The 130583-nt window shown below is 42.2% G+C and overlaps 1 protein-coding gene across 6 annotated transcripts; it reads right to left on the reverse strand.

Annotated features, from left to right (window-relative positions):
- Positions 1-2783: 2783 nt before the first annotated feature.
- Positions 2784-112529, reverse strand: IKZF2 (IKAROS family zinc finger 2). Of its 6 annotated transcripts, none has more exons than XM_075710234.1 (7): positions 112496-112529; positions 111657-111758; positions 52192-52458; positions 41618-41785; positions 17518-17655; positions 9870-10013; positions 2784-3508 (listed from the first exon to the last, which is right to left on the reverse strand). In XM_075710234.1, the coding sequence occupies exons 1-7, from the start codon at positions 112527-112529 to the stop codon at positions 2784-2786; spliced, it is 1578 nt and encodes a 525-aa protein (XP_075566349.1). The 6 variants fall into 6 exon arrangements, with proteins under 6 accessions (XP_075566349.1, XP_075566350.1, XP_075566348.1 ...); XM_075710235.1 differs by having other exon boundaries at positions 52270-52458; positions 111654-111758; XM_075710233.1 differs by having other exon boundaries at positions 111654-111758.
- Positions 112530-130583: the final 18054 nt, after the last annotated feature.

Genomic DNA, 130583 nt, shown 5'->3' on the forward strand with positions numbered 1-130583 from the left:
AGACTGGAGTGTTGTCCCCCAGAGACTGAAAGGGATTGCCAGCACCCCTTTTCTCTGGCTCAGGCACGTGTCTTCTGGAGGCCCATGCAAGCCTAGTGACCTTCAGGCCCAGGACCTTTCCCTTTGCACATTGTTCTTAAAAGACCTTTGCTGCCTCTGCAGAAATCACAACCACTTTTTTTGGGTGGTGTCATGCTGTAAAAGTAACCCCCTTTTTCTGAATTTCCAAGCACATCCTGCTGCAGAACATGGCTGGCCACCTCCTAGGTCAACCTTCGTAGCTGCAGAGAATCAGCCATATGGAACAGAAGTGTTGCCCTCCAGCATGCCCTTGTTTTGTTCCTGCACAAACTCCTTTGATTACACCAACCACAAGAAAATGAGAATGGTCTGGAGGACAGCAGAGGTTCATTTCCCTGAGTTCCCTCTACATTAGGATGAAGAAAGAAGGAGGGGGAGGAACCCAACGACATTAAGAACAATGTTGGGAATAGGTCTTTAAATCTGTCTCTCTGAAGCCCATATATTCCCAGCCTTGATAGCTCTCACATTACACAAGATGACATTTCTCTCCATATTGTATTATAATTAATAGGCTACTGCAAGACTTTACCAGCTCCTACTTAATAGCATTTCAGTGCTGGGAAGCAGTCATCAGGTAATCTGGCCATGATCTACTGTATCCTTTCTAAACACAGGTTCTAGCTGCCAAGAATGTCACCATAAAAAGATTTCAATCAATACCACTCAGCTCCTACTTTCAAATGCTCCAGGTCTAGGAAGAGGAGAAAAAAACCCCAGTACCATCAAAACGAACAGCAAACTGGCATATGCACTGAGTACGCAGATTGAAGTGCGCAGATGGGAATTCATTATGGCCTGATCTTGCTCTCTCTTTTATACTTTAGTAACTTTATACTTTGGAAAAGGTCTCACCAAGCGCATGAAGACCGCGTGCATGGAGGGGGTTAAACTCATGCAGATCTTCCCATTCTCAAGCTGTGCTCCTGTTGCCAAACAACAACATTTCAATTGTGATTGGTACAAACAGTTGGGATTCAATGGCAATCTGTCATGTAGGTTTAAGCCCAGTTTTTACTGATGCAACCTGCAACTTGCTGGGTGGTTGCTGGCTTTGGTATTTATTGGGAGAGAAAGAAAGGAAACAAAACAGATTGGTGGGTTTTTTTTTTTCTCTTGTCCAGTCTGTAGTTCAAGGACGTGCTCTAGAGTTTGTTTCTCCATTTGTATTCCCTAGAGTGAAATTAATAAATTAGGAATAAAGGTGAAATCTGCAAATACAAATCAAAGCACAGCACCTGCATCTCCATGTATCACTTTCTGAAGAAGTAGGGAAGGTCATACGTGATCTGTTTGTTTGTGATCTGATCATTCTGTGCTCTCCAAGAGCAAAGGCTATCCAGCAAAATCTGCAAACACTTCCACCCCTAAATTAAAGCAGAATTGATGACTTAAAACCAAAAGAAGTCACTGGTTCAGCAAATTAGCAAATAAGATGTCAACAAGAGAAAAAATGGTCAAGGCTCGGATCCTGATGTAGCTGAAGTAGTTGGAGTAGTTCCATTAAATTCAATGGAGCTAAGAGGATTAATGCTGGCTGAGGACCTGGCTCCTAGCGTTTTCCCAGCTGCAAGTCTTAGTTTAGGCTGTTGCCAAGAGGTTAACACTGTGATAACAGAATGAGAAAGTATTTATATAGGTATATATAGATATATAATTATATTTAAAGAACACTTTGCTACTAGTACTTTTGTCATTTTAAAATCCGTAATTTTAAAACAAAATTATTTCAGAAGAGCAGCAGAACCTCTTGAGTAAACTACAGACTCTCTCACCCACTCCTAGGCCACTTGCTGTCCTAGAAGCAAGTTTAAATGTTATTTCTAAATGCTATTTCTTAAAACATAGGGTGCAACTAAATAAGTAAGGCTCCCAAGGGTCTCTAAGAAGCCAGTGAGTCAACACATAGGCATGGAGTAACAGCAAATCAACAATTCTAAAAAAGGTGCTTCATAAGTTAAGGAAAATAAAAATACAAAGCCTCAGACTTACCACAGAAGGCCCTCAGACTTATGAAACTAAACTGCTGTAATGTGGTACAGTGTTAAGACATACTTTTTTCTTTTTTACATTCTAGAGGGGCAATACACACTGAACCCAGAAAAACAGCTCACCCTAGAAAGTAATTTTGAAAGGAATATCGACTTTGATTCGTGCTCCTAAAACCCTAACAGTTCTGCTTTAAAAATAATTGTTCATTCTGCAGAATAAAGTTCCCCCCTTCTCCTCCAGCCACCAAAACCCCACACCATATCTACACATTTGAAAAACGCTCTCCTCCGAAATGTTTCTACCTATTTGTCTGAAACTGTAAATGAGTGGCATCTTGCCGGGACTTCAAAGCACCTACCAGGGTTGAGCAATATCCCAAAACAGAACACGATGTACAGCTGATTGAGACAGAAACGGACTGCCTTTCAATTCCCACAGAAAGCGAGGAGGGTCACTCACCAAAAAGTGACGGCAACAACAAACCCCTCTTTTATCCCTTCCCTCTTTCCATTCTTAAGCTGGGCAGAGCAAATGAGGTTGGGTCCACAAAAAATAAGGTTAATAATAATAATTAAACAACAGCAACAACAACAACAGCAACAACAACAAAATAGGCGTCTCAATGTCTGAGGAAAAGTGGGATTGTAAGTGCAGTATTTCTTCATGTGCAGTTCTTCTACTTCATATGAGTCCCCTTTGGATGAGAAGGCCTAGTGGAATGTGTGCTCCCCTCGGACTATGTGCGACGAGAACTCATAGCGGTCCTGGCTTCGGTAGCCACAGATGTTGCACTCTAGCGGGTCCCGGTAGCCGTGGCAGCCCATGTGGATGGTGTACATGACATGGTCCAGGAAAAGGATGCGACAGTGCTCACACTTGAAAGCCCTGATCTGCTCCCCTTCTCCGTTGATGACCTTGTAGATATCCTTTAAAGAGCCCTTAGAAGCTTTTGTGGCATCCAAAGCCTTGGCGTCCTCCTTCATATAAGCTGGGCTTGGCTTTCTCTTGGGATTTAAGGCAGAGTTTCCTTGGTAGGACTGGCGGTCTTCGTGGCTGCTGTCTGAGTCAGTAGAATCCAGACAGCTATTGCTGGGGGAGCCCTCTCTATCCTGGGTTCGACTCTTTGGTCTGATGAGGGAGATCGGGCCATCCATGTTGTTCTCATGACTGTCAGCTGTTTCCCTGCTAATGGGCCTTTCTATCCTGTTAGGATGATAGACCTGAGCGTAAGCTGAGCTGATGACCGGGGCCACCTCTGCAATTGTGCTTGGTGTGTGCTGCATCAGGGGGTGAAGTGCCTCAGCTCCAAGGTAGGTGATTGCATTGTTGATGGCTTGGTCCATCATGTGAGACTGCATCAGCTCAGCCTCCTTCTCATAGGTTAGGTTCATATCAAAGGGAATATCTGGATAGCCAAATCTCATGAGCTTTTCACCTAAGGGACAAGAGCAAATGAGTGAGAAAAATCAACATAATTACTCCAAGGGTTTCACCGTAAAAGGGGTGTGGAGGGACAGAAAATCCCTGACTTGGGGTGAAACTCATTCCAGAGTCCAAAGTTAGCCTCCCTCCTTCTACTTGTTTACTGACCTCCTACAATGTTTTTGTCCTGAGATGGGTAAAGCAGCAACCTCACCAACAGCTTTTTTTTTAATTCCAGGTGAAACATGCGGCTGCAGTGACCTTCAGACTGATACCAAACCTTCCACTGGGCCTGACTGTGCCCATGCTTCAAATTAGGAAATACATGTTAACTGGTAGAAAATGGGATTGAACCACCGAGGTCAGTGAAGCTCCACTGGCTTACACCATTAGACATACCCTCCCAAAATTAAGAGGCAGTACCACATGTCCCCCGCACTCTGAGGTGCCTCATACATACCTTACAACAGGGCTGCATAGCGAGAAACCTAAGCAACAGCTACAGAGGGCTGGTATAGTGTTACCTTTAGAGCCACAATATGTAAATCCTTCAACCAGCAGAAAAAATATAAAATAACTGCATGCAGCCACAGAATGGAGCAACTACCAGGAGCACTGGGGGCTGACCTACCATCTTGCATTCAGGCTAGAATATCTTTGCAATTCACCCCCTCAAAAAAAAAAAAAAAAAAAATCCTACCCCAATGTTTGGGACTGAGAAAAAAAGACACCTCCCTCCCCTGCCAGTATCTATTTAGGCAAGAAAAACAAAATAGAGAAACCGCATGTATAGCTTAGTTTCATTTGGTAAAGGCAAAAGCAGCTTTCATTGACACAGGGTAAGTATGTAATGATGATGAAGCTGGCCGATTCATCACTATGTAAATCCAAATTCACATCCTTGTCTACTTTTTAAATCAATGGCATTACAGATATGCGAAACCAGAACCACATGCTGGTATATTATGCTAGTCACAGGGCATATTACGTATCGCAGCTCTCCTTTGAAGTTAACAGATTTACCACTGCTTACAACAGGGCTCAGCTCAGCAGCACTGCTTTCCCAGTGATGGCTTTAGAGTGTCAGTAGAAGGAAATTTCATATAATAACTCTTCTTTTATATAGAAAAGGTTATATGTATAACTATATGTGTAAGATACAAGATATACATACTCATATGTGTTCACACACACAAATATTAGCTACTTGTTGTTTAACCCGATTTTACAAAGTCTGATAAATAATTTTGGTTGGTTTTCATTGCCTTTGTTACTTTTGACTGCCTCGGTACATAAAACCAGAGTTTTCTTCAATAGTATAAGCTAATAAATTCAAGGAGTTACTACATACAACTGGTTTGGCTATCCAAGAATTAAAGAACTCAAGAATCTTCTAATACCTTTTGCCAAAATTGCTTGGAACAAAATGTGTATAAACCACCATAAGAAAGAAACAGAACTGCAATCCCAAATCTCTTCCAAATAGCATTAGTACATTTCAACATAGCTATCACTCAGCATTTTATTTTTGACTATAATAATTCATTCCACTTAGTGCAGCTTATCTTAAAGTGGTGCATAAAGAGAGAAATAATTTTACATTACCCATGGAACAATCAGGTTATCCTTGGAGATGATGCATCACTTTTGGTTGGGAACTTAGCCCTGATTAGCAAGGTAATTAAATGCAAGTCTAAAGTGAAGCATGTGAATATTCGTATTCTCTTCAGCAGTACTGCTCACATGCTTCTGATTAGACACCATGTTCATGTACCTCACTACGTTTCCCTACAGCTGGCTGTGTTACACTTACAGCTTACCAACTCTTCCTTTGTTACACATTAGGCATTTGAGGAAAAAAAGGAAGGAAAAAGCAAATGGTGCTACAACAACGGCCTTTGTAATCTAACATGACCTATGGATGATTCTTGCCATCAAATATTCTCTTTTCAGTGTTTCTGCCGTGGGCTGGTAGTCTTGCTGTCTGTGATGGCTGTCCTGCTGTTGATAGGATGGACAACCCTGTAACAGGAGGTGGCTGCAGCCTCACTTGAAATTGAGCAGCTTCTTCCCAGGTGGGGCCAAAGTGGGACTGGAGGACAGCTCCAGGAGACACATGGTGTCTTTGGCATGTGTCCTGGTTTCGGATGGGATAGAGTTAATTTTCTTCCTAGTAGCAGGCATAGTGCTGTGTTTTGGATTTAGTAGGAGAAGAATGTTGAGAACACACTGATGTTTTAGTTGTTGCTAAGTACTGCTTATGCTAGTCAAGGACTTTTCAGCTTCCCATGCTCTGCCAGGTGCACAAGAAGCTGGGAGGGGGCACAGCCAGAATAGTTGATCCAAACTGCCCAAAGGGCTATTCCATACCATATGACATCATGCTCAGTATAGAAACTGGGGGGGGTTGGCCCGGGAGCAGCGATCGCTGCTTGGGAGCTGTCTGGGTATCGGTCGGCGGGTGGTGAGCAATTGCATTGTGCATCACTTGCTTTGTATATTATTATTACTATTATTATTATAATGTTATTATTATCATTACTATTTTACTTCAATTATTAAACTGTTCTTATCTCAACCCAGGAGTGTTTCTCACTCTTACTCCTCCGATTCTCTCCCCCATCCCATCAGGGTAGGGGGAATGAGCGAGCAGCTCTGTGGTGCTTAGTTTCTGGCTGGGGCTAAACCATGACAGCATGGTGGGATGAAAGAAATGAAAATGGAAAAGTCCATCGGTCCCTGTCACCTGTGCTGGCCATTTGTATTGTTCCTGTGTTTGAATAAAGAACTGGATCTGGTGAGAGACTGATCCAGCCTCCAAACACACTGTCAGTCCTTTGTAGGCTATACAGATCAAGAAATAATACCTATCCTTTATGGACTACTTGGGTGAATGACGCAAACATCATTTTGATTCCTTTTATCTTCCATATTTAGTTACTCCACCACAGACAGCAGAGTAGAGAAAACTGTAAATTGCCAGTGACCTGAATTATTCATTCCTTTAATTATGAACTGGTTCCAAAGATGTCAGAGACTTAGAAATGGAACATGACATAAAAAAAGTAAAATAAATTATAACATGGGGAGGAGAGGGTGTAAAACACAGAGCTCGGACGAAACATTAACAAACCAGTCCAACATGGGTTTCACTTTTAATTCCTCTTTAGCCAAATCTGTACTTGAAACCAACTAATTAGAGTCATCATTTTTATTTTTCATGCAAAATTATGCTCAAATTCTATTTATTCTTGCCCTACATTAGTGAAGTAAAAGACGAAACATTCTCCACCATGGTCATCTAAAGCAATTGCAATGCCGGACACTTGGGAGAAAGCTGCAAGAAATCTTGGAGAAAGCAGTTACAGAATTTACCACTGGGTAAATTTCTCCCTGACCCCCATTAACTAGAACTTGACTCTAATTTTGAAGCCAGTTGATCTTCATCTGTTCCGAGATGCCTGTGTATTTTTAATTCTTACTGTAACAACCGTGGTCTTATCGTAAGCCACATAAATGTCTCCTTTTGTATCCTGCCAGTTCTTAGCCTCAGTGACACCCTGTGAGAATGAGCACCACATTCAAACTGGAAATATGTGAATCTGCTTCATGTGATCAGCTTGAAGATGGTTGCTTTCAATTTCACTAGTGTCTGCTTCTCCCTTCATTGAAGGAGAGGCAAAAAGAGGTACTCAGACTCCTGCGCATCATTATACCTTCTGCCTCCACTAGTTCAACAGGTTTGGTAAGACTAGTACCTCAATAGCAGATATATAATCAAGGCTCTCACTCAGAAATTAACTCTGCTGTATGCTGCTTCCTTTCCTCCTGAAATTTCAGCCAGAGTAGAGACTGTGGTCCATAACCAAGGTCCCCTGGAGATTGCTGATCAGAAAGAGCAGTAAAGCATTGATAGATGTAGCATGCAAAGATTTTAGCTTATGCTTACATGACCTTCTCATAAACACCATTAAGTTGTTTTGGACAGGTGCCACACTTGCAGTATGCACAGGAAAATTTCCTGCAAGCAAGAGAACCACTACAAGTTCTTCCTGATAGAGTTGAACAATATTTCATTGCGGGGGAAAACGGGAAGAAACGTAAGGTCATGGTGAAAAAAAAAACAAACGTAGCAGAGCAGAGACTGCTGTTTTTTCAAGTCAAACACTGTGATGCCATGAAAGATCAGAAAAGGCAGAAAAATAAGACAGAGTAAATATGAAAGAGGACACTTTTTCCCTACATCTGGATCTGGATAAAAAGCTGTATGTCACATGAAACCCTGAATTCCTAGCCCCTGAAAAATGGAATACCAAAATGATCTGTTACACCTATAGAAGAAGCAGGTTTATCTAACAACAACAGGTTGTTCTATACAACAGTAGCATACCCTACTACAGAGAATAATAATCTGCTACAGCGTATCTCAGGCAAGGATTTCCAATCAGTAAATTTGCCTTTGAAGACAATAACAACATATGGTCAATTGCATGTGAGTGGACAAGTAAAATAACCTTCCTGGACTGAAAAAAAGAGACCATCATCTACAGCTTCCAAAAATGGATTCAGTTTATACCATCCAAAAAGTGGATTGCCTCAGTTGTGAGATGTACTTATAGTCAGTAAACTATACTGCTTTGAGAGCAAGCATGGGTACACCACAATTTAAAGGAAGGGAGCAAGGTCTCCAGCCCTCTCAGGTAAAGTCTCTAGCCCTTACAAAGATAACCTCTGAGAGGTATTGCAAACACAATTCTGTTTAAGTCTGTGGACAACCTGGGGGGAAAAAGAGCGAGAGGTGCGAACTGCCCTTCTTCCTTTTGAGACTGTAATGTTTCTGAGGTCTAGACACACCAGTTTAAGTGTCAGCATGGTTAACTTTTTCACTGTCGATCACAACCTGCATGAATATACTTGCTGAGACAACACTAGGGAAACCTGCTATGATGGGCCATGTTTACAATCTCATAAAGCTGTATTTGGCTTGTCAGTAGAGAGTCCTGCTCCCATTTCCACCCTCTTCAATCCCAACTGTTGTCACAGCAGTAAATTCAATCAGAGTATAAATCCTCCAGTTCTTATCATCTATACAGTAATTCATTTCAGACCACTCTTAAAGCCAACAGTCTAAGAATTAAGCTTTTCTCTCAGGACTAATAACAATACAGGAAATACTGATGTCGCACAGTGTTCCTCCTGTGGGTTGGATTGTTCCTGACCTAACCTTGGCTTAGCACTGATCTTAGGGAATGGTCAGATGACAGAGAGCAGCCAGGTCAGTGTGTCAGTGCCCCCCAGGTGAACTGCTGCATGCTGCTAGCCCCCTACTATTCAAAACCATGTGGGTTAGCTTAAAACCACCTTCAGTGGTGATTTAAGAAATCCATCTGAATCTGCATTTAGCTGAGGGGCAATGACTTTTCTAAATGGTTGTGTTAATTGCTTACAGTCCTCTGATCCTCTCTCTGTAAGTGTCCTCAGTGTAGGCAGAATAAGTATATGACACCCTTAAAATCTGTACAACTGTCCTTCCAGGGAGTGAGTGTGGAAAATGCATATTACATGACTTTGGAATTTAGCAGCATACACTTACCCCAAATAATTCTCTGTCCCAGCTCCCCTCCTAAGTTTAGCACTGCCTCAGTAGCAGTAAAAAGAAGCTTTAAGCTACGGCTCAAACCAAGTAAAATTCTGCACACTGTCTCCTGTTACAAGCTGAACAATTTTAAGAAGTCATGAATTCTGGGCCTAGGATTCTAAATTTGGTAAACAAAAGTCATCCAATGCTGCTTTATTTTAATGCATTAACAAGTTTATTGTGTGCAGAACGTTGCACTTCGAGAAGCACTTCTTCCAACAGAAGTGATGTGATTTTACTTCCTCATGCCAGTATTATCAGACCAGTTGTTGCCAACTCTCAAGAATTTAATACAAGTCTTGAGATACTTATTGATTTGTTTTGGGTTTGTTTTTTTTTTTTTAAACACACACATATAGAGACAGATAATTGTATGAGAATCTTGGTTTTTATTTGCTGGGGCAAGGAGAGCGAAGGATGACAAGTCTAAATCTCAAAAGGGCCAGAGAAAAGTTAAAAAAACTAAACCAGCCTGAAGGCACAGTAAAAAGCTCAAGATTTTCTAAGCCATTTTCATGATTGTGGGGACCTCCCTTTTCAATTCTCTGGGTTGGTAAAATTAATTCAGTAATTTTCAGGATTTCTTGCTGTGATTTAACCATCTCCATTGTTGTCCCTCCCCATCACAACCAAGTTCTGAGAGCACTACTTTTCCCCTTGTTCTTTTGGCTATTACAAATAACAAGTAACCTATACCTACACACTAAAAATTATAAAAGGCGTATTTCAAGCTTACCCACAAACTTCTGTGGGGTGGAGCTTTTACGCTTTCCCATGTTGCTTGTCAGCTTCTCTATAACAGCAGGTCTCTCAAAAGGCACCACAGAAATATTGTTGTCCATCACAGGCTCTTGTTCCTTACAATCTTCCATAGGAGGTACTACATAAAACCAAAAAATCGTATCAGACAAGTCTGGTCTACACTTCACAGACAACACAAATCATTTGAGCCCTGCTGATTGTGCAACAAGTGCAACACAAAATAAAGCAAGGTGCAAGAACACACTGGGCATCAAGACAGCATTCACCTTTAAGCAGAGCCACATTTACAAAATGCCTCTGTTGGGGACCATCTAGCAGAAGCCCAACTTTAAGCATTTATTAAAGGACTTGTTTTGTTCTGAATAGCCAAGATCCCCAGTGAGGAGAGGACACTTTTGAAAACTCACTTTGTAGGTGACACTTTCTGTTTTGCTCCCTTCAATATGGTCACCTGTTGCCAACATAACTTTTTAATTATCATTCTTTGTGTATTCCCTTAACTTCATGCTTATCATATGGCATGCTTACCGTTCTTATTTTATTTTAGCATTAATCTCAATGACTAAAAAAACATACAAAGCATTGATGACTTGTGTTTCCTGGGCCTGGCTGTTCATTCCCCATGACAAAAGCTTCCGGAATGAAGGATCTGTTTGTTAAAGTGTGTTTCCTCTTTCTATATACAAGATTGTAAAAATCAGCAAACGCTGTACTGGAATTACAGGAGTAACATTGTATGGAAATTCTCTTCAGAATCAGTCACAGAAACTATCAATTTTTTTATTAATATTTTATCCCTTCAAACACAGACCTAACAACCAGTGAACGCAAGTCTTCTGTGTCTGCCCTCCTGCTTTTGGGGATCGGCAAGGAGCATCCCTGTGCTAACTATGTTAGGGGAATACTCATACACTGTCTTTGAGACAATAACAAGAAATTAATGACGCCTTCTGTCTTTACTCATTTCACACTTTGTTGCTTGTTGGGTTAGAGAATAAGGTGCTAGCGCAAAAGCAGTATAGGAATTGCATGAGCTACCGACCAGGGTAGTGACCGACTTGCACAGGGTTTTATGTCACTTGCTGACATGGCTAATCACTAAATACCTACAGAGTACTCAGTTTTTGTTGAGCATCCTCTTAGAAACACCAGGAAGGGTCAGCGGTACCATGCTGCAGATCAGACTCAGAGAGTCTAAGTCATTTGTAATATATGTCAAAAGTGTGATTCCACATGTAGCTCTTCCCACTGCTCTGCTGCCATGAATTTAACACATGGCCTAATTGTCCCACATTCATCTTCATAAAGTAGCAAGAGAAACCTGAGAAGCATCAGCCACTAGCCCATGCACCAAAGGGATGTTTGAGGTATAAAAAATTATTTAAAGAGAAGAATGGGATGGCAGAGAAACAGAAACTGGGATGATCTTGCAAAGAGTTCCTACAATTTGTAAACTGTGAGCAACCTATTGCATTCTCTGTATTAGATACATCTTCCAGAGAAGTCACGGGTGGTATTGCAGAGCTAGTAGAGAAGGACTGAAACCACGTCTTCTGCTAGTCCTCCTCTGGTCTCTCACTGTAGCAGCCTTTCGTGTCACAGATACCTTCTCCCTGCCATAAATGAACACTACCAGCCTAATTTCCTCCCATGTAACTTTGCTACCTTTAGGATCCTAATATGGAATAATCAATCCCCTGTTCTTAAACACACAGCTGTTTGCTAGCACATAATATATGAAAAATGGGCTGATAAAAGCCTTGTCTTTGCCTTCTTTCTAATACAGAAGAGCAAATACCAGGCAATTACAAAACAGAGTATCTGCTCAGGTGAACTTCACAATTCAGACATTCATAATAAGAAAACATGGCAATTTATTCATTTGATTCCATTTGTGCCTCTGCTGCTATGGAAAGCTGAGTACTTTGAGGCTTAGAATCTACCATATGCTATAAAATGATTTACTCTGCTGCTTTTTTATTTGTACAGGATGCTCCCCCTGAGAAACACAATGGTTTCTCATTTACAAGGCAGTCCTGCTGGCATCAGTGAAAGAGAGGAAGAAAAAGCATAAATATGAAATGAATCTAATGTTGCAACAAAATGGGACGCAGTGTTCGAGTGACCTAATTAATGCCCAGTGCAGACTGGGAGGTCTAGAATACTTTAATAGCTAAGGCTAAATTTTTAAGGTTATTTAAATACTGTGCTTGGTCAGGAGCTATCTGCACTAGTTCTCAGGTATTTACTGAGGAGATTTTGGAAGAAAGGAAAGATTATGTCTGTTGATTTTCACTGGGAACTGGTGTCTGACTGTCCTTCTGGCTTACCAAAAATCAGCATATGCATGCACACGCACACACACTCTGCGTGAAACCCTGCTCAGTGGCAATACCCATCCTCACTGCAATGGGCCAGGTTTGCGTGCAAGTGCCACTTCAGGAATTTCCAGCTGTTGGTGTACAGGACACACGAGGCTGGTGGTGGGGACCTAGGGAGGTGCAGGGGGCTCTGAATCCCTCCTAGGAAGACCTCCTAAAGATATGCTGGCTCTGTAGGACTGTACTTGCCCACAAAAATCAGTTGAAAACCTCCTGATTACTTTCATAGCCATCTGATTAAGCTCCAAATGTAGTGACATTTTTATGTCTTATAACAATTAAGTAATAATTAAATAATTCTACTGTTGGGCATATGTGTGTAAAATTTCCTACACGGAATTTGAAACCTTTCTTCCATGAAAAATGAATAGTGCTAAAAAAGACATCTGCTCTTCTCTAAGTCAGGCAAAAATTCTGCTTGGACTCCTTTTAAAAGTAAAATCATCACCAATAAAAGCATTTTCTTTTCTACCTTCAATGCTGCAAGCTCTTTTTCCCACCTCAGAACTCAACTCTATAATCCAGGGCATGGCTTTTTTGCAACAGAATCACTGAATCACGCCAATATTTGCGTTGCGAAGGGAATAAGTTACCAGAATGTGTTTTGTTATGTAGATTTCCTGGGAGAAGGGAGAGATGGAAATAGCCTAGTTTCTGAAACCATTTAAAAATTGCATGCAAAACCAGACCAAACAGGTGAGATGTCATATTTCAGAAACCCAGAGAGTTAAGCTAAAGATCACATTGTCAGTTCTAGATACATTAATTTTCATTTTAATTTAAAAATACATAAATAAAGGACAAACAGCCCAGCCTGCATCATTTGGTTTTTTTAGGAAAAAAAAAAAAAATAAAAAAGGAGAAAAGCAAACCGATCACACACAACCAACAGTTACCACAAATCAGCTGCTCTTTGGCAGAAACTCATGTGTACACATTTACTCTGCAGTAAATGCAATTTCTTTTTTGTTGTATTTCATTGTACTTCATTACCTTGGTAGTGGGAGCTACCGAAGAACAGCTAACAGATTATAACTAGCTTTGATACAGCAACTCATTTTATGCTGGGAACTTATGGTCTCAGCTCAGGAAGGTTTTTTTAATTCTAAAAATTGAGTGTCTAGTCCATGAAAAGCCCATGCTTGAATATGTTTCTGTTTAGGGATGTTCTTAATCAGCTGTCAGGGTGCGCTCCTGGACTGCCCATGTAAATGTTTACTATCTCTGACACTGTTAATGTTCCCAATTGCAGTTAGTATCAAATGTTGTTTCTAAGCCCAAACTTTGAATACACAAACCTGGATGATCTTCAGAACAAAGTCTTTATTTTCCTGAAGACATTTGTCTTTCAATCATAGCGCTCAAAGTGGCTATCTTCTAGTTTTTAGAATAGAATAGAATAGAATCGTTTAGGTTGGAAAAGACCTTTAAGATCATCCAGTCCAACCATTAACCTACACTACCAAGTCCACACTAAACCAATCAAGGGTAGACTAGACTAAACCATGTCCCATTTGCTTCTTAATTTGTAAGAAACCACACATACTATTAAAAAAGTTTATGCTGTTCCAGTGAGGAAAGAATAGGGGAAAAAAGAAGTAAAAAAATTACCCAGTGCGTGTTTTGCTGATAAATACTTTTGTGTGCAGACAACAGACACTGAGCTAAGTCTCAGCTGGTATACATTAGTATTACTCCATCAGCCTCAATTTCCTTTCCTAAGCTCACAATATTGCCATTTAAAAAAAGTGTGTGTGTGCAGAGAAATGACAGGAAATATTCCCATGGACCCTGGTGTGATGTCTCCTGTGGGACCAGCATTTTAACGATGTTTTAAGCAACTATGTAAGAGGGAAGGACACAAGGCCATTGTGTGTTTTATGTGGAGGTGGCCTTTGAGCCTTGCACAGCCTAGGGCTAGGCTTCTTTCTCCTTCTCCTAAAAAGAGTACCCTTCTCCACTCTAAGAATTTCCCTGGACTTTTTGCTTTGTGAGATGGAGAAGAATATATAACCGGGTGTAAACCATAGCTAGCATTCAGCATTTCTCCCTGTTTGTTCCCGCAAAGGTCATGTTCTTGGCATTCAGAAACTATCACGATTCTCACCCCCAACACACGGCTAGCTAGGAGACCACAGACTAATTTCTACCTCTGGGGCCAGTACTGCTTAGCTGACAATTGCCAACAACGAAGTCATGGGAGCTCTCTTGCAGCAGCTGTCATGCTGAGCAGGGAACAGGACCTAGCCACAAGGAGGGGCAGCTCAGCAAGCAACTGGCACCCTGTGAGAGGATGGAGAGAGACCTGCAGACTTGCAAGTTCCTACCCACACACCGAAACTAGCCCTCCTTCCCCTCCTCTCGCTTCCCCTTGTGGCTTTAGTCAGGTGATCTAGCCATCTGCAAGACAAAGATAATTGAAATTAAAGGCCTCATCAGGCCACAGCAAAAGCACCCAAGTAGATGTCTGTAGCATGCCTATAAACTGATCAACTTGAGCACAATGCTTGAAAAAAATCTAAACTCTCTAGGTGCTGCCTCCAGTTTTCTGGAACAATTAATCTCTGCAGAAATAATTTGGATCAATGTTAAACATTGGGCATCTTGGTTGAGACCCAGCACAGCCACCTGTGTCCTTAAAGCAGGATGCCAGTAGGGATAAGAAAATCCCCACCTCTACCTATTCTGTGCATAAGGGTGAAGTTGTGACCAGGAGTCACACCAAAATGCTTTCAGAGGCTTCAAAACACTCAGCAAGAAGAAAATACTTAGAAAGTATTTGGAAAGAAAGTCAGGAAAACATAACCCCAATGTGATGCAAAATAGACCAATGATCAAAATCTCCAAAGCGTGCACTCACTCATCATCAGGAATACCCTTTCCATGTGTGACATGAGAGAGAAGGAAATTAATGCATTTTTCAGGGTTAGACTAGGACCTAACTTTAAGCTGAGCACTAATTTGTATACTCTTCTCTGGTGCCTTTATAGTCCCAGGAGAAAGGACTTTGGTGCAGACCTCTACAGGTTGGTGCTCATGACCTTCACTCCCATGCTGAGCTTCATGGGTGGGAGTGATGCTGGGATGTGAGGTAAGATTTATTACTGGTCCCAGCTGAATTTGGAGCTCCCTGTCGCTGCCTGTCCTCATTATGCCCTTGCTAAACAGCTTAATGAAGACAGTGGATCAAATATCCCTTAAACATTCACCAGGGGAGATTTAGGCATATTTGGCCAGAGGAGAAAGAGGCACTAGTTGAATTCAAAGTGCTGTTTTAAGCTAATTTTGTTGAGAAAAGTAAAGTGGTTGTGTGAACATTTCTATTTTAAGCCCAAGCAAAGTCAGTCAGGCTGTAAATAAAAGAACTGTCCACATGGGGTTTGTACTGGTTTAACTTCAGTTGGTAGAAAAAAAATCAACACAAGGTCAACCATTCCAGCTTCTTTGGGTAGACAAGGTTAAGGACTTACCCTTCTTGTCACAGCATTAAGCAGCTTAGAAAAAGCTTTAGATTTCCTCAGAAGTACTCTATCAATAAGAGTAAACCCAATTTTAATAAATAACTGAAAAATAAACCCAGAAGTTGAGTGGAGTTTGGGAAGATCCCCCATAATGCGACCTCTGAAACATCCTGGCTGTCATAAATATATCAGCCTACTGTTATTTCCCTAAGGAAAGGCTGACTGAAATCATCACCCAGCTGGTTAATAAGACAGACACACCCTTGTAGAGTGAAGAGCATGTATTTTGTTCGGAATGGAGTTCAGTGGCTAAAATCCTACTATCAACTAAGCGCTCCATCTAACAGACCAAGCACACAGAAGGTACCTGCAAATAGCAAAGCCCTGAAATCAGTCTTTCCACTGACTTTTACAAGCGTAAAGTCAGGCCTAAAGAAAGTAATCACTAACTTCAATGTCTTTAAAGCCATCCATTACATTTCAAATGTTGATTTTAGTCGCCAGGGTGTCTACAGAGATAGTAATTACTTAATAGAGCTGTCTGAGCATTTTGGCAATACGTATTTAGAATGCCTTTATAGGATTAAATTGTTCATGGAAAAGTACTCCTTAAATTTTTTTGGTGGTTTTTTTCCACCAAAAAATAGCCCATATTAGAAATGCTGGGTAGATTTTTATTTCAGCTTGTATTTTTAGGGTTTTAGAAATTACCTTTCAGAACTTCTATGTAATTAATTTCCACATTAAGCCATATGACTCCACTCAACAATGAAACGCAAAATGGAAAAAAAAAAGAGGAAACATTCTTTTGCCTTTTCATTTACCTACAATCTAACTTTTTGGTATTCTTAGGTATATGGTAATTTTTAATCAAAGTGGAAAAAGTATAATTTTTATATTTTCTGATTAGTAAGAAAATTTAAATACTTCAAGTACCAAACTTCTAAAGACAACTTTTAAAAGTTAAAAGATGTTCAGTTTCAGAAAAGTTTCCGAAACGCTAATTTTGAATGAAATTATAACAATTTTTGGACAGCTACTGTTTAGTATTTAGTGCTACAGATAAGCCTACAACCCTACAGTCTGAGATATTATGCTCATTATCTATACTAATAGCTACAGAAATTTTTTAAAACAAATTCAGAGTTTGACATTTCTTGCTTTCAACAATTTTTTTGGCAATCTTCAGTCTTTATGTGTATTAACACATGCAGTGTTAGTTAACATATTAATATTAACACATGTAAATGCATACAAACTTTTTTTGTTGTTGTTATAATTACTTTCATGAACACTGTTGAATTCCATTCTGCTCTGAAGATTTTTATATCTATCCCCTCCACTTGTTTTGGGATATAAGATAATATTACAGGAAGCATAAATAATGGCTTCTGAATACCTCCACCATCCTTATCTCTTATAATTATCAATCGCTAGCAAAAAGAAAGCAGGGGGGATCATACATTTTATACATGGCTTAGTTCATTTTTAGGGTAACTTTGCACAGGTGACTTTGCTTTATTTTCATGTCTGCATATTTATACATACTAAAAAGTGAAACACTAACTTAAAAAAAAAAAAAAAATCAGCAAAACCAGTGCTGTTAAATTGGACAGAGTGAGGATTTTAGCCCATCTTTTCTTCTCCTGCCTATCTGAATATAAGCAATCTATAAGATGGAAGTGATGCAAAGCTGAAAGGAAGGAAGAAAAACAGATGGAAAAAAACCCGGAAGAGATGCTCCAAGTCCAAGAGACCTCAAAAGGCGGTTTCCACCCACCATGGTGACTCATGACCTGCCCGGCAGCCTCCATACTGACATTCTGCAGATAGTTGTGGCAGCGTTCCTTGTGCTCCTCCAGTGAACTGCGCTGCTTGTAGCTCCGGCCGCAGTAGTTGCACTTGTGAGGCTTCCCCACTGTGGAAAGAACAAGAGCATCAGGTCAAATCCCGTGCAACCCACTTTTTGCTATCAAAAATCACACCTTTGCAACAAACAACTCTTGCGATGGAAAGACACCTAAGAAAGGTTACTCAAGTCCCAGACCTTTTTCCCAGCCCCATTTTTCCCACCGCACACACCTCCTCCCACCCGCCGGGTACTTCGCCCCATCAGTTTTTCACACTAACGCGCCGTATCAGCAGAAGGAAAAAGAGGCGGACTTGTTGGTTGCAAAGCAAATAAACAGATGACAAGACGGGAAAACAAACGAAACAGCTGAATCGCACCCCAGCACTGCCTGTGTGTCACCATGTCTTGTGGGAAAGAAACTTCTGAGACATTTTGTCCATGGCACGAACGGTTGCCTTCACAAAAACGAGCTGCCCCAGTGGCCTAATTCTGCTCCCAACTGTGGGGAAACCCATTACGTGGCCCAGAGGAGTTCTTTCATTGAGACAACTTTGTCAAAATTATTATGGGAAGGTTGGAAAAAAAAAGACAACAGAAAGTAACTTCGGTAACAGCACTGTTACATGCCAGAACTGAGTTGCCACCAGTAATTCACAGAGACCGGATAATATTAAAATATATATAATATAAATACATATATATGAAAATATAGAAGGCCATGTACAATGAAAATCAAGCCAGATGAATGTAAGACATAACTCCAATTTTTAATTTTTTTTTTGTTTCACTCAACAGCATTATGAACAAATGGCAAATTCCTCTTAATACATGGAAAACCTGGCACCAGATTCTCATAAAGTATATTCCTTTCATAGCATGTCATTAAGAAACCACAAGAATGGCCTAACCCAAGGCCAGAAAGCTAGCCAGAAGTATATGTTGCCAAGCTGTGCTAATAAAGGTTTTTAATACAATTTAAATTTGTAGAACATGAACATTTATTCTCTAATAACTAAAGAGCTATTAAGCCAGTACTGCAAGTCTAGTAAAACACTATCGGCTGTGATTTTCAGAGCTGGCTGAGGGATGGGGGAGGTCAAACTTATTCCAGACTTTTGAAAATCTTAGGTAAGAATATTAGTTTCCGGCCAAAGAAATTGAGAACATCCTCTGTTGGATAATACACATGTTTCTATTGGGTTTGTCCCAATATTTAAAGCTTTTCACAACCATTTACTTAATGAAATCCAAGCTGTACTAATTGCAGCCAAAATGCACCGTCACCACTGGGATGGGAAAATGCAGGGGAGGCTGCGGGGAGGACACCCATAGCCAACTAAGAAGCCAGACAGAGGGCTCCGTGCGTTGGGGCTGAAGCCCCAAACATTAAAGACCCAGAGTCAGTGAAATTCTCTGGGGCCTCTGCAGGACTAGCACATACCACAGTGTGTGCCCCACATCACCTACATGATGGAAGATGAAAGAGCTTGAGCCTCTTTTTTGGAGGAGCCTCTTTCTTGACCTTGGAGCTGGTCAAAAAGTTTCAAACATTTTTGTCTCGGACAAAAAAAGGGATTTGGAGAAATGAACACACTTGCAGAAAGTTTCTGTTTTTCCTCAAAACGTGTGTTCGTGTGTGCAGTTCAGTGACACAACCAAGTTTTCCACCGGGGGGAAAAAAAGCTGCTTTTAATAAGCGTCCAAACTGCAGATTTATTTCTTTTTATTTAGAGATAAGGCTTATCCTCAGGAAAGTATTATGTCTTCAACCAAACACTTGTTGTGATCTTTATTTTATTTTGCTCACTACCTTACACTGCTGCCATACATGACATTGGTACTGGGAATCTCAGTGGAGACTGAGTGTGAGGCTCATTATCATTCCCAGAGTAATTGCCCTTGACGTGAACCATCTGGATCAAGCCTCAGCTCTTCAACATAAACCAGGCATCTCATTCGGGAAGCACCTTTAGGAAAACATACTGGCAGCTCCCTAGGATGGAAAGACTTTTACCATCACCATTACAATGCTTCATCATGCATCTAGATGGCATCAATGCCCGTCAGTCTGATGCCTTTATTAGCAGCTAACTTGGTGTCTAATCAAAAAATCCAATGCAATTGAAGGGATTAAGTTAACCGAAGCAGGGCTGAATTAGCCCACCTGGTTTGGCTACACCAGGTTATCAAGCAACTTAGATAAACTGTAAGATGCAAGGGAAAGGGACAATTGCTTTCAGTTATTCCAGAGGCAGCTACAATTAATTAAATATATTATCGTTTAGCACAGAGAAGCATATTCCCCTACAAGTTCGCAGTACAAAAAATTGATTCAACTATCGAAAAAAAAGTTGGCATTACAACTCTTCAAATGGTTGCTCCCTGCATTGCAAGAATTTCACAAAGCATTCACACACAACAAGGCTGAGCTTTTCCAGTGATGGTCAGCTATCCAAATTCCATCAAATTTCAAGGTTCATAGAGATGATAAAAGCTAATGATAAAGGCACGATTTCTACACACAATATGGGATTTGAGGAACGTAACTCCCCAAGGAAAGAAATACTCCAGCACACACACTCCTTCCTCTGGGGAGAAGATAAGAGAATAAACAGCATGTGACAAATGTTAGTCATGTTGCCTAATACACAACTGGAAGCTGCTCAGACACAATCACGAAGAACGAAGTTTGTGAGCTCCAGTTGAGTAAAATCGAATGCAACTCCCTTTGGTTCATTTCCAAATTCTGTCCCCCCCTGCTGTACAGATGCAATCACATCATAGCCCCACATGTGTAAAATCTGATTTATACTATAAAATTACACAAAGCGACTGTGACTTGGGTTGCAGCGCAATTGATCAGGTCAGACCACAATGGAATCAGTTCTGATAGCAGCAGTTCGTGTTACCAGCTTACCAGCAATTCTCACAAGCCATTTGGTAAGTGGTGCAGCTAGCTGAGGTAGCAATTATGGTCTGGATTTTAGAAACCTTGTCATTGTGACAAATGTCAAGTCATTGAAATAGCTGCAAATTTCCCCTCATATTCTCACAGTAACTAATGACAAAAAATATTTATGTTTGTGGATGTGAACATTGCCAGTGGGTGTACATTTTTCCATATTTCATATTACCCAATAGAAAGCTGTAAAAGTGTATTAGAGAATTCAATTCCGGTGACCTCCTCAACAGCATACTTTGTTCCACATAACAAACCACCATATGAAACCACATGACTGCCAACAGAGATTTCAGCCTTTGTCAAATACTGTATAGTAGGTAAACGTTAATAGTCAAAATTTGCCCCCAAAACATGTGGCTTGCACTACTGGGCACAAACAGTCTTGGTCTATAGGCCATTGACTGAAAGGCAAAGAGTTCAACAGTGCTAAAGCCTACCAAAACCCTCTCCAAGTCCCCACTAAAGGCAGCTCTTTCCACCATGGAGACATTTCCACTGCGAAGCCACTCCGAGTTTGGCTCAGCTTGCTTGGTATGAAGCTGCCTTCTCCGAGATCCTCAGTAAAGACCATGGTACACGGACACCACATTCAGCATTGTATGTAGCCACCACTGCCAATGGTAGCGGCACCCAAACAAAGTCAGTTTGGAAATCCCTGGTTTGGTGTAATTATTCCTTTATCACCTTTTCAGGGTAAGCAATCAGATAAAAAATTACCATCACTCATTCTCATAGAAATGACACAATACAGTGAATGCAAACAAGCCCAAAATCTTGAGAAATCTTCGATCTGTTGTTGAACTGGGAAAGACCAGGGCACTGGGCAAAACCCAGCGGCCATACCTATGAAACAGCTAACTTGAAGAACATAAAAAAACACTTTATATTTCTTACTGAAATGTCAGAATTTCCATGCATTTAAGCTCAGATTTGTACAGATGACAATGTGGCACAGAAAACCCACAGTGGAGTCTCAGCCTCAAATGGAAAATATTATGACAGTCACAGTGAAAAAGATATTTAAATTTGAAGTACAATTTTTACCATGAAACAGGTAAACCACTCGTCAAAATTCACAGAGAAACGGAGTTTCCTTGCGAAATTAAAACACTCATGTGGACGGAGGAGGGGGAAGAGGAGGAGGACATAAAAGGCAAGGTGTTTCCGAGTTAGGAATACTTTGAGTCCTGTGGGTGAACTTTGATAGCTGCGAAGTCTGCGTGCAGCGACAATGAGATGGTGTAACTCTAAGGTCAATATTCAAGACAGAAAGCAGACTTGGGCCTAGGGAAACTTCTTTAAAGTCATAAAAAAAGGTCAGTGAAAGAGAAAGAGCCTGTAAGGCATTCATGCAGCATTTTGTTCTCAAAAGAGATGGGAGTGCATAGCAGAATATAAAGTAAATCAAAGGGAAATAACAAGGCATCCCAGGTAATACCTTGCCATAAGCATAAAACATGAGAAAGGCTTACAGAACAGGTTAAGAACAACGATACACTTCGCTGAGCTAAAATCCTGTCTCCATTAAGACAATGACAAAACACGCACTGGTTTCAGCAGTCAAGATTAACTACTCCCACACCCCCCTGTTTTGGGTACCACGATCTCCTCTGCAGCAGCACAGAGCAGAACTCCTTCCCATCCACCTGCCCATGTCCCGAGTCCCTGCAACAGCTCCACCACTAACGTGACCAGCTCATGCAGGAAAGCGCATTACTACGGCCGTGTGATGTATGTCAGCCCAATCCCAGGACTAGAGACTTTGCACCGCGCTTGTACCAGACTTTTATTATTTTTGCCTTATTGCCCCATGAGTGCCTTGGAAGGGAAGCCAGCCAAGATTCCTGAACTAAGTGGCCATCTGACATAGCTTCTTTCAGTCTGAGGAAGTCCCTCTGACAGGAGTGCTCCAAGCGTGACTTATTTCTGTAAAATCTGAACTCCCAGATTGGCCCCTAGCACCCCAGAGCTGGAGAAAACCCCAGTACTCTCCAACTGAAGTTTTCTGAAGCAGCATCGAAGAAGTTAAAATGTTCTTTTGGGCTGATACTTACACCTATCAGTGAGGCTGCAGAACTGTCTATCATGATCATAACTAGTATTAACTTATCATTTCTTCTTTCTTCCCTAAAACTGGAAGCTGCCTGGGAGAGGGGAGCTGTTCTGCAGTTACACAGTGCCTACCACAAAGCAGCCCTTTGCCTTGAACGGGACTTATCACAGTACGATCAGTTTTAACACAGAGGTAGGAAATATGATTAAGGCACTGGGTTGGGACTAGGGAGCGTAGGGTTCAACTCTTAGTTACACTACAAATTTTGTGACTGCAGGCAAGTTATTCTGATTTCCTGTGCTTCAATTATTCATACGTATGATTAAGGTAATAATTCCCTTCTTCACAGCATGTAAATGAATTCATGCACTTTGCAAGATGCACAGAGGCTAATTTGGTGAAGCTCACACAAGTAGGTAGACACAGAAAAATACAGCCCGTATCTCTACTGAGAAATTAAGGATTTAATAATACACTGTGATTTTATTAGATATGTGAGTGAACATTAAAGAGCAGGAGGAGATATTTAGGATGGCGCAGAGCAGAGGATCAAGCAGGAATAAGCAAATCAAATCAGAATAAAAAAAACCAGTGGCATATGAGGCAATTTGCAGGCATGGTGTCCTTTCAGGCTGTGAAACGGTCAGCCCAGGGAAATGTAAAATACCCCTGAGCTTGGTGACATTTAACACCACACAGGACCAAAAAAAGAGAGTGTGCTATAGTCACAAAAAGATGGATATAATAGCTGCTGTGGTCCTTCCCACCTCCAGCTTCCCCGAGCCAAGGAAGCAATTGTCAGAGCCAGGGAGGGCCGGGGCAGCACAGGTTTTGGCAGGAGGGCTGAGGCTGCAGAGAGGCGACACACAGTCCCTCTGGTTCGCTACTGTAATTAAACAGCACACTTTGGCTTTTCTAGAGCTGCCTAGCTCAACGGTTCATGCACAAAAATATTTACATGACTAATAGACCCCTGCACGAATTAATCACAAAAAAAATTAAAGTGAGACCCAAGCACATGCTGGCTCTGAGCAGCACGTAGCTTTGCAAAGGAAACTGCCTCCCACTCCGATTCTGTATCTTGCTGCTGTGCTTAATGACTGTAAATGTGTTCATTGAAATTCATGGGGGCTCTTTGATTTGTTGCTTTTTATTTTTTTGGCTGGGAGATTACACACACACAATAATCGGTATATACCAGAGTTCAGAAATAACAGCAAGTCCCACAACTAACCCGAGATTGTCCAAGACAACCTGCATGCAGAAGTCACAACATGTAAACATCTAAAATAAGGCTCCAGGCTACTAGAGCACACAAACACACAGACTTGTGACACGCAGCATCAAGTACTTCTGAGCACGCAACCTGTGACTTCTGAAAGCAGTCTGATTTTCAGAAAGAACCAAATCTGTAATCACATTATGAAGACTTTGCTTTAATCTTTTAATGTTTGCCAGTCCAAGCGGAGGCAGCAATACCTGGGGTATGTTTCATGGGATGCAGATACATTTCTGGACCTCATGGAGTTCTGGTGTCTCCGTTCTAGAAGCACTTTTTATATTATCATATTTTGGGCCAAGTATTAGGGTTTGCGCGGTCAGGTGGTAAGGTAAAGGACAGGTTCACTGGATCATGCAGTAGAGGAGACCATACAGCTAAGCTATGTCCTTAAAAAGGTTTCTGGACACTTAGTACACCTCAAAATGTTCAAAAACCAAAATGCAGCATTACAACAGGAGAAGCCTACATACATGCCATTAGGTAACTAGCACTTTCTTGACTTGGAGCTTGAAATAGAGCACTTGACTCACTTCATGACCTCATGGCCCAATGCCTCTTAGTAAAGATTATTATCAACTGCCTATTGAGAGATATATATATGTGGCTGTTCAACATTTTGTGAGTCTCCCAGCAAATGAAAAATGGCTTGTCCTCACTTTTTGCACAGCGGCAGTCAATAATAAGTTATTTCTGTCAACAACTACCACATACTATTACAGTAGCCCTACGCAGCTAGCAGTGAAACACCACTAGATGCTCGTGGTACATCAGCACGCAGTAAAACAATGGCAAAACATTGCACCTACACACCCTTTGTTTTCTAGACATGCCTGCCTTTCCTATAAATATCTCCAGGGCGCAAACCAGCAGCTTGACACCTGCATCTACCTGCCAGTTGTTTACGGTATTGTAAAATAAGCGGCTAGCAGTGAAATACTGTACTAGCGTTCAGTCCTCCCTTGATCTTCTGCGGCAAGCAGTATTAAACATCAGATTATATATAAACTCCGAAGACTTCATCCATGCTACATTTTGGCTAGAACAGACCGCAGAAACACGTGCACACACATGCGGAAAACAAGTAAATACACTAGTCAGGACAAACTTTCAAGCATCTATACCTTCTCTACATATAAAAACACAGGCCAGAATCTGGTGTAAGTCAGTAAACATTACTGCTCATGTGCTAAAGGGGTTGGGGTCCTTATTTGTACCTTCAAGGCAGTTCTGTCTGCAACCTTTTATTACATTAGTAGCTTATTACGATTTATCTTGCAACTACTGGTGGCTCTGTTATTTAATCTGATTCATCAGATTGTTTTTATTTATTAACTGATCTGCAGGATTTTACAGATAAAACAATGTTCCGATCTGCCACAAGGGTTATAAATAAGTAGGTGGCATTTTTGTGCCAGAAGTTTAACAAACAAACAAACATACTCCTGTTTCATTGGCACAGTCACAGAATTACTGAAATCTCCCTAGCTGTCCAGATACTTGCAGGGCTCTCGCCACAGTCTCACAGCACCCATTAAATAATTAAAAACAGAAAAGCAAAAATTTTACACCCCATTTTCTTCCTTTGCAGCACAGAAGACAAACAGTTTACTTTGTAGGTTTGTATGTTGTGTCTATGTATTTGTGAAAAATGAAGAAAAATGTATGTGTCTATGTGAAACCATGCAAATAAATCATGTAGTAAATCAAGGAAAACACAGACAAGGATGTAACACTGCATTTAGTTCTGAAAAAGATGAAATCCATGGATACTTGCTCCAATTCCGTGTCCCAAGAAACATATATTGAAACAGATAGAAGCTCTCCTCATGTATTTCTCTTGGCTTACCTTACCTTTATTCCTTTCAATATAAGAGCTTCAAAGCCAGCCAATGCCACTTGACACTCATTTTTAGTTTATATTAACGTTCAATGGAGTTCTCAGATCCCCCCATACATATCTGAAAATCTCAAGTGCAAATGTTCTGCACTTGTGCTGTGAGGCCACCGAGCTGGGCACACTGCCCTTGTCCCATACCAACATGTCCCAATCCTCCAGGCACCCCTGGCACTGGTGGGGTTCCCAGGGATTTTACGCCAACTCTGAAATGGTTAAATACTAATAAAAAGGGACTCTGTTTAAATAGCACTCTGGTGGAGAGAGAAACTAACAAAAACCAGGAAGTCCACAAAAATAACAGGGCATTTTATCACCTGGCCAGCTTCAAAATTGCTTAAAGGCAGACAGGTTTATGGCAACTTACTTTTAAAGGGGGAGAGGCCCTGCAACGAATACGAGAGGTGACTTCAGAGAGGAGCCTCCTCCCTGCGATGCCTCTGCACTATCTGGATGTGGGTGGGAACCAGCTTAAGACAGAGGTTAAACCTTAACTGTATGTACTGGCTCTGTACTTTCCACTTCACTTCAGACCTTTAACATTATATTACAGTCAACTTGATAAGTGGAGCGTTAATTGGTTCATACGACAAACATTCCAAAATACAGTCGTCGGCTTCTCTTCATTTTAACCCTGCTCCTGGGACACAGCAAGTAGGAAAAATGAAAACAAGTTTAGGTCTGTCTGTTGTTCTTCTCTGCCCTGTCCCGTCCACTCCCTGTCAGTGCCACAACTCTGCAGGAATTTAAGGAGGTGACTGGAGATCCACACGTCACTGCAAGCTGAGCTCCGCAGTGACTGACTGCAGGCGGAGAGGAACAGCTCACACACGCAGCGCAGGGTGTGGGTACCTCGGTCAGGAATGCTGCTGGACAAACACTCCCTTGAGAAGTGCTTTTGTTTGTTTTGGGTTTATTTTTCCCCCCTTTGGGTAAAACAAGTGTAAATGTTGGGTCAGATTCGTAGGTAGCATCAATGGAAGTAATACCGTGAAGTCAATTTGTACTAGCTGCTTACAGCTTATATTTATTCCAAGTGCTGCCCCTTTGCATATCTTGCAGAAGCCCTTTAGCATTACGAAGCCAACAGAATCTATCAGTTATTTGAAGCAAGCAGTGCCAGACATAGTGTTACCAGTTATTTTATACTATAGAAACAAAGGGAGACAGACAGAATACATGACATTTAACTTTCACTATAGCACTAGATAGTTTTCTTCCGCGTAAAACCACTGAACAAGCCCTTAGCTCTAGCTCGTTTCTTCTCATCCCATAGCAATGAGTTCCACCGTTCCACCTACATGCTCCTCCATGAGAAAAAGCATTTCTTTTAGCACCTGACACCTTTCAATTTTATGTCTCATATTAGGAGATAAGAAGAATGAGCTCCAGTTTCCCTTTACGAAAGTAAGTTTTCTTGTCACTGTCCGAACCAAAGTTTTGGAAACAGACTATTAGCAGCAAGCTGTCATGTAGATAATAGTGGCATGGGCAGAGTAATATTGACAGCTCCTCTTCTTTTCCCAACCACTGAAGTTGGGAGTTTTTACTTATTTTGATCAAGGCCAGCAGTGAAGGGAACCTGGCTTCCAAAACCAGGTCAGGCTGTGAAACTAATGGGCTCCTTTGGGACATGAAAATTTTTATTCATACTTTCCTTACTGCCCAAGAACCAGTGTGTCCCATGCCTTTATGTTACCCTTGTAAAGATCTGCTGTTCAAGCATGTGGTTTTGTCATGTCTTGCACAGATGTCAAATGAGGTCAAATAGAAAAAGAGCGGACTGACTCCTTTTACCTATGCAGTTTTCCTATCCTCTCCTGTTGCTCTCTGCCTGACAACATGTATTTTTACCATCAACGTTACAGAGAAGCTCGAAATAAGGATGGGACTTTCCTCAAGCAGACAGTGCTGAGCCAAGCTGTGCTGCATACTTTAGAAAACCTCATGTGCTAAAGGGTCTTCCAGGATGAGGCTTTTTGGGCCATCTCACTGCTCCCAAATGCTCTTCCCAACACCCAGAGCATTTACTCGAGCTTCATCAAGACAAATTAATCTGCTGCCACTAGGGCTGGACAGATGCCTCCTTTCCCCATCACGTTTATCACCAACACTTGTGGTCTTCACTGCTCCACATTCAAAGTTAGCCACAGTATTTGGCAAGGGAAGTCAGGACCATTTTGTATGAAAACAATTCTTAACACAACAAAAATTAACAGTAAAGAGATCTTTCAAAGGATGATGGGATCCTTTTACTCTCTGAGAGATGAATCTGGGATACTGGACAGTTTTGTGCTGTCATGCAAACCTCTACATCAAGGGTCTATGTCTGCCATTGAAGCTACATTAATTTTCTGGGTAATAAAATTCAGCGATTCCTATTAGCCTCAGTATCTTTCCTAGGTTTTTTTTTTTTTTTTTTTGTAACACAAAAAATAAATAACAACAGTTCCAGTGCACTTCCTAAAACCCAGGATTTTTTAGTTTGCTCAGTGGAGAGAATGAGAAGGGAGGGAGGGAGGGAGGGAGGGAGGGAGGAAAGATTTGGGGTTTCAGGATGTTTCTTTTTTGGTACGATTAGTTTTGCACTACCAGGCCTGGATAGATTCAGAAACTCTTATCATGGCTGAAAGGGAGGCAGACAAAATGAAAGGAAATTAAATATGGGTGTGAAATTAAACCAAAAGGAAAAAAAAAAAGAAAAGAAGGAAAGAAAAAGCAACTGCTTGGGCTGAAAGTAAAGACAGAAAAGCTGTAGAACACAAAACAGAGCTCTCTAAACATCCAGAAGTACTTTAAAAATGTTTCCTGTAAGAACAGGGAATTTAGGAAACTCTGAATGTACTTAACTGCATTCCTTGATGGAAAAAAACCCAAACAAAAATTCATCCTGAAGGTTCCACTATGCTATCAAGAAGAGGTGATTTCTGCGAGAGGTCTGAATCAAGAGTGAGACTGTAAAACTTCTCATTTCTCAATACCTGGGAGAAGAAAAATCTCTTTTTCTCATTTTCTTACATCTATATTTTTTTTCCTTTGTGTGTGGAGAGTCTCGTAACTCAGCAGACAGGGATTTAGGACATCTGGGTTCATTCTTATCTGCAACACTGATGTCCTGAATGCCTTTGACAAGTCCCTTTTTGCCTGTACTCTAGGTTCATCCTCTGCAGAAAGTGGTCGGGCAGTAAACCTTGCTGTATTCTTGTCCTGGGCTTGAACAATCTGAGAAATGACTGTCTCTCACTATGAGTTAAGTATTACCTGACACAAAATTTCCTTTACCTTCTCTTCACCAATGGTGCGATCCTATGCAAGGGACTGTACACCAGTCAGGTCAAACTTGTCCTGTACTTCATGCTGATCAAGGCAGGAATCTCATGCATCTCAACCAAAAGTGTACTTGCAGTCTCCTACAGTTGGCTCATCATTAGCCCTTGGGACAAACTCATTGCTTGTAGAAGACTAATGATATGAACATAATGGATACATTTTTCACAATATAGCTAACGTGGACATTTTACTGTGGCACATAAAAGTCAAACAAAGCATTTTTCCTGATGGATGATCTATTCTTTGAAGCTGAGCAGTTTCATTCCAACAAAACATGTCAAAAATCCATCCTTTGATACTGCTCAATGGAAATGTAGCTATAGATATTGAGACAGACCTGATCCTACAGTGTTACCAACACCTGCAGTTTCACCCTAAGTCAGATACGATACTATGCTTTCCTTCATCTCTAGTTCCTGGAGTCAGTTGACCAAATAGAAAAGTTAGCTTGCATGTTTTCTCACTCCCTGCCCACTCATGAAATAAATATCATAAGGTAAATAAAAAGGCCAATTTATCACCTTTCACTCTCCTCATTTTTAAGTGTCTGTAATCTGGGGGATGCAGATTAATGATTTTTTAATTCCTAGGGTTAGAAACACATCAGTAGTGTAAACTCTAAGGAATCATGCCAGCATCAATGGAGTTTCTTCAGATTAGTACAACTACAATTGACATCAAAAGCGCAGTCATTTTGTTCAAAACCACTTTCGTGAACCACCTATTTTCCTACTGGAAATTTTCCACTCTCCGGTTGTTTTAAAATCCAGCGGAGTTAAGACGGCTTTTCTTCCTAAATGTGCTCTTACTTATGCCTTAAATAATTTCCCTGTTCCATCCTGGTGTTTTGTAGGAAGAAAACTAGTATTATATATGAATCACAGAATAAAGTGCCTCCTACAAAAGACATCACTCAATTAGGAACACATTCTAAGTGGCACATTCATTATGCATTTAATTTTCATTTACAGTATACGCTTTATACCCAGTACACTGCCTGTATCAGTTTTTGTTTTCATAACCTATTCCTGACACCTAACAAGAACTGGGAGTGCTGCTCCAGGATTTGGCAAGAAGGAACAGGTTGTGGATGAGCAGGTTTCTCTGACTCACCTACACGGATCAACAAGGAAAAATAAAAGGGAGAGGGTGGAGATTGGGGGGGAGGGAAGGGGGGGGAGGGGGTTGAGAGAGAGGTGACATGTTCCTTTGGATGTGGTGTGTAATGCAGCTGGCAGACTGCCTGCTCATGGTGCCACAGAGTTCCAGACATGCCAGTCCAGCTGACTCAGCTCTTCGGAAGAAGGAAAGGGAAGGGAGAAATTTCGCAAACGTTTCTGGTATCTGAGGGATGGGGATTGCTAGGCTCTCCTTGAGGATCTTCGAACCTGTCTTTCACACCAGGGACTCAAGTGGTGTCTCCAGAGAGGTATTAGAGAGAGATGCTCACTCGATAACCTTGTACAGAACTGCTTATGCTTGTATCAAATCATGCCTCTGTGGTTGTTGGAAAATTCAGCAGCGCAGCTTCATCCCACAAACCAGAAATGTCAGGCCTTTCCTAGCCAAGGCTAGCTGCTCTCAGACAAGCCACTGTCTCCAAGGAGACGAGCAAAATGCATGCACATGAAGGGTATCCAAGTGAGAGAGAGTCTATGGGCCATGTCGCTTTTCTATATAAGAATTTCATCGTCAGATTCTCAGCAGTGTATCCTTTGCATGCAATTTATTTTCTAGGAAGAGCTTGAAGCCCTTAAATAGTCTGGGCTCTGCCTACCTGTGAGACCAGCTCTATCCCACAATATGGTACCATGCCATAGGCAGCTCAGAACAGCCCCGGTCCTGTTCAGCTGGGGGGAGACTCTGTGCTGTCGTAGACTTCCACTTCAAACTGAAGAGGCAGGAGGAAGAAAGTACCTATTTTCCAGCAAAAGGAACAGAAACACAGGCTAACGCCCAGACTGTCAAAGCTCCTAGTTCTTGCCAAAATTAAGCAGACCTCAGTGCTTTCGAAGATAAGAGCCATGGTGAACTGGCCCCAAAATCAGCACTAGGATGAGCTTGTCTTAATTTTCTGGTCAGGATCCTCACCATGGGACCTCAACCATCTCAGAGCATGTGAGAGCATTCACGCTTGTCTCACTGGAAGGGAGGGAAAGGACATGTGCTTGGGGAGCACATTCCCCATCCTTCATAAAGATTAGCTGGCGTTCTGGGCAGGATTTGTCTCAGGGCAGCAGCAGCATCCCAGGGAACTCTGTTGCCTTACATTGAAAATCCTAGTGAATGACACTGCCCCACTGACCCCTCATAGCACTTCCCACGGAGGTACAGCAACCCTTGCATATTTAATACAAAAGAACGAACAACCTTTAAGTAGATGCTTTTCCAAAATAGAGTGCTTTGCAGTGTACAGATAACTGTGTGGTTGGGGAGCATCCCAGCCAGGTGCTCTTTGTCAAAGTTTCAACAGGCAGGGCCTCAACAGCATTTCTCCAGCTTCAGGAATGAAGATAGAGATCTTGACTTTCCTCTGTTGCAAGGCACAGAGGGAACTTGGGGCACCCTGTCTGAAATCAACACAGCACAGTTATGCAAAACATGTGTGCAACTGGCATCTCTTGTGTAATCCTGGCTGTAATCAACCTCTCTAACCACTCCAGAAAGGAAGGCGGGGCAGAGGGTGGAGAAAGTTCACACTTAGATCAAATAAAAAATGGGAAAATATCCAGAGAGCTTGAGTCAGGTAAAAACACAGTTCCCTCTCATGGGAAACCTCCAGGACAAGTTTCCTTGAACTTCATGCAGGGTTATAAATAGGAGGAAAGTCACACAGAGTTCAGTACAGGTTCACTGTAAAAAAAATCTAGACATTCTCATTTTCCTTCTTGAGTGATATCCATCAATATCTTAGCTGTAAGCCAATTCATAATTACAGGTTGCTGAGAGCTCAGGAGAATATATCAGTAGCAGCTTTCTGCAGCTCTGCTATGGTGTGGTGTTAACCGGGTTATTTTTTTTCCCTTTAGTTTCTCTTGGCTTCCTTTCCAGATGGCAAAAATACCTCTCTTACACTTTAAAGTACTAATATATTATCAAAAATGTCAGTGGCGGTTCTCTATTTCACACTGCCCCATAAAACAACTCTGAGATAGCAGTGAAAGATAGCCTCAAACCACCATTTGATTCCAAGCTCAAACTTTCTCAAGCTGAAAGGTTTCACCAACTCCTTCAAGAATTGACAAAGGCCAGCTCCAAATGCTGGATCTCCTTTCCTCAGAGGCAATATGCAAAAGCTTTTTGCCCTTGAAAATAATTTTCTCATGGAAAAAAAAAAACACAACTTTTTTTCTCCTTAGATCTGCTGTGGTATTTTGCTGCTGAAACAGAGTACGTGCAAGAAGTGGTCTTGGTTTTGCTGAGATGTGGCTTCGTCAAGTCAAAACTATGTTCTCATCTCAAGTGCACGAGAAATCTTTCAGTGACCTCTTGGATCTCCGTTCTGCAAAAATCACTGCAGCTACCTCAGAGGGCTGCCTCTGGAGCAGGAGGACTCCTTATGCACTGCACCACATCCCTCAAGCTTATTCTAATGCAGTAAGACACCCAGCTCCCAAAGACAGTCTGGAACCTGGCCGTGCAACACCTGTGTTTACAGCTGTATCTTAAATGCTGGTTTTGTACATACATATGCGAACTTGAGCATAAAAATATTGGATTTGTGAAACAATCCCTGGTAACAAGGAAAACAAGGCCAAAAGAGGCCTCTATAGCTTAAACTTAAAGGAGCAACGGACCATGCATCTTTAAATACCTAAGCTACTAGACACTCACCTGACAGTCTGTCCATAGTAGTTCTGGTGCAGAAAGACAAGTGATTCACATGAAGCTACCTTGGTGTTTAGGTACCTGAATTTGCAAATTGGGTCCCACAGGATTTTTCCTATTTCATTTTCCCATCGCCAAAAAGTGGATAATGAGGCAACAACACAAACCCACTTCACAGAGGCTTTGGGCTGATGAAGTAGATAGGGTTCATAAAAGAAACAAGACGCAAAAATTGCAGGCTAAGTAGTAAGTCCTTTAGCGTTATTAATAATCACCTTACTATTGTGTCTAAGATAATCATGCTGGTATCAGGGTATAATACCTCAGTGGTTATGGTAACAATACAAAGTTATTATTCCTTCCACTTTGTAATTATCTCATTTCACTATTGCACAAAGGCTAAGTAAAACTAAGGAGATAATATGCAATGCTATGCAGCAGGGGCACCAGCAGCACTGGAATACTCTGCTACATACTTACATGACCTTCACTGCAGCAATATGCATGTGCCTTGCAATCATTTCTGCATCCTGCCCTCTCACCATCATGACAAGGTTGAGAAGTGCTCTTTATTTCGATTTCACCAACAGGCAACTGAGGCAGAGAGGAGGTTAAAGGGTCTGCACCTGTACCGGCCCGTGTTTCCAAAGCGTAAAATGACTTTGCAATTTAGGTCCCTCATAAATGAGTGAATAAGAGTAGCAAAAAATTCAAAATTAGCAATAAAAAAAGAGATGAGAGGATTGGAAGATAAAGACAGACTAGAACAGAATCAATGCCAGACATATGACTACAGCCTATCACAGTGTAAACTGAGCACAGGAATTACTCACAGTCACAGAAGACAGCGTTAGGAAGAGCAATAATCTGCAGCAAAAGAAAGGATAGTTTAGGTTAAATATCAGGATGAGAGTCACAGCTATAAAAAGCAGATGGGAAGTGGAACCGTCTCCCTAGGGAGGCGATAGAAACACAGTCTCTCTGGATGTTTAAAAAACAGGTTAGGCGTGCTGTTTAGAAGGACTGCTGCTCTATATGCAGAAGCCTTATCACACTCATCTGCTTTTTTGATGCCAGTGAAATCCCACGTATAGTACTGTGACAGAATAAAAGCCCAGAGGAAAAAGAAAGTCAGCATCTTATTTGCTCCTCCAAAGCAGGATTGCTGGCGTAAGAACTGGCATCACCCAGCAGTGGAGAAGTATCCATTTTCTCTCCAAATAGCAGCCCAGTTAGGGCAGGACCAGGTGTTTTGTTCTGGTTGTATATGGCCTGAGGCAACACAAAGAGGGACAGAACCTGGCTGATCATGCCAGGATGTGAATTGCTAACGTGGAGCGGAGACAGAAAACTGGACATCAGCAGTCCCATCCCAAACACACACTTCCATCTTGGCACAGGCATCCCATGAGGAAGAAAGAAAATGGTCAAAATTAATGAGGGATGATCCCATGTAAATCTTACACCATGCTGATGCTGTCTAAACAAGGACCCTGTTACCCCTAAGTACTGTGGTGCTACCTGACCTTCTGGATGAGGTGACAGCAGGTTCAGAAGGTCTGAAGAAAAGGGCAAAGGACACCCTGTCCCCTCCTTGTGAACATCTTGTTGCACTGCAGAACTGAAATCTGCCCCGGGGGAACTTTCCCTTGTGATGAAGCTGCAGTGTTGGGGCATTAATACTCCATCTTCTTCCCCATTTTAGGGTGCAGGGCTTCCTACCTTAACACAAAACTCTTCCTTGCCAAGGGTCCAGAGGCTTAACCTGACACCAAACACGCAATTCTGCCACGCTGTCTCATTAAGGAGAGGAAACTTGGATGATCAGGGAAAAGAAGGAGACGGTGCAACCTCCCTCCAGACCTGCTCTCCCCCTTCTCTCTGCTGAAGAAGGGAGGACTTGCTGGTAGACCTGCAGGTGGCAGAGACGTAGCAAAGCCACATTCCACTGAGAGATATAGCAGGAGGCACAAGACTTGTCTCACAGATACCACGATAAATCTTAGCACCTACTACTCTTGCTGTGAACTGATATTTAGAACGAGGTTACTCCCATGGTATTGGTGTCTCTCATCACTAGCAGAGTGGGTGAGTCTTTCTCTACTCAGCCAATTTACAGGCAGCCCCCAAGCACTAAAGGAACAGGGCATCTCCTGCTGACACTGGGGCACCACAAGAAGCAGGGAGCTGCACAGCATCTGTTCCCCTGTCATCTCAGTCACACACCCCGGAGAGAAGGGAAAAAGGTGGGGGGGGAGGAGGAAAAAAGCTGATAGGTAGTCCTGAGAGAGATAGATATTAACGAGGCTGGTACACAGCACATCTACCTTTGCTCGCCAGAACCACTTCTCTTGTTTCTCTGTCTTATCTGTCAGAAACAGATCTCCTGGGTTGAATAGTCAAAGATTGATCCATAACTATTACAGATAAGAGGGAATCTTTATGGAATTTCAAGACTTTTAGAAGTCCAACAAGCAAAAAGTGAACACTTCTTGCTTTGAGTGGAACCATATCTTTTCACAAGTTCCCCCGAGAACAAAGCCCAAAAGTATATTTGTTTTTGAAAGATCATGATCCTACAGCATCTTTAAATCAAAGATGGTTTCTCAGTGATAATTATGCTCTGTAGACAAGGCTTAGCATGACCAAGCTTGCACTGTGAGATAATTCTGAGGACATAAAAGATGATCTTTTCATATAGCTGATAGTAGTACTTGTCACAGTAGTGCTCTGGAGGCGAAGATGACCCCTCTACTTCAAGGATCAGGTTCAGATGGGGCTTTAGCAAAGCATGGGATACAAGCTGGCTCTACAGAGGATTAAACTTTAAATAAGGATGCCTAGGGGATGAAAGACCTGGCATATCAAACGCCTACCCTTGTACACATTTTGATCTCACCTTCCAAAAATGCACATACAAACAATATGGAAAACAGAATACCAGAGATTTTAGAGACTCTACAACACATGAGTGAAGGTCTCTAGGTACTGGAAACATTAATGAGAAAGCAGAGCTGCTGCAGTATTGTGTACATGCTAACAACAGTTTTGAACTTGGAGTCCGATAAGAAAAAACACAAAATGATTTTGTGACAAAGTTAATTCCACTGAGTTTACCTGAAACAGCATAAGAAAACCTGAGAAGAGGAGCAGCTCTACCTGATTAAATAGAGCTTTAAGTATCAGATCAAAAGAATAAATCCCCACCGACTCATCACAACTGATGGAATATGCTGTTTGCTCACCTATTTGTAGAACTGGGATTTGTATGCAAAATATCCCCTCGCCTCTTCACATACTTGCTTCATTTTTCACAGATAGTGTCCTACTTGTTCACATTTTTTTTTCCCCCCATTCACAATGTGTTTGAGTCAGTCCAGTCCAGAGTGTAATGAGAATTTCAGGTCCCAAGATTCTTCTAATTATGATGTTCCCATCCTCAAAAACATGGTTACAGAGTAGATACTGGGCCTTTTGAGAGTAGAGGTGTTAACAGCGGTAAAAATCTCTTCAAGATGAAAAAAACAGTTTAAAACATTGACTCTTCATTATTCTTAATAACCATCCTTGCCACGGTTTCATTAATTCTTACTGGCTTTTGACAGGCAGGACTTCATGCACAGCATTGTGTTTTTCAGCACTGTGCTTGTTCAGCCAATTTTTCAGCCGGACTGAGACACTCACAGGTGGAATGACTCTCCGAAACATGCATTGAGTCAGGCACATCATCAGAATTAGGAACCAGATTTCTTCTGCCTCTGAGCACAGTCGCGTACACAGACATCACTTGTCAGTTCTGCCGACAACAGCCATGCAATTGCAGGCATGTAGGACATCTTGAGTGGCTCACTACCACACAGGAGGAGCTGAGAAGAAAGTCCTTATGGAGAAGAGATGAGAAAGATAGACTCGCAAACGAAGAAACATAAAAAGAGTTACTAAACTACCTTTCCATGAACGGGGCATTTACCTTTTTAATTACACATGCCTTTTATCTTGCGCACTGTACATGGTTTGCTAAGATTGTGCTTTTGGGAGTTTTTGCCTCAGCCTTTCTTTTCAAAACAAATGCTTCACTGCTTTTCTTTTGCAAATAAAATGATGCCATTAGTTCAGTGCTATTGAAGAGCTGGGCAGTAACAATGTGCAGCAGCAACACAAGAAGACAAGGGGGAGGAAAAACCAAATACTTGTTAAAAGCAGAAAAGGGAAAAAAATAATTTTCTCAACAGGAAAGAAGTATCTTGGAAGCAAATTTTAAGATGTATTGTGAGGAAAAGCTTCTGTGACAGGAAAAAATAATGATCTGACTACCCGTTTTTTAGGTAGAAATAAACAGTAAAAGTGCTTTCATATATGAATAACACTTACATACTCCCACAGTAAGGGAATGTGACTGAAGTTGCCAAGATAAAGACAGAAAAATCAGGAAGTTCCAGAATTAAGTTTGCCTGAGAAGGCTTCATACAGCCAGTCTGTGTGTATGCATGATGAGACAGTCCTAAAAATCACAAAAACCACAAAATAATTTGCCCACAGGACCATCCTTGCTTAGTGCAAAGGATGGATGAATGGTTCTCACTTAATGAAAACCTATTCTGTGTTTTGTTTTCTGCTTAGCAAGTGATCTTATCCCTTCATTTACGGCTTACTGCCCAAGCCCTGTTCTGAGAACTAATGCACTAATGTTTTCTATGGGCTCTTCCAGATTGCTCATCATTGCAGCCTTGACTTTTTTTAAGAACTATCAAAGCATTTATGTTTACAATAGCATTACGGGGGGAAGGCTGACTTGGCTCCATTTTAGACACAAGAGAAATTCATGTCAAAACATAACTGCTAATTTTACGTGTCCATTTGAGGATGCCTGGCTTTTCAGGATAAAACAGCGTCAGGTTGTACATCATATCTTTCAAAGTACGGATGTCAACATCTAGGTACTTTAACCATCAGATTGATCCATCAGAGCAACTGTCTTCCTTAAAACTTCTGCTTTTTGTTCATTAATTGCCTACAGTAGAATTCGTCTCATCTGGTTTGTAACTGCCTTTGTCTAGTTGTGCAATTGTACAGATGCTGGAGAGAATGGGCACATCTCAGTGTGAGATAGCAGGTACTCTGTGACTGCCATCAGGAGATTGTCTTTGCCTGGATGTTTTCCTCTTTAAAACCAGCAAAAGCTAGGTAAGGTGAAGCCAATCCCTGCTGGTTTGTCAAGTGCATCCTGCAGGAGGGGGCTACCAACTTTTGCCCCAGCCCTCCACAGCCTGTCCCTACATTTACGTCCTGGAAGCCCAGTCGGGCTCCTCTCCTGTATTATCTGTGTTGTGGAACTATGGAGTTAATTCTGAAAACAACATCTGAAAGTCCTGTAAGTACCTTGAGGCTCATGCCCACTCTCAGTGTAATTCTGTGCATGAATCTTTCCCCAGGCGTTATCCTACTTATGTCCTGAAGGCATCATTATACTCCTGAAATCAAAGAAGCTGCATGTGGGAGGAAAATATAGACACAAAGTTCATCAGAACTCCACATGCCAGTAAAAGGTAAATAATCGCAGGAGTAAATCACTGCGAGATAAGTCCTTAATTATTTAGGGTTAAACAGCAGCAGCGTTGCAGATGCGAAGTAATATTTTGTTAACTGCTCATCCTGGGAACACTTATATAGAAAGATATTATTCTGTACAAGAAAGGAAGGCAAAATGTGGATTGTGATGCTTAGAAACATTTTCAAATAAATAGGAAATAGTACTAAAAAGCATGAACAAAAAAGTCTATCCAAAGCAAAAAAAAAAAAAAAGAAAAAAGCCATCACAAATTAATTTTTTTAAAAAGTATTAGTTCCAGCTATTTCAAATATCTCCGAGATGCTTCTGCTAATTTCTGTTCGCAATTACATTTCCTTATTTTTTCACCTTTCCTGTCTTTTTCTGTATGAAAACCCTGCACTAAGCACAGGAAAAATTTGCTAACTAGCAGTAGTGAGAGGGTGTAACTGACTAAGTGGTGACACAAACAAAGTGTTTTCAAATTCACAGATCAAACTAGCTGGGAGGAAAAAAAGATACAAAAAAATTCTTCAATTCCTTTCTTGCATACTCTGGTTTCCATTAAAAAAAAAAAAGGAAAAAAAAAAAAGAAAAAAAAAAGAGTAGTTTAAAACCTTCTAGGGAAGGAAAAGAGTGAGGGTTTTTGATTAATAGCACTCTCTTATTTAAGGAGGAAAAGGACATACAACATAAAAAAAGGAAATTGATCTTGCATTTATGAAATCATGTGCCAAATTCTCAGCTGGTGCAAAATAGCAGTACTTCCCTTGCTTAGGAGATGTAATACCTCAGCTGAGGATCTGATCTAAAGAGCTTTCCTCTTATGAAAATATATTCAGACTCACCTCAATTTAGACATTAAGTGTACCAGATTGAAACTGGATTGAAGTCTCATATTTCAAAATAGTTTTCAACCTCTGCTTTCTATATTATATCTGATATGCTCTTTTATGGTCAGAAATAGCAGAAGATGTAAACATTTTATGAAGTTTACTAGATTTGCTATACCTTCAAGATCTACTTAGGGGCTTCAGTGTGTGCTTTATTAAAGCAGAAAGTGCTTGTGTAGTACAGTGATATGAAACTGTTTAAAATCTCTAGGGAACATCTACCCATCTTCTCCATGAACCAGGTTCACATATGTATGCATAAACCAACCAAGCTTGCCTATATGACAGGGACAGAAAGATACCTTAACTTCCATACTCATAGAGATTGGCATTTCACCTTCATGTAGGTGGGTGCCAGGTTTTAGGGCAATATCCCAGGTTTTTAACTCTTCATCTGTGTGTGCTATTCTAAGAACTGTCTTGGAGAGTATTGTTGGGAGCACTCGTCTGCTCCTGCTGGCCCTCTGCTGAAAACTGTTGTAGCTCACTGCTTAGAGGGGTGACACTTTCTCCACTGAAAACAACACATAACATTACAAATTGAGCACAGCTGAACACAGCTAAGTCAGTTAGGGAAGGAGCTCTAGGGGAACTTGTGTGCCTAAGCATCTTAGGTGCCCTCTGAAAATCCCACACATTTACATTTCATCCTCATGCAAAATGCAGAAACATCAGCCATGTACTTTTCACACAGGAAGAACGAACAATCTCTATCAATGGCTGTATCTAGGTAACAAAATCTATATTCATATTATGAAAACAATCTTCAACCGCAATGTTCATGTTTTGTAATGTGGGCTATTTCATGTCACAACTTGCTTTTTTATTTTAATTGTGAATATTTTTATCGTGTTTTCTTTTTTACTAAATTTCAAGTTGAAACTACGGTTATGGTCAGATGTGTGAAAATTACAACTCACAGTTCCACAGACATTTTCCCTTCTGACTTTCAGATCAAATCCTCTCGGCTGACAACTCTCAAGCAACTCTCTCTCAGCCTAGTCCCACACTTGCACTCCCTTGGAAGCTCAGGCTTTCTGTCAGCAGTACATTTGCATCAATACAGCCTCCTGCGTGCTCCAAAGTCTACCTGGAGAAGCTTACTAGCTTATCCTTTTTGATTCTTGGAAATGTCAAGGCAACTCTTTATCCTAAGACCAACCTAATGCTCATAAAACAGAAACCTCTACTGAAGTGAGGCTGACCCTGTAGGAGAAATGTGTATAAAGAGTCAGGAAGCCCCATGATTACATTTTCACATGCAGAGTTTCTGTCAGTGGCTGCACTTCAACCACTGTGTTTCAGTAGTCCCACATTTACTAACACCTCAAAAAAGTTCATCTGTAATGCTGTCACTTGTAACCAGTCCAATTATCTCTGCTCATTCAACAATGAAAAACTCAGTCTCCTATAAAGGGCCTGGACACAGAAGTTGAACATCCTAGGAGATAAAAAACGCAGCAAGTTAAGATCTTACTTGAGAGTCCTACACAAATGAGTAAGTGGGATGAGTAAGTGGGCAGAACGTGGCCCCTTGGTGTAACATACAGGGACTAGAAACACATCTGATCCTGATCATCAGGGCTACCCATGTGACTACTAACATGCAGTTATGTGATGGGTATTTCTTTAGAACATATCAAGAAATTGCATCAAGTAGGCTTGATATAGACATGATACTCTCAAGTAGCCAGGCAAGACAAACTCAATCTCTCTGACACCTGCTCTAGGGTGAGTGCTGTGGCTGCCATGGAGTAGGACTTTACAGCAAGATGTAACTGAATCAAAAATGCCATTAGGACTATTTTGAAAGATGACCAAGTACGAACTCCACCAACATACGGCATTTATTAGATGAAGAAATGGGTATGAACTGCAAAGCAGGCTTCCAAGAGCACACAGTTATTCTTTGCGATCTTTGGAATTTCACAGCCACTTTGGGGCTGAGAGTGTCAAAACAATCTGCTAGTGAAGCCTGGATACACCCAAGGAGATGTTCAAAGGGAAATGCGATAGCATCAGCAGAGGAGCTCAGTTACACAAAAGGAGAGGTGTGGCTGAACCACAACTTTACTGATTCATGTCAAGGCTTTCCCAAAGTTCAGAGCTGGGCTATCTGAAGAGGATGGTACAGACCCAGAGCCACCAGGAACACACAGTTATTTTCACAACCCGCTTCTCTTGAACAGTAACGACAAAAGAAAAAACGAGAGGGAAGAGAAGACAAGGCGGGCTCACCAGAGTGTGTCCTGAGGTGTCCTGTGAGGGCGTCCCTCCGTCGGCAGGCATAGCTGCAGAAGGGGCATTTGAACGGTTTCTCCCCAGAGTGCAACTTGATGTGCCTCAGCAGGTTCCCCTTCTGCGTAAAAGAAGCTCCACATTGGTTACAGTGGAAGGGGCGTTCACCTGTAAGAGAAATGGAAGGGAGAGAGCTGTCAGGAAACATCAGAGGATGCACGGAACCTGTTATCCCTCTCTTTGTAACACTACCATCCTCCATAGGTACAGTCACCACCACCACACGGCACTTGCTAAAGTCAGAGGCCGTTTCTTCTGCACAACGGGCAAAGCCTCCAATAGTGGTTTGGAGCTCTTTCCTTCTGCAGCATCAGCTTGAGGTGATTAACGCAGACTGATTTTCATAAAGTTCTCCACCTTGGAGGTTTTACCCTTCACAAAAGATGACCTCTGCTCAAAATTTAGATCCATAACTTGTGGTTTTGTGGTATTTATCTCTATGGTTTTGCACTTTTTTTTAGTACAGGTCCAATCCATATGAGTATTTAGGACTGATCATAACAATTGGACTTTGACAGATGTTAAGGTCTTTGCTTCAAACCAAATCTTTTGCTTATATTATACTTTAATTGAAATCCCTTTTTGAAGGCTGCTTTGCATTGCTAGAATGGTATGAAGAGAATCAATGCAAGTGAGGATCAGGCCCACAAGCTTTGGGCAGTAGGAAACACTGAGAAAAATCTTATGCTGTTAAACTGTGAAATAAGCAAATTTGTGCTCTAAGTAACACTAATTGAAAAGACTTGTCTGATGAAAAAAAAAGTTAACAGAAACTCTACACTTTACCCTCCCCCTTCACCCCATGCATTCACACACACACATACAAAACTTATTTTGATGTTAATCCTTCATATTTGCCCTGGACAGTGGGGATTGGGTCCATAACAACAAACACCAACATTTGTTTTTAATTATTATTTAGAGGAAAACCCCTGACAAACTCACACAGGTTTTGTGAAATATTATCAAAACCATACTCTATGTCAACATTTGCTGAGGACACTCAGCCTGTTCCAGTATTCTTGAGCAGGCAGTCAGCTCTAATCATCTACTTATGTCCCATAGGGTACAGTGCAAATCAATAGGGCACAAGCATATACTTGTGCTGGCTGCTGGCCTAAGTGCCTTACTGCAGCTGGGCTCTAGATGCTGCAATGTTTTCACCGACCAGGGCCCCAGTTCAACAAGGTCCTGAACATCAGATTTCAGATCTAAGTGGTCTCATTCATTTTTTCAGCTTATCACCTATTACGGAGCCTTGGTCAATGCCTGGTGGGACTTTCTGAGGTTGAATTCACTGGCCTGAAGCACAGTTCTTGTGAAAAACGAACGCGTTCTCTGATCTGTCACATATCTCCAAAGCCTTTTTCAATTATTTTAAAATGATTACTCCCTTGCTGCACAAAATTAATGCTATGTTTTTATCAAAGTAGTTCATGTGTCTAGTGTAAAGTCCAACGTATGTCTGTTGATTCAAAGGGAAAGAGAGGGAGGAATAGAGCTCCTACAGATGTCCACTAACAATTCTTGCTTCAGTGGTTTAAATCACTGCCAGCAATTCAGTCCTACCGGGAGGGGAGCAGAAGGCAGGTGTGCCATATATATGCCATACCTCTGCAACTTCACTTCACGTGCATGAGCTGGAAATTACATCTGAAACCACTGCAGATGCACTGAAGAAGATACCAAGGTTCCTACAGTCTTGCCAAGAACATTATGGAGTAATGATAAAAAAAAAAAAAAAAAAAAATCAGGGTACAAAGCTCATCTTCCAATACACTGAACACGAGCTCATTGGAATTGATAAAGAGTTTGTGGTTTCCCTTTTAAACTCCCACACTATACTTAAAGGATCTGATTAGCTATTATCTTCTTTTATATCATTTCAAAATGTCCATAACAGAGATATGTAAAGAGACTGCAGTAGAAAAATATATGTTTTTTGTTTTTTTTTTTTCTTTTCTGTTTTGCTTTTGCTGTCTGAGAAAACAGGCAAAACCCCTTCCTTTGACACATTTCTCGGTATTCAGGAATGATAGCTTCAGTTTCAGGATGACAACATTAAAGAAGGTAGAGAGTTTCTTACAAAGTCTAAAGTCTTCCCTTTTACTCCTGCTGTATTTAAAACTATGCAGTTAATGTGTTTTATCCACTACATCACCCACTTATCTTTGATATTTTGGAGGCTACATATGAACAGGTATTATTCCTCGATAAACTGGCAGCTGAAGAGATGCTGAAAGCCTTTGGTCAGCAATTCAAATAAACCTTGCACTAAAGTTCAGTGGCAAAGATGACATGGAAAAACTCACCACAAAGTCACCAATAGTCTGCTCCTCTCTTGCAACAGACAGAATCTGCTACAATAGCACATTTTACCTTCAATAACCTTTCTATCTATTTAAAGCCAGCATGAATTCATTTTTCCTATTGGCTTAATTCTGGGTAAATAGCTGCTTTGATCTGTTTATTATACTTCTGTCCAACCATTTGATTCCTGCTCCTTGTTTAAGCTGCAGGCTTGTGGGATGACCGTTAATTTTAGTCACACCTTTGCACTATTGATTAGCAGCTTTTACATTTAGCACCACTTATCTGAGACCGTTATCCAATAGAAGGGTGCATGAAAAAAAAAAAAAAAAGACTGAATAATAAGAGGGTTTTGCTGGTTTTCCAAGAGTTCTGCTGTCTGATGCCCACTCCAGATACCAGCAAACCAGCCTTCTTTATCACTTCAGTGCCTTGAGAAGGCTGTTTTCCAATTATTTCTCCTGCTGCCTTTTCCTAGTAGGTTTGTAAGCAGTTCTCCAGTATTATTATTATTTCCTAATAACAAAAATAACAAACTTGACATCCTTATTCACTTCCCTTATACTTCCATGAAAAGTAAAATTTTTTATTCATAGCCTGAAATTAATCATACTTCAAACTAAACATCCACTCACAAAAAGTCTTTACCTAAATACATTTCTTCTCTACATGGCAATCCCTGACTGTGTTTAAAATGTTTTCCTGTCTTTTGGGGTGATGGCAGCACAGACATACCAGAAACTATAAGCCGATTAAACAAGTGGCATAGGTGACTACAAAAGGCTATTGATAATATTAAGCATGGTGTGTATTTCACAATTATAGCTATCTATGTATTTACTGTTTGACTCTATAAACTTATACTGATTTATTAAAATAAGAACTCCTTATAAGAAGAACATGTACTGAAATGTGACTAGGCAAGCTTTTTGCTTTTCAACACTGGAAACTATGTGACTGGCAAAACATTTTTAGTCTACTTTAAGAATCAAACCTTTTCTTTATTTTAGAGCTAAACCAGGGCAGAAAAACCTCAAACCTTAGTGATTTTGAGGGGAAGAGAAAAAAAAAAAAGTTTCTGAGTGGGGAGAGGGGGAGGAACAGCTAACCAAACAAAAAAGATGTTTCTTTTCAATTCCAGATTTAAGATCTATGGCCAAACAAAACCAAGAATGCCTAAAAAGCCTTGTTCTCCAGTGCAGTGAATTTAATTATCTAAAATTCCTTCAGGAATGGACAAGGCAAGGTAAGCTGGAGCTGCAAAGTATTACCTTTTGTAAAGGCATAGTAAGAGGGGCTTGTGCCAGGGAACAGCCCTGATAATAAAATAAATAAATAAATAAATAAATCCATGGGGGTTTATCATTTTTCAGTTAAATAAAGTATTAATTAAAATATCTGATTTCAAATATTTACCTCTGAATTACAGTAAAATACTGCTGAAACATCACAGTTCATTGTTTAACATGCATCCATTACAGCTATGTCTCCTCCAGGAAAAACAGTAATCACAGAATCATAGAATGCTTTGGGTGGGAAGGGACCTTTAGAGGTCATCTAGCCCAACCCCCCTGCAGTGAGCAGGGACAGCTTTAACTAGATCAGGTTGCTCAGAGCCCCATCCAACCTGACCTTGAATGTTGCCAGGGATGGGGCCTCCACTACCTCTCTGGGCAACCTGTTCCAGTGCTTCACCACCCTCATTGTAAAAAATTTCTTCCCTATATCCAGTCTAAATCTATCCTCCTTTAGCTTAAATCCATTATTCCTTGTTCTGTCACAACAGGCCTTGCTAAAAAGATTCTCCCCATCCTTCCTGTAGGCCCCCTTTAAGTACTGGAAGGCCGCAGTAAGGTCTCCTTGCAGCCTTCTCTTCTCCAGGCTGAACAACCCCAACTCTCTCAGCCTGGCCTCATAGGAGAGGTGCTCCAGCCCTCGGATCATTTTGGTGGCCCTCTTCTGGACCCGCTCCAGCAGGTCCATGTCCTTCTTGTGCTGAGGGCCCCAGAGCTGGACGCAGCACTCCAGATGAGGTCTCACCAGAGCAGAACGGAGGGGCAGAATCACCTCCCTCGACCTGCTGGCCACGCTTCTTGTGATGCAGCCCAGGATACTGTTGGCTTTCTGGGCTGCAAGTGCCCATTGCCGGCTCATGTCCAGCTTTTCATCTACCAGTACCCCCAAGTCCTTCTCCGCAGGGCTGCTCTCAATCTCTTCATCCCCCAGCCTGTATTGATATTGGGGGTTGCCCCATCCCAGGTGAGATGAAAGGTGAAGTGGACCAACGGAGTCAGGGTTATTAGCAAGACATGGTCCTTTCATAAGTATCTTTAATCTATGGCAGCTGGCTGGAGACTTCATAGCACAAGCTACGAATGCTGTCTAGCTGATACAACCTGAAACCAGGCGAATGAACTGATTAACTTCCTACTAATAGCTTTCATATTTTACTGTGTATATGTCAAATGTTATTTCAAAAAGCAAACCAACTCCTTTTTCTGCTTAATTGGAAGCTTCCCTGCACAATAACTCTCCTTTACCACCTCAGCACGGAAGTGCTGTGCAGAAGTTTCAGTATGAGTTATCCTTCTTCGAATCTCATACCGGTGCAAAACACACCAGTGATGTTTTCTGTATCAAAGCAGAAATTTAACTGAGGACAAAGAGCCTGCAGACCTCGCAACCAAGGAGACTTAGATTTTCACAACCCTTGGCTGGTAACTTTTGTCCCTTTGAAATCAAACGGAGCAACTCACGAAATAATACATAATAATATTCTTGTTAACAGCGAGGCCTGGTTATTTCTACAGCAGCGCTCAGGTCCCTTCCCGGGAATGTTTTAATGACTTTTTTTTTTTTTAAAAACGCTTGTTTAAAGTCTCTTCACAGTAACAAGAAAAGCCAGGATGGAGTCCTTCTAAATGTAAGAACAGGTCCAATGGGACTACATTTAACATCTGTCCTGGTTAAATGTATACCTAAGATCTCGCCTTTTTTGTTTGTCACATACTTTTGATATGCAAAGAATAGCTTAGGTACTTCTCAAACAGGATTTTTTTTTTAACCTCTTAATGCAAAATTACTGTGCCCATGCTGCCATCAGAAAGTATTTGCTCATACTAATAATATTGATTTGCACCCTTCCGTAGTAGGCTTTTTGTTAATAGTCAGTTAAAATGAAACATTTCCCAACTCGTCAGATGCTGCAACTGCTCTGATTCTGCTCTGTCCCAGGAGCACAAATGAAATATTAGCTGCGCTACCAACACACTGACAGGCAGCGAGTTACCATCCACCTTTACCCAAGCAAAGTACAGAGCAGCAGACTTTGCTCCAGTTCTGTATTTATTATTCTGGGAACTATCTAGTCTGCATACGTACTTACTGTTCTATCGGATTCACTTAACGGGCTGCACATCACTTGAAATCAGTGCTTTTACTTGGGTTTTTTATTGGGAAAAACCTACTTCCAGATAGGGCAATTTATTATAAAACAGTAGTGACAAATCTCTCATGAAAAATTCCTGGAAAATCCTGGGTGATTTCCAATTGTCCTCTGTACACAAGTTTATGACCATATTCTTAAGAAAGAAAAATCCTTTAAGTGAACTGGTAAAAACATCAGAAGAGTTTAGCTGCTCAGTACTGCAAGTAAAACACATCCTTATGCAGACAGTGATTTTAAAAACCTAAGCTCCCCTTCCTTATGCTTAAGTAGAAAATGAGACTTTTGGAAAACTTAGATTTAGGAACCTAAGTAGAAAATACCACTTTTAGAAATTTGGCCCTACAATTTTTGATTCAGTGCCAAGTTGATTCCTACTGCAAGAGGTAGGAGCCTGCACTAGGTTACAAATTACAAATTAGAACAAATAAAACCTTTCTACTAGAAGAATAAGACAGGCAGTCCAACAGAGTTAATTGTAATGTGTTAATATGACCATTTGCTTAAATTTGTTCCTGGTTAGCTGCTTCAGGCATAAAAGTCTTGTATACTGAACAGCACGATTGGGTTTTTCCTCATTTACTAATTGTGTCCCAAAAACTTGAACTCTGCATGAAGAAAAAAAATTAAGTAGCATTCAGAGTTCCAGCATTGCATATGTTCAGTTATAATGCTATGCATGCTAAAGCAGAGCGTGAAGATTTGCCTCATGTTTGACTGAGCTACCATAACGTATCCCATTTCATTGACTTCATGGTATGAAAAAGCACATGGAGTGCAAGCAAAGATCTGAGACCCTCCTGTGGTTAGCACCCCAAAAAAAGCCTAAAAATAACGTATCAGCAGCACAAAGTGAGAATGGGGCAAGACTGCTATCCCTGCTGCCTTCTGTGTCATGCTCTGTATCCAGGGACCCGGCTTTGGTCTGCCACTGTCCTGCTGCATCCACACAGAGAAAGCATTTAAGTTCTGGGTGTTCTTAAAAACAATGAGGATGATCCCAATTCCCCCTTAGAAATAAAGAGTGTTTCAGAATACAGCAGTGGACTAGATAAAGGACTGGACGTTACAGTGGAAGCAAATCACAGTTCACGGTGCAAGGGAGAACAACACGTGGACCTTGCAGATCAGAAGCAGCAGCACAGCTATACCAACAAATGGTTTCTGCTTTGCCAAAAATGAGGAGCGAGGAAATTTTAATTCAGGCCCGCTGGCAGAAAGCCTTAGCTTCTTCCTCTCCCCTTCCCTCCACATCCCCAAGCACAGGCCCCTGGAGTATCCAGCAGCAATATTATGTGACCAGTCATCTCCTGCAGTAACAAAAACCTCTTTGATAAAGATGCTGCAACTCTGGGCACGTGCTGTGGAACACGAAATTTGGGCCAAAAGATAGTATAGGAAAGGAGGAAAATAAATCAAACCTGACACATGCTATTTTTCTGACACGAGGACATGGCATGTGAGGGAGAGGGTGGGGGGTTACCCCACTCACTAAAGCAGGGAGTGTATCATGCTTAATTCCCACATTGAGCATTTTATTTATTTTCTGTCAGTGATGACAAATAAATAGAAAGGCCTTCTCCTGATGGCCATGCAGATTACAAAAACACTTCACCTGAATTATCAGTGTTTCAGAGAAATGTTGTGTTTGGCGGTATCAGATGAGCAATGCCAAGGGCTCCGTGATGGAGGTGCCGTGGACCAAAGCATCACTTGCACCATCTGCATGAGGCAGCACTTGTGCGGATCTGAAGGATGAATGGGAAATCCCCAGCTCAGTCTACCACAGGAAGGGGTGACTGCAGGCATCAGAGGAAATGGATGCTCCCGCACATGAGGATGAGAGATGGGACACTGAGCTCATCTACTCTGGCCTCATCCACGGCACAGATTATTTCCCCCGTCCCTGTATCTGTTCGACTGAACTACCATAATGTGGCAGGGGAAGACAACTGCTCCTCAGGAACAGATGAATAATGGCTAGAGAAAATTGTGCCCCTTTACATGCGTGATGCAGCCAAAGCCATATGGCACAGCTTCTTGCAAAGCCTGGGTCCCCGGTGTAAGGAAAGCCACACTCTTGTCCCAGCATACATGCAAATTACAGCCTCCGTTATGGACCGCAGCATTTTGTGTGATTTACATAGAATGCTGACAGGTTTTTTGGGACGGGAAAAGGACTTTAGTTTTTGCCAATGCAAACAACTGGCCAGACCATGTTTTGGTTGCGTACGGGCAAAGAGGAGAGTAATGCAGGATTCAGCTCCCAAAACATACTTAAATTGGCTTTGAGAGGTAAGGATTTACATGCCAGTTGCATTAGCTGATAAAGAATATCATCTGTTTCCACTCATTAGGGACAACCTCCCTTCCCTCCACCATTCTCCCTTGGGCTGCAAAACCAGACTACCCACAGGTCAGGGCTCATTCCAGAGCTGGGGCCAGCCCATTGCACCCGGCTGCCAAGGAAGTGGCAATACATTTTAAAATACTGCACTTAAAAAGATAGATACCAGTATGTTAAAAATACTCCTTAAAATCAAGGATGTGGAAATCCAAGCAAACTTCTTCTGCTGTGGACAGCGAAGTAGCAGCATGTATTAAAACACAAACAAACAAAGTGTGTGTGGGGGGAAAAAATCCCCCGCAAAATTTGCCAACTGGTTTACTGAGAGTAGAGCACCGAGCTGCACATTAAAAAGAATGCCATTTCTATATGCTTGAAATCATCTGTATAGAGCAATACATCACAGCTCCTCTGCTCAGATAGGAAAAGTCAGAGCTTTATGAGGAACCAGCAGTAGCCCGAAGTAAAAAGCTACTAGTTATGCAATTCCTACCCATGCACCTGCATACAGCTGTCTTGTCTACACGCAGATGAGATTTTGTTCTGTTCACTTTGAATTTGCATGTCTTCTTTAACATGAAAAAGGCAGCTTGTCTGTATTTAAAAGATGCGCTAGCTATTCAGCATCTCAAAAAAATACAGGCCATTTAATTAAGTACCTCAATCTAAATTTAGCAGGTCTAATTTAGCTGCTCAAGTTCAAATACGTGGACTCTGATGCACCTACAATACATATGCTCAGATACGTCAAGTGCAAATGAAAACTTTTAGGGAGGTTGAAAGCTGGGGACTCAGTCTGTTACATTCTCTATTCTCTCTCCCTTTCCCAGTAATAGCATGTGAAATTGTTAATCAAGATTTTGGTTCCCCAGCTAATGCTTTCCCCCTGTCACAATTGCTGTCTAAAATCATGACTGCATCATAAATGATACTGCAATGCTTTGCATTATACATTTATGTTATTATCCATGCAACTTATATACAGGGCATTAACTATGTAATATATATATTATTCCTCTGTACAGAAATTCTATTGATTCCTTTCCCATCAAGAGCACACTACTTGACTGCAAACTACCAGGTTTACAAAGAGATTACACAAAGTCTTTCTTGCTCTACCTTAAAACCCCACTTTTCTTTTTATATCCTAGCAGATATCTCACAGTGTGAGTCTCTCACCCCGTTAAATAACAGCAGAGAAAGACAAGAAACAAAGTATCTTTCATTTGTCCAAAAAATATGAAGAACAAACACCCACTGAGGCTCCAACACAGAAACCTGTGCTTAACCTTAATAAGATTTAAGCGTGTATCTTAAGTTAAGCATATGTTGTAGCACTTCAGGGGACTTACATGTCCTTAAATCTCATAAAAGTTAAGCACAAGCTTAAGTGCTGTTTTGAGTCAAAGGCTCTGCCAGGTAGCCTTCTGCAAGACCAGAGAGCATTGTCTTCTGGCACCATCTGTACTTTTATCCTGTTGGAGGTAACTGTCACTCCCACCTGAGAAGCAGCAGAGGTGAGTGAGTACCGGCCTCTTGGGCACCCCAGTTTGTCATATTAGCCAAAAGTCCCCTGAAATTCCCTGTTTTGAACTTGAGGCCTCATCTTTCAGGCCCCAAAGACCTGCTCAATCAGCATATTGCAAAGGTTTTGTCTGCCTCTTGGATTCTCAAATCCATAAGCCCAGTAAGCTGGTTTGGTCTCCAAACAGTAGTAGCACTAATAGTAATAAAAATAAATGATAGGAAAGTGCAAGCATTGAAAAGTGCCACAAAAATGGTATCTGGATGGTGAGGGGGAGCCAAGTGCTAGACCACAAGAGAGGTTCAGGTGAGGTTTCCCTGATGGAGCTGTCGTGCAATGAGCAGCAAGCCCACCCTGGTGTCAGGATTGCTAGGTAATGTATGTCCCCTGCGGGGTTTGCTAATCCCAGGTTTGCTGGGCCACCGGCATCACGTCCAGCCACTTGCAAAGGAGGTGTGACATCCCCAGGAAGCTGCTGGCATTGTCCACCCGTGAGCACCTCCAAGGGAAGACCATCTAAGACCAACCTTAAAAGCTCAAAAGCCTTACACATGCACACACACAAACACACGCATACCCCCATGCCAGAGAACAACTCTCACCATCTTGCACCTGGTCAAGAACAGTAAAAAAGGCAATTTCCAGACTTCTGTGCTGTTTTTAAGAACCAAAGGCTGGAAATCAATGTCAAGGAAGCACCGCGCTTGCCAGAAACACAGCATCACCAGAATTTGGGGAGCAGGGGGAGAACAAAAACAACAAAGCCCATCTTTCCCCTCCCCAGCCTCCTGCTACCCCATGAATGAAAAGATAAGAGAGAAGAGTTGTCAGGTAATATCAACATCAGATGCCACAGGCAGTCATCAGATTTTCTTTCAGCTGCTTACCAGTGTGGCTCCTTTTATGTACCATTAGCACATTGGGCCCAATGCAAACCATGCCACAGACGTCACATTTCAGTTTACCATTCGGAAGCCGGATTCCTCCCTCGCTTGAGAGCTCCTGGATCTTTCTGTTATCCGCCATCTCGTTACTCTCAGTGAGAGGCTCTTCCAGACTGCTTCCTTCATCATGAGCCCTGATCTCATCTTCCTGACTCAGGGGCTTCCTGTCACATTCCTCATCACTTTGCATTTCTAGCTTTACTGAATTTGCTGAAATAAGAAAAAAATAAAAAAAAAAAGAATTAAAACCGTGTATTTTCTAAGTTCCCAATTGCTAATATAATGATAGATTTCTACTATTATCAATATTAAGGCACAGCCTTGAAGCTCAAACCAACATGAGGACCTCATGGTGATGACGCAGTTGTAACTTGTGGTGCCATCTTCAAGGCTGTGGGTTTGTTTGGGGTTTTTTTGGTTTGTGTTTTCTTTTTATTTTTAAATTCCTAATTTCTATCCCTATTTTACAGCTTAGAAACTAAGGCACGGTGTGATCCAGAGACCTACCAAAAGTTGCAGAGATGCAGCAGGCTTAAGAACTGACCTCCTGCTTCTCAGCTTGAAACTCAGGAGCCCCCTTCCTTTTAAGGAGCCCAAGTCACAAGAGCAAAGGACATAGCCAGAGCTGTTTCCTCCAAGTCTCTCCTCCCTAGTGCACCAAGACACAGGGTTTCCACGGCACCGCCACAGCTCGTGGAAACAAGCACCCTTTGCAGGCAGGATTGTTCAAAACACAGGGACCTAGCGAAGCCGGGCTTGTGAGCTGTGTTGCTAATCTCCAAATCACCCTGCCTGCACAGGCAGGTTTCCTGATGGAGAGGAGACCAATCTCTGGATGAGCCTCCAGTGCTTTTTTGCTACCATCTCCTGACTCACACAAATGGGACACTGCCAAGGCAAACAGGTCTGAAATGAGACCTACACTGCTGGCTTATTTATATTTGCAAGTGAAATAAGCGCAGCTGAAGATCTTTTGTATCTGCTTGGTTAGACTGACGGGCTCATCACTGATTTCTGTGATCCTCAGGTCACAGCACAAACCTCCTCTAACTAGCAAGAGCTTGTGGGACCAGCAAATCTTTCAAGAAAATGAACGCATCAGGCTTTTTCCCGTAGGGGTGTTGGTGCAGGGGTGTTTTAATCACCAGACACCCCCATTTCAATGCCTCAATTTTTGGTCAAAACTGCTGAAAGGCCTGTCCCAGAGTCACACTGTCCATCCACGCTTGTCAGCCAGAAGGCAAGCCCACGTGTCTGCTTCCCTAAGCCTTGATCCTGCTGAGGGGTTTAAAAAGGAGGTGATTCAGCCTTCATATCTAAGCAGTCTTTGACCTCTGTACTAAGGCCATTAGCACGAGTGCCGATGACAGCAGTGGACCCGGAGTGCAACTGTGTGCCCGGGGCCTGGCCGGTGTCTCCGAACCCTGGCCAGGCGTGCTCCGCAGCAGCCACCCAAAGGGACCCCGTTTGGGAACCCAACAAGACAGTTAGGAGTAAATGTGTCTGATCGCTGTGAAGCATCACAGTTTCCAACAGCAGGCCTGGAATTGTCAGAAGAACAAACCCTACTACTTAGACTTCCTCCTTCGTCCTCCTTTCTCCTCCTTCCCCCGAATTTCCGGTTAAAGAAAACACAAGGTTCAGAGACTGCAATTCTAAATCATTGCTGTTACTCCTAGGTAAAGCACAATGAATGGGGCAAAGACACCAGAGACCATACAACAGTAAGATTTTGCTTTTTAAATCGTAAAATTGTTGAAACACATCTTCCACTATTCAAGGTGCTAAAGGCAGCTAAGGAATGAAAGTACTATTACGGCAAAGCCCATCCAGTTCAAGGACAGTGCCAGATCAGACCACAGCAGACTAGTATCAGCACAGGCACCATCACCAAAATGGTCTGTTACTATGAAATATTTGAGTGCTTCATTTATAGAAGGGAACTGATATTTTTGTTGCCACAGAGATACGTTTATTGTTTTGAAAAAGAAATGATGGCACAGACTGAGAGCTTGACCGTGACCTGGCCCCAGCTGGTTGCCCGGGGGCAGCGCGTGGCTGTGCTGGCCCGGGTGCAGGATGGCCGTCCCCACCTACACCCGGCACGGTGGAAGAGCATAGTCCCTGGGGACGGCGCCTGCTCCACAGTACCAACAGCATGCACAGGGAAATATGTAAATGAAAGCAACCTCTTGTTGGCCGTAAAAAAGATGCCATAAACTTTATGTAATTGCAAATCATCCCCCAAAGACAAGATATATTTTTCTTAATAGTGTCTTCTGTGAGGCCACCACCACCTCAACAAGGGGAGGAAGAAAGGCAGAAACAGGTCAACAGGAGGCTGTTTGCATGGCACGCGTGAGGGGGCCTGCCCCACCACGGCAGTAAGAGAAGCAATGGGAAGCCATCCGATGCTTATGCGGAGCCCAAGGTACGGTGGGTGGCACAGCCATCGCCAGCCTCATGACTTAGGAGGACGCACCCTCAGTAGAGGGGCTGAGTAGAAGGGAGGAAGAGTGGGAGCTCTGCCAGCTCCACAAGCTGGCAGGGAGAAAGCTGAGGTCCCAGTCCCACCTCCCTGTGGAAAGCACGTGTTGGTGATTTATGGACAGCCCACTTTCAGAGCTAAGGAATGACAGTTCCCTCTAATAATAGCAGCCTTTTGGGGTATTCAGCAAGTCTGAGAATGAAGCCCGAATAAACAGTTTGCTGTCTTCAGAAGCAGGATTTAATACACTTGGCCACACAAGTAGCTAGGGTAGAGCCAGAAATAGTGCCCTGCGCTCCTTACCTAAAACCCTGGGTTTCTGCCACAAGCCTGCACACTCTCCACACGCAGTAATGCACAAAATAACCAAAAAACCTCATACCAATTGTGTATATTTATACGTACTCACAATAGAGATAAAAAGCCTTGTATCTTCCATGTCATCTTACGTGTATTAATTTTTGTCTCTATTTCTCTGACATGGAATAATAAACACTTGACTGTAGTAAGTGCTGAGCACCACAAGTTCCTATTCAAGTCTGTGGACCTCTGCCTGCTCAGCACATATGAAAGCAAGGCTGCAAGGGCTTACAAACTGGAAGATCACTTACTTTATCTTGCCCTAGCGTTTCTTTCTGCTGAGTGATGGCTCTCATCCAACAGGATAAACAGCACAACAAAATGGAGAGAGCTGTTTGCTGAAATGCAACCTCCCCAAACACACGGTGCTCCACAGCTCCTGCAAACGTAGCTCAGAAAGCCCAAGTAATTAATGTTGCATCTTTCATAATATCCCAGCTATTCTGCAAAGTTGTGCAGGCTGTTTACTGTTCTTACTTCCTTCACCTTCACACACAGAGCACTGTCGTTGCCATTTTCAGACACCCTCTTGTTGCTGCGGGAAGGTTTCCTCCAGCTAGGACTAGTTGCAGGTCTCCAAGGAGGGGTGCACTGGTGCAGCAGGGATCTCCTCAGCTCCTTGCGAAGGCTTTGCTAATCAGGTCATCTCCGCTGCCTTACATCATACTGGTGTATATATTAGGCTTGTGTGGTAGCCTGCATACAAACAGGCACTTAAATTGCATATAGTTTGTTTTCTCTGTTCTCAGCCAGCCTTTGAAACTACAATCATTTTGTGGTACTGTCTTTGTTTTCACCTACAGGCACAAATTCAGAGAGCATAATGAACTCTGCTGCAAAGAAACAAGAAATATTCAAGGGATGTTTATGGCTATCCTGCATTGTACACAACTCTCCACATCAAATTTCACCCTGGGTTCCCTTGCCTTTCTTGTTCACACGCTTGCTGAAAGTGGCAGGCTTTCTCACTCCTTGGCAAAGCAAAGCATAAATAAGTAAATGGAAAAAATTTTTTAAGTTTTTGGCACTTTTCCTAAAAATCACAGCAAAAGAGATAGCAGGGATAAACTGTAATCCAGCTCGCTGCAAAAGCATGAACTTGAAGTCAAACCATTTCCCTCCAGTTCATACAAGTTCCTTCCACTTTTTCCCAGTCCAGCACAACACCTCATGGGAAAAAAAGACAAGCAGCCACGAAAGCTTCTACCTATGAACACAAAGCTACATTCACATATTTACCAGACCACACAGCAATATTTCTTCCCCCCGCCCCCCCAAGCACCAACCAGCTGATCCTCAATCACACTTTATCCTGAGTGGCCAAATTGAATACAATTATTGTTAATGTCTCATAAGTGCTAATTAAACTGCAATTCCCTGTTAAACAGCATTTTGGCAAGTTTTCAGTACCAAAATATTTCCTTCACCCACAAATTAGCCTAGCTACAAACCAGAAGTTGGAAGATCCACCTAAGAAAATATTCCTAGTATTTCATCCTCTGTCGGGGAAATTTGTTTCCCTCAAAAGTGAGATCTGGGGGGGAAAAAAACCCCTCCTGTCTTGCTGAGATATTTGATCCCCAGGTGGGGTGTAAATTAAAGCACTGGTCATCTTCATTTTATGCAAGCAAGCTGGAGTGCAATTCCCACTACAGACCAAAATTTCTTCCGTCCAACACACCAGGGAGCAAGCAGCAGAACTGTGCCCCTCTGTCTCGTCCACTGTCTGCTGTCCTAGGTCGTTGCTTATTTTATCTGTGGCCTTGGAAAACCAGGCTGGCCACTGTCACCAAGGGTTTGTGGTCTCCAGCTAGAGGTTAGCCTTTCCTGGCAGCAGCCATGCACCACCAGCCTCTTCCTGCTGCCCCCGGAGCAGCAGAAAAAGCAAGCCTGACCCCTCAAGCCCTCCTGTGCCTCTTCCCTCATCCCTCTTCTCTCGCCAGCAGGAAACGAAGCTTTGGCCCAGCTTCAGATACTCATCCTTGAGGAGGCAAAATTCAAATCTGCCGCCCCCAAAGAGCCTTGGGGTGGCTCTGTGGGCGAACACAGCGAAGGACGTTTGCAGCTAATGTGAACACAACATGTTCTCTAACCAAACTTGCCTGATAGAGGGGGGGGGGCAGGTAATGCACTAGCTCTCCGGGGGTCTGCTGCAGAATCCCTGTCCAGAACACAACCTAATGTAATATTCAAAGCCTGGATAATGTGTCTGTCTTTACCCCAGAATGCAAAGAAATCAAGACATTGTTACTTCCCTCTGGAAAATGAGACTGAGCCATAACTACCACAGCACAATGACAGGCAGCTACAGCACAACCTTCTGCATCTTGTCTTGTCAATGGTCAGTGACACCATCTATTTTAATCATGAACTTATCCTAGGCAGTGGTTTAATGACATTGCTAATTGGCTGCTAAAGACAAAGAGAAAATGACCCAGCTCCTCGCTTGTTTTGAACCTGGGTACCTAGTTCTTATACATCGCACGACTCAGGTGTGGAGTGTTTCTATACTATTAAATACCCTGTTTCTATACTATTAAAAGCACTCAGTAATGGTGAGTGGAATGGAATACCTTTAATTTTAAGAGCTGGGGTGGCAAACTGACAAGGGTTTTGTAAAATGAAAATTAAGGGTGGGGCAGGGGGGGCAGGATGGAGAACTCTTCTGTCTGGACAGATTTTGGAAATTCAAGGTAAGGAATGCCAAAAGCTGGAAACAATGAGCCCTGACTCTTGTTCAATTTAAGAGCACTCTGGTAGCAAAAAGGGTCCTTAAAGAGTGTGTTTACACCACTCCAAAAGTGTAGTGAAACTTTAATGCATGTTTAAACATACTTTCCTCCTGAAATAGTATAAAGGGGTCTTAGTGAAAAGAAAATGTCATCTTTGAGTTTCTTGTTGCTGGTGGAATTTGGCTCTTAATTAATGAAGCTTTTCACATCCATTCTGGCTTAATTGTGAGCTATTAAATGTGTAAACAAGGGAGCACCGACAAATCTTCCCTTTTTAAAAAGGCACGCATACAAAGGGTGTGAATGCCAGCCGAGCAGCGGCAGAACCAAAGGAGAAATCTGGTCTGTTGTTGCCTCGTAGCCACAAAGCACTTGGCAAACAGGTTGACATTAAAAAGCAAATTAACTGGAAATTATATTTAGTTTCTGAGAAACAAACAGGCCTCCCCTTCTCCTCGTGCTGCGCTGGTGCAAAGCAGGTATCGCTCCAAAGCTGCGTAGGTGTGATGCTAAGGAATAAGGAGAGTCAAGTCTGCTCAAGGCACTGGCAGCACATCTGCTGCTTCAGGGTAGATAACTGTGATCTCCAGGAGAAAGGAAGGTGTCTCTTAAATGACACCTGCGGGTAACACTGCCCTAACAACACTGTAATGGAAAATGCTTCAGTTTGGGGTTAGAAAGGTGTGTTTCAAGGGAGCCAGTTCTGCTTTCACAGTAGATTGAGGCTTTCTGAAGGCTTAGAGAGAAGTGAAGCTGTATCTGGATGGAACAAATGAGGGTGAATGCCACCTGCAAAGAACGGGGAATTACCCAACTCCTTTCTCGAGTCAAGCGACAAAAGCCCAAACAGCGCCTCTTACGTTACACATGGACATCCCCGATGCTGGGTGTCAAGTTTGTTTATAACAAGCTGCCAAAGACTTAGCTTTTGGCCACTGAGCCAGTGTGAATCTTAGATGGTGACACCATGTTGTCACGGTGACCTCAGCAGGGTTATGTCCATTTGTAACAGTTAAATCAAACCAAGTATTTCATAACCAATACAAAGAAGAAGGAGGCAAAGGAAAGATTTAGAGGCTTTGTGCCGAGTCCTTTTCTGCCTGCTACAAATGGGACTCTTCAAGTCCACATGGAGGTGGTTAATATACCAGAAATTCAGTGAGAAATGATCAGCTTATTTAGGCATCCTTAGAAATTTTTAGTTTTCACATTGAGGAATCTCAGTTTAAGCCTGCTACCTCTGAAGTCAATTTATACTCTCACTAAATGCAACAGAATATTTATTTCGTATCTTCTGGAGGTGGTGTGTGCCGTAGATGTAGACTAACAGGTCTGTTACACCCAGGTTTAGTTTAAATTAGGATGTGGTTGCATAGCTAAGCCAAGCTCCAGTCAGGTTTTAGCTGACACAAACCATGGTTGCCATCCTCTCGTTCCCCACATCTTTCATCCTTTATACTGGCATCAGTGCTCATGGAACTGGGTGGTAAACCAATCTGGTTGAAAACTAACTTTCCTGAGAAAAATGAACCATTTTCAGCTGGATCAGGCCCCTGACCAGGCATACTGTGCCATCACAAGAACCAGCTTTGGCTGATGTGGAGCAGCACCCTGGATGTCACTGCATGCTTTCAGTAGCAATGGTTTTAAAATACCAGGTAGCTTCTCCCAGCCCAGCTGTCCATGGCTAGACACAATGAATGAGGACTGCAGCAGTAAAACCTGTGGAACAACTTTTATGCTCTAATGGCTATACAAGCTTATACAAATATTAAACTGAAAAGACCACGGTTACAGTTGGATTTAAGCATGCAGCATCCCAGCAAGTGCAGCATTAAGACCTGAAATTTCTTTTCTATCACAGGACCAATTCTGATGGTTTCAATGATTTTTGAGTTGCATTCACTGAGAATCCTGCTGAAGTCCAAAGGCTGAGATGCTGAGTAAGGAGTATCTTGGTCTAAGTATGGTGGTATCTAGACCAGAATTTGCCCCAGATGCCCAGCCTTTAGGCATGGCTGTTTGCTCACCACAAGTCATCCACGCTGCACACCTTCATCTGGCAAGAGTAAGAACTCCTCCTTGAATATACATGATTGCTCAGTGTCGCAAGATTCCTCTGCAGAAGGACCTCAGGCCAAATTTCACCCCCAAATGCACCTATGCAACTTGTACTTAACAAGTGAGAGTCATGTACTCATATCCCAAGGTAGGAAAAGCACTCCTGATGACCCATCCTGCCCCTGCTTTGTTGCCTATGCTTACAAAGTAATTATGGTGCAACAAGCATTGTGCTTAACATAATACAAGGTTTCTGCCGATTCCCTATAGGTGCAAGGAAGAGCTTCCTCACCCCCATGCCCCGCTCTCTATTTGCAATGTCAGAACCTGGACCCTGAAAATGACAAGTGGAACACAGCGGTACTTGTCTCCTAGCTGCTGTTGCCTCCACTGATGCTCGAGCTAAGCCAGTTATTAGGCTTGGACTCATGGATTTTTCTCTAAGGTCGAATTAGGAGCAACTGTTTGATACCCGTTATTTGTTCTGCTACTTTTTGGGCTGTTTTGATGGGGTGAGAGGGAGTAGGGTTTTTCTTTTTCCTCTCTTTTTTCTGTTGCATGAAACATGCTTTTCTGGGCAAATGTCATCTAGCAAACTTTCTGCCTTTATGCAACACCTGTCAGCCCTTGTGATCCCCTGATCTCTCCTGCCCTATACCGTAATCACTAAGACTTTCTGCCTTTGTCTTAATGACTTTACGCTGTTACAAACGGGCAGGTGATGTTGCGGGGGCTGTGGTGCATAGCAGGTGTTCTCCAGGGCCCCTTTTCATTGTAAACTTTTATTTCAGTTACCATGAACTACAGGAGGCAGGGTTTGGTGATGTGGGTGGTCTTTCACAGCCCTTTCCCTTGCCAAACTAAAGCAAGTCTCTTACTCTCTGCAACACGTACATTAAATACTGTCAGTCTCCTCTCCTACCACAGCTCTTTTTTACTTCAGTAGTTATTTCCGATGCACACTGGAAAGCAGAGAGAGGAGGAAAAATAAAATCAGGCTCAGTCCTGTAGTGAAACACTCTGTCTCTCAAAACACTAAGACCATGAACACCTTTTTATTTTTAAGATGGTTCAAATTCTAATAAGGGAGCAGAAGAAACATACACTCATTGAGCAATGACACAACATTCACCTCTAAGCTGATTTTCTAAGAGGCTGCTAAGAGCTCTATATGGTACCCAAACCCAGAAGTTTGTAATGGAAAATGCTGACAAACTACAGCTATATATGGATCATCTCTTATAAACAAAGTGATTTATAACATCCACTTAAAGTGACCAAAACCTCATTGTCATCTCTGCTTCTTAAAAAGTGCATGACTTCCTAAAATGCTTTCCAATGTACGCAAAGAGTAGTAATTATAACAGTAATGATTATTTCATTAATAAGGAACTTTCCATTAGGAATCTGCACTATATTTGAAAATACACCCAAAGTTGTTTGAAGCCAATGGAATGACTTCCTTGGGTCTGGACCAGGTACTTTACTTCATTTTCTGGCATCTTTACCACTAGAGACATTATTTTAAATAAGTGAAAGGCTTTCACTGCAAGTTTCACCTTTTGGATCATTCACAGCTTTCAGGAAAAGATGTCTTTATTTTTAATTATATAAACGCTAAATCATCTTAATGCAACCTGACCTAGCCATGTCCTCCTCCTCTAAAGGAGGCACCTCACCTGACTCATCAACCCATGGAAAATTATAGGATAAGCACCTACCACCACAAAAATATTTTCTGTCTTTGTCACTACATTGTAAAAAGGAGATTAACAACAAAACCTGTTTCGTTTATTTGAGTCAAAGCCTTGTCTGCACCCTTGGAGGCAGGTGGCTGATGCAAAGCAATGGGCAGATCCCCAGGTATAGGACCATTTGCAGCCCTGGATCACTGCAAACATCTGAGTGCAGGGACTTCTCACCATGCACTTCACAGGCATTGCTGTGTTGGACTCCACTGTGATTAAAAGGAAAAAAAAAAGGGAAACCAGTGTTGCCTAACCACAGTATGACTGCATAAAATTGAAGGAAAACTCTTAAAAGCCAGCTTCTTTATAAATGCTGAGTTCTGTCAGAACGGTGCTGCTTTGAGACATGTGTTTTTACTTGAGACAGCTGAAAAAGTGTATTTCCTTTACTTTTTTTTTTTTTCTTTTCTGATTTCAGATGGCCAATGGGGACCAGGATTTGGGGATCTGGGATCTAGAGAGACCCACTCAAGGTTCAGGGACCCCAGCAGTATTGAATTCAGCACACTAAGGCAGGACTTAGAGCACAAAAATTCACCTACATCTAAAGATGTGCATGAAAGGGCTACTCTGAGAACCAAACACTGACGGTGTTTAGAATCTGGTTTAGTCCCTTAACTTTTCCAAATTTAAAGGACAGAACAGTTTATAATCATTTTCCACTTTCAGAAGTCACTTCAAGAATCTAAATCTGTTTAAACCCAAAATTTAATACACTAAAAATGGGGGGAGGGTATCTCTGTTGCCTCCTTCCCACAACTTAAAACACACCAGCTATTAAAGCAGCAAGATATTTAAATGACTATTCATTCTGATTTTTTTTTAAAGCAGTGCTAGGCTTTCACCTGTATCATTATTATGTAGGCAGTGACAGATGGCAATGGAAAAATATAAAATAACTCTTAGAGTATTAACTTTTTTTCAGTACCGTATGTGTCAGATTCTTTAGCATAAATAAATGGCATTACACAGTCTCATTAAATCTATACATCTGTGTAGTAACTTGTAATTTATGGATATTTTCTGACACAATGTTCAAACCAACAGGTTTAGCTCACATATTTCTTTTCTCACCATGCCATCTCCAAGTCACCAGAAAAGCAAACAAAAGCAAAACCCTACAGTACATACTCCTGAAGAATTCTATGAGAAGATTTGCTATTCATCATCTACACATATTTAAGGGAATGAGAAGGGAAGAGGGAGGTGGGATCATGGAAGAAAGGGGCTGGAAGGAGTTGGCAAATAAAACAGATAATTAGGTACCTAAAATTTACATATCTAACAAGTAAGGAATGTTTTCTCAAGTTAGATTAAAACAATAAGAATGGGGATACACACACATTTATTTTCTTGTATCAACCACCTAAACACCAAAAGCACCCACCACATTTTCACGACAGTACCCAAGAGCACTGAGCAGATACCCCCATTGACTGCTCAAACAAGAAAGGACTAGGGATTGCAGGATCAAACCCCAACCTGAAACACTTCAGACTGCTGAGAGAGTCATATGATGCACCATCACCGAACAAGCTGAAAGATCCTGCCAAGTGGCTTTGAGCACCACTAGGTATTATTCCAGAAGTCTCAAGAAGATGGAGACATAACAGATTCATAGACTGAAGCATCTGGTACTTCCTCAGGAGGTACATGCAGCCCTCTCCCGAACACATCCCATAAACTCAGCTACTCTGTGGAAATTGCACATTCAACCACCACGTACAGCCATGCACACAGCCTCTCTGATGGACAGCAGAACTATTTAATTTGTCTGTCTTCAGTTAGCTGTAAAGCATTGTGTGTCCTTTGTTTTATTAAGGAGCTGAGGCTGGACAGCATCAAGGAAGGTCCTTGTTTGCCTTGTTCTAGCTTCTGCAGCCCGGGTTACACAGGGAGAGTGGGGACACTGCTCCTCCTGGGGCACAGGGCTCTGAGGAAGGTGGGATGGAAGGAGAGGGCTGGCTTGTATATGCACACCTCCTCCTGGGAGCACTCCCAGGCCCGCCTTCATTCATCCTTGAGCAGGAGCAGGGCAGCTGCGGGGACCTCGTAGCTGCTACAGTCTGTCCCAGTTAGAGAGTCTCTTTTTGGACAACGACTTGTCCTTGGGAGCCCTCCCTATAGCACAACAGCCCGCTGGTCCAGGCTGGTGGAACAGGATGCAGCACCACTCACTGTTACTAAACATTCATTAAAGATATCAACAAAAGATAAAAATCCATAAACATAGCCGCAGGGATGGTCAAAGAACAAGCGTGTGCCACAGAGGAGTACAGCAGCCCTGCAACTTCATTCCCAATTGCTGTGTTTCAAAAGCTACCTCCTTTTTCAAGTCCCATGATAGCACCTTTGGAGATGTTCTCCAAAGATCTCCAACAGATCTGGAGAGCTGTTAATATCTCCAAAATATCACAGAGTATCAAGAAACACTCCTGTCTGAACATCAAGTCACATCTTACAGACAAACTCAAACCTCACGTACATGACACATTCCCATTGGAAAGCTTAAATTTGGCATTAGCAGCAACTTCTGCACGTCAACCTTTTGTCTCCTTGGGTAAAGGATCTGTTGGGAGCTATTTACGTGCTGGCTCTTTTCCTCTAGGAGGAGCTGGTATCTCTGCCTAAAATTAAGATTGCTTGACACTTCCTACGATGAGGCCCTGTTTTTTACTTGCTTATCACTTTGCCAAAAACAATTTAGGCTGAAATTTGTAGGCAATATCTTAATTTTTTTTGTGTGTGTGAAACTGCAAATCAAAACAGTTCAACTGGCTCCAACAAAGAGATCGGAGAAAACACCACCACTGGTTCTTAGTGTTCACGTAGGGAGATCCATGACCAGCCAAACTAATGAAGCCTGCTTTTCTATGGATTTGTACCCACGGTCTCTTTCAAGCCCTCTTTCCTTGCAGTAAACCCAGTTGGGGTACCTGCTGCCAAACAGAACGAGTAACATCCGAGTTCCACTCACCTTTCCCCTCACTAATGAGGGCCAGAAGTCCCAAGAGATCCTCTGACCATGCCGCAAATTTAATCTCATGGGTACACTTCTTCTATTGCATCAGTTCAAGAGAATTAAGACCCAGAGACACGAAACATCACTGACATGCCTTACTTTGTTTTTGAGGATGGGTCATGTGCATTTAAAAATCATTACTCACTGCAATGAAAAGAAGAGGAAGGCGGGGGGGGGGGGGGGGGGGGGGGGGGGGGGGAGAAAGAATTTGGCATCCTAAAAGCCTCATTAAAACTCTTTAAAGTGCATAATTCCATCACCGTACTGTACATAGCACACAATCTCTGAGGGGTCATTATCCACGGACTGGAAGCCAGTGTGAATATACACACATTCAGTCAATATGATGTTGTGCTTGCTGCTGCTGCTTCTCTTTTTGATTTTTCTTTTTTTTTTTTTTCTTTTAAATCAATTTTAATTGTTGTGGATCTATTTCTGCTAATAAAAGAGTGAACCGATTCTGGTCGGATAGATTTCTGGATACGGAAAATGAGTGAGCAAAACATGTGAGAGTACTTACTGTATTACCAGAAATATTTATAAATGGCTCTTCCCTCCCTCAGCTGGCAGAATATCAAAGCACTGAGGAAGCAGCATGGATGGCTTCTGAAGGGATGGAGAAAGCAAAAGTCCACTCCTTCATTATCAACCTGGGAAAGCAATGCCACAGGGCTCCGGCAGAAGACCAGACTGGAACTGCTCTAACAGCAACATCTCCCCTCTTGTCAAAGGGCTAACACTATTCTGAGTGCAAACTATATTAGAAAGGATCACAAATGAGCCTCTACAGGGAATATATACTGTGTCTAGCGGGTTATGACAACACACGAACTGGAGACCCAAGGTTTTTTGTAATTCAGAGTGATTCCTGGGACTGTCAGTCATTCCAGTTGAGGACAACCACATTCTCTGAAGGCTTGATGCCTATGTACACCAAGACCAACCTAGACTCCTTGGGCTTGACAGCAGTGCAGCCTTCTCTATAAAACACAGCACTATCACAATGCATTAGGTGTATTTAGGTCAGCAAAATAAAAATGTGGAGACAAGCACATTTTCAAGAGGTACGCAGAAAATCACCCATATCCTTGTGTGAGAACTTGGCTGAGAAAGAAAGGACTCTGCACCACGAGCTCCTGCAAACAGGGTTTCTGCAGAGGTACATACACAAAGCTGTACTGGGATGCAGATTCCTGGCATGGACACGTGCTTTTGCATAACTTATACCTGCACACAGACTCTGATGAGGCTTTCTAGAATTGGATTAACCAAATGCACACTCTGAACTTTGTCTAACATCATGATTTGTTTCCACATATCCCACCTGCGCTAATGCAAAGGCATACAGGCCAACGGTGGTCTGCAGATTTACCTGGGGGTAGATGAGCACCCAGTTGGGCTGCTGTGCTCCCAGCTGTCCCTGTGCACAGCCAGGCGCCTGCAGTGACAGCCAGGCTGTGGGAGTGTCCCGAGCCTGCTGTTTGTTCCCGTCGGTGGAGAACTACAATAAGGTGCACCAATTCCCAAGTTAGCTTGTGCATGTGAAAATGCCTGGGGGTCCTGATTCAGTGCAATACTTAAGCAATCACTGATCTTTAACGTTAAAGTCAACAGGACTTTGGTACATACATAGATAATTACATGAATTCATCATTGGGCTGAGCAAGCATGTTCCAGCTCACAAAAGCAATGAAAGGACAACGTGCAGGAAGAACGAAAAGCCTTCAGGAAAGGATTAGTAGTGTCACAAGTTAAACATCTCCTCCCTGATGTCATACAGGATCGGGTCAACCGGGCAGACAAGCAAGAATGCTGTAGCATGAAGTTAGAAATGGTAATAGCCTACTCAAACTACTGCCTGTAGTACTATTTCAGATAACAAACACAGAATACTAATGTACGATAAGCAACAGTTTCATAGCTCTTCTGTATAGAGGAGGTAGAGATTCTTCAGTGTTTAACTGCACATCATTTCTATTCCAGATCTCCCACTTGGCTGTTTTAACTTACCTAGCAGATATAAGTGTAAGAAATAACAATGAACTTCTCTCTGTAATCAACCTCTGAAACCCTGCAACTCTTGCTTTACAGTTCTAAAAATCATAACCTAGGAGGGCTATAACCTAATAGCAATATGCTGTCATTAACAGTCTATGAAATTACAACAAATAATGTAGAAGGACCTGAGCGACAACTCCACCCCTCTATTTTAAAAATAGATAATAGGGGTTTGGTGACAATATGAACACATTCCAGTTATAGAGTACTAAGTAGCCTGCCACTAGTTATGACCAATCTTGGTCTTTTAAAAAAATAAAATTTTAAAAAAAAAAGCATTTTTTAAAAAATTGTCTTAATCCACACTAAATATACAAGCTCCTCAGGTGATTATGTCTTCTCCTAAGTACAGGAAATATCAAGAATTTACAGTAGGTCATTTGAGTACCCTCACTCACAGCAAGCAGAAAGTAGTTCAGCACCTGCTGAAATAATTGCCAAGCAAGGAAGAGATAAAGATATAAAACAAATTTATTTGCTGTCTAGCAGACTTTACATTCAATTTTCTCTTGTCACATTCTCATCAAGTGTATGTACCTGCACAATTCTGGTTGCAAAGGTTATGATTAGAACCGTGTCAGATTCAACTACCCTGGTGCCAAATTTGATCTGAGAGGTTCAGGAAGGCAGTATGCATACTCCTAGGCAGGACATATAATTTTACATATCACATGCGATGCTTATTTATCTGCTTTCATGTGCATAGCGGATCCAGTGATTTCCTTTAATGTTCCCAAACATTCGTAACCACCATTATTCACGCATATATGCTCAACAGTCTTTGCAGAAAGTGACTTGTTCATATAAGCAATGCCTTTTTACTACTCCGTTGTCAAGTTTCTGGCTTGGGGCTTTGGGATCACTGGCTTCCTTAAAGATATCATCAACAGGAGATTCTCACTCTAGGGTAAGAATAAAGCATCTACCATGAGGCAGAGCCTGAGATGCTTAAAGCTTGAAGATTTATTTTAGGCAGCCGCACCCCGCACACACGGAGGTGGAATATTCCAGTCTCCAACTTTCAGTTCTGGTGGGAGACATGAGGAAAAAGGAGTTTTTGCAGTGACTACTGAAGACAGAAAGAAAGAAATAATTATATGGGTCAAACAGAAATGTTTCATTTGCTATGAAAATAATTTGAGTTGAGTCGAGACACTTACTTGAGCAAAAAGAAAATAAAACATTTCTGAAGTTGTATAACCTCCCCCTTTCAAGTGCTGGCCCTTTTGAGCTGAAATACATCATTTTGAAACAAACATGGAAATGTTTTCTACTTTCAAACATCAAAAGCCATTTCACTGTTCCTGAAGTGTTTTCTCCCCCAACATTTTCATCTAACTTGACTCAAATTTCATTCCAGTCCCGCTCACAAGCTGCCTTTTTCGACAAATTTATTACTTGTCATTTCCACCTAGCGGTTTCCACAGCAAGCTTGTTCCCAGCAGGCTGTAAGGATGCAAACCAGTCTCGAGCTAGTCTTCTGCATCAGGAACGAAGGACACACTGAACTCCTTTAAATCAAGGAATTTCTGAAACAGGCATTGTTTAAAACTAACTAAATAAATATTAAAAAAAAAAAAAAAAAAAGGCAAATGTTTGAAACCTCTCTATGTCCTTAGCTGTATGATGGCATAGTTATGTAATACTGTGGAGAGTGAAACAGCTGTGAAACAGCTGTGCCTCCTATCCCTTTCTCCAGCACAGATGCTCAATTCAGAAGCCTTCACTGTGTTCCTGGCTGCCGGGCCACAGCCAGGGTGTAGGAACTCTGCAGTCTTTACACCTCCCGGTCATGGGTCCTGATGCCATACCCTCTGCTGTGCCCGCAATGGATCCAGCTGAAAAATAACCCGAGGTGAGAAGGAAGCTGCTGAGTCTGGGAACAAATGGAAAGGGAGAGTAGTGGCTGCGTATGCCTGCATGAGTAGCACTGTCCCCAAACGCAAGCTGCAGGTTCCTCAAGGACCCAACTTTCATCTCCTGCATGCAGTTTCTGCCTCGCATGAGTTACAAGTCTGGGTTCAGCTCTAGTTCTGCTCCAAAACACAGGTGAGACCAGGGAAGTCAGCACGAGGCTGCTATAGATACTCCAGTGCCTAGCTGAATTTATAAAAGCCCCTCACTTCTCTGGGCCCTAAACTTCCACTCAAAATCAGTTAAGGCACTTTTCATAAATCTTATTTGGCATCTACTTGCATCCTTAGGCACCTAAACACATGTTTAAACAGGAATTTAAATCTCTCTTCAACTCAGTTCATCCACAAAATAGAGGTAGTAATTCTTTATCTTATGGGGGTTCAGTGACAATAAATTGATTAATGTTGGAGATTAATGTTCATGTGCTGAAGTCAATGGAAGCAGAAACAAATTAAGTGGCATACATTGCTTACAGGAACCCCAGCCTTTGTAAAGCCAATGCCTTCTCTATCAGGGACAAGATACATCTGCTCACCGAGAAACTTGAACAATTTTCACTCTGTATATTTTGGCTCAAGCTAGTAGTAGCAGCCTGCCTTTTTTATGAGCCTTTCAGAAAAAATATCTCTGTACATCCTTTAAGTTCTCTACTGTTGGGCACAATGAAATTGATGCAGAAAAACTTGGAACGTAAATTCAAGCGACAACTGAAGTTTAACACAGGCTGCAAGAAAAAGAAAGGCAGGCAGGACTTCGCATATGTTTGCACAAAAGAGAAATTGTTCAAGTGAGTGGGAAGAAATTTCTAATGCTAATGTCTTATAACATGACCCCATGCCAGTTGAGATGTCTTTCACAAAGACCACATCACGTGCTGTTGATTCCATGACTCATTATTTCCAAAGTTAGAAGGAAAGTATGGCTGGATACTGTGCTAAGAAGGAAAATTAGTTTGTGTTGCTATAGTACATTTTTCTTACACTGCAAACGATATATTGATTACAAAATTAGATTCTGGATATTAATTTAAGGCAAAATATGTCATTAATAGTAATTTGGAATGAAAAAGTAACTTCATCTGCTAAAATAATACCTACTTGGAGAGACATGGAACAGAATCCTATCTAATATTTAATACATTTTATTCTCTCCCTGTATAAACACAGCATATGACTAGTGTTGGCTTTAAAGAAGGGTTTCATTATACAGAAAATGTGAAGGCTGTCATTGAGAAAATTATGAAGATGAGGCAGACCCCAGTTCAAGCAGAGGCAAGAACCCTACCCCTTTTGGGGTCTACAGTGACACTTCGAGCACTTGCTCAGGTTGACTGAGCCCAGGCTCTCCATGGCACTGCTACAGCCTCTACCTTCTAAACTGGCAAGGGTGTTGATCACGCATCTGTTTTCATCAGAAATTCCATCTGGATTTTAGAGATCTTCTCAGTTTAGATCTCATCAAGACTTGCACACATCTGCAGTGAGCTTTGATTTCTAGACACCAAAGGCTTACAGCAGGAAAAAAGCTCCTCTGAATAGTTTCCCACCCACTCATGCAGCAAGACTGATAACAGTACATTTGTGCCTGTGCTTTTGGACAGGAAAGGTACATGCATATATATGTACACACATGTGCTTCTGCTGGTGAAGCTATGCTCTCTTCTTAGTTCGGGTTTGGATGTCCCTGCTTGAAAAAATATCAGAGCATCCTGAACTCATCAGAACACTGTCCGCCCTAGAGCCCAGCACCACAGGTTTTAATGAGCAAATGCCTATCTATACTGATAGGTTTTGTTGCTACCATATCTTCATCTGCTGGCTTGAGAATTAAGCACAGGAAAGAATGTGGATGTCAGCTGGACACCAAACATCATCGGCCACTGGTGAGTCAAGCAAATGGCAGGACTGAATGGAACGGATTTGACCCAGAGGTTAGCAACCTTTCAAAGTATTACACGTGACCATTCCTTAAATAGATTAGATGACACATTCTCAGCCAAACACAAACCAGAAAATGGGATGGTTATCCTCCTATTTGCCCTCTTTTTGGAAAAAAGGGAGGACAAACTTTCAACCTTCTTAAAAAGGCAGTGAGCCTTCTGCATTCCTGACCTTTCACTTGCAGAGAGAATGCTGATTTCTTGCTGAGCTATGGCTCTGATCATCCTTGCCAAAGCGAAGATGTACATGAGCTGGCTTACCCTTGTTTCCACTGGCTGCTGGAGCACGCCAAAGAGACTGCGTGCCCTACTGCCTTCAGCACCGAGCCAAGCAACGTGATACTTTTCAGAACCTTATATAGCACTTTAAGGGCTGTATAGAGGAGCTCGAAACAGGATGACATGGAGGGCAGCGGTGCAGGGAAGTTGAGAAATGTCTTCTACTTCTGCTGTCAAGCAGATCAAATGGCCAGTTCCAAAGTGGGGCATGATAAACTCCCTAAATTTTTGGAGGTAAAAGTTAGTTGAAAGACTAGAATAACACAGAGTAGGAGGGGAAAGTGGATGTGATCACCCATAGACAAAAAAAGAAGGTTTATTCAAGCATTGCAGTGTGACAATCGTGCATTGCAAATGCCCCAGTGAAGTGAAAATTTGCAGTCAGTACTGGAGGCCTGAGGTTTCAGCATTCACAAGGTAAGTCAGCTAACTGAAGCACTCTGGGAGCTGCATTTGGCTGTGTCATTTCTCCCAGTAAGCCCAACAGGAAACACTTGTGCTGAACTACTATTCTAAATATCCATATTGCTGTATGAACAGACTTACTACTACCCCTTCCATCAGAGCTGTGCCTACAGATCCCAAATGATGCCAGGGTTTCTTCCTGCCCAGTGCTCTGTTTTACCCAGAGTAAAAAAAAAAAAAAGTACAACACCAGAAAGTCAGGAATTTTGTACCTGCAGTGACGACTTATCTATCCTTTTATTTAGTGTAGTGCCAAATACATGCCATAATCCTACGATTCTAATTTTACTTCTGAATGAATAAAGAGGCATCACAGTTTCATTTTAGGATCATTGCAGCATAGATCTGAGGTGCCCTCTACCAATATCAGCACAGACAGACTATATCTTCAGGCCTGAGGAGAACAGAATTTGGCCCAAGATGTTAAAGGGTTATTTTAAGGAATGCCTTCCCCCCCCATTTGTTTGTTTTGGAATTGATACCAGGAAAAAAAAAAAAATGTAACTAGGAAACAGAATACATAACTGCCTGAGGTGATGTACAAGAAGTTTCTTCGCATTCTCTGACTTTTTCCTGGTTAAAACCAGTTTGCCTGGGGATGGGCCAGCTCAGTTTTGGCTTCTCCTGCTTTCCCAGCATTCCACAGACTAACATGACCTTCATTAACTCAACACAGCAACTGGATCCAGCTAACAAAATCCAACACATGTAGGCACTTGTCCCCCTTGTCCTCAAGGGTAGAGAAACAAGGATACAGTTGTTCCAAAACTGGCCTTGCCATTTCCAATCCTTATCCTTGCAAAACAGATGCTATCAAGACTGCTTTTTGCTGGTCAAAGGCTGCAGCAGCTTCTCTGCACCCTTTCTGCTCGCTGGATTAACACCCAGTTGCTCTCTTAAGGAACTGTGGACCTAGTGAGGGAGCTTCATGAAAAATAGTTTACAACATATGATAAATAACTAGTAGCTGGCTCTATACTTGTGTTGGCTGGGTGTCAGGGTATTTGTTACCGAGAATATGGACTTGTCCCGATTTAAAAAACAAAAAAACCCAACAACAAACCCAAACCAACCAAACAAAAAATCCCAGCAAAACCAAAACCCACCAAAAAACCAACAGAAAACTTCAGAATTGTAGCACACAGTTTGATGAATTAGGGAGCATGGGGGAGGAAAAGATCTAGTCAGCCTGCAAAACTATGGATCTGGAGATGCAACAGAGATAGTGGGGAATGCACTGAAGATAACAGACTGGCCTCATATTTCATTATTTATTCAAACTTCTCATGTTTTCAGCAGAAATTCCACTTAAAAAAAAAAAGTCCAGTAGCTATTGGCAGCAGAAAGCAGGACACTATCATGAGCTTAAAAAAAAAAAAAACCCCAAAAAACCAAACTCTATACCATTCACACTCAGGACCAACACTCACGAGCCCAGACTCAGAAGTGGCAGGTTTTACATGCTGCCTACATCCTGCTGCCTTCAAGAAAACTATTTTTCTGAATTTACAGGTTAGTGAACAAGAGAAGCTTCAGACCTAATAACTCCAAAATTGGACTCTGCACCTCATCTAGAGCAGAGAACTACAGTACATAGACTGCATTATTTTATTGACTATGCTGTTTGTCAGGCTGTACTATTACTTGTGACAACCTTACAAATGCTAAATTGCATCTTAATCCACAAAGGCTCCTTCAGTGAAACCAGCCGTTTGCAAAGCGGCTGTGCTGTCTAACTACAGACACAGAGGCAGACGCTTAAGCCTTGCTCTAGATGAAGCCTAAAGCCATTCAGAATCAACTCAGCTGTAAATAGATATCTGCTTTATCTGAGACAGAGTATCAAAGGCAGCTGGGTGTGATGCTGGTTGTCAATTCCTTGAGGAGGCAAAAACCGGCACACCTCCTACTCAGGGGCCATGTAAGAACGAGGAAGACCCTTGACATATTTCTGACCATGATATATAAGTGTAAGCCCTTCCAGACTGGGACACATTCCTTCTTAAAAATCACAGAAAACTCCATAAAGTCCACAGACTAAATAACCAGAACAGAGATGGGCAATGGAAGATGGTGGAGGAATAAGCCTGAGTGAAGTGTTGCACAAGGAGTGTTAGGGTTTTAGTGGGGTTGGTTAGTTTTATTTAGACAAATTTACGGTTGCAGAAAAATGAGTTTCCATAGACATAAGAAAGCAAAGTAAGCAGAGAAAAGTGAGTGCGTTTCATATTTACAAAATTCAATAAATACTTCTCAGGACTTTGCTCCTTGGTGAGGATTCCAGGTACCACAGTAATACCAGAAGGAATAAAAAGTATCATCAAGCTTGTACAGCAGTTGCTATGTCTCTGTTATTTGAGCAAATGGGAGAAGTCTGTCATTTTTATCCCCAGTTTAATCTCGGACATAATCATCTGGTGGTGAGTGTATTTAACCGAACTCCTTATTATAGTGCATATGAGTTCCACGAGCAGACAGCACCCTGGATGATACTACAAAGATCATTACTGTTATGAGCATATAATATATCAAAACAACCACTGTATTTGAAGTAACCAACATGAGAGATGTCCTCGCCATACTCAAATTCCAGAATGGTTTTGTGCATGCATTCCCATCTGTCTTTGTCCTTCCCCATGGTGAGTTTAACTACCACCTCACCATTCACTGCTGCGAGGGCAAATTTATGCCACCTAGTTTTACACATCTAACAGCTAGTTAGCCAAGTCCCAGCTAGCACTGTCTAGGTTTCCTGTGAAGTCAATCCAAATAAATAAGTATCTCCAGAGGGCAAATAATTTCATCCCATCTGTTCTGTGAGATGATGATTTCTGGAGGAGCCTACAGAATAAGATGAAATGACTAGTTTGGACTAGATAGCAAGCTTCTGCAAGGCTGAAGTTCCTCAAAATGAGCTCCACATGGACAGGACTACTCAGTACAGAACTTCACAGATCCTTCCACAGAGGCTGGAAAATCTTCTACCAGCCATTTCAGCTGAAACCATTTATTACTAAGACAACAGTCCTAAATCATCTTCAGAGCAAGTCATCCTCACTAGGTATCAAGCAAAGCTGGACCACATTGCTACGCCTTCCCAACTTCAGGGGGCACGCTCAGATCACCCATCACCACCTCCGTCCTACTTTCTTGCCTGTTTTGTCCCTTCAAAAAGCCTAAAAGGACATGGCTTGCCCATGCCTCCATTTCCATGTTTTCCATGTCATGTTGAAGTCAAGTTCTTACAATGTTATAAGCCCTGTCTGGATTTCAGAAAGTTTTAGTCTGAGTATTTTCTGTTATTGGAATTTCTTATACCAAATTCCCTTTTACAGATCACAGATTAATTCTTCTGTAATTAATTACAGAAGAAAATCTTGTACTTATTTTAATTACTTCATTGATTCTTGGACAAAGAAATATAAACTCAAAGTGGGAAAAGGGAAAGATAACATGCACTTGTCTTCCACATACAGTCAAAGTCCTTCCAATGACACTGGTTTTAATAATGCCCAAGATCTACTCTTCTGCTCTACACTCATAAAAACCAGACCCTTTTCTTTCCTCTATTCCCATGGGAGAAACAACTACAGAGAAACAGCAGGAGTGAAAAGACATGGAGAGACACACTCAAGTATGAAAGTTTTCATATACTACAACTTTGCAATGAGGTTACAAGCATTCACGCAAAGCGTCGTATGGTGAGACAGAACCTACCGTTAAGTCACTGTGAAACAACTGAAAACTACCAATAACAAAGGGGGTAGGATGGTTTGAGAAGTCCAGAGTCAGGTAGGATACGGACACATTAAGATCAGAAGAGGTTGTTATGATCTTCTAGTCTGACCTCTCTACCCACAGAGCTTCTCCTATCAATGCCTGCACAGAAGCCACAGCTTGTTGGCTGTTATCTTTCCCTAAACCACCATTGCGGGTGTCAGAGGCAGGTAGTTCAAAAGGTTTCTATCAACTTGTTTCACTCCCTTGTAAATGACAAGCACATTATGTACACAGCTCTTCTGAGGACAGTCTTGAACTCTAATGGTGTGACCTATGTAATTAACTCAGGATTCATTACAGGCATGCTGTGATCCGCCCTGAAAATACCGGGACACGTGGCTGCACTTGGCTGTCCACCATGCTAAGTCTTCCTGTCAAGCTTCCAGCCAGGGCACTGAGCAAGGCCAGGTTTAATCCCAGGTTATGAGCACATATGAGAGCATACCACTGGAAAAGAGCAGAGTAATAGAAGCTGGAGTTCCTCCTAATTCCACAAGTACTGCTAGGGCAGACATCCTGCAAGTTGACTCACACAGTTCCCCACCCTCCCTGAAAGAAGCAATCTTGTCAAAGAGACCTATAAACTTCAACAGAAAAGAAACCCTGTGGGTTTTCTCAAAGGGAAAAAAAAAAAAACAAACAGGCAGACAGAAAAAAAGGTCCTAAAGAAACACACAGAGAATTTAGCTATGCTTGGATATTTTCTAGGACATAAAAAAAAAAAAGTAATGGAGAAGAATAACTACTTTCTTAAATTGAAAAAATTCTTATTTTTCGAAGTAATTTTTATAAAAGCTAGTCAGTGCTCAAGAGAGTTGTACCAGCTATGTTCTAAACCAGATGTGCAACATGAAAATTAGAAATGAAAAAATCCTCTCCCAGAAAACACTGTGTTTTGGTTTTTAAACTCTGGCTTTTCACAGCTTCAGATTTTCTCCTGATTTTTGAAGCACAGACTGGTCACACATAAGTCAACCAGAAGACAGGCAGTACACAGTCTACGGTAGCATGGATATGAGAACAAGCAGGCAAGGGATGAGGGTCCTGTCCTCTCCCTGTTGCCAGCAACACTGCTGCTGGAACACCACCATGGTGACACCACGCGAGCCTGGGTCCTGATCTGAGGGATGGAAAAAATAATCACTTCTTCCTACATTGAAACTCTGAAGGATCAACAGGTTTTCTGTGCTATTTAAGGGGGGGGTGGGGGTGGTAAAAAGTGACCATTTGGCTTATATTAAGAATGGCTGCTCTCAGGTTAGAGATTATTCTAATAGGCATTATCACCAGCTGATTTGAGTTCTTTGGTTGCTGCCTGAGCAGAGCTGGAAAACAGATTTGTACTCCCTGCAATAAATTATTGACTGCTGTGACTCTCAGGAAGCCCAAGGTGTGGTCCTTGCTGGCAGGTGTGAGGGTGTTTGTTTGCCAGCCTTTCCCCCAGCTGGAGGAAAGGTGCTTATAAAGTAAAACTGCAGAAGAAAAGCAAAAAGTGAGAGCCAGGATTCCCCTACGTGACTTTGTGGTGTTCAGTGGACATGCATATTTTGGCCATGTTGAACAACCGATGCGTATGTTAGAGCACAAAGGCACCCCACACCAGAAAACTGGAGTTTCTATTGGTCTGTATTAAAATGCATGGAAACAGCTGACCTTTGCTACATCTCCTTCTTCAGAGCCACAGGTAAACATGATGAGGAATGCAGAAAGCACAGATCACACGTGCACCACACAGACCAACTGCAGAGCAAATAAACACAGACCACTGCTGTGTATCAGACCACTGTTAATAGCCGCTAAAGGATATTAGTGTCCAGTACAATGATGTTTCTGAAGATTCGGGTGGGATTTAATTAACTATTCGGCCCAACACCTATCCTGGGAGGCAGGCAGGGAAATGTCCTTACCCCTTTCCTTGCAGAGGGGAGAAAAATGAAACAGAAAGGTGAAGCAGCTTGCTTAAGTCTGCCCCGTGAGCCAGACCTAGATTTCACCACCTCCTGCCTCCCAACCCAGTTTCATTCCTGCAGACCACACCACCTCTCAGATCTGCTCCAGGTGAGCAGATAACACACATGTACTTCATACCACAGAGGAGGAAAAGTCATAGCGAAAAATGACTCAAGGATTCAAAGGTTTGGTGTGATTTATAACTAAGCACCCTGGGAACAGCGGAGGCTGATGATATTCGAAAGCAAGTAGGTAAAAGCATAAAAATAGGACCGGAGCTAAGGTGCTGTGCCAAGAGTGACAACCTAACTGCAAACAGCAACTCCTTTTGCACTTCTCCAGTGCCCTCAGAAGCCTTCAGACACAAGGCAATTCGTATTTCATTCATGAATCCTTGACGCTACACCCAGCTAGTATCTCAGCACCCTTTCTCCACATTTTTCCTCTTTGTGCAGCAAAAGATTAGTTATAAGTTCTGAGGGGTGTGTGTGTGTGTGTAATCTTTATCAATGGTATCATTCCTTAGGGCACTGCCAGTACAAAAACCCAAGGGAGGTAAAATTAAATGCTTTGTGTCCTTAAATCTTGTAAAGTGTATTTCCTAGGGATTTTGGTTGCTGAAAGGTTCAAATGACACCGGGCTGTTCAGACTTATCTTTCGTGGGTGTTTTCATCTTTCTGACCTCCTGTTCGAAAACACAACTGCTAATTCCTCCTAGTTAGAAATAGGATATTTTAATAAACCTGCCAGCTCTACCTCATATCATTATGAAGTAATGCCCCTTGCTATCTCCTGGTTGTAAAAAGTTGGACTTCAAAATAAATCTTAGGCTCTGGAAACAGAAAGATGTCATGCCTAGACCTACAGCAGTTGGAATAGTACAAATATTTCTAGGTGAAACGCTCTATGGCCAGAGGCTCTGAAAAAGAGCACGCTTAACTTAAAAGCCCTGAAGTTACAGGCTAATTTCAGTACTTGGTGAATCTTAAAATAAAGCCTCCATGTAGGCCTTTTTAGGATTGTGGCCCTCATTTGTTTCTAACTGAAGAAATGAAAACTATCATTATATAGCTCTGGAAAAGGCTTATTCCCAAATAGATCCTATTTACAGGCCAAATTCTACCCTCCCATGTTTACATGCAACTCCCATAAAAAAATTAAATACCGTCCCCTGAAGATCATGAGATTGTGCAAATACACACAGGCTCTCAAGCATGTTCAACCTGGCCAGAGCCAACTTTCCAAAGGTTCCTCTAAGGCAGCATCTGTCACTCCCTTGCTCTCATGGGTGCTGCTGCTGCGGCCGCAGTGCCCACAGGCTCTCGGGGGCTGCAGTCAGGGTCGATACTCAAAGCATGCTAAGCCTGTGCTGCTGGGGTGCAGCACTGGCCATCCCTACACCTGCATGCATGCTGATTTAGAGCCAGCCCATGTAAACCTGCAGAAGCTGCATTCACACCTCTGACCACACCGCCGATGTACGTTAAGCGCAGCAGAAAGACACCGAATTGTTTTGAAAAACTAGCCCTTAATGCTCTCATTTCAAAGACAAACTTTTTCACCTATGGCAGACCTGACAAATTAACGGTTGCGGAAAAATGAGTTTCCATAGACATAAGAAAGGTGCTGCATTTTAGCTTATTTAAGAGTTAAGACTTTCAAGATCACAAGCATTTTTGCCGTCTCCTTGAAAGCACCACCTCAGCTATACCTTGATGGGCCAACAGAGGTGACACCAAAAGGGCATGCAAAAATTTTAAATGAAAATCACAACCTTTCAAAGATGACGGATTGCAGCATTTCTTGCTGAAAATAATTTTCAGTTTCTTTTGATAAAAAATACATTTGTTATTTTTGAATGCTCTTTGTGAGTTAGCAAATCTGCCTGGCAGCCCCCTCTCCAGGTGCTGCTGAATTTTGATTGTGTGTGGAAGACCGGATAGCTGTTAACCTCTGTATCGTCGGGTCAGCATCACAACAACATGCTCCTCTGACAATCCTACACCTCCTGTCAGAGCATTCCTCTAATTAAACTTGGAAAAACAAGTGGAGGTAAAATCCACCACAATTTTTTCCCATCTGCTCTGAGGGGTTAAGCACCTCTGCCTCATTTCTGCTTCTAGAAAGTAACAGGAATGGAGGGGTTAACACTCTGTATTCAGAACAAAAACCACAATGCTGAGGCAGATCTGCACTCATCCAATCCATTCCCTGACAAAACTTGTTGCTAGTCCTGTCTGCACCATCCTAGATCTCCCAGGTTTCACTGGCCTCTAGCCAAAAGTGTCGTTTTACTCTTATAATGAAGGGGGCCAGAAGGATTTATCTTTCCCAACCTCTCCCTACATTATGTCCATCCCTGCAGAGCAATCTTCTTGTTTTTCCACATTTTCTTGCAGTCTGAAACCCTCCCAAGGGCATATCCCCAAGGATCTGCTGAGATGGAGGGCTTCTCAGCTTACAGCTTCTGCCTACAATGCTGCATTTAGCCCATTAAAAATCCCAATAAGGTTACACATAAAAGCTCCTTCCAAGTTTTGGCCCTGACACTTTACTCCTCGCCTTCTAAATCAAGTTATGCCTTATTTGAAAATCTTTAGAAATTGTTTGGAGGAGTGAATGACCTATTCTGAGGCTTTAAAATTAGATCAAAAGTATAAAGTTGCTTCCTCCCAAGCCACTGTATTACTAAACAAGGAAACGGTCACACAATAAAATTTCCACAAGAAGAATGGAGTCTGTAAACTGAAGCTGTCACAGGTGAAGTAGTAAAAAAAAAAAAACCAAACCAAAACCAAACAACAAAAAAGCACAAAGGCTGATGCTTTTGTATTTGTTAAGCTCCTGAAAGCTAGTTCAACGATATACAAAATACAGTTCCCATCTTCCAACTTGCATCAAGAACTGCCTCCCCCAAAACAACCACGCCTCCAAAAAAACAAACTTCTGGGGTCAAACATTTAAACATTTTCCCTAGACACTAAGTGCAGGGTGAGAGACTTGGAATAATGGGGAGATGCCAATTTTACCTTTATCTGCTCAAGCAGTCTGCTACTCTGCCAGAGTCAGGGGATTACAGACAAGTACAAATAACAAAGTCTGCCCACTGGATCCCTTTTCAGTCTCTTTTCTCCCTACAACATATCATGACAGAGTTAGTCACAATATTCCCACTTACTCATGAAAGCCCTCACAAAGCACTGAAAACACACCTGAAAAGCAACCAAAAAAATCCAGCTCTGCACAATGATACGTTAGCTTTCTCTGAAAGGATTTATTTTCCTGGGCCTGGAAGACTAATCCAAGATTTAAATTGTTCTCCTCCTGGCCCATGAAGAAAATCCAACAGTAAAAATTCTGCAGCTGGAATTTAACAAATAATCCCATTGACGAGGCACAAATACCTGTTCTTCTAATATGGCAGTTATGACTCTACTGGCTCAGTCAATACTACAGTTGGAGTAGAAACCTCCCTTATTTTTAGACAAAGTGAGCAAATACAAGCCTGAAAGGGGGGGGGGGGGGGGAAGGCTCCTGAAGCCAGTAAATGTTATTTTTATGCACTAATTCCGATAAAACCACACTTAAGGAAAGAATGAACTTCAGCAGCACATCCATTGTTCCCCATTGCCATGGTCTACTGAAGGGAATCTCAACTAGATCAAGCCTGCCTTGAATTTTACTTTGTGTTTTGATTCCAGCTTTGATAAGGTCGCACCTTAGAAGAGCCATGCACAGTGTAACAGATGGGAATAAAGCTTTCAGCTACTCGCAGACGCTGCTAATAGCATTTATAAGAGAAGAAAAAAATCAAACTTTTTTTCTGTCTATATAAATAGGTATGGGTTTTCAAGTTACTTTTGCTCCCACCTCATCCCACCAACCCACACGGGGATGATTTCTGCTGCAGTGGAGGCTGTAACAGCTGAGAGCGCAGAGGCAAATACCCACTCAGGCAGGCGCAGTGCCTGCAACTGCCTCCCCCCAGGACCATGATCACACCTGGCCTCCTCTCTGCTGAGCCACAGTCCTCAGGGAAGCAGCTCCTACCACGAGCTCTGCAAACCACCCAGATCCCAAAACCCAACCTACTCCTACAGTGTCAAAGATCAGCTTATGCTCAGACCTTCCTTCCCAAATAAGCCAGCCATCCTCCACTGCTGCTCCACTCCTGGCACTGATTGCACACTCTGAATTCACCCCTCTGAAGCCTCAGACCCTTCCTGCAGTCTCCTTCCTGCTGCCAGCTTGGGATCCAATCCATCTTGGGTGTCACTGGTAAGACAACAACAGTGTCAACTACGAAATTTAAAAAAATAAAAATTAAAAAAAAATAGTGAGGTAATGGTGACCTAATTTCCTAGACTGGCTGTCTGCTAACCACAACTTTAGGGTTTCAGAGACTTTGGCTCACTATCAGCTTGCTCTAAAAATGCCTTCTCTGCAAACCAGAAATAAGCGTATTATGTAGTTTTCAGATAATACCATCCAAAAAAAAAAAAAAAAAAAAGCGGCCACAAACTTGCATCCCCATGAGTAACAAGCCAAAAACTTTTTTATTCATGTCAAACTTTTAAAAGAAATACGAACTTTTATAGAAAAAGTAGCTTAAATCTAGTCCATCACAAGAACGATGCTGTCACACAAATGACCCTGTACCAATATTTCTACAACACAGGCTTAATATTCAGCGAATTCTGTTAGAAAAGCCTTTGATTTAGTATCAGTTTATATCAGGTCAAGAGATAAGCAGCAACATTATTAGCCAGAATGCTGAAAATAACTGTGGGGAGAAAGTTTTGGAAACTACATGCCATAAGAATGAAACTCTAGGAAAATGTGGAAGGCAATGTGCTTAAGACTGCGGTGGCTGGACCAAGGCAGAAGAGGTCATGCTTAGCAAAGCCTCAGGAATTCCCCGGGGATGGCACTGCAGTGACGTGAAGGAATTTCAGGGGACGTGAAGGAATTTCGGGGGATGTTGTATACTCAGAATGCTAAAAAGCATTTCATGAGATTCTGCACCAGACAGCAACAGCTAAAGTGAAGAATTTTGGAAGAAGATCTAAAGTAGGAGCCTATACAGTAAATAGAGTTAAGAATAGGAGCCAAAGGGTACCAAAAGTGAAAATATTTCAGGTTGGAATGAAATCAAAAGAAAATCACTCCGGAGGTCAGTTTAAACCTCTTTTTAAAAAAATACATAGGTACTCATTTATTTATACATACTCTTCTTGCCTATTTATTTGTTTGACAGAAGTAGAAGAAGTCCATAATGTGGTTTTGGTTTGCTCTTCCCTTCCATGTTCCAGTGTATTACATTTGCACATCATGTTACAGTTGCTAAAGAGCAAAATAATGAAACTAAATTGAAATAGGACTAGAGCAGCAAAGAAATAGAGCCATCATATGTCAAGTGACGTTTGATAGATGTGAGCCTGAAGTAGCTACATCAGTATACCGCCACGTGTGCCTAAATAGTTCACATTTGGGGGTGAGTATACACAAGTACTCAAAACCACAGCCCAGCACATTGGTCAAGAAAAAAAAAAAAGATTAGGCTGCATTTACATGGGTCACAAAGACATTTGTTCTGGAAACTAGAAAAGGTCTAGAAAAGCTGTGGAGGAGAGGGGGGCAAAAAGCCTAGCCAAATTGAAGATGGAGCTTAAGGGAACTGAGACACAGTTGCCTCTACCCCATGGCTAAAAGAGCACAGAAGACAGAAACAGTCCTCTGTTGTTAACCAGGGATCACAGCAGAAACACGGCTGAGAAACTCCAGTACCATACATAGGAACCAGTAAAACAGCAAAAGTATGTGGTTATTCTTCTAGACTGCTTCATTCAACAAGGCTCTTAGGTACTCACTCAAATCTTGTACAAGCCAAAGGGGCTTGCTAATGTCTTCAGACCCCTGGCGAACGGGGAGAGGATTACTCAGAGGTAAACAAGTGCGTTAACTGTCTAACTAAATACTGCACTACTTAATTCTAATCTAAGACATTTGCTAAATACCCATATTGATTAACTTGTATAAATCCCAATTCAGTTCCTCAAGGGCATATTGTTACTATCCCAGAAACATTTCAATGAAAAGTAATCAGGAAGATGCCAGATACCAAAACCCATACATTACGAACAACAACTGAAGGAGGCAGGTCGATTCCCAGTGGGAGAGACAATTTCTAGGAGACCTTTTTGAAATTTTTTATCAGTACAGGAGGGACAGACATCATTCACACACCAACTGTTTCACAGTGGTAACAGGTCCAGAGAAGAAGGATCAGTGTAAAAAGAAGAACAGAAGTAAACAGATTTGCTTCAATGCCTGGTTAACTCAGGCAAATATAACTTGGAGAAGAAAACTGAAGTTTTTGACTGAACTTAGAGGAGACTTACTAAACAGCAGTTCTGGGTGAATCCACCTAAGCTCCTGGATCAACTGGTTTGTGTTGGGCCAGTCTCTGCTGAAAAGCCAGCCAACAGCAAAAATCCAGCTCCAGGAGCTCAGAAGGAATAAAAGACAGCAAGCATAGGCCACCTGATAGTTTTTTTAGGAAAGAAGAAAAGTGAAAAATAAGGTTATTCCAAGGACTGTCTCCTTTCCCTAAAGTGTCCTCAATTTTGCCAGTCCCACCACCATCAAGCAGACAAAACCATCAGCTTTGCTCATCTGCACGGAGCTAAGTAGCTCAAATGCTGCAGATCACTGACATGGTTTAAGAGAAAGAGGAAATAATGTTCTAATCACACAGCATTTCTTACATCCAGGTAAATGTTAGCGAAGCCTTTGGCCTCTCAAAATATCCTATACCTAAACTGCAACTGTGAGCTTCTCTAACGTGTCACGGCTGTTTGCCAAGTGATTATTCAGCAGAACTACCATGAGAACAGAGGAAGACGCTTCTCTGCTTCCTGGCTTTTAGACACAGATATTTCTTAAGTCAACTGTTTTGCTTTTCTCCAGCTTTACTGCAGGCCTTGGGCATAGAAAAATCCTGGACCCATCAGCTCTTACTAATATCGCTAATGCAGTGTTTAAAGGATGCTGTATTACACTGAGGTCTGTTTGCACCCATAGACCCCAGGTGCCATTTTTCAGCTTGCCCCCAGCAAACAAATTCCTTGATAAAGAGATGCATTATGTTCACTCTTCCATTTAAAGGGACCAGGTAAAAATTCAGTGACAGTTTTCAACCAACATGTGTGTTTCCTTCCTCTTGTCAAGCAGCCCTTGTAGAGATAGTAACCCAGCAGTAGAAATAGGTATAGACACAGAAACATATTCACAAGAACGGATCCCTATTTGTCACATTGTCCGTGAGATAATGAATTATCATATTCCAAGAACCAACCTCAAGGTGAGCAGGTACTAATCTGTGGCGAATCTCACCCCCCAAAAAACCCACCAAAACACCAAAATTATATTCAATGCATATACATGCACAATTTCTTATTGTTCAGGTCTGACAGACAAGATATCTTGAGGTAAGGGTGGTTAGAATAGCCTTTCTCCTGAATAGCACTGTAGATATATTCTCCTACATAAATATAATGAACATATTTATCTCCTAGAAAAGCCCAGCCGCTTTCATTGTCACATCAGGCAGCCCAAAACCATGAAAATTCTGCATTAAAGGATAGTTTTGAGGTAGTCTTTTTTTTTTTTTTTTTTTTTTAAGAATCACTTATAGTAGTTTCTTCCAGTATGTACTTTGGATATGATAAAACCTGACAGCACTGCGAAATCTGTATTCTCAGTCTTTAAAGAATACAGTAAGTCTTAAATGTGTCCAGAAAACTTCCGACACTTATGTGTATGCTTTCAAAGCAGCTCATGGGAGGTACATGGACAAATCCCATTATTTGTTAACAGGATTAGTGAACACTGCTTTGAAAATATATCCCAAACTGTTTTGGCATTAACATGCACATCTACAAATCTCAAAGACATTATAATTTATTCTTTGTAAGAAAACATTGGCCTACTAACTATTGTCCAAAAATTCCAGTTAGCCAGCCTCAATTAATCCCTTGTCTCATTTACTATCTGGGCAGCATACCTTGTTTGTCTGACAGAAGTGACATTACACCATCCTATTTCATAGTAGAGGAGAGGTAGATTGTAAAACTGAACTTTGGTCACTGGAGTGAATTCATTATTTCAACCATACTACAGAATAATGGCATTCCTTCTCTTCTTATGATAAATATTTGGGAAAGGAAACCAAACAGTGTTTTGTTATGGAGCTTTATGTTAAATAAAAAGGATGGCACACATTTTTAAAAAATGAAATAAACGATAGTTAGTAAACTAGAACATCAGATGCTCTAAATCAGAAGCCCTATATTAGATCTATACTTATGGCACTTTATACCAAATGAAAATTTGGCACCAGCTGAGGATTTTGGTTCTGTAGGAACACCTTCCATAAAAATCAAAGTAAATTTGCCAGAATATTTATACACAACTTACAGTAGGTTTTATAAAAAATTATATATGGTTCAGTGAAAGTTCTCATAGCCATTACAATTTCAGTTAGCCAAAGGAGAGTTAAATCTCCAGTGCTCCAGACACAGGCCTGAGCCTTGATTTCTGCTGCTACTCATGCATTTAAAATTGAAGATGGGCCTAACCTTGCCCTGAACAAAGCGAGTGGAAAAAGGAACACACTAGGTTTTCAGACTCCACACCTACTGTCACTCGTTGCCAGTGAGGTACACTGAATCCTCAGACTTACTCTCTCTCTTTTCCCTTGTACTCAAGATTAGGTTCTGAGTATAGGGGTATAGAAAATAATATGAAAGTCACTTAAAATGTGTGTAAGGGGTATGAAACAATTTTCAAGGGAAAAATGTCAGACTAAAACCTGTGTATTTTAATTATATTTATTAGGAATAGGGACATATTGTTTAAAATGTTCTTTTTCTCTACTCATTCCTCCCCTCCTCAAAATATTTAGCCTGCTACGTGGCTGGCCTTGAGTTTGGATAGCAAGTCACCTTGCTCCCAACAGCTAATGAAAGAGCAATACTGAACAGTGCCAAAACGCAAATCATTTAGGCTCCTTCCACAGCGGCTCAGTGAAATGACTTCCCTTCTTTCAGCTTCCTCTTGTAAGGAGAGGAGGAAATGCAAATGTCTGAAGACTTTAATTTTTCCATTGCTGTGCCTTGTGGCACAGGGGAAAAAAAAAAACAAAACCAAAAAACAACACCCAAAAAACAAAGACTCTTAAGTCCTCACTAACTCCAGGCTCCCCCAGCTCTACAGTAAAATATGGAACATCTCATCCAACTATAGGGAGTTCATAACCATGCCTCCATGTATCTCAGGACTTCTTGTAGGCAATTGCTTCCTTGGTATAGACCTAGTATAGGTCTTACTTAGGGGAAAACCTTGGCTTTCCTACTGGAGCTCACATCAATCAACAGGGTAGCAAATTCATGCTAGAGTTGCAGAAAATTATGAAAAGTACAGGGAAATTATGTTTCTGCTGCTGCACAACTGAACTGTGGCCCATGAAAAGTGAGACCTTGTGCATGTGCACACACATTGCAGGCCTTGGCTTGGACTTCAGAGTAGAGAGGGACTGCCATTAGCCTTTGAGTGAGAATTTGAGAAGATGAGGAAGGCGTTGCTTATGACTCCAGGGGGGCCACACAATTGGTGACCTCTCTAAAGTGAAAAGGTGCCCCATTGCCCTACGTGACTTTCAGCCCTCTGCTGTCAGGCCATCATGCCATGTGATCCGATTCAGAAATGTGTCAGACTCCTGCCCACATTCTGGCAGAAGCAAAAGGGTAACTTTGCTTTATTTGTTGTCTGCTGCTTCTCATGACAATTTTGTAAGTCTAAATAGCTTGCTACCCTATCTGATATTTACCCCTTCCTGTCATTTTCAATGGGCCCAATCCCGTGCCCTTTCAAAAGGTTTAATTTACCAGGCTGACTAGACTTGGCAGAACACACCTTCATTTCTTGACAGAGAGGAAAGATTCCCGAACTAGTTTTAAAAGGGAGTTCAAGAAACGGAAGACGTCTAGTCGCTGAAGTGCAGACCTCTGCGTGGGCTAAGCTACCCTGATTCTCAGGCTTGTAAAACAGCGTCAACATTTCCCTTCTCCACTGGAAACGCTTCACCTGCAATATCACGTCATGGCATGTGCCTTTTTTGTAACTTTATCATGTTGGTGCCTGACAGACATCTTGTGTCACCTAAAAACATTCAGATCTTCTTCCTCCCCTGTCATTTTCAGGCATGCACATTACAACAGAAATTCTTAGTCCCTATATGACCAACCTTGCACCGTGCACTACCATGTTTCATCTCATTTTCATTGCTCCAGACCAAGTGTGTCAACTTTTTCTGTACAATTTTCTGATTCTCTTTCACATTGATATTGCCTTCTGATTTGACTTGGAAGATACATCAGTACCTCCTCATTTTTAATGGCAATTCAGTAACGAATATTTGAAACAAACCCATTTTGAGACTGAACCAGAAGCAGGTTGCAACCTTCCTGTAGCCTGATAATTCCCATTATAGCCTGCCACGATCTTCCATTTAGACATTTTCTCATGTGCTTTATAACAGCCGTATCAATTTCTATCTTCTTAGTTTAACTAACAACTTTCTCAGTAATAGCATATCAGCTGCTCTACCGAAATACAGATAGATTAGGTATACGGTGTTTCTTGTTTCTAAGATAAATACATTTTATTAAAGAGAAAGACATGGTGAATCAATTCACAGTCAAGTGATTTAATCACCTTTTAAAGTTCGGGTTTCAAAAAAGCAACCAAGAAACTTCAGTTTAAATACTGTAGCTTACCCTTGGCTCGCATTTGAACTTCTCAGTTATTTTCTAAACAAAAACTATTAGCCACAGAGACCAGTGATTTTGCAAACAAATGTAAGCTTTACAGTAGATCAGGCACTTCTTTTTATTACCTCAGGGGATATACCGTGCACTTTCTTAAAAAGCTTAACATTCATTTATTCACACGTTTGTTTTACATGTTAATATATTAAAGATTATTAACAGCTTCATTTCCTAGATGATTTTTAAATTCATTATTTGTCAGCCTCATCCTGAATGCAAATTGGAATTGGCTTCAACCTCTCAAACCAGTTCTTACTCACTAGCTTGCAGAGGAGAATAAATCTTTCTGCTTTTTCATCTCCTAGCTGTCTTACCCACTTTGACTAAACTCCAAATAAACTGAAGAAAATATCCCTCTACCAACAGAAAAAGCAACAACTATAGTAATAACGCATTTTCAGCAACAAGCTCTGCTTTTAGGTGCTGATTTTGTGACATCCCCAATTTTAGTAGCTAGGCTTCTTTAACATTTCAGCAGCAAATATTTAAGCAGTACTTTTGCTGTTATTTAAGTGATTTTTCTGTTACAGTCAATTTATGTTTTAAAATAGGTTCTCCATTTCAGATTTAAGCAGGGTTTTAAAAAGGTATTGAATCAAACCTGAAAATCCAATTCACATTTTAAAAGTTCTGTTTTAAGCTATCGGGTATCTATGTACTCTGGTGTTCAGCTTGCTCAGCCTGCCTTTGGACAACTTTGGTTGCACATGTTCCTGAAGGCATCTTAAGGCATTTTCCCCCTCATCCTCTCTCCCTCTTTTCTCTCCTCAATTCTTTGTACTATTGAGGTCACATTAATCCAGCTATAGTTGCCCAAATCACTTTTGTCCCTAGAAATGCCAGTGGCTACCGTGCCACCCGTGTGAGTGGTATTTATTAAATTATGCCTTCATGGACATTTATTTATTTAAAAATCCCAGGCTTGTGCAAAATAGTGTTAGCTAAGAGGAAGTACACAGAGTTTAATAGACAGGGATGGGCATGTTTTGCTAACTTGCTAATCAGACTCAGAAAAGCATAAACCCATTTAAAACTTCCTGGTAAAACCTGGTGCTGTCACAACCAGCCCGTCACTGGCGTACAGAGGAGTCACTCTCCATATTGTCCTCCTCCCTTCATTTTCTGCTCTGTTTCACTCTGTAGGTTCCTGCTTTGAGCAAACCAGTATTTAAGACAGCATGAGCTGCACTCGTCCATACTGGCTGGCCAGGTCAAATAGCTTCACAGGGACACTTAACATCTACAAGCACTATAGGATAATCCTGGAGTCCTGCCCAGCATTCCTTCTCTTGCTTTCATAATCATACATAAATTAACTGGCACTAATGAAATGTTCATAACTGTGTGTGGAATATTGTTGTGTGCCTAATGCCTATCTTCAGGTGCATAATTAATTGCTCTGTGAGGCATTTTGAGGCAGGGGGAATAAAAGCTCAGCAAAAATGCTGATACAACAGTCTGTAAAGCCCATAGACTAGAACAGAAAGGCCTCTGAGATCAGTAGCTTTCAGCTAAGACTCCTGCTATCGTTATGCGGAGGACTAATTAGGATATTATTTGTTACCATTTGGAAGAGCAGCTTCTCAGTTTGGTTAGAGGTGAGCACTAATCAGCTGCTGAAATCTAAACTGATTATGTCTGAAGTGTCGACAGATGCAGAACTCCCTGAGTGAAGAACGAACATGTGTCAGCTTTTTGTGACAAGCTAAGGGAATACTTGTTTAACAGAAAAAAAACACACACATTATTTAATACTGTGCAACAGTTGTGTACAAATAGAATAAATCCTATGGAGAACAGGGGGATTGAATGTACCGGTCTAACACATAAAAACAATTATATAAAATGCCCTTTTTCTTCTCAACATAACCAAACTCTCTTCCCACCAATGCTTTTCTCTTTAGAGTTGTCAGGGGTAAGAGAGGGCACATAAAAAGCAAAACCTCTCAGATTTGTCAGCAAAGCATCCTGGTTCATTGCTCTCTAGAATGTGCATTAACACTGTTGTTTAAACAAGCATTATAAATAAGTTTTCTATTTCTCAAACACTAAGCTCAAATCCTTCCCCCAATCCCACTTACATTTTTACACAGTAACCTACTGCCACCTAATATATCTACACCCAACAAAAAAGCCATCTTTGCCCTAAGGAATTTAATAGTAATACTCCCATCCCTGCTTCAAGGCAGTTCAGAAGTAGCAGAAAGGTCCTAATTCTAACCAGGACAGTCATGTGGGCAGCCAGGGAGGACTACCTAACTTGGCAGGCCCTAAATTTTTTTAAAATTTTGCCAGAGGAGCACTCCATCCTGTTTTCAAAACGCCATGGAACTGAAAGGGAGTAAAACCCAACCAATTTCCTTTGATCTTCTCCCCCCAGAGCAGCAGGGTCTCAATCAAAGTACTTTGTGGAGTCAGGACTCAACAGCTCAACAGCTAGCAGGAATAAACATCAACACTCCGCTTGATACAAGTTTTGCAAACACATTAGTATTTGCAGGATTGGGGCTTCAAAGACGAGATTTGAAAAGTGAAAAGAACGGAGGGATACAGCATCAAAAATGGCATGTTTCAGCATAATCACCTGTTCACACAATTACAACATACAAGACAAAGCAGTTGCAGTCATCATGCTCATTGCAGTAAGTGAGACAACAACTTGCACGCTTATACTGTCTGCACTTTGCTGGACCAGGTATACAGCTAAAAATGTGCAACAGTTCAAACTGCTCTTTCATAAGTAATATCATGAATTATAAAGACACTGTGAACGCATCTAAACTACATAAGGTGCTGAGCATATATATGGAAAGAGACAGCCCATATCCCAAAAAGCTTTAATCCTCCTGAAAATTAAAATCCACACGAACGTGTGGGTTTGAAATGTCATTGTTCAGCACCAGCCAATGAGATATTCCAGTCTGAGTTTCTGAACCATCTGGTAAAGCATCACAACAGCTTTAAGCATCCAAGGATCTGTCAGGGGCTTTAGTTTAGAAATACTAATAATCCCATCATGTGCAGCTCCTGCTGAATGGAAGATATACCTACTCAATGACTTACTCCCCCCTCCTGTTTGCAACCAAGCTAGGGAGAATTAACCTGAACAAGATTTGTTAATATTTCTCCATTTGAACACAGCATTGCCCAAATTATTTGACAGCTATTTCCCTCCTTCAGCTTACGAGTCTCAGTGAGGACCTTTGGTGGGCCAAAAGGGAAAAACAATTTCCAGGACAAGCATTTAAGGAAGAGAAAGCAGTTTGCTTTGAACTACTTAATTCTACTGATTTTATACTAGGGATTTCTTTCTTTCTTACAGTTTACCTCGACTTTTACAGGTGACATGGGGGGGAGGGAGAAGGTTAAAAAAAAAAAAAAAAAGAGAGGGAGCTTCATTAAACATATTTAACACTTCTACATAACCCACAGAGTGAGGAATGCTGTTCTGGTGAAGTGAACTCATAGCTGGAAGACAAGCATTTCAGCTTGTTTGTGGCTCGGTCACTGACTCACTGCATGTCATTGACCAAATTACTTAGGACCAACTCTTCAAGAGGCCAACTTCATGTATTCTTGACCCATTTTCAAATGTTCTAGCAACCTATGCCATCTCTAAAAGTCAGGCCTACAATATCCCAAGCGAGGCATCCTGAAGACAGGTGGCTCTTGCTAAGAGAGGGTAAGCTCTTCTCCCACCTCCATTCTCTGAAAGTACAGAGGACACTGCTTGTTCATCATTAAAGAGGGCTTTGAAACCTTTGCATGAAATACCCTTTCTGAACCTTATCCATAGCCTGCTAGCACTAATAAGGGGGTTCTTTTTCGCTTTTAATTCCAATAGGGTTTAAGCCGTGTCTACAAACATAAAGTTGAACTACCAGTTTAGGACCGTTGGCCCTAATACGTGGCTTGTGGTCAACGTGTTGCACTTGGGAGACTTTGATAAAGCTCACAGCAACAGAAATAGAAAAATGAGGTGACACAGAGACCTGAATACGATACATTTGCAGCACTGTTATTGCCCACAGGCTGAGAGTGGCTGGCAACTGTTTTCTAGAGCAGCAGTTTGCAGTCACTAGAGCATGGGATACTCCTAAGGGGACACACACACGAAAAAGAAGAAATGCAAAGCTGTTATTAGACAGTCTTAAATTCACTTGGTGAGAACTATAGCTACAATGCAAAATTGTTTTAGGTCTGAAAATTGGGGGGAGGAAGGGGAGAGATAAGAAGCACTTCTTAGAAGAAACCAGCCTTTGAAAGTAGTCCCACAGTCCAGCCTCACTAGAAAGGCACTCTAAGCCTAGCATGCAGAATCTTCAGGGAAGTTGTTTAAAAATGCTTTGTACACAGCCAATTAACTCTTATTGATCGAGATGGCATCTCTTAATCATACAATTTGTTAAATATTTCTCTTTGAAGAATTGTCTTTCCAAAGAGCCACTTACATCAATTTCTGTAACTTGCCATTCAAGCTATTGGTGGACACATACACATTCATAAGGTTATATACATGGTGATAAGCTTTTAGTAGTTCAAAAAACCAGCAGCAACAATAAAAAGCAAAAAGAGGTTTGTCTTAGAAAACCACACTGGAAAATAACCACTCACAGGTAATTCTAAATAGAGACTTGTGAAGTAAAGACAAATGCAACTGAGAGCTAATAAAGCCCTATCTGTTTAAACTCAGCATCCTGTGAGCTGATACTGGGCTTTTAGCACTCACCATTCTGCAAACCACTGGAAAAAAATGGTAATGGGTAAAACCCAAAAAGACGTGATAAAGTCTTCCTATTTCGCTGAAAAGCCACATGTCATTTGCATGAACATTTCAGCAAATCATTGCAGAAAAATCAGCTGTCAATCAGCTGCTGCTTCTGTATCACAAGTTGACGGGGGGGGGGGGGAAGTGATTTTCAAAATAAAGAATTGTGTTGATGTATAAAAGCCATTGATCGGTACACGGACCAACAGAGAAGTGACGCAAGTTACAAGGTATTGAATTAAGAACAGTCAAAACCCACAAAGTGCCAGCCCTCACTAAACTCATATGCTACCAGTATCTGAGACAGAGGGAAGTTTTAGGTAAATGAACAAGTAGTCTTCATGGCAACCCAGTATGGGGTTTGTGGCCTTAAAGAAGAAAAAACGTAATTCACCAGCCAAAAAGTCAATGCCGACTGGAAACCTACTGAACACAATTGACAGGACCAACTTTTTTTGCTGGCATCTGGGCTTTTTCCTATTAGCATCACAACTTCACACTTTCCAACGCAAACCAGTGAAAGTCAAGCTGCCCAAAATTAAGCCACGCATGAAAGCTCTCCCCTTACAGGATTACAGTGAGTGAATTTACCACAACAGCAGCCTTAAATTGTTTTAGAGCAGCTATGCAGATGAGAAAGTGTTTGGCTTTAAGTGTCCAGTTTCGCTCATCACCAGCTCCTCCACACCCCCTGCCTAAGATGCAAGCCTGTGAACACAGAAATACATTAATAATTCTGCCCGTGTGGGTATTCCCATGGCCTGCTCTGATAAGCCAAGGTACACATGTGCCAAATCCCAAGCAAAACTCACGCTTTATATTTGACAGACCTCTGGACATAACCTGAGATTCTCAAACGTCAAAAGGAAAGATGTGATGAATGCTCTTGTCTTGCTCTCCTTCTCAAAGCTGAAAAGACTGGTGAGCACCCGTGCACTAGATGACAGTGTTCTCAGAAGCGTAAAAGGCAGGTATTGAGTTATCACACACATCCCAAGCTGAGCATGCCTTTTATTGGGGCAGATGAGAAAACAGGGAGTGAAGTTAGACCTGGACAGCAAATATCATGGATGTAAGATACAACTCCATTATGAAAGAATGCCCCATTTTTCAAATAAACAGCAGAGGTGGCTAAAAATAATAGTAATTTAAACTCAAACAGAAAATTGAGGTATTTTTCATTAAAACTGATTTTTCAACCAGATCTAACAAAAAGGAAGTAGAGGAAGAATGAAAATAAAATACACAGAAATGTAATATTAAGTACACCATCTTTTGTGGCTCCTACTGCAGTAATAACATCTCCCTGCCCGTCCACAATTTTCTTTGCAAGATCAAAACCAGATGGGCCCAGCACCTCACTCCATACAATTTAGCCTTCCACCGAGAAACATAAATAATACTCTCAGTCTCCCTTACACAGTCTACTATTTATCAGCTACAAACACCTTTACTCTGAGATTAAGTAGGTTTCCAGCTGTCTAGATCAGGGGATAACTTATAGCAGCATTTTGAAAACGTGTTTGCCCAACTGGGGAGAATTCAGAGCAAAAAGGGAAGCCCTGCAGGACACACTGGCCTCTGATAGTCAAAACTCTGTACCGTTACATGAAGAACCAAGACTGAATGAGGAGTGAGGAAATGTACACATATCATGACTTCACACTTATACAACACTTCCTCTCCACAGTCCTCTACAGAGAAACAAGGCATAAGTCTTCATCATCCCCATCTACCAGGGATGAAACCAAGGCAGAGAAGAGGGGGAATTTCCCCAAGATCGAAAGGTACTGGGGAGAAAGCAAAGTTCACACTAAAAAATTTTTACTGGCTTTCAGGATTATGCTAATACTACCACCCTTGTTTTTCCAACAGAAGAGTCCTACCATATAATTGCTTCTCCAACACAGCAAAGGAGATTGAACTTGGAGTTCAGGGAAGCAGGAGGATGGGGGTGGAGAAGGGGAGACAAGGAGAGTTTCAAATCTTTGGTGTGTATTTATAATGTTGTAGAGAAACTGCATTTCAGGATGGAATGATTATTGATTTCTTAATGGATTACTGCTGCACAAATTTACACTCCCCCCAAAAAACATCAATCTTAGGATAATAATTATAAACCTATCACAGTGTATAGAACATTCTGACTGAGTAGAAACTTATCGCTATCTGCCGGGAAATGGCCAGTTTTCTATTTCTCCCACTCCAACCACATTACAGCATGGCAAGGAGCTACTGAAAAATACATGCTATTATAAAACAAAGTTTGTAATAGCCACAGGACATACCTCCAGTCAACTTTCATTAAACGGACTCTTTTAAACTGCTGCCCTAAAGACAATGCTTGATCCATTAATGAACAAGTTAATTAGAATCCTTTTATGTTCTTTTTATCAAGGTAATGAAGCAGCCCCAGCATAGAGTGAGACTCCTTAATGGGCAACATACATTCACAAACCCACACACCCTCACTTCTGCTTACCAGCCTACAGTCAAATGTTTCTGTAGCTAAGTAATTTTTTAGCGAAGGCGCCCATAGAACAGCTTTGCTACAAGCAGCATCACTTTGCAAAAATGACTGAATCGCCACAAGGATTCCCCTTGACTTCAGGGAGTGTCAGACCAAGTCACTGGAGATGAGGCACTATGGAAATCTAAAAAAAAAAAACAAACCCAAAACCCACATTCTAAACTAAAACCCTCAATACCCCAAAGTTTGTGCAAGGTGCAGGAATGTGGAAGATTCAAGTCTGGCTCTATTTAGTAGTTCCCACCCATAACACCACCTAATTTCAGCCCACTGTTTAACTAGAGACATTATATGATGTTATAGTCCAGCTGGGAGCCATGAGCTAAAGGCGACCTGCAAAAGGGCTGGTTGTGAAGCCAGTGCCTCTCAGCTGCTGGCCCCTTCTCTCTGCAAGAGGTGACCACCCTTTGCACCGGGGCAGAGGCAACAGAAAAGCCAATTCACTGCCTCCTTCACCAACACAATTTACAGATCTGTTAGCTCCAGGCATTAGCACAGTTCAGCATACCTTTGCCTCTGCAGAAACATCAGCACCAGGAGCTCCCACCCCTGCTCAGGCACCACCCTCTCACTGTGTGAGATTGTGCAGTAAACTGGACCAGTGAATTGATCCAAGCTAAAAATACCCCATTTTGTTGTTTGGTTTTTCTTTTTTAGAAAAACTGCTGGCATTGCCACAGAGAAAAAGGCACGTTGAACTCTACTTTGAACGCTTGCCTTAGGAATAGTCATCTCTGCTAGAAGGGCATGTGGGGCACTTGCCAGTCATAACATCTTTAAACAGTCCTAACAAATGCCAGCCTACACATCCAGTGCCATTAAAACATGTGCAGGTCAAAACCCAGCACACAACAGATTTTCAAGCTCCTGCAGTGCTGCTTGACTGCAGTTTGCTCTGGAGCAGAGTTGCAGCTACACCCTGCTCAACACCAATCCCCACTGTGCCCAGTGCTGAGTCTCTCTGTAAGCAGTGGGTAATAGAATAGCTTGTAGAAGCCAAGTGCTAGAATATAAATGGAAAGACGAGGTACAACTTGATTGTAATCTGGCTGTTCCCTTCCATGCCTAAACCAATTTCATATGCAAATACAGCCAGCTGATGGTGCCCCAGACTAAGTTTGTCACTACCTACAACTTGCCCCCATGGTAGGGGTCTGCTCCAAAAGTGTGTGGAACTAGATGGAGAATCTCTCACAAACTCCGGTGGGCTTTGGATCAGGTTCTAAATTACTCCTGAGGAAGCTCTCCAGCTACACAGCACAGGATCAGCACCTTAACTCTCATTTCTCGAAGAGGCTACAATTCAATTAGTGCAGCAACTTCTCCCCTTTCTCACAACCTATTATTCCCTGCCTAGCCCAGGAACTAGACCTAGCTGCTGTAGGACAGCAAGAGCATCTCCAAAAAACCTCATCTACTCAAAAGACGGTTAACAAAAAAAGACAACAGCCAAAGAAAGCAGTGTTCTCCAAGGTACACAGGCCACATAAAATAAAAGCAAAGGGCCCAAAGCGCAACACTTGCCGTCAGCTTCAATTAGCAGCAAAGTGGGGTTTGGGAAAACAAGGGCCTCTTCAGAGCTGCTATAGGGCAAAGATGAAATCCCAGAATTAAAAACAAAATCCCCACATGCACATTAATATTCAGAGGCAATTACCTTTCAGCTTAAAGTCAGCCAACATGCATCTTACTACAGCAGCTCTTAAAGCAATCTTGTTTACAATTGGAAATGGATTACATTATCTCAGCTCCACCTATCCACATAATGCAGAGCAAACTGTCAAACATAAAATTACAAAATGGTTATTGTAAGGTATCCCCTTCAGCATAAGAATTAATTTGACCTATTTTATTACTAAATTATTACTCCCACACAAATTTTCTATCATAGATATCTATCAGCACTGACATTTATATTCCAGCAAGGCACTCTCAGATGCATATTTTCTTCTTCTCCATCTCAAAGGTGTATTGAATAGATTTGATGTAAACAGCCTCCTGCCAAGCTAGTTAAAATCTTTAAACTTTATACATACAATTAAATTGTGACAATAACCATTTGCTTTTTAAAAAGAGAGAGAGAGATCTACACAGAGTTTCAGATTCTGAAACAAAATGCTTCACAAGTTGAATTTAAGGAGGACCTACAGATATTTTTACTATGGGTCTGGCAGGTTGTTCTGATTGTCACCAAGAGACATGATTTGACACAATGGCCCTGATTAAGAATGTGCTTAAGTCCTATTAAAGCCAATGGAAGTTAATCATCTATTTAAGAGCTTTGCTAAATCAGGACCAGAACAGGAGACATTTCCAAAAAATCTGGGCCTAAATTGAACACACACTAATTAGCTGCACACACCAATTACATGATTATGGATGAAACACAGTTGTTTAGCATTTACAACAGCACACTTTGTGTGGAATCATTTAGAAATAAGGTCTAATTATCACTCTGTAACAGGTCCCACAATGCGTTATAACCCACATATACCATGTTAATTTTAGTTGAAGGAATAGCTTAAAAAGACAAAAAAAGAAAAAAAATCCTTCCAGTAATATTTGTCCAATTTCTCAAGTGGATCAATATTTGACCCTTTTGGAACTTCACTGTGTTCACAGTGAGAACATCTGAGCAGTCCAGCGCATCTCTCTTCTTATTGCTACATTTTGCTTACAAAATTTGCTTGCGTTTCAAAATGTAACATTTGTACTCTATGCCGCCTAATGACTTAAGCCCTGAACTCAGGAAACAAATCAGCACAGATTTGCATATCCAGGATTACAGATACCAGCAAATTATTTCTAGCAAATTATTGTGCCTACAAACCAGCAGTTGCTAAAAGTATAATTGTGAATGATCTCAACCATTTGAACTATTTGACATTAGCCAGGATTGCCAAGTCTCACTTTTATGTCTCTCAGCCCGATATTTACTGTTTTTTCTTAGCAGCAAGATTTCAAGATAAGTGACTACAAGAGTCTCCACTTTCATTAAGAAAAAAAGGCATTCCCAAACCCAGAGATGGCTGAAAAGCCATGCTTCAGTACAAAACACAGCTCAGAAACGAGAAAGTACATAGAGAATTACTTTTATTAAACAAACACACACACAAAAAATCTCATGGCATGTAAGGCAATCTTGCAATTTAAAACTTGACTCATGATTGTGAAAGTTTGGAGTTGGCATGCCAACTTGGTGAGCCATCTGCTCACCAACAATTTATAAACGAGACTGCTGCCAAAGCCACACGATTACTCAGTTCTAATATTAGTGATGTAACTAAAACATGCTCATAGGGTTTTTCTCCCCATGAACCAGGAAGCACATGAAAAAAAACTCACAGAGGAAAAGTTAAAAATAAAAAAGGTAAAATGTATTTATGCTCAATATTCCCTTCAAGTCTGATTAGTAGGAACATTCAAGATTAATTCAATGCTTCAGTTCTGCAATTCCCTCTAAACCAAGTCAGAAGGAAAAAAAAAATCAGTAGAATGATTACAAATTATAAGAAAAGGTGAATCATATATTCTGTATCCAATGCCCATTTCTTTGTTAATGATTCAAACAGTAGTTTGTTAAAATAAAGCACACTATGCTAAAAAAACCCAGCACCTTATAATAGCATTTAATATATTTTGACAACAGATTTAAAAAAAAAAAAAAAAAAATCAAGAAATTGTGCATACAGTCTAGCAGGTACGATTGCTGATTTTACTAGTGATGCTAATTTTACCATTAGAACTGGGCAATTTGGGATAAAAACACTATCCTATTTAAACAATTCCTTTCTTATTAAAATTTCAGATTACATATAGCAGTGAAAAACTGCTGGAAGTTAATCTACAGTAAATAATCCTTGGGGCAAAAGATACTGTAATGAAACTGCATGGAAAATTACTCACTCAATCATTTTTAAAATGTTGAGTCACAATTCAGTTTTGTTGGCCTGAAACTCCAGATCTATCTCCATGGCAAGTCAGTAGCAAATCCCAAAGCACAGCCAGTATTCCCAGAGCTCAGACATGTGGATGCGCTGCTATAGTAGTAAACCCAGGAGCATGCAATGTGTTACACCAGCACTTCCATGTAGCACCTTCTTCCCATTGAAGTAAAAAACACAGTTTAACCACTGGCTTCCATGTGAGCAGAATTAGGACATTTCTGAGTGCTCTAGAGGGGACACTAATAAGACTGAAAACACAGGCAATCCTGGTGGTATTAATTAAGAGGACAATGACAGCGATAAGCATCCCGCTTCATTTCAGAACACCTTGCTCTATCACTGCCAAAAGGAGTAGCTTTTAAATCTGCATTTTGAAATTAAATGCACCAGCATTACACAATTACTCTTCTAATTAGCCTCCTCAACAACAGATAGGCTTTATTTATGATTAATTTGGGTTAATGAGTTAGTTGTAGTTTTATCTGACTGATAATGGGAGGGAATTAATAACTGCTTAATCCACACAAAATTTTGTTGTTCACATAGTGCACAAAATTTTGACAAATGTTTCTGAATCCTAGCCAACAACCACCAGCACATTTTCACTATCTGAAAGCATCCAAAGCTCAACAAATGTTACCATATTACATTATAGTAGATTAAACTGTTTATATATATAATTAGAATTATTATTATAAACTACAGTCATAATTATAAATTGAAATTTCATTGCCAGCTCATAAGGAAGCTTTTCCCCTTCCAAAACACCTGGCCAGAACAATTAATTCAGGTCATCTCCCTGATGGTCTACCAAGACCTACTCCGTTTACAGTCGCACAAGAAAATGATTGAGACACCCAAGCTGGAGAAGAAATTGTCTTGTCCACATGTCAGGTGTCCCATATATCTCATACCTTTGTCCATACCCCTCCAATGAACTGTAGCCTGCCTCTGAGGCCAGTTTAAGGTCACAGTCCTAGTTTTTTAACTAGGCATTGGTTTTAAATGGTTTTAAACCATTATCTTCAGTCACCAGATTGCCACCTTCTCTCAAAAACACTTTCCCCTTCCCAAACACAGGGCTGGTTTTGCCTCCACCCAGTCCCGAGTACTGACCTCACAACAGGAGACACGTCAGAAATTCCTCAAAGGGACTCTCACACACCACTAGTTTCATAAGGGCGTTCAGATGCCACAGCAAAAGGGAGGAAAACACGACAAGCTGGGGCACTGAATGACATTCGCGTGTTTCGGAAAACAGAATGGACAATAGCGATCAGCATAAGCAAAGCAGAACCGATACCTTAGCACAATTCTCTTCTAGCATGGTAGTCTTGTTGGGGTGCTGTCTATCAGATGCAACATAAACCTTAAGAATCTCCCCATATACAGTCACTAAGAAGCCTTGGATAACTATACTACAATTATCATTCATGTTTCTACAATGAAAACACTCTTTTTACTCTTTTCCTAAGGCACTGTACTCTGTTGTTCTAGGCTGTTAAATAAAAACAACCAGTGTTCTACTGCAGTGGTTGCTGTTGGGACACAGATAAAGCATCTTGACATGAAGATGAGCAAGTACTTTACAGAGCATCATTATAGATTATTTCCTGGAATGCACTGCAGTTTGCTTTGGTTTTGAATACATATGTGATATATATTTACTATAGCGAAAATCTGACTGCTATCGATTTTTCTATAAATATTTAATGGTTACCAGTCAGAAGCTAAATTTAAGTAACAATAGCACTAATGACATTAAATAAATGAAGCACTTTAAAAGTGTGAGAAAAAAGCAAATACCTCTTTACAGTGTTTTAACGCAAGAGCAGTAAGACAGCAGCCTGAAACCGTGTTACGTGCTGATAGCCTGAGTCATGTCTGGTCTCACAGTCCGACCAGCGAGGTGATTTTGCATCAACATCTAACAAAAAGTAGGTTCTGCGAGCAGCAGACTTAGCAGAGACTGGCTTCCAACAACTTTTTCCCATGCATTTGACATTTGAAAAGGGTGGCGCTTAATAGCTTTTCCTTCAGCAGAGGCACAATTTACGTACCTCTCCTCTTTCTGGCTTCCTAATTTCATGAGACTTGCATGATTCTAATATTTTTCAAGCCTGTACCTCTCTACTGTATGTGACTGAAACTCTCTCCAAGTGCCTTCAATTTGTATTTACACACATTGCACATGTACAGGCTTGTCATAAGCCAGTGCTGAACACATTTTCATTTTTTTCTTTTTCCAGCTGCCAACCTTCTCTACTCGGTATTAACTAATTTGGGGGCAGCTGACTGGTGATAACATTTATACTCTGAGAACACTCTGGTTTGGGATTCACATATGAGTGCATGGAATTTTGCAGAAATAAAGAAATTGTGTAACTGACAGAATACAAGTTTAAGAGGGTGCAAGAATAAACTCACAGAGCTCTCACAGTCTGCTAACATCATATACTGCTTGACCCTTAAATACACAATTAACGTATCATTCTTCTGAACTCCTGAGAGCTACCTATAATCTGACATTTTGAAGTCACATACACAAATGATGAAGCTGACTGCCTCCCACCTATAGGAGCTGAATTCATACTAATACTAATTTCTCTTAATTTTTCTCCACCTCTTCAGCCTGTAATTTTATTCACCCATTTGTATCTCTTCAACTGGCATCCTTTGTGAAGCTCAAAGATTTACTGTTGAAAAAGCATGATATAACAAGGAGATATTATTACACTACACTCTAGAAGAATAGATTATCCAAAGGATAATACCTAACAGTGATGGACACAGAGGCCTGTATATTTAAGCCAGAAGAATAATTTCAAACAGGGGGTTTCAGGTAAAGGTGATACCCCAGATTGTTCCACGCAGCTGCATGGAGATGTATTAAACTCACCCAGGAACCACCTGTGCTTGTAACAAGGTCAAAACAACTGCTAAAGTTGACCCAATTTTGGGAGATTAAACTGTAAAACTATTACACACACCTACGTCTAGTACATGCCTACATCTGAAAGGTGATGAGGATTAAGGCACTGAGTGAATTTAAGGAACAACAGTGTATTCTAAAATATTTCTGTACTCGCGCAAACTCTGCACACATGCCAGATCAAACTCCCGAGATGCAGCGAGAAAGGCACCTCACCATGATACTGCACATGCAATACGAACGCTGTACCTAGGAACAGACAATTAAAAGCAGTATGCAAAACAGCTAATTAATGAGATCTGTTCCCCTTCAGGGGCCATTATCTGGACAAGGCAAAACACACACTGCAGGATATCAATTTCTCAAGAAATAAGATTAAAAACCACCAAAACCAAACCCCATTTTCTTCTTTTGTCTGAGCCTTCTCCCCTTATCACAGACCTGGCTACTAACCAGAACAAGGTCTTCAGTCTGCTGTGACTCTTTCCTGGAAACTTTTAAACCATCCATGACTTAAAGAGAATAGCTACTCTTCCCCAAATGAATAGACCTCACATCTCTTCTGTGTAAAATGACTTGCTGTTTTCATACAGAAAAAGACAACTTCTTTCATTTTCAAAAGAAGGGAATTCACGCCATCCTGTTTGCTGCTCTTTGGACAGAAGCAGGTGTTTAATTCACACTGACAGAGTTTAAAGGATGCACAGATACAATTACCAAAAATTCTCTCAGTTTGTGTTTTATGGCTAGACCATTACCTAAGAGAGCACATTTGCTTGCAGAGGGCATCATAAAGTGTCCAAAGGCTGGGCTGGGGACTAGGAAGGAGTAGGTGTGAATTCTCATACAACTGCATACACACACATTCCCAAATCAAAGAGTAATTACGAGAAAAATGAACATGGACTTGGGCATATCGCAGGCTTCTCCAGCCAGCTTTCTGTGCCACTCACCAATATAACTTTCATGGACTGAGGGAACACACGTCCCTTGAGAAAAACCAGGACAACATCAGTTTTGGAGGCTGAGGGGAATGCAGGGGAAACATAAAGAACTGAGGAGACTCCAGCCTACTGTTGAAAGTCACAGCATAGGATAACATTTGTTTTGTTCAAGTGGAGGAACAAAGGGGGGTAAACAAGAAAATATCCCTCATTAGAAACTCTAGCTTTGTCACATATGTGGTTTAACTGCAAATGGAGCACCTCTATTGTAAGCCCTGCCCAGACCTTCCGTTAGCTGGAGATGAAACATGGACTGTCTCACCTCCTCACATAAGAGGAAACTTCATGAGGAAAAAGATGATAGACAGAACAGGCAGACAAGATGAATGGATTTTCTGTGATTCAGTATGTCCTACCTTCTTTGGAAACTTGCTTCAGACTTCCACCCCCCAGGACAAAGGACCTGACACCAGCATCACCAAGGTGTGGCTGGGTCTTCTATCCCCACCACATGAAGCTTCAGGGTGGACAGTAGAGCTGAATCCTCAAAAGGCCTTCTCCAGGCCAGTGATAGGGAAGGGACTTTAATATTTCCACTCGTCTTTCCTTTCTCTCTCCCCTACTGCAGTGACCATACCTGTGCCCAGAACAGCCTCACAGGTGGTACCAATACCTCAGCAGAAAGAGGGGGTGAAAAAAACCCAGTCTGTGTAGCTTCTCCACGTAACATGAAGCCATGGTGGGGAGAGCGGAGGTAGGTCTGGAGTGAATCAGATTCCTTGGCCCATGCCTCGTGTAAAACCCACAGCCTGCTAAGAAGAGGGACCCCTACCTCTTTAGGGAGATGATGCACTTAAACTCTGCTGTCTTTTTCATTCACCACTAGCTGGTAGATGCAGATATTCATCCCCTCCACAACGGGACTGGGAGTGCAGTTTGGCTCTAGGACTGACCCTCAACCACCTGCCGGTGTTTGCCCCGTTCCTGAGGGGGCACAGGGATCTGACAGCAATCTTGGCTTCACCAGAGGGGAGACCCGAGAGCCCTATGACCTCTCTGGACAGGCTGAACACAGAATAGCCATGAGCTAAAAGAGCAGGTACAACGCACACAGAGCCCACCACCTCTGTGATGCTATGCCTTGGCCACGCAGCATTAAAGAAATAAACACAAAAACTGAAAAGCAGGATCAGAAATGAGAGGTGTGGAGAAAACAAAAGTCAGTTAAAAAAAAAACCAAACCCAAATAGGAGGTTCTAATTCACAGAAGTTTAAATGACCTATCAGCACAGAAATGAGGGGGATGAATCAACCCCATGCTTTTCCAGGAACAGTGTCTGCTGTTTTATGGTATGCTCCAATGTATCACCTGTAACACCACTTGCAGGTGACCCTGCCAGCCAGGGCTATGCTCACAGCAGGAGCTTCTGCCAGCATCACTCTGCCTGTGAGGGATTACAGCTCTTCAAAGCCACAGGCTGACATGACGGTGCCAGCAGAAGCCAGTAATGTAGACCTGGCTCTGGATCAAGGGCACATTTTGCTGGGCAGCGTAAATAGGGGTTTGTCCACACACGGACCTGGTAATGCTCGGCTGTATGGGAAGAGTTAAAATGCTGTGGTTGCTCTAATGTAATCACACTAGAACAGGGTGCTTTAGAACTACCACAATTATTCCTGCATGGGACAGAAAATAAGCTACACCAGTATTACGGTACTTTTGAACACATCTCATTACAGGGCTACAAAAATTAAATGTACAACAACCCCTAAGCAAAGCAGCTATCATAATAAAATTCCTACTTTTGACAAGGCCTAACATGTGCCACCTAAACCTCCATCTTGAATGATCTATAGCCTCTGTGATTCAGAGAAAAGGCAAGAGGGGAAAAAAGCAGCACAGAAACATGAAGAGAATCCTGCCCCCCTCAATGACAACTGTCGGGAGAAAAACTGGGCCTCTGGTCACCTAGTCCCAGAGCCATACCTGCCAAGCCTCATCGCTTCTCAGGGATAATCACAGCTCTGCTTCCTTCCATTGGGATGCAGCAGTCAGCCGCCTAGACTTCAAACAAGTGTTCACCGCTCTAGGCAAGGGGCAACACACCATGGTACAGGCTCCACACCCGGGCTGGCAACACGTCTTGTTACTACAGAGAGCAGTGGCACAGCCTTCTCTTAAGTTTTCTACAGAGCTGCTTCAAGGTGGACCCCCCAAGGAGTTTCATTCACTGGGATTACTCAGGAGAAAGCAGAAGAGGGCTATGCCTTTTCCTCCTGGCTAGAATAGCATCGTTCCTCCAAGGTGCCCTCTTGGCACTGGAAGAAGAACAAGCACCGCTCACCCTCAGTACTGTACAAAGATGACACGGGTAGCTGCATTTTCACCTGTAAAACCTAGTCCTGCAAAACTGTCATTTAGCTGGAAGACTAGACAGAGCCTAGGAACAGGAAACAAGCCCTTGATCCAGTTTCCTGGGAGAAAATACTCTTCGATTTCAACAGGAGTGGCACCTTCCCCCAGATTCAGGGATAGCAAAGACAGAGCACTCTCTAACAGGTATCTCGTAGCCCAGCTGCTATCAAAGAGCCACATTTCAAGGAAGATGAGGATTGCTCTTTTCATTGGCATGTCTGAAAAGGAACTGAAATTCCAGAAGCAAACATTGAAAACTTGCTAACTACAAAGCTAGCAAGAGCACCGAGTGTTGTAACAGGGCGTGTACCAACGAAAGTTAACCGAACCTGACAGTCCAAGAGAATAGCAGAAGCTCCCCGAGAAAGGTGTGTGCTGCAACAAAGCCCTGGCAGATGACCTCTCAAGAGACTTCCATCAGAATGAATAAAAATCTATTTAATGAGATTAACTGATCATTTTGCTCCACCCTTGTTATAACACCGAGAGGAACATTTTTACAGCCTAGTATCTGATTCCATAGGGAATGCCAGAGAGACTGTGACAGAAGATACGAAAAACACACAGGAGAACCCTCCACCGTTGGAGTGTGAGCTACAGACAGTAGTTTACTTAAACACCTAGTAGTTTCAGTGGCTACTCGGTTTTCATCGACATATAGAGTTTGTATCGGAGTAACTATTTCATTATTTTAACCATGTGAAAAATCTAAGCTGATGTCTATGAAGGTACAACAATCCAAGGTGCATCCCAGCAGGTATTTCACTTCCAGGCAACCTTTTCTTTCTTTTTTTTTTTTTTTTTCCTTTTCTTTCTTTTTTGGGTTTTTTTTTGGTGGGTTTTGTTTTTTTTTTTTCCTGGAAAAAAAAAGAAACAAATGGTGTAACACTACTCTGCAGAGCTTCGGTTTCATACATGTGGACAAAACCCTAGATTTTTGTTTAAAGCCTGATTTTCACCTCTTTCTTTTTTTTATTATTATTATTTTTCCTCATTAAACTTCAAGAAAGCTAAATCTATTGGCTAAAACTTTCATAAGTATTATTCCCCTGGCAATTCTCAGGGAGTCTGAGGTTAAAAGACTGACACTTATGGGAGCAATGACTTTGCTCAAAGTAGCTCACTTCTACCAGTTCCCTGCCACACTTTATTGAGCTCATCGCTTATGTCTAAGCTCATCTTGGCATAGTGCATCTTCACCACCCTTCAACCTGTAAACCCACAGGTACATCTGTATCGGGCATCATCGTGAAATTCCATAGCTGAGCTCTCTAAACATCAAACTGTCAAGGTTGGAAAGTCAGGCACAAAGGACTGGAGGACATCTCAAGTGACTGTCAAAAGTCCATGTCCCTGCACTGAGGCAGGATCAAAGATACCCAGACCAATAGACATTGCCTACCCTACTCCTTAAAGGCTGCTGAGGAAAGAGACTCTTTAGCATCTCAAGGCTATCCAGTCCAAGTTTTTAGCACCATATGCAGTCTTTCACACTTTCCAAGATATCTTGAAGAACTGGAGGCCTGAAGCCCCAATGCAGAGCACAGCAGTTTGGCTGCCAGAATTCTTCATGCCCCAGTGCACGTGTCAGGGGAGTAACTGCCTCAAAGCACTAATTCAGTTCCCCCCCTGCAGCCCAGCCCAGACAGCTTCAACCACTCTCCCTAAAGAAAAGTCTCCTGCAGAGGCTAAGCCTCCATCACCTCATCCTACTGAAAAAACACATACCGAGCCAAAAAGAATCCCAGTGCAAGGTCCAGCCTCACGCGCCTGGGCTGTAGACCCTGTTGATGGCAAGGCTTGTTTGCCGCGTAGCTGAGGCATGAAGCAACCTCTAATTTTACACATTTCATTCCAAAAGGCAGACTCCACGATTATGTTTCTTTATCCATACAGACGTGGTGCTGATACCGCTGTCGCACATGAAACTTTCCGCTCGGGCCAACACAACTGTGACAAAACAGGGCTTGTATGACAGTTCACAGTCACAAAACGAAAGTAATCAAGAAAGATTTGGGGCTCTGAAGTTACCAAAAAAAAAAAAAAAAAAAGGAGTTCAACTGATCGTCCACCCTGATCCCTGGCAATATACTATTGGCTATATTATAAAGACTTTGCCCAAGTTCTCTTTAAATACTGCTGCTGAAGTCACTCACACTTAATACTGTTGTCCCAATAGGTATCTTGTCAGACAGCACGGTCATTCCCCACCATGGAGAAAATGCAATCACCTCATTATTTTCAGCAACAGAGTCAGTTGACTGCTTATTTTCTTAATAAATTATTTCTCATAACTTAGTAACGCTTTAAGCTACTATAAACACATCTTGAAAGCATACCACAATTTTAATCAGTTTCAAACATCAGATGTTGGGTTTGATACTTATGATTGTTCTGACTCTGTTTCATTTAATGGCTCCTTTTGTCTGTGAAAGCAAAGGTAAGAAAGTTATCTAGGACACCCACTGTAAAGTCTCTAATTTAAGAGGAAATTTCCTCTGTCACCAACTGTCGGATGCTAACAGCTGCTGCTGCTATTTTCCATATGATACCGGGCCAAGTGGTCTTGGAGAAGTATCCTTCCTCCTATACAAAGCGGTCATCAAGTCAACTAACCAAACAACTATGCCCCTGCAGTTTCTAAAGGGGACATTCTTCCAAGTCCATGTTAACCTACAGCAGAAAAAAGCAATATATATCTCAAATAACTAAAGTAAGAACTCAGCATGGTGTTATGGGTAGGTGACTGGGAATTATTTCTTTTCAAAGCCTCTTTTACAAGGCTTCCCCATCAGCCTTTAATTAGCATGCCAGTTCGTATTCTGAGGTTCCTGATCACTTACAGCCCAGTCCAACATTCACCAAAGGCAACAAGAGAGACTCCCTTGAACTCAGTGGGGTCTAGAGAAGGGCTTAGGGCCGTGCAGGGAACCCTCTAGTACCAACACAGAGTTAATTGAGCAGGCCTTTGACGCCCAGCTCTGCGTGTCAGCCCTTGGAAGACTTTTCCTACAGAAGATCAGAAGAAAATCTGGACTTCCAGATTTGGGGCTACGTAAATGTATCATCTGTGCTCAGCAGGTATAGCACTAATTTGTCTTTTGCTGTAGAGAAAAGTGAGATGATCTATCAACCTATTCCGTTTGACTATTTACATAGTATTTTAAATCTTTGCTTACATAAAACTACAATAAAGTATTTTAGAACACAGCATCTGCCAACATGCATACAGTATTCTGCTAAAGGCAGATATGTACCGTAAGATATATGTAAGATCATTCGTTAGCTATGACAGCCAATTTACTGTGATTTATCTTTCAGGATCATCTCATTCACAAGGAAAATTGAGTGTCAGCCCCATCCATAACCTATACATACAGTCTAGATACTTGAAAATGGTAATAGGTTAAAGGATGCAGTAGACAAGTCTCCAACATAAGCCAAAATATTTAACCTGAAACCTTTTGGAATAGAACCTGAAAACATCAGTAGCCCAGCCAGAACTCCTACTAACATGGATTGCCAGGGGCTAATGAACATAGAAAACTCTTTACCTAGCACATAATTTCACTGTTACTGGGAGAGCACTGCTCAGTCATTTCGGTACAGATCCAAGAAATTTGCTTCTTATGGTTTTGTCTCTGTTTGAGCCAGACGCAAATTAAGGCTAAATTAAGAGCTGTGATTCAAAACGACTCAATGGAACGCAAGAACAAAGGTCAAAACTTAGATCTCTGCCCTGCAGGTACACATCCTGAGCACACAGCTAAATAGGGCCATCCACCTTCTGGGGATGACTGGCAACAAAATCGGGAGCGAAACATTTGGGGTCTGATCCACGTACCACCTTACGTGCCACCTCCTCCATTAGCAAACCCTGCCCAGCCAGAATGACATGCCTTAGGCTTCGCTATCACGGCAGGCCAACAGTAGATCAGTCTCCAGTGACTCCACTAGAAATTAAACTATACTGAAATACAACGCAGCCACTTCCTCCACTTAACAACAAATGGTGATGGATCAATCCAACAGGAGCTACCAAATTCATACAAAACATTTGGAACAGCTATTCTTCCTTACTCTGCCACCTCCACCTCTCCTCAGCCCCCTCCTTCCCACCCACCCCCTCCCAAAAAAAAAACCAAACCCACCCAGAGGTTACAGGCCCCTGGGTTACTGAACCTTTAAAAGGATTTCCTGTACCCTACAAAACAGGTGGAAAGCTCTAAAGCACAGCCTGGCAATTTAGTCTACACATGCCACATTCAAGATTTGGCCAAAAACCTTAAGTGAACCAATGTAACAGCTGCCACAAAAGCCGACAACCTCTAATCAATACCTTCCATGTTTAAGACAGAACAAGCCGCTGCTCTGCAAAACATTCTTATGCCTGCAAAAAGTAAATAAATTACAACAAATTTAAGAAGCTCGAGTTTTGCTTGGCTTAAGAACCCCAGGCAGAGCCCCTAATTTTTCAACAGCAGCACATGCTTAACACAGAGCAGCAGTGATGAAAGCAGTTGAGACACCTGTGAAATACCACAAAACACATTTCAAAAAATAAGACATTCACCAAGGCTGCAGATACATGTGTGTTGCAAGAACTAATGAAGCTTAAAAATCATTGAAAATGTTAACACAATGAGCACAAAAATATTGAATGTGTTAAAGTGTTTTTGCATTACTTCATCCTAGATCTTTTTATTCCTTAATTTGACTCTGGTTTTTAGTCTAGATTATAAAGAAGATTTAAAACAGGGAGCTTTTTTTCCCTTCCAATGAAGGCTTCCCATTAATAAAAAGGAAACAAAGAAAATGAAGAAAGTGAGTAGTAAAACTTTTACAACATAATAAAATATATCAGAATCCCAGTGCAGCAGGATTGGAATTGTCTAAAGATGCTGAATTATGACCGGTTGTCATATAAAGTTCAGTCCAGAGTATTAGCAATCATATTCTCTAGCAACATGTATATAATTGGGAGATCTTCATAATAACCCTCAGTTTTAAAGGCTCATAAAAACTGCGTTTTACTCATAATTTTCAGGAGGAAAGAAGAATTCTTAAAGGAAAGTAACATCTTTTTCTCGGCAAGAAAGACTTTCAAGGCAATACACTGTGTTTTATTTTAAAGCAAGCAACCCTAAAAGCTCTCTTTTTCTTTCACAGTTGTTGGTGGCGTATTATACAAACAATCAGTTTAAAAAGAGAAATACATATCTATAGTACACACACTAGAAAGAAAAGTAGTATCACATAGAGAGGAACCCTCTGAAAGTATATTGGAAGCAAAGCATGTTACATTATTTTTTGAATACAAGTACTTCAATATCTTGATGTAACACTGTAAGCAACAGTAAAACAAGCTATGGTACTCACACACACAAAAAAAGGAAAGGCCGCTGGTTTTACGAAACGTGCGTAAACTACATTTACCCAGCTCCAAAATATAGCATGAAAATAATTATAAAAACATTATCAGCACTTGATGCTCTCAGGAGACTCCCAAATCTCTACATTTTCTCAATTTCTCCCCTAACATTCTAAACAAAAATCCCTTCAGTTTGTTAGACAGTCAACTACTGAGTGCCGTAAACTTCCAATTATCCTAGACACTTTTGGACTTGCCAAGGCAAAGCTGAGGTAACGAATAGGATGCTGAAGTTTCTATATGGAATAGCAAAATACAACCTGTCATCAAACCCAGATATTTTAACTTTATACTTTTGCCAGAGTAAAGACTTTTTGTAAATAAAATGTGTTTGTTTTCAAATAAAGCTACTTCAAGCTGTTTTGGGAAGCACAGTAAGTAATAATAGCAGCAACAACAACAATTTCCATTTGGATTTCAAAATCTGATGAAACAAAACCATATGCAAGCACGTGTCAAGCCTAGTGTTTTCCTACCTGGAACAGGTAAGGACCAGCTCTCAAATGCCACCTTGGGATAGTTCAGACTAGTAATCCCGTTCATGTTTAGATGAGACACCAGCATGAACAAGAAAGAAAAGCCAGGGGGCGGAAGAAAAAAAAAAAAAAAAAATCTACCCTGTCCTTCTCTTCTTTTATTCGCAACGCCTACAGCAGTGGTTAAGACCCAGTAAGCAAGCCGAGGACCCGGAGGACCAGACTAACCCAAACCCGCTGCTAGAGAGAAACAGGTTTAAGAAGAGACTTACTGCTTGCCATGTGACTGGGGGAGGTATGCTGCCCATTGGGTGTGCTGGAGGTGAGGTCAATGGCCATGCCGGAGTGCTCCCTTTCGGGCGAAAGATCATTGTCACCTGCTTTCACAAAACAAGTCCCCCGTAAGTTTCCATCCCCTTCTTTAGCAGGGCAACACGATTATAAAGTACAACTCCCTCGCTCCCTTCGCCCTTCCTTCCTTTACCAGTGGGGTGTTCCACAGCCTGTAAAAACTGGACTCTCAGTGGCCACAAGTAAACATTTGACTGACCGATTTTAAGAGCCCCCCCCAAACCTACTGTCACCAGTCTTCTACGCACACACCTGTGACAAACCTTGCCCCAGCTGCTTTGTCTCAAGAGAAGTTAGGATTACTTTTCCATTTGCAGACACCGAGAATTGGGGCTGGGCAGGAGAAGACTGAAGTAGCACTTTAACATGTAGACCTTACCCCACAAAGCTCTCGGTTAACTGACAGTTAAACAAAGCACTGAAACTAAGACATTTTGCCCTGACACAGAAAACGGGAGAAATGCATAGTGAAAGGCATAAAAAGTTTTTGGTTGCAATTTGAATTTCTGAAGATAAAGCCTCTCTCATTTGCAAAGTTCATTCATTCTCACTAAATATTTAAACCTAGAGCCACTCACCCATGCACCCCTCCCCGTGCATTTTTCAGTCATAGACAAAGTTGATGTTTACATGCTATTAATTTACTGTTATCTCAATGCAAAGACCATACACAAGACACCTAAAGTTACAGGTGTCTGCATTATAGAAAGGAGAGTGGAAAAAGGAAAGTAATTCAGAATAATCAAATGAAATGACTACTTACATGTTATATATCCATCAGCAGCCTCTGCTTCCATAGTCAAAGTGCAGTGCTGCAAGGCAGAAAAGTAAACCCTCAAAGACGCCTGTCAGTATCAACCATTAAATGATTAAACTTACTTAAAGCCCTAAGTAGTTGCCCATTTCACTGCTGTTGCAACCATTGCCTAGAGAAACACACAAGTGTACTGCATGTGCTCATTTGCAAATCACTGAACACTTCCTGCAAATTATCTGAGTAGAGAAATTCAGCTGCCTCCTAAGCAGGCAGCACTGGGATCATGTTGGTCTGACCATACCCCTCTCTGTTCCCCGCTCGCATTTTTACCTGATCTGAGAGTTTTTTCCCTGACTTTTCACTTGTTTTGTTCAAGCCAGGATGGTAATGCTTTATCAATTATCAGCTCTCGCAGCCAGAACAGACTTTGAGGAGATGGATACTATTAACAGCTGCTCTTTTTACACCCACTCCAAGAGACTCCATCCTGATCTAAACAAAATAAAGCCTTCCAGTGTCCGTTCCCCCTCGAGAGAGTTATTACAACTCTTTGTCTCACATCACCGGACGCGCACACACACCTGTACAGACACCTGTTCGCTCCAACCCTATTTATCTGACACAGCATGGGGCCGAACGTCACACTTAATACTCCCAGATCATGCATTTTGTGGCGTGAAGCAATCTTAAAGTTTCTGGAAGCACTTTGCTGACACAGAACAAGCTATTACTTTCCAGAAACCCAAGTAACTGTATAGAATGACACCCCCTAGCTATCATTTGATATATATTGAGGAGAAAAAAAAAAAAAAAAAAGAAGATCAATAATCATAACTATGTTCTTTTAAGTGGAAAAGTTAAGAATCTGACATGACCAGAGGAGAATTTTATTTCCTCTCTCCCTCCACGGCCTCTTTTTTGCCTTTAGTTTCAAAACTCTCACTGCACCAGGCAGCTAAATTATTCACAATGAGCCATTTCTGTATTGATCGCCAAGTATATTTAGCCCTGGCTCCTGGAATTTCTCCATTACTTACTGGAAAACAGGCAGCTTCACTTCTTGTCTCCAAAACCACTTCCCTCCCCCTCCCTTAACCCGCTTTCTTCCCCCCCCCGCCCCCTTTCCCCCAATAAATAAATACTTTTCTCTGTGTTCTTCTTTGGTATAAAGCAGATCAAATTCCCAAGGCATTCAGCACATAACACTTAAATTTCAACCTGCCCAGCTGCTACCAAACTCTCTTCAATTACTGATTTTCACATGACTCGTAAAAAGAAATCTCAAAAAAAGTTTTCAAAACAGGTAAGCCGCTTCCTCAAGCCCTTCAAAATTACCTTATCTTCCCCCTAGTCCAGGTAGGCAGGCACACACTGAGAAAAAGAAAGAAACATCAGAAGCAACAGGGAAAGATCATCCCAGCCAATGAAGTGGAAGGAAAGAAAGGGGAGGAAGGGAGGAGGAAGAGAAAGAAAGACAAAAAGAAACACAGAAACATCCGTAACCAAAATTAAAACACGGTTTGATTTTTATTTTTTATTTCTTCAAGGGGGCGAGGAGGAGGAAGAGGAGGGGGGGAAAGAAAAAAGTTTGGTCACCATTTTTAGGCTGGTGATGGCAAATCCCAGCTGCTAAGCCTCCCTCTTCACAACGAATGGAGAGAGCGAGTTTTGCTCGGGCTGAAGACACAGCAAGATGGGGAAAGTTTAAAAAATAATTTTTTAAAAGAAAAGGGGAGAGAGAGAGAAAGCGGGGGGGGGGGGGGGGAGGGAGAGAAACCCGCCCCCGGCACTTACAGGTGGGGCATGCGGAGCCGGGCAGCCCCGGGGATAAGCCGGCGGGGGAACTCGCTCAGGAATGGCACATACTTTGAAGGAAGATGAAGAACAAAAAAAAAAAAGAGAGGGAGAAGGAGAGAGAGGGAGGGAGGGAGGGAGGGAGAGAGGGAGGTCAGCCGGTGCTACAGCAATGCGATTAACCAGCAGAGAGAGAGAGAGAGAGAAGAGAGAGAAAAACTTGATCCACCGGTTCGTTACGAATCGGCAGGAAAACGGGGGGAGAGGAGGGGATGTGGGGAGGGATGGGGTGAGGGGATGTGGGGAGGGAGGGGATGGGGGGGCCCGGCAGACGCACTCACACCCCGCGCAGGAAACCTAGGCCAACTTCCCCGGAGTGCTGCTCCGGCCCTGGGCGACACCGGGCTCCGCGCCTCATCCCTGCCTCTCCCCGCCCATACCACAACCTGTCAAAGTCATGGAAGTCCTGCCTCGTTTTTCGGTTTATTTTATTTTCTGCCTTTCCCTTCCACCACCACCCCCCCCACCCCCCCCCCCGCTCCGTCTCCCCCGCCGCCGCCGCGTCAGGCCGCAGCCCCCCGGGGGCCGCAGGTAGCGGCGGGCGCTGAGGGAAATGGCAGTTGGGGCCGGCGCCGAGTAACGGAGCGGGCGAGCCCCGCCGCCCCCCGCCTCACGCACCGCCGCCCCCGCCGCCCCCCTCCGCCCGCTCGGGATGGATTTGGGGGACGCTTTTTTGGTTTTTTTTTGGGCTAACAGCAACAAGTCGTTGGAGCCCACCGCCGTGCGGGAGATGCTGCACAACCGCACTTTAGTCGGGGGACCCCTCCACGCACACACGCAGGCACACAGACAGAGCCCCGCCGTCCCCGCGGCCGCCTCGCACACCGGACGGAGCTGTCCTCCCCACCAGGGAAAGAAAGGCCGGGGGGGGGGGGAGGCGGGGGGGGGGGGGGGGGGAGGGAAGGGAAAAAAAGAAAAAAGAAAGAAATAAAAAGAAGCCAGGCGCAGATTTACCTCAGCCGCGCAGGCAGTGAATCACTTCCATCACCCTTTTGTTTGTGTTTTTATTAGTGTCGGCTCTCTCTGCCTAGTGGAGGTGTGTTTGTGCACGGCAGTTGGCTATGGAAACTAAGGCAGTGGAGCTGTAGCTAAGGGTAATCCTGTTTTTACTTCCTCCATCTTCAGAGAGCAGGGTTAGCCTGGGACAGCTGGTCAAACCCCGAGAAACCGATCCGGCGGCGTCGGCAGCCGCACGCCCGCACTCACTCACTCACTCACTCACTGCACACACGCACACACACGGACACGGACACGGACACGCTCGCGCAGACACGCGCGCTCGCACCGCCGCGCGCGCGCGCGCGCGGGGCCGCCGGCGCGGGGGGGTGGGGGGGCGCGCGGGCGCGGCCCCGCGGGCGGGCGGGCGCGCGCCGCCCCAGCCGCCCCGCGCGCCCTCACCCCAGGGCCGGCGCGGCAGGCGCGCGGCGGGGGAGGGGGCGCGCGGGGGGCGGGTGCCCGCGCCGGCAGGGCCGCTCAGCACGCTCGGCAATCGATTAGAGGACAAGTGCCGCCGCCGGCCGCGCTCCGCGCCTCACGCGGGCGGACACAGGCGCGCCGCCGCCGCCTCGGGCACCGCCGCGTCCCCGGCCCTGCCGTGTCGTCCCCCCCCATCCCGCCGCCGCACCGGGCACCCCCCTCCCCGCTCCTCCGCCCCTCGGGAGCGGCAGCCGCCGGGCCGCCGCCGCCGCGCGGGTGAAGTTGCCGGCGGAGTCATGATTCAGCACTTCTATTTTTAACCGCCGGGCGGCCGCGGGCGCGCAGCCCCCGCCGCCCCTCGCCGCGGCCGGTCCCGCCGCCCCCCGCCGGCCTTGGCCTTGCCGTCACCGCCGCGGGGGGAGGCCGGGGGCGGGGAGGGGGCAGCCGGGGGGCGGCGTGGAGCCGGAGGGTTCGGGGCTGCCGTGCTCCTCGTCATCTCGTTCAGCGTTCAAAGTACACACGAGGTAATTTCTTTCTCTTCTGGTAAGCGTTACGCTTAGAGAGAAAGCCCGGTTAGAATAAAAGCCTTTCCACGCTGTTTCTCCCCTCTCCCGACAAGTCGGTGTGGTGGGCAAAGGGGGACAAACCAGCGTTATTCTCCCGAGGAGAAGCCCTCGCACCGCCTCACAGCCAAGGCTGAAGCAACACCTGCCGCTGCCGCCGTCCCAGCCCGGGGGCCTGGCCCGGACCCACCGCGGCGGGCTGGCGCGGCCGCGCCAAGGCAGCACCCAGGCTCTTGGGTGCCCATGCTGAACGCGTGGTGTGCTTTCTCAGGGCAGCTTTCCCTTCTCTTCAACAGGTCTTGGATCAGGCGCGATAGCAGCATCCTTTTGTCTTTGAGCGTCTCTTCGTCAGATCTGCGCTGCTGGGTGCTGGTGACTGTGGTAATGCCGTTATTAGGCACCAGAGTTAACGGTCCATGAACAAGCTGTGGTTGTGTATGTCATGCATTATATACACATTATTAAATTTAAATTTGCAAAGTTAAGCAGCGAGACACTAGGAAGCATCAGCATTCAGGCTGCCCATACACCCTAGAGCCTTTTTACCCGACAAAGCAGCCAACAGGAATAAGAGTTATCCTTTCTTTTCACCGGTACTGATAAGGAATAACACACACATTTTGCCACTGATTATCAGACCCGCACTGACAAGAGTACCTTCATCAATACGTACCCACGTTCTTTGTGTATCGAGAGCCTGATAGGCTCTAGGTACCCGTAGGTTTTGCTTTCAAGCACAATCTTAACTACAGCCTTAACTCTTGCTCCAGCTACATGCGAGCTCAATACTGTTGTTAGAGGCAGTAAAGTAAAACACGGGTTTTATTAGCTCAGACACTTGACATCAAATGACATTCTGCTTTGTAGCGGCAGAGCCACCCTATCCTGAGAGAGGGAGACAAACTCCACTTTTAAAAATACATTAAATTATTCAGCCAGCCAAAGACACTGAAGTTAATAGACAGCGCTCTCCCCAGCGCTACAAATTTTAGCCAATTACTCATTACACCACATCTGTGAAGTGGGTTAATTTAAGTCTTCTCATTTTGCATAGGAAGGAGGCAGAAAGGTTAAGGGACTGGCCCAAGGCCACAAAGAGCACTCAGAGCTGAGCCTAGAAAGCAGACTTCTTGGTTCCCACGCCTACGTTTCAACAACTAGACTTGGCTTGCCTACATCAGAAAATAGACTGGCATAGCTATAGCTGTGTAATTATACCGTAACAGTTTATGCTGGAATAACTCTCCTTGTGGACATTCTCCTCCAGATGGGAAGTGACTTCCCAAAAGCTGTCCACATGAATTCACTCAACAGCACACACTTTGTGTTTTGCCTTCACCCCCCTGCCCTCTTCATTTTGGGGGGTCAAAATTCCTGAAATTCGGGTCTCGGCAGCATTTTGAAGCCTTTGATCACTTTTACAGACCATCGAAAAGCAGGGACAAATGCAAAACATGTCATTGAAATGCTACAAGTCTTGTCAAAATTTTTATGGTGCTTTTCATCAAAATGTTGAAAACTGAAAGCTTCCAGCTGGCTCTCCTTACAGGTAATAATTTAATAGCTAACAGCTTTTCTCCCAAAGCTGCTGGAACCTGCTTGAGCCATGGAAGCTGATGGGAAAAGCCAGACCCATCCTCTACCATAATTATTTCTGATTTTTTAATCCTGCTGTTCCATAAGCTTTCAAAACCAAATGAAGCTGTGAAAACAAGGAGGAAGGACCAAAGGAAGAGTGAGGGGCAAGGAATAAAGTGAAAGGGTTTGCCTTTAAAAATAGTCTTGTTAACTCCAAGGAGTACAGAGATGAGCATGTCTCCACTACAGCAACATGGGGGTGAATTACTGGTTTCAATGCAAGACTCAGCTCGGGGGCTGCAGCAGGAGCTCCACAGCGATTAACATCAACGCACACCTACCCTAAACGATACTCAGCGGAGCAGCTGCAATGATCTTGAGGACCAAGTGATGGTTAGGGGATCAGGACACCAGGGTTCACATCCAACCACGGTCAGAGTTCCTCCACATAATTTCAGCCAAATCATTAGTGCTCTGCGTTTCAGTTCTCCATTTCTAAAATGCAGTGAATAATCCAATGAGAGCTTGTCTCCTGCCGAGCAATGCCCCAAGAGCAGTTCTCAGCTTTGCAATGGACTTCTGCCACATTACAGAGGTCACTTCAGCACATCTCTGAAAGAGTCATCTCTGGAGCCCCTGTGAGCCCAGTGGGCAGCCCTTTTCCCTTCCATTTCCATTGCCGACACTGAAGCAGCCTTCACGCAGCCCTGCCTGCCCCGGGACAGCATCCTGCCACACAAGCCCAGCTGCCCCGGGGATCTCAGGCGATGCCGACAGCCACCTACTCTCGAGATTTGTGATGTCCCCCCAGGCATTTGCTCAGTCTCCATGGGCCTCAGTTCCCCTCTTGTGTGCTGGATATAATAGAGCTCCCCCATCTCACAAGGACCCTGGGAGGAGAATTTAATTCCTTGTCACTTATCAGTAATGTGCTCTGATAGGTCAGTGATGGGCTCAGCCTGTTTTCAGCAAAATACTCAAACATTTAACCCATATATATGTGTGCGTATGCACCTGCACCTATGTGAGAATTATTATTCAAAACAACCATAATGCTTTTATGTAAATTCTGGTTTAAATTATCTAATTCTCTTTTTTTTATATGCCTGTGTAAGGTCAAGGTAATCTAGGGGTTCACTCCCCAAAAGCTTGTATTAGGTATTCACATAAATAATAACTCATAAATCGCAGCTTAAGCTTCAGATTTATTTATACTTAGCAAATTAAAGAAGACTTATCTCACACACTGTTGCCTTGGACAGCTATGAACACCACAGAGCGGCAGACCCCTGCATCAGCTTTCTTGCCTTTAGACTGAACCCTCTCTTCTCTACCCACAGAAGGGGCACTTTGAAGACAAACTGGATCAAATCCCAATATACTTTGAAGAGGACAAACGTAGACCTTTCTTTACTTAACTGTGCGTTGGGCAGTCTAAAAACCATATAAGCACTAATCTATTCATTATTCCATCTCCTCCTCTTTACTACAATAAAGCACTGTTTTATGCTTATATGCATCAATAAAGAGACCTATAAAGAAAATAATGAACATCCTTGAATATCTTCAGAGCATACCCTGTTAATTTTAAAAGGGACACAACATACTGTACCCCTTGTATTTCACCAAGATAAAAGTCTATAGATTAATTCCTATTAAAACAGTTGGTATTTTCAGGACATGCAGATGTAATTTATGGAGAGGCACAATACTCATAATAGCTCAAAGGCCACAGAAACTGTAGATCTGTGTCTGTTACTGTAGTTGTACAGGCATTCATTGTACAGAGAGCAGTTGAAAAGGCAGAGTATGTAATCTGAATACTAAATTTGTGAATAGTTTCTCACTTGGGCTAGTTAGGCTTTTCAAGAGCAGCGGATGCTTTGTGGGGGACTTTGTAAAACATTCTGCTAATATATCACATGGTTGCTGTATTTTCTTCTCTTATCTTTACTGTTAGAGCTTTGTTCATGCAGACACAATATTTGACTCTTAAAAGGGCACAAGCTCCTGCTCTGTACTTTCCACCTGAATTCAGTGTGCTCTGTGTGAGACAATTTTCACAATAAATACTTCTTCCTTCTTCTATAAAGTGGACAACTTTAGGTGTGTATAACCCAAAGTATACAAGAAACAAAGATACTTTCCCTCACCCCTGTGTATTCCAATTGCTATATCCAAGTTACTTGGAAAATAGTATTATATTTTCTGTTTTATTATCAATAGTAAAAGTGTACAGGTTTTCTCTTTTATTAGGGAGATATAAATGTATATGGATATATCATTTATGAGGAAGGGCAATTCTAAAGCATCCTAACAAAATTTAATTATGACACAAGCTACTGACAAAGACGCTTTGAGCCTGGGATCATTTTTATTCTTTGCTTGTACAGCACCTAGCACAATGAGGATTTATGCATGACCTCGCTTCCCACTTAGTACTTCAACAAAAATAAGAACTAACTCTTGCTTTGCTTATGGCTGGAAATCACAGTACCAACAGAATTACATACATCTAATACTGAACAGTGAACAACACAGAACTAAGAAGTTCATGAAGCAGCTGATACAAAAGCATGCTGGATTTATTTAAATTACTGGAGCTGGTGGGGGCATTTAAGCAGATAGAAAGTTGTTACTTGAGCTGAAATTTGGTAAAATTATAGGTGTCAATTATGTTGAGTATTGCAAAGGGAACATTCAGTGACAAACGACTAGACTCATGGCTTTGCAACATCTGCAGATTTGGTGGGAATGGAGTTCTCCTTCCATTTCTCTATGATGGGATTAACATAAAGGTTGAATCTCAAAAGGTCAAAAGTTTCCAGTTGGGTTTGAAGAGGCTTCTGCAATACAAAAGACTTGCGTAAGTACCTTTCTTGAGGCTACCAAATTAGGCTGCAAATGTCGTGGGGGCAGGTCTTGTAAGGCTTCTGACACTTAACTTCTAGGTTCAACCTGATATACTACAGTTATATTCATAGTTCTCATCCTAGGTGAAAGATAGAATAGATAAGGCCACCCTGTGCATATATTTGTAAACTTGAAAAGAGTTTCCACTACAGTTCTTTAAAGCTTGGCAAAGAATTGAGATGCAAAGATGTTTTCTCTTTGAATCCAACCTACTTGTCAGTGTGCAGCATGGGGCAGTGGCTCCCTTGGGGCCAGGAGCCACAGCGGTGCTCCAGGGCAGCATGGCAAGGAACCTCATCAGCCAGGGTCCATCCCACAACCCCCAGCAAGGGAGAAGGGGAGGCCAGAGATGATGGACGGGTCTAACCAAGAGCCCTGATCTTCAGGCAAGTCTGTAGTGATGAGGCAGGTCTGAGGTCAAGCCAAAAAGTCAACCTGCAGGTCAGGATCAGCAAGGTCCATGGCTAGGCAGGGGCACAACTACAGCCAAGCAGGAGACCAGCACTCTTCCAATATAGCCCAAACAAAGAGCAAAGCATAGAGCTGAGCTTAATTGGGCTCCTGGCCCAATAGCCCTGCTGTGTGGGGGGCGAGGCCCCAGCTGAGGCTGATCAGGGTCATTAAGGTCTGTTAGCGCCTTTGGGGTCCTGACACTGCCAACCCAGCTTCATCTCTGAACAGCTATGGATAGTTTTCCAACAAGGAAACAAATAGCTGACCTTATCATAAAGTTAGTCTAATTGACTGTGCACACTCTTGCTCAGCAGGAGCTGTTAGGCATCCCACTCCTCCTTTGCTGAAGAATGATGCTGTGCATGAGGGAGGTAACTGGCATGTTTTAAACTCAAGGCTCACCTTACCTTGCAGGAGCTTGCAGATCTCCCTGGAAGTTGAACAGTCTGTTTTCCCTGATTCTGCCTGGGTGATTGCATGATTTCCCTCAGGGTTGCAGGGCCTTTGTTCAAAACACCTGAAGGATGTCCTGGTTATTCATTTCATTCCTCACTCGCCACATTTCCAAAAACATGCTGTTCAGCATGCATCACTACAAAAAAGTCAGCACGGATTTACTGGCATGTACTTTACCCTCCTTAGTCTTTGTCCCTATTAGTTCACCGATTTTCCAGCATCATGCTGGTGCTTGCAGGGAGCTGGGGAGAGGCAGTGGTGCTGGGTTGAAAACTAGTTGCTGTGGCGGTCAGGGACTAAACACCTAAAGCACCTTTCAAGCTGACAGCAGCTCCTGCTGGTGTGGGGCTCTGTAACATGACCTGATCCAGGGGACAGGCATGGCTGTCCCAGGCCAGGGGAGCAGGGCAGGATTAGTCTCCTCTGCGTGGCTCCATGCGATGCATGGACTCACAGTGAGCAGTTCAGCGTGAAGTACCACCTTTACAGTGAGCACTGGGGGTGAAAAACTGCCATCCAAACCAGTCTTTTGATCATTGCAGAAATGGTATGTAGTCAAAATCTCACGAGTAATGAAGTCAGAATGTAAAATTGTCTGAGAAAACAAAAATGCCCAGCCCTCCACCTCCAGAAGTTGCACAGCTGAGCCAAAGGCTGACACTCTGTCATCTCAGAGGTGAAGGACAGCCTGGCGACTAAGCCTAGGTCTGGATTGTGGATGACTTGCTTTCAATGCCTTGCTTTGGAGGAGGATATTCATTTCCCCCTCCATTTACAAGGGGCATTCTGCTATAGGCACCTTGTTTAGCCTCCTATTCTCCGGCTGCTTCTGGAGTCCATGGAAAAGACTGATGAGTCCAGATTGCAACTCCAAGCACCAAAATTAGATTCCTGCTTCTAGTCACTCTCCAGAGAAGCATTTCTTTCTCTGGTGACTACACAGGGGGGCTGGAGATATCAGCTGGCTAAATTAGTTCCTTACAGTGGGTGAATATCCCTGTTCATACTTCTGTTCTTCACCTAGAAAATAAAGCTGGTAGTATTTCTTCTCCTCTGTCAACTGTGTGCAGAATCAGGAACACCTCAGTGAGAGGGGCAGGGACTTGGATACAGCTGTGATGGAGGCTGTGCGAGTGTGCAAGACAGAGCCATTTAAAAAATAGGGGGTTTGGATGCTTCTTTTGTGCCCGTAAGCAAAGTGTCATAATAGAAGTGTCCTGGGGTTTGATTGTGAAAATAGTCACTTTAAATTAACTGGTCACATAATCAGTTTTAAAGTGGAGCCAGGTTAACTTTGATTAACCACAAGCAACAATTTAGATCATAAAAATAAAACATTAGCGTCTTTATGCTCCTCTCAGTGTTACATGAAACAACGTTTGACCACAGCCTTTTAAAGCTGCATGTTAATTTTTATTGCGAAGCATTCCTCTGTCTTGCTCCACTAGCAGAGCTGATGGAGTGCTCCACAGCCTTTTTTTAGGAGACTGATTCATTTAGTGGTAGAGGATTTCTTCATTTTTCAAAGTTTTATTTATTATTCTTATTTTACTCCAGGAAAGGAATAACATTTCTCTACATCCAGACATTACCCACACATAACTGTGCAAGCAAAGAAAACATAACTTCATTCTTGTGGTTTGAAAATGCCTCCTTTTTCCTGTTTATTTGTTTGTTTTTAAGAGGGAGGTGTTTCCATTTTTTAGTTGTCCTTTGGGGATTTAAATCAATGAATGCATCATTTGGTCTCTATGTTAAAAAGACAATCTTTTACTCCCAGCTACGGCCGATGCACTGTCATTTTTTTCCAAAATCTGCAAGGACAAATGTTATTTTCTGTTTATTAGCAACATGAGGGATTCTTCTAATTAAGATTTTGGGTAGTGGAGTGATGGCTAAAGAAGATGTAATTTTATCAGGTATCTTTTCTTCACTGCACAGGCCTGAGCTTATACCACGTAATATTGACAGAAATTTCCCTACTGACTTCAGCTGAAAAGACCCTATCTAAAATCTACAAAAGTAAAAAAAATAAAGATTCCAATTTTACAGCATTATGAATGAGGACATAAATAGAAAAACTTAAACTTTCCTCATGCAAAACACTCACAGAGTTTATTATGAAGCCCTATAGAAGTACTTACAGCTTACTCATTGCGTTAGAATAGCAAATGCTTTTCGTAGTGGCTTGCTGCCGGTTTGGGTTTGTTGGGATGTTTTTTAATTCAACAAGGGTATAATTTTACATTCAGCTCTAAAGTTTGGTTAAAAGTAGCGACTGAAAACAATTCTTAAAATCTGAAGATGTTTTCCATGGAAATTGTATCCAAAGCAGCTACAGGTCTTTAGCGTTGGCTTGATCTTTAAGTGATTTCTACACTATATTGAGTTGCCTTAATTGGCTGACAACAAAATCATGACCCTCCAGCGAGGTTATCCTAGATGGCTCATGCAAGACTTTTGCAGATTTGTGCATGTGACCCTTTGAAATAAAGCATATGCCTGGCTGTAAATGGTGGCTTCTTCTTTTGTAAGGCAAGAGAGCTCTGTTGAAAACCCTCACTTAGTTGTCATTGCCCTAAAATCAGAGATACTGACAGAGGAAAAACTAAGACAATGACTTCTGTAAGAATTATTATCCGTACCTGCTCTTGAAGTAGACATAGCTATGAAAAAAAACCCCAAATGGCCAAACCCTGGAACTGACCTCACGTTTCTCCATAGGCATGTTTTTTTCCACTGCCTCCTTTAAGAGGTAGTTTCTTACTTTAGATAAGGGAAGCTCCATCAGCTGCTTCATAGAGCAAAACTGACACCCACTGGCCACCCCCAGTACTTGAAACACTTTGAGCTATTGAGCAATCCTTGCCTCAGGGCAGAGCAGGAGAAACCAGCGGTGGAACAACCTTCTAGCTCATCTCAGCCCTTCTTCCTTACAGCGCATGACCTCGACTTTGTCAGTGGTAGCCCCAAACCCCACTGCCACGCAGTGGGAGCATGTATGATGTAACGCTCAGGCTCCCTTTCCGCTCCTTAGGGAATCAGTCGTATAAACTCCTTTTACATGACAAATGACAGGGCTCCTATCCCTTTCTGTAGGAAGATGGACCAGCTTTACTGACCATTTTTTTCTCTGAAACTCAAGAAGACATTTAATTTGATCAACCTCAGGCTTGCTGCGCCCACGGTCCGCCACGCTTCCCCGCATCAGCTACTTGCAAGCAGCCATCCACATGCTGGTGCCACTCAGCCAGACTTACTCAATTCTGCTCCGGTGGAGGTCTGTCTCTTCTGCATCCCAATTTCTCTGTGGTATCCTTGTTCCTTGTCACACTGTCACCTCCAATTGCTGGAGCTTCATTATCAAGACTCCCAAAGATAATGTTTCCTACCAAGTACTGTTGCCTGTATGTTGTGTGAAGAAGTGTCCCTCTCTGCCTCCCTGTCACAGCACAGGCTAGAATTACATTGGCATTTATACACTTATTTTTCAATTGCATTGCATGCTCATATCTGATTTGCTATCCACTTAGGCACTTCCAACATGATTGCCTTGTAAGTAGCTCCTTCCTACCAAATATCTTTGTTTTAGATTATATTTATCTCCTCATGGAGAACTTCAATCTTCCCCGAGATTCAATCTAATTCTCTTATTTCCTCCACATGTCATATATCATCATGTGCTACTCTCTGGTATTACTCCTTGCTCCCGCCTGGTCTTTGAAAGTCCTCTCCACTCTCTTATATGTTTCTGATTTCATATAGTACATTATATTCTACATGGAACATGTCACTTTGCTGAAGGATACAGTATTATATTTTATGTAACCAGCGTGCCCTTTTATGCCTGCGTGATCAGTTTGCACTTTAGCTATTTTAAACATCCCGGTAGTACATTATTCAAAATTTAAAGCATGGTATCTCTAAAGTGCTGTCCTGTTTCTTATCACAGTTTCCAGGCAGTGTAGCGTAACTTGCGTCGTTAAACAGGGAAGAATATTTTTTAACACTGAGCAGCTTCATCCATGCACACTCTCCCTGCCTGTGCCACTGCCTGAGTTGGCTGTGCCTCAAGGGAAAAAGGAAACTGAGGTAGACTGTGCTCTCCCTTTCTGAACACTCACACATTCAGATCATCTCACAAGGGTTTTCAAGAATAGGCAAGCTACTCTAATAGTTTAAATAATTATTTTTTGGAGACCCCTCAGAGAAATGTATACTCTGACTTCATTTTACGGTTCTCCTTTTAGCTTCTAAGTTCTCCAGGTGAGCAAAACATCACCATGCATTGCTTTAGAGGAACTTGATGAAGTTACAAGATTATTTGATGATGTTTAATAGCTGGTTAATTAATAAGTTGATGGCAACATGTGACAGCAGCCTCTCTAAGAGGAATAGAGGCCACAGTGTTGCTCTGTATTTCCCTAATGCTATATATATCCACTTCAGCATCAACAAATTCCTCTCACGCACAGCCTGACTTAAGGACAGGCTGCATCGAGGCTGGGGGGTCCTTAGGGGACACAAGCACAAATACCTCTGACAGGGCCATCAGGGAGAACTGGCCAAAGATTTCAGGGCCACTCATTGCCACATACCCAGCATCAATATTACAAGGGAGAAGGATCCCAGCTTGACTTCCCAAGTCCAGGGTCCAACTGCTTTGACTTATTCCAGTTGCTAGTCCAGCCCCAGCTCTGAAGCGTCAGCCTTTCACCAGGGTCTGTGAAGGTCCAGTTGCGGGTCTGGGTTAACAAGACAAAACTACTTAGAGTCATAGAGTCATAGAATGCTTTGGGTTGGAAGGGACCTTGAGAGATCATCGATACTTGGCCCACAACTGTACGATGTTATTTGTGAGCATGCAGAGATGTCCTGTCTGCCCAAGCATTTGGGAGCGGTGGGGAAGAAGCTGGAGGGAAAGTCCCATCTGAGCACAGACATACCAGGAAGGGACGCTGGCTTCAGCAGAGTTATTACAGACAGAAAGCGCCAACCAGGAACCTGTCCCTCACAGTACAAATATTGTTTATTGCATCTCACTTTGTTTTCTAGCCTTGCCCGAGTTATGCTTTCTCTCAAACTGCAATGTGCAGCCTCATGGCCAGAGGATGAGGTGGTTACTTGGAGAATATGGAGCCCGTTCATCCCCAGATGTCACCATTTCCCAGAGGTGGTGGCCACTGGTAGGAGGGAGGGGACGCCCTGCGGCCTCACTGGGGGGGACTGGGCTCCCCGAGCTCCCTCTGCAGAGAGGGGGTCACGCTCAACACTGAACTGAAGCAGCAGATATATCTCCCCTGCTTTCCCTCCGCAGTGATAACACTATTAAAACAATACTAAGCTGCTGTATACATGGCTGACGGCTACATATCATTTATTGATTTTCCTTGCTTAAAGCTTAGTCATGATTTCAGGCATGCAAAAATCCATTACATCAGAATGATTTGTCAGTAAATTGCTTTTTATGTTAAAAAGGGAGGGAAAAAAAGATGTTCAATAAAGAGTCCTGGGATTTTCAGGCTATGCCTTAGGTAATCATGGGGTTCTGAGAATACGGGTAAGTCCGCACCTCGATTCATGCCCACAGAAATGATATGCTTTCTCTGCTGGCTTCCATCTGAATATTCTTTTCCTTATTCAGACTAGATTTGTCTCTATATAGTCAGATTCCTGGGGGAGAGAATTGTTTATATAGACAAACCTCGTGTAGTTTACCTTTCAAATTTCATTTTTCAAAGCAGTTTCTGAAAAAGGACCCACCCCATCACCCTCCTGAGTATTTGCTTCTTCAAGGTCTGCAAAGAGGGATAATTTGCTCCACCTCTCAGCGTGGGGGCACAAGAAGAGGCTGTATGTTTGCAGAGGCACAGGACCCACTTTGGTTGTGCAATTTTGTGGACATGTTTGAACACAGTCCCGGCGCTCTCCCAAGCTATCAGGTCATCGTTCTGAAAGCCCAGTCCTGTTTGGATGCGAGTTATAGTGGGGTGTCTCTGCTTTGCAAATTCCCAAGTCCATATTAAGCGTATGGTGCTGATGTACAATCCTGATCTTATTAATGTTTGACTCTTTAAAACTAGACATCACATCCACTCTACTGCATCCTACTGAGACCTCTTCACTGTGCTGTAAACTGTGAGGTTAGTATCTTACTACCCATGTTTCCGTCTTCTCATATTAATACCGAGTAATACATCTGCACCAGCGGAAATGGCAGTCTCTCCTACACAGCAACAAATGATTCGAGGACACTTCTGAAGCGCATGCAGGAGCCCTTTGCAAACTGACACTGACGCATTTGAAGGTTTGAATGCTGAGAACCCCCTGAGAGAGAGACAATGTGGAGACCCTTCAAAGTGATTTATGAATGTATTTCACAGGGATCATACACAGATGGAAACGGTACCCAGAAAGTTTGTGCTGCTGGGTAAAGACTAATCACATACCCCATACATTACTGTAAGTTTATACATGCTTACTTGTTGGCTGAGGGTTCCGTATAAAATAAGAAGAACTTCAAGACACCGAAACCCTGAAAAAAGCCAAGGGCTAACAGCCCTTCTGGCTTCCCATACCTTCACTGAGATATCTCAAAATCTATACAGAGATCCAGACATCCAGTCTAGACGTGCAATCCAGACGCTTTCTGTAAGTGATGTGAATTCAGGGAGGAAATCCCAAAAGCCAGTTTCAACAGTGTTTTCAACGCAAAATTGTTTATAGACTCACAACCAGTATTTCCATGATTTTACCAGATATGTTTCTGTTGTGAGACAACTGCTTGTTTTTACTTTGATAACTAAGAACTGCAGATGTGGTTGGGTTTTTTCCCTGGTCTTTCAGCCTTCTTTTCGGCTGCATGAAACATGTAGACTTTTTCCTTTCAATATTCAGGTTTAGGTCTCAATCCAACAAAGCACTTAAACCAATATCTTCATTTGAAGTTAGCCCTTTTTTTTTGTCATCAGGAGGTTGAATTAGATGAACTCCAGAGGTGTCCCTTCCAACCTAAATTACACCCCCACACATTAACCATAACAGTACTTACTTATTTTTTGTAAGTCTCCCATGGCCATCACAGAACAAAAAGGCTTAAAGATGTTATAATCCACATATACAAGAAAGAAAGACAGAAAGAAAGGGCAACACAAGGTACAGAAAAAGAGTTGGTATCCAGTGGTCTAATAATTTTTTGCAGTATCATGGATATTGGGGAGAGGTTTCGAGGGAAATTGTGTACTCATGCCATTTTTTTGCCCTTCATGCATATTTAAAATCCATAGACAATTTCCAGTCTTTCAATGGCTCTTCTGGTTTTGGTTTTTCAATTTTTTTTTAAAGGTATTTGAAAAATAAATATACTGATCAAAGGGTTTTCTGGAATTGTATCTTCCTTTCTACCTTTTCATAAATAATGGAAATACACAGCCGATGCGTAGTAAGCGTGTGGCTGTACTATTTATTGCTTTCCTCTGGGGAGCCATTTATCTTACAACTACTACAGTTTACTTTTGGAAATGTGTTTGATTGTAACACTTGCAAATGCGTATTTCAAAAGTTGGCTCTGATAAAAAGTGTGATAACTCATGCTTCCAGATCACACGTTATTTTTAAAGCTTCCCTTTTCACAACAATGTTCTCCATTTTCACTAAAACAAAGGTGTGGGGGGGGGGAAGCCCACCTGTGATATACCTAAAGGGAAACCTATGTAGATGAAGAATAAAATTTCTATCACATTGCTCTCAAAATCACATTAGTCTTTTTGGGCCACAACCTACACCATGCATAGCAAGATAAAAAAAAAAAAAAAACCAAAAAACAACAAAACAGGGGTAAGCTAGAATTTAGTACAAATTACTGTAAATTTGTCAATATCATTAGTTCAGAATAGGAGAAATAGAAAAAAAGAAATACCTATACAAGTTTATTGTACCTGAAGACCTGTCCTTTACAATTTACCTCACAGATAGAAAAACGTGCAATTTGGTAGAATGTTTTCCATCAAACCCCCGAACTGTTGGGTTTTTTCCTCCATTTTCATTTCTGCCAGTCAAACTTGAACAATGTCCACCCCAAACTTAAGTTTTCTACTTTTGGAAACATATTTCTGGATTTGAGGTCTTCAGTTTTCTCAAGAAAAAAATGGCACAGTGAATGGAAATTATTTTATTGTCAATTTTTTTTAGTTAAAATTAAAATTTTCTGTTAAAATTTTTTTTAATTAAAAAATTTCAGCTAGTTTTAATCTTTATTCTTGCTTTTAGTCCATAGCTGCAGGCATGACAACAGATTGAAGAGAGGACAGAAACAAGGAGAAGTTCCCAGCAAAAGCTCCATGAAAGGAAAACACATGGAAAATAACTAAGGAATAATATTATTTGCCTTATTCTGATCAAGTTTCCAATATTCAATGATTTCTTGCCACCATATTTAACAAACAAAACTAAGGCCACAGTCACAAATATCAGGGTGTTCCAGATCATTTTTTCTCTGCATATTTTACCCCCCGCACACACTGAGGTTCGCGTTGCCGAGTGTGAGTGGTTCCCACCAACCAGCCCTTACACAAAAGGAACTATAATATTCCTGGCCATTTTTATGTTTGCCAGTAAGAAAAGTAAAGTGATATACAATTTTCTACCCCTATGTATGCCTATTTGTTTTAGGGCACTACAAGGCAATTTTGGCATGGCAAAGGCCATGTTATCGTATTTTGATAACAGGCCAGGTCATCATATTTTATCTAGTATCAGCTACTTCCCAGTGAGGGAACACACCTTCTCATTTACAATAGGCTGGCGACCAAAAATTAATGACAGATATTTTCAGGCATGCATTTTCGACAGATCGAGAGTAG

The sequence above is a fragment of the Pelecanus crispus genome, chromosome 5 (assembly GCF_030463565.1).
Source record: "Pelecanus crispus isolate bPelCri1 chromosome 5, bPelCri1.pri, whole genome shotgun sequence".
Lineage (NCBI taxonomy): Eukaryota > Metazoa > Chordata > Aves > Pelecaniformes > Pelecanidae > Pelecanus > Pelecanus crispus.

Excerpts from the sequence above, each read along its gene's own strand:
- IKZF2 (XM_075710232.1), bottom strand. The coding sequence starts at position 112,529 with ATGGAAGCAGAGGCTGCTGATGGATATATAACAT. Across the intron at positions 111,762-112,495 it reads TGCTGATGGATATATAACAT|CAGGTGACAATGATCTTTCG; the intron begins GTAAGTAGTCAT and ends GTTTTGTGAAAG. Across the intron at positions 41,786-52,191 it reads ACATAAAAGGAGCCACACTG|GTGAACGCCCCTTCCACTGT; the intron begins GTAAGCAGCTGA and ends TTTCTCTTACAG.